This window comes from Gymnoscopelus braueri (genome assembly GCF_963280865.1).
Source record: "Gymnoscopelus braueri genome assembly, chromosome: 1".
Taxonomy (NCBI): domain Eukaryota; kingdom Metazoa; phylum Chordata; class Actinopteri; order Myctophiformes; family Myctophidae; genus Gymnoscopelus; species Gymnoscopelus braueri.
Window position 1 is genome coordinate 20839007 of NC_137603.1, and position 144179 is coordinate 20983185.

At 40.6% G+C, this 144179-nt stretch overlaps 9 protein-coding genes across 15 annotated transcripts; 3 read left to right on the forward strand and 6 right to left on the reverse strand.

The window, feature by feature from the left end:
- Nucleotides 1–1397: 1397 nt before the first annotated feature.
- LOC308091180 (uncharacterized protein) lies at nucleotides 1398–7191 on the forward strand. Its single transcript, XM_080436605.1, has 10 exons — nucleotides 1398–1646; nucleotides 2077–2127; nucleotides 3093–3134; nucleotides 3249–3314; nucleotides 3856–4008; nucleotides 4586–4645; nucleotides 4766–4795; nucleotides 5275–5448; nucleotides 6044–6975; nucleotides 7123–7191. Exons 1-9 carry the CDS (start codon nucleotides 1593–1595, stop codon nucleotides 6239–6241), a joined length of 828 nt encoding a protein of 275 aa, XP_080292731.1. The 5' UTR covers nucleotides 1398–1592; the 3' UTR covers nucleotides 6242–6975; nucleotides 7123–7191.
- A 1173-nt stretch (nucleotides 7192–8364) lies between these two features.
- cdc42se2 (CDC42 small effector 2) lies at nucleotides 8365–16240 on the reverse strand. Its single transcript, XM_080443524.1, has 5 exons — nucleotides 16093–16240; nucleotides 15349–15617; nucleotides 13836–13937; nucleotides 13101–13183; nucleotides 8365–10266 (listed from the first exon to the last, which is right to left on the reverse strand). Exons 2-4 carry the CDS (start codon nucleotides 15400–15402, stop codon nucleotides 13109–13111), a joined length of 231 nt encoding a protein of 76 aa, XP_080299650.1. The 5' UTR covers nucleotides 15403–15617; nucleotides 16093–16240; the 3' UTR covers nucleotides 8365–10266; nucleotides 13101–13108.
- Nucleotides 16241–19736: 3496 nt separating this feature from the next.
- On the forward strand, nucleotides 19737–24377 carry nip7 (NIP7 nucleolar pre-rRNA processing protein). 2 transcript variants are annotated; one of them, XR_013933427.1, is made up of 6 exons: nucleotides 19737–19901; nucleotides 20009–20095; nucleotides 21151–21289; nucleotides 22426–22566; nucleotides 23349–24024; nucleotides 24069–24377. XR_013933427.1 is itself a non-coding variant. In XM_080432582.1 (5 exons), the coding sequence occupies exons 1-5, from the start codon at nucleotides 19846–19848 to the stop codon at nucleotides 23466–23468; spliced, it is 543 nt and encodes a 180-aa protein (XP_080288708.1). In that variant the 5' UTR covers nucleotides 19737–19845; the 3' UTR covers nucleotides 23469–24377. The 2 variants fall into 2 exon arrangements, 1 of the variants encoding a protein (XP_080288708.1); XM_080432582.1 differs by having other exon boundaries at nucleotides 23349–24377.
- Nucleotides 24378–24382: 5 nt separating this feature from the next.
- Nucleotides 24383–42321, reverse strand: terfa (telomeric repeat binding factor a; the record flags this gene model as incomplete). The annotated part of the gene is made up of 16 exons (XM_080432060.1): nucleotides 24383–25081; nucleotides 26153–26208; nucleotides 26684–26766; nucleotides 27660–27935; nucleotides 28766–28876; nucleotides 29578–29673; nucleotides 32272–32468; nucleotides 33318–33498; nucleotides 33854–34006; nucleotides 35009–35218; nucleotides 37001–37113; nucleotides 37922–38062; nucleotides 38954–39040; nucleotides 39569–39699; nucleotides 40531–40629; nucleotides 42165–42321. The coding sequence occupies 16 exons, from the start codon at nucleotides 42319–42321 to the stop codon at nucleotides 24905–24907; spliced, it is 2268 nt and encodes a 755-aa protein (XP_080288186.1). The 3' UTR covers nucleotides 24383–24904.
- Nucleotides 42322–57338: 15017 nt separating this feature from the next.
- LOC308093201 (palmitoyltransferase ZDHHC7-like) lies at nucleotides 57339–100363 on the reverse strand. 4 transcript variants are annotated; one of them, XM_080439456.1, is made up of 9 exons: nucleotides 100161–100363; nucleotides 96646–96745; nucleotides 78594–78758; nucleotides 77991–78171; nucleotides 70750–70874; nucleotides 68944–69040; nucleotides 64127–64208; nucleotides 61138–61268; nucleotides 57339–59851 (listed from the first exon to the last, which is right to left on the reverse strand). In XM_080439456.1, exons 3-9 carry the CDS (start codon nucleotides 78635–78637, stop codon nucleotides 59669–59671), a joined length of 843 nt encoding a protein of 280 aa, XP_080295582.1. In that variant the 5' UTR covers nucleotides 78638–78758; nucleotides 96646–96745; nucleotides 100161–100363; the 3' UTR covers nucleotides 57339–59668. The 4 variants fall into 4 exon arrangements, with proteins under 4 accessions (XP_080295582.1, XP_080295580.1, XP_080295579.1 ...); XM_080439454.1 differs by having other exon boundaries at nucleotides 77991–78176; nucleotides 96646–96725; nucleotides 100161–100362; XM_080439453.1 differs by having other exon boundaries at nucleotides 77991–78176; nucleotides 100161–100362.
- On the reverse strand, nucleotides 86684–88213 carry LOC308087865 (solute carrier family 2, facilitated glucose transporter member 1-like; the record flags this gene model as incomplete). Its single annotated transcript, XM_080432070.1, has 2 exons — nucleotides 86684–87982; nucleotides 88031–88213. The coding sequence occupies 2 exons, from the start codon at nucleotides 88211–88213 to the stop codon at nucleotides 86684–86686; spliced, it is 1482 nt and encodes a 493-aa protein (XP_080288196.1).
- Nucleotides 91419–104532, reverse strand: LOC308087872 (UDP-glucuronosyltransferase 2A1-like; the record flags this gene model as incomplete). The annotated part of the gene is made up of 3 exons (XM_080432085.1): nucleotides 103078–104532; nucleotides 91828–92014; nucleotides 91419–91657 (listed from the first exon to the last, which is right to left on the reverse strand). The coding sequence occupies exons 1-3, from the start codon at nucleotides 104515–104517 to the stop codon at nucleotides 91419–91421; spliced, it is 1866 nt and encodes a 621-aa protein (XP_080288211.1). The 5' UTR covers nucleotides 104518–104532.
- A 5890-nt stretch (nucleotides 104533–110422) lies between these two features.
- Nucleotides 110423–120144, forward strand: gnpnat1 (glucosamine-phosphate N-acetyltransferase 1). Of its 3 annotated transcripts, XR_013933271.1 has the most exons (7): nucleotides 110423–110542; nucleotides 113126–113309; nucleotides 113812–113874; nucleotides 114250–114377; nucleotides 116610–116671; nucleotides 117970–119185; nucleotides 119256–120144. XR_013933271.1 is itself a non-coding variant. In XM_080430544.1 (6 exons), exons 2-6 carry the CDS (start codon nucleotides 113156–113158, stop codon nucleotides 118115–118117), a joined length of 555 nt encoding a protein of 184 aa, XP_080286670.1. In that variant the 5' UTR covers nucleotides 110423–110542; nucleotides 113126–113155; the 3' UTR covers nucleotides 118118–120144. The 3 variants fall into 3 exon arrangements, 2 of the variants coding, with proteins under 2 accessions (XP_080286670.1, XP_080286671.1); XM_080430544.1 differs by having other exon boundaries at nucleotides 117970–120144; XM_080430545.1 differs by having other exon boundaries at nucleotides 110440–110542; nucleotides 113130–113309; nucleotides 117970–120144.
- Nucleotides 120145–120730: 586 nt separating this feature from the next.
- On the reverse strand, nucleotides 120731–129952 carry styx (serine/threonine/tyrosine interacting protein). Its single transcript, XM_080439143.1, has 11 exons — nucleotides 129754–129952; nucleotides 128932–128964; nucleotides 126968–127021; nucleotides 126736–126833; nucleotides 126536–126596; nucleotides 126395–126431; nucleotides 126048–126087; nucleotides 124545–124595; nucleotides 123618–123690; nucleotides 122262–122355; nucleotides 120731–121293 (listed from the first exon to the last, which is right to left on the reverse strand). Exons 1-11 carry the CDS (start codon nucleotides 129811–129813, stop codon nucleotides 121220–121222), a joined length of 675 nt encoding a protein of 224 aa, XP_080295269.1. The 5' UTR covers nucleotides 129814–129952; the 3' UTR covers nucleotides 120731–121219.
- Nucleotides 129953–144179: the final 14227 nt, after the last annotated feature.

The following is a 144179-nucleotide window of genomic DNA, read 5'->3' on the forward strand; positions in this document are numbered from 1 at the left end:
GAAGATGAAGATGAAGATGAAGAAGAAGAAGATGAAGAAGAAGAAGAAGATGAAGATGAAGATGAAGAAGAAGAAGAAGAAGAAGAAGAAGAAGAAGAAGAAGAAGAAGAAGAAGATGAAGAAGAAGAAGAAGAAGAAGAAGAAGAAGAAGAAGAAGAAGAAGAAGATGAAGGAGAAGAAGAAGAAGAAGAAGAAGAAGAAGAAGAAGAAGAAGAAGAAGAAGAAGAAGAGGAGAGTAGTGGAAGGGAGGAAATGGAGTCAGATGATCCATCTTCCAGGTGAAGAGGAGACCAAGGGGAGGTTTGGACATTTTGTCTTTCATGTTTGAGGAGAACAAGAGGAGCGTGTGGGGCCGTGTCCAGTGTCCACCAGGCCTTTTGTTCCCTGAGCTGTGGTGTTTGAGCTGTAGGCCTACTGTATGTTTTGGATTGCTTCCAATGGGAGCGCTGCGTTTTTGGAAACCCCAGCAGCGTGATGAGGCACTGGGCATTTATTTTGCGCTCGCGCGTTCACAATGTGGCGCTTTGATCTGCTTACTGAGAGCTGAAATATTTTCAACTTGGGTGTTCGGAAGCGTTTTTAGGCGAGACCCTTTCCCCCCGGGAAGAAAGACAAAAGGCCTTGGTGTGCAAGGCCTCTTAGGAAGAGGAGAGGCATGGTGTTCAATCAGTTAACATTCTTTTTTTACATTATTTTCAATAAAAATAAAGTGATTTACTGTCAGATGTAAGAACAGAGAGTGGGGAGATGAGAGGAGGAATATGCTAGGGGTGTGTATGTGTGTGTGGGGGGCAGTAAATCATTTCTTGTGCTGACGAAACGTATTGTTGGTTCTGTTCTGTACTTGTTTTGTTATTGTTGTTGCCACAGGAAGTGGTTTACCACAGTGAGTTCAAAGTTGTAAAATGTGAATCAAGTTTTTTTTAATGTGATTCTGGGTGGATGTTTGTGGTTTTCTTTTGTTCTTACTAACGGCACCAACAGATATATGTGCACACGTGTGTGTGCGCGCGCGCACACACACGTGCACACACACACACACACACACACACACACACACACACACACACACACACACACACACACACACACACACACACACACACACACACACACACACACACACACACACACACACACACACACACACACACACACACACACACACACAGACAGACAGTGGGGTTGTAAATCAAGGTGTCATACCCCCTGTCCTACCCTGGCTGTTCAGACAGGATGGAGAGAGAGAGGTGAGTGGGAGGGGGGAGGAGGCACAGCGCAGGAGGACAATGTTGATAGTTCATAACTTCCTGTGTGATGACATTATATAAAGACTTAAACCACGTCTGGGGGACAGTAGCACTGTGAGAACCACCAGAACCTTACTGAAAGTAGAACACTGCTGAAAACCCGACCTCTTGAGGGCTCAGAGCCACCGTACACCGAGAGGAGACAACCTCTACAAGCTGAGAAAGACGTCACTTCACCTGACTCAGAGAAGAAACAACCTCTATACAAGCTGAGGACCACTGGACTGTCTGTGGATTAGAGCTCTTCTGGTATAGACTCCTGTTCCTATAGTGTGTTAGAGGATGAAGACTTTAGCGATGATGACTCTGCTGCTGGGACTGACCCTCAGTAGACCAGTAAGACCTGTAATATTCTATTTGGTTCTCTATAACCACTTATGTCGCCTAAAATAGTCAATCTACAAGTTCAAATATTTTTATTTTTATTTTTTAAAATGTTTTAAACGTTCTTTGGAGTTTTTCTCCTGAAATGATATGCTCAAAATAGGGGAGCCGGGTTGAAACCGGCTAATGTTCTTTAATGCACTATATAATTCTGTTGTAATTTCTGTGTGTGTGTGTGTGTGTGTGTGTGTGTGTGTGCGTGTGCGTGTGCGTGTGCGTGTGCGTGTGCGTGTGCGTGTGCGTGTGCGTGTGCGTGTGCGTGGGTGTGGGTGTGGGTGTGTGAGTGGGTGGGTGGGGGTGTGTGTGTGTGTGTGTGTGTGTGTGTGTGTGTGTGTGTGTGTGTGTGCGTGTGTGTGTGTGTGTGTGTGTGTGTGTGTGTTAGTTGACTGAAGGAGAAGATGCCATCTTTCAGGAGCAAGTTGAACAGACACAGGTATGTACTGAACACACAAAACACACACCTACAAAAATGTGAGCTGAATTGACTTGCATTTCTTTCCTGTGTCTGGTCACCTGTTTGAGGCCATGTGTACTTTGTAAATAAAAATGCTGTTCTTGCAGATAATGCTTACTATGCGATTCATATTGGTATTTCTTTTTAGGCTATATTAGTATTTGAGCTAATACTTTGCAATTTGTGATGCAGTATTTGTATTACTATATAATATTTGTTTTATTTTGTTTCTGCTATGGACCTCTAACAGATGAGTAAAATAAACATTTGATTGGTTGTTTACTTCTGACACTAGTACTACTAGGATGTGCTGTTCATCTAAAATAATATTTAGAAATACAAATGTTTCATCCTATACCATTAAAAAACAGAGCTGCTGGTTAGATGTGCAGTAACCATGGTGAAGATCTTACATCCAAGAAACTAATTACATATAATTGTAACTAATATTTGTAATCTGTAGACCAGCTAGGCTTGACTTTAGCCTATCTGCAAGCTCATGTGTTGCGATGCTTGTAAATCTATTTTCACTACTTTTGTGTGACACTATGTATGGCATTAATTTCCCCCCCAAAAACATAGTATTGAAATATATAGAATTGAAACATGGAGATAGGTTTCTGCGCGACAGCAAACGAATATATATTTTCGGTGACACTGTCATGAAGGAGTATTAAGCTCTGAATAATTGGCTCTGATCTTTGTGGGTAGTCTGCTCTGCCATGGTCATTACGGGGTAGCACAATGTATGGTGGTTCACACTTGTATACAACTGAAACTATACGACTGAACGTCTGCAGTACTAGCTGTTGATTAATATCGTTTTCTGATTTTAGGAGGAGTACATTTTCACACACATTTACAAACTTCACGACAAATGAGACATACACATTCACACTAATGTCTGTAAACCCGTTGTAAACCTAATGTGCTTGTTCACACAGGTTGAACACGACTTCTCCTATCAGCCGTCCCCAACGCCCTGGGTGAGAAACACACACACGCAGACCAAAGAAGACTGGCATCTACAGAAGCTTGATGAACAAATTTTTCAGATTTGACACTTTAATTTGTTTTTATTATTTTATTTCTTCTTCCAGATTGAAAATGAAGTTCCAATCAGCAATACAATGGCAGATAGAAGACCCTCCATAATGGAGGATCAGGTAAGTTCACATGGAGGGGAAATATAATCATACAAGTTACACATTTATATTAAAAGAAATGTTTTACCTAAGTTATGTAGAATTACAGGAAATGTTTTGAGGTTAGGCACTGTTTGAGTGGTAGATTTTATGGGTTGGTTTTCAAGTTTCAAAGTTTATTTAACAGGAAGAAAAGCATAACAAACACCATAAAAGGTCATTAAAATACCTTTGCGCCCTCTCAGAATGCAGATTTTCAGACGGTTCCTGTTCTGCAGCAAGAGAAAAAAAGAAAAAGAAAAAAGAAGTGACAGTATTTGCAGCATTATGCAAGAAAATATAGGAGAATTTAGGGAAAAGAGATAAGAGGATTTAAGATTGTCTAGCTAAGGCCTGGTTAAGTATACTGTAGGTAAGGTTTAAGTTTAAGCACAGGTATGGGTTGTTTATGGGTTGGTTAAGGTTATATATGGGTTGGTTAAGGTCGGTGTAAGCTCTGGGCAGGCTGTGAGTGTATTTAGTATGTGTCATAAAAGCAGGACTAATGTGATGTGTCCTGCAGGTTCCAGTGAGGCCTAACACCGTTCAGTCTCAGTCAGCTGCCACAGGCAACACCTCTTCTTCATCCTCCGCCTCTTCCTCCTCCTCGTCCTCGTCCTCGTCCTCCTCATCATCAGTATCATCATCATCTTCATCACAGTCACAGTCCTCAGAGGTAAGAGGTCACATGACTAATAGGGCTGCAAATGTCGATTATTTACTTACCGATTATTATATTGACTACTTTTTCAATTAATGGTTTATTTTCTTTTTCTTTTAAGGTTTTATATATCAAAAAATGTGTTAACCACTTAAGCACTATTTTATATATAATAACAGATCCAAAAGCTCATAACACGTCACAAGTCTGTATTGGCTATATTCACTTTTTTTAAAGTGTCATTTTTGGAAACTTTTCACCTATAATGACACAAAATAAGGATTGATTATTTTCATGAAATTATTGATTATTTTTTAATAATCTATCTATCCAGCCGATTAGTTTGATTAATCTATCATGTCTAATACAATTAACGTACAATTTACTAATTTAGCTAAACAGATCTAGTCTAGTACGTCTTCTGCCAAATGTGCCCACAACTAGCTTACCCTTGCTGTGTTTTGTGAGTATTCATGATGTGTGTGTGTGTGTGTGTGTGTGTGTGTGTGTGTGTGTGTGTGTGTGTGTGTGTGTGTGTGTGTGTGTGTGTGTGTGTGTGTGTGTGTGTGTGTGTGTGTGTGTGTTGTTTCAGAGTGTAGACCAGCGGACAGCTCAAGCTCGACTCAATCTAGAAGACAACCCAGAGAACGCAGTAAGACACGCACGCACGCACGCACGCACGCACACACAGAGTTTAATAGCTGTTACTATTTTAACCTGAAGTGTGTTTTGATTATGTCATATTCTGTTTGTGTGATGTCAATTCTTCTAGGCCTTTGAACAGACAGACTTGCCTCTGGAGGTGAGCTGTCAACAAATCAAATCACATATTTATAAATACAGTAATTCATCTAATCATAATATGATATCCTATTATGTTAAATCATCTAAAATATCATTGCTGTCAGGCAGAAACCTTTTATCAACATATATATATATATATATATATATATATTAAATTAATGCCCTACTCCTACTTCATCATACAAGGGTGTCTGGCAAAAGTAGCAAAGATAGCCGATCTAACGATTTGAAACATTTTGAACGTGACTCTATCTGTGGGTTCTATAAATATTGAACCAATGAAAAGTATTAACAAGAGCTTATGACTTAATAATAACTACATTGGATCCATTGGAACACAGGTTCTTTTTTTTTTCCATTCCCTGAAAAGTAACAGTTTTGGACATACAAGGTTTCCACCTGACAGCAACGATATGTTTCATAAATGTGAAAGAACTTCATTATAATAATAGATATGTTTATATTTTACTACATCAGAGTGTGGAGCAAGTCCAGTCCAATCCAGATGTGGTCCAGGCCAGTGTGTCTAACTCCTCCACCACCAGTCAGGTGCAGGGAAACCCGGAGTGGAGCCTCTTGACAGCAGCTGGACCGGAGTCTGACACAGAGACAACAGACAACAGTCTGGAGAGCAAAGAGAACAGCCGCAGGGTGAGAAACACACGTGTGCGCGCGCGCACACGCACACGCGCACACACACACACGCACACACACACACACACACACACACACACACACACACACACACACACACACACACACACACACACACACACACACACACACACACACACACACACACACACACACACACACACACACACACACACACACAGACAGACAGACAGACAGACAGACAGACAGACAGACAGACAGACAGACAGACAGACCACACAAACACACACACAGACAGACAGACAGACAGACAGACAGACAGACTAGTGTCTAGTGTTTTATGTTTTAATTAGTCCAAAATAGTACAATATTCATTTAGCCCGTAAACGTATATTAGTAAGACTTAAAAGTCTTAAAAGTACAATTCAAGTAACATTTTGAACACAGGCCTTGTAAGAGAGTGTTTTTATATTGTGGTATTGCTACTTTTACTTAAGTAAAGTATCCGAGTACCTTTTCCACCACTGGCTACGAGTGATGGTCCCTATTTCTACCCTTAAATTTGATCATCACATGTATATCCATCCAAGTATACAGTGGTATAACTGTTACTCCTCTCTCTCGCTCCCAGGGCCTGATGTTGACCTATCAGCTTCTGAGAAGTCCACTCATGAACACAGCATTGGAGACTGAGGATACTGCTGTCAACCAATTGGCGGACAGCATTGAGAAAGGGGCGGATCTGACCAGTGATCTACCGGAAGACAACCACCACCACCACCACCACAGTAACGATGGTTACGAGGAGGGGCTGGAGCTGGGGCTGTGATTGACAGCTGTCACTCCACTGGGAGATCCTGTGGGTTTTAAAGCCATTACACGTATAATCCTATATGGTTTAAACCAGTGGTGTAAAGTAGTTTTAAGTATATTTACTCAAGTGCTGTTTAAAGGTATTTCTTTTTTTACTTTACTTTCCAATTCTTGATACTTTATACTTTTTACTCCACTACAATTATTTGACAGCTTTAGCCTATTATTACATGCTCAGAATAGGGACACTCTTAAACACCTGTACTTGTCGACAGCAGAACAGTGTTACGTGAATCATAGGGGTACCAATAGCCCAGATAGCCCAGTGGTTGAGGTGCGTACACATAGGCTCTGATGCCCGACAGTGAATCCCCAGTTCAATTCCCAGGGTAGGTGGTCGTTTGCTGCATGTCACTGTCTGACTCTGTTTCCTGTCTCTCTACGCTGTAAATATTAATAAAGGCAAGAAAAGCGTGAAAACAATGACATCAGGAAACTTCAGTCTGTTTAGTAAAACTGCCAACACTGTTACGTAGTGGATTGTCTCTTTATTAACCATCTTTGATACTTTTACATACAGTATCTAATCATGTTATTTTATACTGTAAGTCTTAAGACATTTAAAAATCAAGTTTTATCACAGCTGTGTTCAAATGTGTGTTAGCATGTTAAGTGCTTATATTTAATTAATAAAGGGTGTTTGTTGTGAGTCTGCCTTGCTTTAATATGGAAATCGATTATCAATGAACTGTTAGTTAAAATCAACAAATGTTGACGACGTTCAAATATACTCACATATCACTCTTGCCCATTACCTTGAGGGGGTTCCAGAGGGTCCCCAGCTAAATTATTGATAGGTAGGAACCAAATGGACCCTTATAGTCCTGTAACTCAGAGAGCGTACACATTTGTACAATCTCAGAGTTATGGGGTTCTATGTGTAATGAATAGTAAACTGGGTGTCCTTGAAATTGAAAACCACTGCCTTATTCCATTTGTTTGTTTGTCTTTAGCAAATAGCTGGAGAATGGATGGCTGGATGGATGTTCACAAAACTTTAAGGGAATGATCAGCAACACTGACTGCCCCCAAGGGATGATTAACATTAGAGTCGAAAAGGTCAAAGGACAAGGTCACAATCAAGGGCAAGGATTAAATTACTCTCATATCTAAGGTGGAGAAGGCATATCTTGAGTTGCGGTATTGGAGGAGGTATGCAGTGTAAGCTTTTGTTCCTACAACATATTGACCCGATTGTTGGTAGCCTACCTGTTTCAGTTCCTGTTTTGTTTAATCAGTAAACTGAAAGCCTCAAGGTTCTATTTTCCACTTCTGCGTGTCTATCAGTGAGCAAGAAACTAAAAACGTATACCTGGTCTCAAATCTCTCGAGTTCCATGTGAGAAAAATCAATGGAACAAAAATGTAAAGGCTATACTCATAAACAAGACATAGATATTAAATAACTATGAGACTTGTATTTATTTGTAGTAATTTATAAATACATTTCATTAACTTAAATAAATTTTACTTAATTTTAAATAACTTGAATTCAATGAGTTTTAAGGAATGTGCTTTCAGTGTTTTTTTTTTTTTTTATCCCACGATTTTGTAACCCATTTTTTCACCCAGTGCCAATTGCCTGAGTATGTAATCCTGGGCACTACTCTCCTTCTGCTGGCCTGGGGAGAGCCCCGAACTGAGCTCATGTTTCCTTCAATGCATGAGGAGTGAGCAGGCCACTTCTTGCTTCTTTACCTGACAGGGGGGAGTTTCCCCGGTTGGACGTAGCGCGTAGAAAGAACACGTTATTCCAACCAGTTCCTTTCCCCTCCATCAGGCGCTCCGGCTGACCAGGGGGAGGCAGACAGGCAGTATAGAGACCAGGATTACTGCATGTTTTTTGTGAGGGTACCTACCCTAGGGAACACGGGGAGAACATGCAAACTCCACACAGAAAGGTCCTTTCGCCAACCCCACCTAGGGTATGGGCACTGATGACGCGGAGAGAACACTCCCCGGCGGGAATCGAACCCAGGACCTTCTAGCTGTGAGGCTTTCAGTGTTGACTGGAAATTACAATGTTGAAGTTACAATGTGTTAAGCTTTAAACGACATGAACAAAATTTGACATGAAACATTCCATTTTCATATGAAACAATCTTTATTGAACACAATTATTCATGTTTCATAATGATGAACTCTGGGTTTGCTGGTTATGGTTTATTAAGATATGACTTCTGGTAAAGTCCATGCACTTATTTGCTCATGGGAAATTATTTTATTTGTCAACAGGAGAAGGAATGGAAAGTTTTCTCCTCAATGAATTCGACCAGTAGGGACAAATGTAATATTAGTTAAGGATTTGTAGGGCTATATGCTAATGCCTAATTAACGCTCCGTGACACGATGCCATCGCTCGCCGAAAACATCTGACCTACAAGCGCACAACGTCACACATGTGATAGGTCAGCTATTTTCGGCAAGCGACGCACCTGCGAGACGAACTACGAATCGGGCTTAAGACCACATTCTCCAAGCAAGGTGAGACGAAGATTTCTTTACAACAGCAAAGTCAACACTGGTAAAAGACAGACGATACAATCAGGGACAACAACCATAAAGGGCAAAACTAGGTTGCTCAGTGCAACACCTTTTAACATCTACTGACATTTCCATGGTAGGCAGTTTTTTGAGGTAATGCAATGAGGGGGTGGATTGGCAAATAGTACCGAAACAAAAATTATAAACAGAAGCGCATCAATATTGAAAGCAAAATGAGCTACGTTGAACAAGGTACAATTATAATTGTAAGCAAAATAAATGACATGCTCAGCCTATTGTGTCCTAAAGTGACTCTCAACCAGTGATGTTGGGATTCAAAAAATGGACCGCAAGATGCTCTCACAGAGATGGGACAAAAACACAGTTTAATACAGGAATAGTGTATATTTGAATATATACAATATTTGACAAATCGGGCCCGACTCTCTACTCGTAAAAGTTGGGACCAGAGTGAAACCAGTTGAGGATCTCAGCTTTAACTACATGAACCCTAGCGTCCCCATTCTGGGGGCCAACATCCGACAAAAACAGCAGATCGATAAGCTCAAAACGCGTCGCGCTGCAACACGTTTTGAGCTTATACATCTGCTGTTTTCGGTGAAGGAATTTGGTGTAGAGGGAAAATTGAGCAGATCAAGTATAGAGCCCTGCTGGACACCGATCAACTAAGTATATAGGGTTCAAGTAGTTAAAAACATAAAGGTTGGCTACTTGGAAAGGAAAAGTAAAAAATTAACTTTATAAAGGCAGATTAGAAGTTTCTACGTTATTAAAACTCTATGTGGTTAATTCTAAATGTTTTATAAAAACACAAAACAAAAACAAAACGAACCTGTTGAAATCAATGCAAAAACTCATAAACAAAGTTGTAAGTGTACAATGTCTGGTCCAGTGTGCTCTACTCATTTCAAGTTTATTACAAAACAGCATTCTTGGCCCTGAAAGCAACTCAGTGAATTATGAGTGCTTTTCAGAATAAAAGAGTGAACAGACGTTTTTTTTTGGTATTTTTTTTTTGTAGTTTTCTTTTTTTTGCCTTGCTATCGCTACCTGTCGTTTGAAAAGCCTCCGATATTTCAGAACGGAACAAGAGAACGTTCAAAATTCTCCAGAGTGGCCCAGCCACCATGACCTCCCGTTTAAAAAAAAATCAAACAATAAATACAGGCATCTGAATGAGCTAAAACAGCAAAAATACTTTTGAAAGTATACACACAAGCATACAACTGACCAAAGATCATGAGCCGTTCTAAACCCCGCTTTAGCTAACAGTGCAAGAGTATGGCAGAGAATGGATAGCAGTGCTTTCGTAAAAAAAAAAAAAAAGAAACAGAGAAAAACAAAAATATCTTTATGTACAACATGATGAAAAAGCAGTGGTTTCATATTTTGGTCCTGTGTCCGTTACAGACATGAACTGCTCTTGAAAATGCTTCCTCAAATGAACAAACAGTAGTTTCCACAAACATCTGATGGCCTGTGAGAGAGAAATAAAGGAGCATTTAATGTGTGTTAAGTTACAGGTTATTACTGTAGTCATGTGTGTCTAAACGGAAGTACCGGAATTGGGCGGAAGTACCGCCCAAAAAAATGATGTCGCTTTACAAATCTGTTTACATTCTCTGTGAATGAAACGAGTGTTGTGATTGGTCGAAAAATATAGTTTCCGGGGGAAATACATGCGACAGAAGTCCTGCCCCTATAGACACTCTCTGCCATAGAGGGAAAATTGAGCAGATCAAGTATAGAGCCCTGCTGAACACCGATCAACTAAGTATATAGGGCTCAAGTAGTTAAAAACATACTGGTTGGCTACTTGGAAAGGAAAAGTAAAAAATTAACTTTATAAAGGCAGATTAGAAGTTTCTACTTTATTAAAACTCTATGTGGTTAATTCTAAATGTTTTATAAAAACACAAAACAAAACAAACCTGTTGAAATCAATGCAAAAACTCATAAACAAAGTTGTAAGTGTACAATGTCTGGTCCAGTGTGCTCTACTCATTTCAAGTTTATTACAAAACAGCATTCTTGGCCCTGAAAGCTTTACAAATCTGTTTACATTCTCTGTGAATGAAACGAGTGTTGTGATTGGTCGAAAAATATAGTTTCCGGCGGAAATACATGCGACAGAAGTCCTGCCCCTATAGACACTCTCTGCCATAGACATATAAAGGTAGACGCCTCCTCCGGCTCTGGGGCGTCTGTATCTCGGGTGCCATTTTGGAGAAGGCAAGCGTCCTGACTTACTGGCCAATCACAGCGCGTCTTTTCCGGGATTTCGCAGAATGGCAGCCGCGATACAGGTCGCTCCAATGAACTGCAGTATGAGGTATCTAGGATTCTATAGACGAATCCCCCGACGCGCTGCCTGTAGGCAGTCATTGCTGCGGTGTTGCGGTGCGGAGCGTTGACACCGCAGCTATGGCTGCCTACAGACAACTACTGTATGAGTCAATCTCTAGTTTCACACCGAGCAGCAAGATCTAACTGCACCAGTGTGTTGTAGAGCAGTGGTTCTCAACATGTGCCTGGGTCGGGTCCCCAAATGATTTTAGTGCGGTCCCCAGATGAGTTGCTTAATGTGCAAGATTGTGTTCTCACTGTGCATACAGGGTATCTGCATATTTCTTAAGTGACAAAATAAGTGTAAAAAAATATCAAACATTGGCCAAATTGTCAAATATTACCTAAGAAAGAGGGACGCATTTAAAAATAGCCAGTTGTGAGCTTGTAGATTGACTATTTTCATTTATTAGTGGAACCGATTATTTGGGGGGGGGGTCGCAGCCTGAAAAAGTTGAGAACCACTGTTGTAGAGCACTGGTCATCAACGTCCAGGCTGGGGACCACCAGGGGTCCAAATGGACCCTTGCAAATCTGTAACTCTGAGAGTGTACAAATGGGACCAAATGGACCCGTTCCATTTGTACACTCAGAGTTAAACTAATACTGAGGATATTACAGGGTAGACTGGGGTCCCAGCGATAGAAGTATCAAATGGGAGTTTGTAGCCTAATGCATATCAAACTGGGGGTCCTTGAAATTAAAAGGGTGGAGAATCACTGAACTAAACTATACTGGAATGCCAAAGCTTAAAAGGTTATTACTGTAGTCATCAGCATGAGTCCCTCTCTAGTTTCACAGGGAGCAGCAAGATTTAAGTGCACCGGTGTGTTGTAGTGGCTCAGCAGACTGGACATGCATAGTGTGCACTGTGACCACTCTGCACAAACCCTCTGGATAAACTAAAGGGACGCTCACACCACGCCATTGTATTTGTTATAGTTGTTGCGTGAACTCTGCCATCCACTTGACTTATAGAACCATTTTATAACTATACCTTTATCCTGTCTGTCTGCGACACAGCTTTGCAGTGTTATTTGGGGGATATCAGGTAGCTAGATTGGTAGTTTTGGGACATCTCATACAATTTGTGTGTGTTCTGGTCAATGATTTTACACAACGCTTTAGAGTCATGGTACTAAGGGGCCGTGTTCACCAAGACCCCGAGTGCAGCGTATGTTTTTAATTGTCTAAAATGGGAGGGCCGCATTTTTGGAAACACCAGCAGGATGACACGGCGCTGAGTGTGTGTGACGTTTTTAACTGCTTGTTGAGAGCTGAAATATTTTCAACTGGGGGCGTGGTGACTGGTGGACAGACAGCAGTTGTTTGACCTGTATGTCCAGTAAGGGAAGCAGAACTCTAGCTTCTTTTAACCAATTAAGCCATATTTTATACTTTGTCTGCGTTGAAAATAAGTCAACCTACAAGCTCATGTGATGCATTGTGAAGCTTGTAGATATGTTATTCTAATGATGGCATGGTCAAAATAGGGATGCAAGGCTGAAAATGAATGTGCTCTTATCAGAATATTTCCAGAGCAGTGACATTTCCTGTTGTAATATACTGTATATGCTGTAATATTGTTGAGCATTCCCAGAGTTCAAGATGTCTCCTACGATCAGTGCATGAGACATTTTGTTAAGTCTCGTTTGATCCTTTAAATGAATACAATTAATCAGTAGCATTCTGCGGTACAAGGAAGCAATATTTTCTTAGAAAAATGAGCACCAATACATTCACGAAACAATGCGCTCGAGCTGCTTCTGTCAACTAAAGTCTCTTTAAACCAGCATTACCGGGAGGAATCAATTGATCTGCCTGGGAAGGTAAAACATGCAAGGACTGCATTAAACAGAGTGTAAGCCGAGCTTCCATGACTGTGTGGTAATGGGATGAAAAAGTCACAGCCTGCAATAACGTGCTGCTTGCTGAATCTCGATAGGACTCGGCAGCCCGTCTCACCTGGTCGGTTATAACTGAGAACCTTCCGATCCGCTGTGGCAGTAGCCGCCTTTAGATTTCATTTGGGCCTGAACGAGATCCACCTGCAAACACACACACACACACACACACACACACACACAGGGTTACACATTATTACCTGGAACTGATCATGATTCATTGTACCATCATTCTTCACCCATTCAATCCGAGAACGCATCTCTGTCATTTTAGATTTCTTTGGCTATTCAAAAATAGCAGATCTACAAGCTCATAGCGTGGCACCGAGTGCCGCGCTATGAGCTTGTAGATCTGCTATTTTTGAAAAATCATGAAAATTTGTGCAAATCTTTGAATATATATATATATATTTTAAAGCAAATATTTTACAAGTGTTCGCTTTAGAAAATATATATTTAAAGATTTGCACGCATTTTCACGATTTAAAAAAAAACAACATATCTACAAGCACATAGCGCAGCACTTGGTGCCACGCTATGAGATGGTAGATCTGCTATTTCTGAAAAGCCAAAGAAATCTAAAATGACAGCTGCGTTCCCAGACTGAATGGGTTAAGACAAGTCTGCGTTGTACTAAGGCTGGGCAATTAGCCAAAATATTTTCAATTTCTTTTTAATAATCGTTCATTAATCGTGATCGAGGCATAAGTTTGAAATAATCGTGATATGGGTATGAAGTCGTATCGCCCAGCCCTAATCTGTATCATTGTGAATAGAGGTGTGGGGTTGTACGTACGGATGCCACGCCCAGGCCCATGTCCCCCGAGCCCACGTGTGTGGTGTGAACAAAGTTTGTTGGCTCTCCGATCATAGTACGATCTATTCGCCGCCGCCTCTTCTAACAAACAAGACAAAAGGAGGAAAGTCGTTTAGTACTGAGAATAGTGCATCAAAAACAACAGAAAACAGTTTAACCACTTAAAAAGGGGAATACCACTCATTTTCAACATTGAACTATGTCATTAATACACCTTAGAGCTGTTGTGTGGAAATAAGAACAAAGTCCCCCCCTTCTGTGTTGCCTAGAACTGGAGAATTGATTGTTGGGGTCATGTGATCCCATGTGAAACAGTGCAAAGTTAAGACTTGTTAAAGCATTTTCAGCCAATTGATTTCTATTATCTACACGTACCATGTCTTGTGAAACGTGATATATAACCATATGCCATTATAAACAACTACAAGTTGTGCCGTTTCAGCTGGAAGTGAGATTCCCCATTCTACTGAATGAGGCAGTCTAGAGGGCGGAGCCAAAGAGTACACCTTCCGTATGTCACACGTATGTCACTGATCACATGACCCCGTCCCCAACAATCAATTCTCCAGACTTTGTTCTCATTTCCACACAACAGCTTTAAGGTGTATTAATGACATAGTTCAATGTTGACTTGAAAATGAGTGGTATTCCCCTTTAAGCCCTATATGTGTCTTTCTACAACTAATAGTGAAAATAGCCGATCTATAGCACACAACGCACCGTGTTGTGACCTTATAGGTCGGATACTTCTATTAGAGAAAATGTTTATGCCCAAAATAGGGATGTCGGGTTTAAAGTGGTTAAGTGAAATTAACATTTCACCCGTTTTCTGCACAATATTTACATGACGTTGATCACACCTCCTTGAGAAGAGGGATGCATCCTTTAACTGAGAAACACGTCATTCATTGGTGACCCTGAAGCCATTTTATGTAAAGCAACGCATAGAATGAGACACACGTGGGTTCACCCTCATGATGGTCTTGTGCCTGTAATGTCACCATGCAGACATGCAGACGTCCATCCTACCTCCCTGACAATAACAACTGGTTGTCCAATGTCACAATGTTCAGCAATTACACAATGATGGAATTTGTTTTGTTTTAATCATGTTGGAGGATGTGGCTAGCTCCCACACCAATGTCATAGGACACTGCGGTTGAAAAAATAAATACATAAAACAAACCTTTGTTTTTCAGGCCTGCAATTTCACTGGTAGGCTAGGAATTCTGCACATTATTATGTGTTGCTAAAGGGCTCACCTGAAACCATTTACCATTAAATATTATAGCACAGCACAGGTAACCACTTAAACCCTATATGCTATCCTTATCCAGCCGAAAATTGACAATGAGCTTGTAGATTGGCTATTTTCGCTAAAATGTTCACCACCGAATAGGGACGCTAGGGTTCAAGTGGTTAAACTCAAGAGGTTTGACCCCCCCCCCCCCCCCCCCGCCCCTCCATATAGAAAGACCAAGGTGGTACTCACCGGTTGAGGCTGTTCTGCAATACAGCAGCTGAAACACACCCAGAACTCAGTCATTCTGAGGCTGACAAAGAGGCGACAGCAACTTCCTCTCTCGCTTCACTCCGTTTCACTTTACTCCTTCGGTCTTCCTGTTCACAGTTAGCAGTGACACAAACACACTCTGCAGGAAGTGACAGACAGACAGACAGACAGACGGACCGCTGGGTGGAGGGGTGGGGGTGGGGGGGGGGCACTCGACACTCCTTCACAACCTCAGGGAACACACACTCCTGTGGAGAAGGGCAGAAAAACAACAACTTCAAAATCAGTGATGGAAAGTACATTTACTCAAGTACTGTACCTTTACCTCAAAATGTATCACACCTCATACTTGAGTATATCCGTACTTTATACTTCTACTCCACTACATCTCAGAGGCATCTCAAGTTACTTTGTAGATTTAGAATATTAGTACAAAACATGCATTAAGCAATTAAGCCCCGGCCATTTTATACTTTATACTATAAAAAAATGATCTAGCATCTACAAGCTCGATCAGCTACACATTTGAGTACTTACTACTTTTACATTAGCACTGTAAGTATATTTTGATGCCTATACTTTTGTAGTTTTACTAAGTACATTTTTGAAAACAGGACTTTAAAAAATCGGAGCACCGGTACTTCTTCCACCACTGTATAATATTCAAATGTATACGTGTCAACGTCCAAACCACAATGTGAGTGAATAGTAAGCGTTTCTTACATTGAGGAAATGGTTCTCGAATTTCCCCTTGGAGATCAATAAAGTATCTATGTGTCTTGTTTATGTGTGTCTGCATGGTACGGTAGTTTCCTCGTTTCTGCCAGTGTGCCGGTGCAGACGCCTACTGTGGTGAAAGCCACATGAGATGTCTCAACACAAAAGGAAGAACATCTTTACTCAGAAGCACTGATGACACACTTGGTTCTCACACATTTTCATGTCAAGGAGGACCCCCAAAATGATCACAGATGCTTTCCCGGTTTTAATGGGTTTACACATTGTCTGGCCATCTACTGTACCTAAACATGAGTGCACTTACAAGGACATTTTTCCAAACAATCCCCCCACTTAAGAGAGCTTTTCCACTCTAGACTTGAGCTGTTGGATCATAATATTCATTCACCATCACATGTTGTTTTTAGACCATAGAATGCAAATTCATGGACTGTGAGAATAGATTTGGGAGCAATAGATGTATTGTGTTGATCTTTAAATAAGACCTGTGTGGGGAGACATTCTAAAGACTCTGCAAGGTTTTTAAGTGACATGTTACTATGATTAGAACATGTACAGTTGGCAGTATTTATATCCTTGTGAGTCAGTTAACAGTCAGCTACCTGCAGCAATGTCACTTAATCTGCCAGTAATCTTTGCAAGAATATAAATACAGCATGAGCTACGTCGTTATGACGAACCACTGAACAGTACTAAATGCTTGTAGTATTCATAAGTGAATGAGTTGAGGGGTGCAACAGTTAATCAAACTAATTGATTTAATGTTGATTATTAAAAAATAAAAATCAATACTTTAATCATTATAATTGATGAAAGATCGATCCCCTTTTTGGACATGTCATAGGTAAAAAAGTAAAAAACATAAATAAAAATACAATGGAAATAGCAGATCTAACGCACCGTGAGCTTGTAATCTGCTATTTTCACTTTGTTTTGCACGTCACTGTTGTGCGACAAAAGTATACCAAAAAAAACACACACTTACAGTAAGTGATTTTATGATTCATTGACGTATAAAATTCCTGAAAATATGTTTGGAGATAACTGATGACTAATACATCAGATTGAATTTCATGTTGCATTATTATGTGCTCCAATGGTTATTTTCATTAAATGCTACTCAGGCCAGTATAACAAACCCATCCGCTTGTCCTAGTATGAATCATTAATAAATGAGAGTAAACATTCTGCATCAGAATGTTTTTTGGAGAAAACTCATGTTTTGCAGTAAATTAGATTTAAAGGTTAATGTTTGCCCTGTGACTGTACTGCTGCATCACACACACACACACACACACACACACACACACACACACACAGAGAGACAAGGGAAGCTGTCACAATAATGAGGACACACCTCACTTCATTCTCTCTCAATTCTCCACTCGCATGTCATTATTCAAACACATTAAGCAGTGGTGTAAAGTAACTAAGTACATTTACTCAAGTACTGTACTACTAAGTACAATTCTGAGGAATTTTTACTTTACTGGAGTGTTTTCATCTTTCAATACTTTTACTTCTACTCCACTACATGTCACAGGCAAATATTGTACTTTCACTCCACTGTAATATTGAAAACTTTAGTTACTTTGTAGATTTTGATTATAATTACAAAACATGCATTCAGCCCATTGAAAATAGCCGATCTGCAAGCTTGTAGATCTGCTATTTTCAATTTAATACATTTGTAAACTTGTGAAAATTGGATATTCTGCATAAGGAGCACTTTCTACTTTAAGTACAATTTGATACCCATACTTTTGTACTTTTACTCAAGTACATTTTGAATTCCGTACTTTTACATTTAACAGAGTATTTCTACATTGAAGTATTGATACTTTTACTAAAGTAAAAAATGTGAGCACTATTTCCACCACTGACATTAAGTGATAATAATCGTGTTAAAGAAGAGACTGTAACCTAAACCCTGTCTGTGTGATCAAACCTCATCGGTATTTACAAACAAAAAAAATAAACGTTACGTAACTTACCTACGGCCCTGGTTCCATTAATTAACGCGTCTATAACGAGGGTTCCATTCAGATCTTTACAGTATTATAGCCCTGAACATAGTTCGTTTAAACACTGTTGTTCTGCTGTGGTTCAGAGACACACAGCAGATCCGGCCCGATGTTATCAATCAAACAGCAGCTTTAGCCGTTAGCATGTTAGCATCAAACTGTCAGCTGGAGACTACGAACCTGACACCAAGGATGAGGCGGTGACGTCACGCACAATGAGGAAGTGTACAGCCTGCCTGCGCTCGTCGTGGATGTGATTATTACAGTGGTGGGGAAAGTACCCACATTCTTAAGTAAAAGTATCAATACCACAAAAAGTCGGATATTAAAAATGTACTTGAGTATATGTACAAAAGTATTGGTATCAAAATGTACTTAAAGTACCAAAAGTATAAAGTAGTCATTAAGCAGAATACCCCGTTACACAAGTTTTCAAATGTATAACGTATTAAATGTTTTGAAAATAGCAGATCTACAAGCTATCTGCTATTTTCAAATGGCTGAAGTGGGTAATGTATGTTTTGTATGCAAAAATAACTAGTAACTAACGTTTTCAAATCATTGTAATGGAGTTAAAGTACAATATTTGCCTCTGAGATGTAGTGGAGTAGAAATAAAAGTACTGAAAATTGGAAAAACTAGAGTAAAGTAAAGAATACCTCAAAAGTACCATACTTGAGTAAATATACTTTAGTTACTTTGCACCACTGCACAAAACTATTTTTTTTTAATAGATATTTTCATCGACACTCACTTGAAAAGGTAAATGTGTCATTATTTTCTCATTTTGTACAAAGGTTCAACCACTTCCGCAATTGTTCGCGAGACGTCAATCCCTCATCCTTTAGCATCTTCCAAGTCTGGCAGCTGCTGTAGCATTATGCTAACGAGCTAGCTCCTCTTTTTTCTAAAACTACAATTTGTACGTGTAAAAGAACATGTTGTTGGAATAATAGTGATACTAATACTGTGTGTGTAGAACGGTGCAGTGTGTGTGTGTATAATGTAATGTAATAGTGATGAAAAGACACTCACCTCTGGGGGGACGTGATGAAGGGAGAGGCTCTTCTGACCGTAATGAGCAGAACATCAGGAACTGACGCGCGCACCCTGATGACGTATGACACTCATGGTTGCCATGTCTGCGTATTATAAGGGACTTTGGGCTTGTTTTTAAAGTTGCTTGTTTGATTGATTGATTGAATACTTTAACAGTTTGCCCCCCAAAAAAGTAATTTTCATGGCAAGGACCCCCAAACTAATGCGTATGTGTCCACAGACCACCCATCTGAAAATATTTTGTGACAGCACAGGGACCCCCGGCCGGTACCGGCCCATACAAGATTTGTTAAAATGTTTCAAAAATATTCCACAGTGACATTTTTCAAATTTTTATTGCAGATCTGCAAGCTCGCGATGCAACGCGTTGTGAGCTTGTAGATCCGCTATTTTCGAATAGTCGATGTAAATAGGTTTAAAGTGCTCATGTGGCCTTGCTCATGTTGCTTCTTTTGGACTTGTTTTCATAGAACTGGTTGCTTATTTCTCTCGCAGAATCTGGCAACACTGGTGTACACTCTGACGTCAATTTAGAGGGCCGCCACAAGTTCCGTCTTTAGCACCAGAGACCACGTTGTTTCTCATCACGTTTTACTTTTAAAACATTTCATTAATTTCCTTGGATTTGACGAGCAGCTCAGATCAGATCTCCACGATGAGGCCGCTGACGGACGAAGAGACTAAGGTCATGTTTGAGAAACTCTCTAAATAGTAAGTGGACGTCTTGTTTTCACATTATTAGGCAGTTCTTATTATTAGCCGAAATTTATGAGACGCTGATCTAAGGTTCCGTTTTGTTTGTATTTATCCCACAACAGCATTGGTGAAAACCTCAAACTGCTGGTGGATCGACCTGATGGAACCTACTGCTTCAGACTGCACAACGACCGTGTTTACTACATGAGGTAATGTGTGTGGTATATGTGTAGTGTGTACAGTGTATTACTATATGTATGTATGTATGTTTGATTGATGTACTTTCTTTAGTAAGACATGAGAATAGTACATGACAGTACATAACAGTACACAGAGGTACAAATTCACAATACAATGTATGTATGTATGTGTGTGTGTGTGTGGTATATGTGTACAGTGTATTACTATATGTATGTAAGTGTGTGGTTTATGTGTACAGTGTATTACTATAGGTATGTATGTGTGTGGTATATGTGTACAGTGTATTACTATATGTATGCATGTATGTATGTATGTATGTGTGTGGTATATGTGTACAGTGTATTACTATAGGTATGTATGTGTGTGGTATATGTGTACAGTGTATTACTATATGTATGCATGTATGTATGTGTGTGGTATATGTGTACAGTATTACTATACTGTATGTGTGTGGTACATGTGTACTGTAGTGCACTATTATTGTGTGTGGGTGTGTGTGTGTGTGTGTGTGTGTGTGTGTGTGTGTATGTAGTAGTGCACTATATTACTATAGGTATGTATGTGTGTGGCATATGCAAGGTTCATCGCCATGCTGGACTCTACGGGTCCTTTTGGTTCAATTTGTACACTCAAGTTACGGGGGTCCTTGAAAATAAAAAGTTAGAGAACCGCTGTCCTAGTGGACTCCGAATGTGTCATAGTAAATCAATGTCATACATATTCTGAAGAAAACCTGGAGACTGACATTCAGTAATTGGGTCTTATGATCAAAATAAGAAAATTTATAATGTATAATAATCAAAAATTTGCCAAGGACAAGTCTTGCCCCTTACACATGTCTGTTTATGGACATATTGATGACCCCTGGGTATATGTGTACTATTACTAGGTATGTCATGTACCTGTATATGTGTACTATGAGGTGTGTAGTATATGTCAGTGGTTCTAATACTTTTGTATTTCAAGGACGCCCGGTAAATTATTGTGATGCTATATTAACACCACCCTCAGCAGTCATTATGTGGTGTCAACACTGTGTCCTCTGAACGTTGCATATGGACAGTGAGAAGATCTTGAAGCTGGCGACCAACGTGGCGCGGGACAAGCTGGTGTCTGTGGGCACCTGCTTTGGAAAGTTCACCAAGACCGTGAAGTTCCGTCTGCACATCACCGCTCTGGACTTCCTCGCCCCCTATGCAAAGGTATTCGAGCATTTTAACCACTTAAACCCCAGCATCCGTATCGTGGGGAAAGCTTTCGCAGGAAGATGGTACATCGACACAAGCTCACAAATCGTCACTTGCGACGCGTTGTGAGCTTGTCGATTGGCTATTTTCAGCGGAAGCTTTCCCCACAATAACAGAGAAGACACTAGTATGGAGCCCTGAGGGACTCCGGTCAACCATATAGGGTTTGAGTGGTTAAAGTTGGCCCAGTAGCAAATTTAGAAACCAGAAAAGAAACAATCTAGCTTTGGGTTCCTGGGAGGCTGTGTGTCTCCCCATAGAATGCCACTTTAATAGAGGTCTATTAGAGTGGGATCCTATGGGGAGCCACAGAGCTAAGGAGGTCCTGGGCTTTTCCCCCCTCTGGGCAATACCTCCATAAAAACAGAGGGACTCGGGCCAGCAGGTGTATGGGAAAATGAAGGCCTGTCCCTCGGATAAGATTACTATATACAAGTTATTGCATTGTTGCAATCAAGAAATAATCTACCAAACACACATTTTGGAAGTTTTTGTGCTATGTTTATTTTGTAATAATAATCTAAATCTGCCAAGTAAGTCGCAACTTAAGTTTTTCAAATAATTGTAGTGGTGTAAAAAGTAGAATATTTGCCTCTGTGATGTAGTGGAGTACAGTATAGTATAGAAAGAGTATTAAATGTAGAGCGTAAAACAATTGACATAATCAAAGTAAAAGTCCCTCAACGGTATGTCAGTACTTGTGTAAATGTACTTGCATTACGAAAGTGAAAATAACCGATCAAAAGTTTGAAATAGTCGCAATATTGATTTTAGTCATATAGCCCAGCCCTAGTAGAGAAAGCCACTGTAGTTTGTCAAGAGATATGATAGAATTATGTAGGTAGGCTTAAAAAAGACAATTCCTATGAAGACAATGGACTAGTGATTAGCTGCTATGTGTCGTACACAGCATCACAATTATGTCTGAACAGGCCAGCACCGATTAGTAAGCGTGAAAAAAATAGCAGATCAACAAGCCCACAACACGACGTGTTGTGAGCTTGTAGATACGGTAGGCCATTTTCAGCGCTCAACACGGTCGTATGATGTGTAAATTGGTTTTAACCGTAATCCTGTTTGTTGCTTATTAGTACAAGGTGTGGGTGAAGCCTGGAGCTGAGCAGTCCTACCTGTATGGGAACCACATCCTGAAGTCTGGACTGGGTCGCATCACAGAGAACACAGACAAGTACCAAGGGGTGGTGGTCTACTCCATGTCAGATGTGCCCTTGGTAAGTAAGCTACTGATAGATGATCCACTGCCGCTCTTATCACACTGAGTGCAGTAGGCCGGTGTAGGGCTGGGCGATACGACTTCAAATCAATATCAACATTATTTATATAAAAGTGAAAATGGCAAGATCGGCTGTTTGCTATTTTTGATGACACCATTGTATAATACAGGGCATAAGAGGTTAATCGGACTAATCGATTATAGAAAATCTATTAGAATTTGTGTCGATTCATTGATATGTTATACACTTAATACTGTGTTTTTTTAAAACTGCTTTTTGATTAACCTACATGATAAAGACTAAGTTGGTTATTGGTTCTAAATGTCGCTTAATTGCCCAGCCCTAGTGTGTTGGGTCTGATACGATGTGCTGTAAGTAGGCAAACATGAAATAGTTTTTTGTACGGCGTGAGTCTGAAGGCGCAAACTATTTTCAGATTGTATACGTTTGTATGAGAAATCTTTTGAACGTTTACAATCTGCACTTTCATAAGCGGTAAAAGGCAGAATGATTGTGCCCTACTTGCAGTGGGAGGTTGATTAATTTGTCTATTGGCAACAGGAAATCATGTTATGAGATTATAAGTTATATAAAATTGTATATGCCCATGCTAGTGACTTACCATCCCTGTCAGTAGATGATACTGGCTAGAGAATATTTCATTATATTGGCTGTGTGAAAACATTTACAGTAGGAGTCTGTGCAGTTGTTCCCAAATCTAATGTCCCAATTTTTACACATGCTAAAGTTTTCTTCCTTTTCTCTCTTGTGCTCCCCAGGGTTTTGGCGTGGCAGCCAGGTCCACCCAGGAGTGTCGCAGAGTGGACCCCTTGGCCATCGTTGTGTTCCATCAGGCCGACGTAGGAGAGTTTATCAGAAATGAAGACACGCTGACATAGACACATCATATGAACATCTTTCTGTTCTCATCAATGTAAAAAGTTACATATTCATAAACTGGGAGTTGTCCAGTACAGCTGCAGTGAAATGGTGGCTATTAAGCCACTCAAACGCTGGAACTGGAAATTATGACTGTCCTAAGAGTGGTCCTTGTCACTAGAGTACATTGTTGGCAAAAGTGAGTTACTCATGTACACAGTAAAATCTTCAGTGTTAAGCTTTCTATTTGTAACTCTGAAAGTGTAGATACTTTGTACAGTCTGTTTAATTTAAGGACCACATCACCCAATTTCAACCCATCTTGATAATAATAATTGGTCCTCAATAAAGCTCATTATAGGATGGCACCATTTCTGTCTACTCACTCCGTCTCAGAGGGCGGCTGTGGGCAGTTCCTGCCTCGACATCAATAGGCAAGTTTGGAAGTTTCAGAAGAGAGGCTGTTGTTTCTATTAGCTTCTAATCCCCATTGGTAGGTACTAGATTTCTGAACTCTCCACAGCCCTCTGACTCTTATGAGCATTAGTGAGGACCTGATTATATTATATATAAAAGGTTGAAATGGGTTTAGTGAGGACCTGATTATATTATATATAAAGGTTGAAATGGGTTAAGTGCTCCTTAACAGCAAGTATTTTTTACCATGTATGCCCACTATGGACATTCAAACGATCTATAAATTGTGTCTGCTTCACTCACCACTGTGCTACCATCTTACCAGTTAGTTAATTGTCATCATTCTGACTTTTCCTCTATTAAAAGTGAAGTCAAATCTTTGAAATTCGTATTTTTTAGTAAATGCAATGATGTTGGCCAAACATTTTACTATGTGATTTTGAATAACATCTTGATGGCTGCCATTTGTATAAAATTCCTTGTGTTCAATAAATACAATATTTTAACAACTGGATTGCATCATCATGGGCTGAAACAGGTTGTTTGCTTGCATGGTTATTCATAATTTGATGAGGGGATTGTTAAACAGAAGTTCTGAAAGCACAGATTAAATCGTCTTTTATTCTATAGATGAATATTAATGAAGGATAAGCAACCAGCAAAAACAGTGTTGTAATATAATTAACACTTAAATGCAAAGTTTTATTATTCAACACTCTTGGGGTTTTGATATGATTTTACATCAATGAAAATTGTCGAATGAAGGATCTATGAAAAAGTCCAAACCTTCACTGTCTGGAGTAATACTAGACTTGACAGGTGCTTGTTTTTTGCTTTCTGGATTTAGGACCACAGGAATTTCTTTTTTTTAGCTGCTAAAAATATACAATGTGAGATGGATAAAACCCTGCTAAAAGGATGTAGTGGACATACCGTCACTTTGTACTGTAACCGCTTTTTTCCATCTACACCAAATCTCTTCGCCAAAAATAGCTGATCTACAAGCTCAATGTGTCCGTATTGTGAGCTTGTGAATCTGCTATTTTTTGGCGATTGAGCACACCAGTTTGAGCTTCTTCATGGTCCTCCATCTGTCCTTGAGGTGGACATTTGTTCTATCCTCAAATTTGTAGTATGACAAGATCTTGGCCCAGTTCCCCTCTCCAAATTTGGCGACCGCTTCTTTCAACATGTCCGACTCCTCATCGGTCCACTTCTGCAATGGGAGAAGCAGAAACAGGTAGGGTTGTTACTATCATAAACTTTTCTTGACGATTAATTGTGATAAACGATTTCATTGTGTTTTTGGAATTGATCATTGGAACTTGTAAATAAAAATAACATTTAGTTTCCCTTTCAGGCTTAGTAAACTAAAATGCAGATATGACAAATAACTTAAATATACACGAGTAATAATTGTGACAGGACTAGAAACAGTATGCTTGACTAGCAATAATGACAAAATCAAATATCCATAATGTTTGACCAAATATCTTGATATTGAGTTGATAATATCACAATATTGAAATTAATGTGGGATGTCTATTGGTGCTTAACTCATTGAGTGCCATTTACCGCCACGTAAATTCAGATAATCAATTTACTGTAATCCAGCCTTTAACCCTGGGGTTCCCAATTGTAGGCATGTTATAGGTGTAAATAAAAAACACATCTACAAGCTCACAGCGCATCTCTGTGTGTTGTGAGCTTGGGTTTAAGTAGCCTGAGGCTACGAGCTCAATCCATGGTCTTGAAGGGCGGACCCAAACACAGCCGCCCGGATTTGTGCGTGGCTTCCTATTGCTTCACCAATCTATGTCCCCGCCTCCCCTCCCCTCCCCCCCTCGGCCTGTGCACGGAGCACACTGACGTCACCAAATTTAGAGCGACGCCCCTCTGCACTCTGATTGGTTAGGAGATAACAAGGTCCAAGACCATCGTTCCTGGATGGCTTTTTGTAACAAAAAAAAAGCCTGGGTTTCCGAGGCTAGGGTTTAAGTGATTAAAACCAGGAAAAAATAACAGATGAAATCTAGTCCATCACAGTATAATATCAATATAATGGCCAGCCCTACTTTACACTGCTGTGACAAAAATAACTACGCTTCAAGTATGATCATCACAGGTGTAGCAAATACAAGACAATGCAAGGCTCAGCATTGAAAAGGTCATGTGACACACCCACAAAAAGCTTCCTGTTTAGTAAAACTCATAACTCACTCTTATTTAAGTTACATTATAAATAGGATCATCATCAACCAAATGAAAACAGGGCCAGTCCACTCACCTTCTTGCCCTGACCACTTGTACTGCAAATGCTGACGGCATCACTTGGCTTTTTGTCTGGATTACAGAAAACAAGAGTTATACTTTGTCATGCAAATGAAAAACATGGCACATCTACAAGCTCAGAACACGCAACGCGTTGTGAGCTTGTAGATCAGCTTTGAATAACAAATTATTGTAGAGGGAAAAAAAGTGTGTGCCCCGCACCAACATACGTGGTGATGTGTGCAACTGTGCAATAGAACTGGCTACAACAGGTACTTTAACTATTGCATAAACTTGCATCGTTCCTGACTAGACCAGTGCCTGTTTATAAATCACCCACGCATTGATTATAATATCTAACGTTATTAGCACTCTGGTAATGCATACTGCATTGGGTACTCCAACAACCGGTACAGCGAGTACTCTGAGGGTGGGGCATGCCTACCCAACTTATATCGTCCCCAAATTGCATGGTCCCCAAGTAGGCCAGTGCCCTTCGGTCATCGTCTAATTTAAGTAAAAGTCGAGTTAAGTAAAGGATCATTACTTTTCTTTTCATCAAAGGCAAATAAGTCCTCTTCATCACTCCACACTTCCTTGGTCTCCTGTGCGTTATTGTACATCTGTTTCCTGTGGAGAAAATAAATAATAATAAGATTCATAAGTGAGAACAAATTAGCTGCGGTATGTTACCGTTTAAGCAACAAAAGAACAACTCTGGCAAATTAAAAGGTAGGGTAAGTGATATTTTTGGGTTAAAACAAAAAGTATTTTGTTAAAAGGTTAAAAGGTTAACTATATTCTGATAGTAATCATTGCTATAGAGTGTTTGTTCAGTAACAGGAGTCTCCCTGTATCTCCAGCTCTTTAATAAACAGAAAATACATTTTCCGGTAGGTGTCAAAATCTCAGCCAATCAGGAGAAAGTACCCATTTTAAGCTTCATTTTTATAGTGTTCCAGGTCCAATTTTGCCTGCTAATTTCATAGTGTCATCCCTTCCAATTTCACTTGTTTAATCTATATCCTGATTGAGTTCTCTATCCTGATTGGATAAAATTGGAAATGAAACTGAAACGAAAATGCATTTTCTGTTTTATAAAGAGCTGGAGAGACAGGGAGACCTTTTACTGAACAAACACACTATAGCAATGAGTACTATCAGAATATAGAGCTATTTAACACTTATTTTAACCAAAGAAAATCACTTACCCTACCTTTAAGTTTGCATTTACTCTTTCAAAGGCCACAATATTAATACTGTCTGAGCTGTCACTACTTGCAGTGTACATCAAAGCAGAGTGCACCCCACATTAGAATGAAACACTTGTAGTGCTAAATTCAAATTGATGATTGATGATCTGATATGAAAACTAGTTCACACTAGTCATTACAGTGGGATTAGGAACAGTTACGGGGAGATAAGAGGAAAAAGGCTTTGATTTGAACATACTATGACAGCAGGTGTATGTATATGCATGGGTGATTCAAGATGTAGGGGCCTTGACCATTACTGCACCCTACCATTTTGAATACTTGGAGTTCGTCGCAGGGGTGGAGTTCTTCTGAGGGGTGGAGTTCTTCTGAGGGGTGGAGTTCTTCTGAGGGGTGGAGTTCGTCGGAGGGGTGGAGTTCGTCGGAGGGGTGGAGCTCTTGTGAGGGGTGGAGCTCTTGTGAGGGGTGGCGCTCTTGTGAGGGGCGGCGCTCTTGTGAGGGGTGTCGCTCTTGTGAGGGGTGTAGTAAACGGGATCGGAGGAGCTGCCCACTATTGAGTCGATGTCATCACTGTCTAGCTGGAGCCTACAGAAGAACTAGTTGAGTTGTCTGCTCAGTCACAGCACTGGTGCAATCATGATAATTATGGCTGGGCGAGGATTAACCACTTATATACTTAGTTGACCGGAGTCCCTCAGAGCTCCATTCCAGTGTATTTTCTGTTTTCACACTACCGTACATTAAATATCTACGAGCTTGTAGATAGGCTATGTTAACTATTTTTGTATGCCATCATATAATAATGTATAATTACATAAGTATAATACTTAACTCACTGAGTGCCAGAATTATTTCTGGCTATGTTGTCCCAGTGCCAGAGATTTTTTCAAAGTAAAAAAAAAGTGCTTAGGAAGCGAGATACAGCCTTTTTCAGTTATAAGTTAAACAAGGAGTGGGTGGAGCTGCAAAACTTCAGATAATGATGGGTTGGATTTTTTTCCCAATTTTTTTTTTAGTTTTTTACTATTTTTTCAAAAACACGTGAAGCACGTGATTGGCACGTTGCACCATAGCGGTGAAACACGTGAATAGCACTCAATGAGTTAAGTGGTTAATCAGACTAATCGATTTAGTCATTCATTAAACAGAATCTATAAAAACAAAAATTGCGTCGATATCATTGAAAGAAATGTACAACAATGATTAAAAAAAAAGAAGAAAAATCTGCTTCTCAATTACTCGATTAACCGACATGAGCAAGATTTCAGTCGGTTATTCTAAATATAGTCTTCGATATATTTTTCGGTTAATTGCCCAGCCCTAGTAAAGGTTAATTTCTTCATTCTTATAAATGATGTAAACATGAATCACAGACATTCAATCTCCTACATATGAATGCAGATGTTCGGTCTTACTCATTGTCTGGACTACAAGCCGCTCGTTTTCGGTGTCTCCGTTTAGGCAGTTCATTGGCAGGAGCAGAGCTGAGGGGGTTCTCAATGTCCTCTGCTGATGAATCGGATGTCCTAGGAGAGTTCACATTCATACAAAACTTCAGTAGGAATAATAATTACTGGGCAAAGGGCAGCATAGAGGTGTGCAGAATTGAAATGCCAAACTTTGACAACAAAATACATATTATCTTGTGTCGTCTAGGACAGGGGTTCCCAAACCTTTCCCTGGACCCAAACGTACAAAAATACATTATGAATTGACCATTTAAGACAATAGTGAAAATCTTTTGAAATAACAACGAAATGGGATATTTACTCGTGACCCATGAAAATGACCCAAAAATGTGTCCGTGGGTCCCAGTCCCGACCCATTGTTTGGGAAACACTGTTCTAGGGAACTCAATGCAATACAGTTTATTCAGTCATTGCTGACAGAATAGCATACATTATACACTGACCTTGACCACAAAATTGCACAATTATAAGTCAAATATTGAGGTAGACATCCAAAATGTCAGCCATGATAACATACAGTACAGAACCAGACGTGATGTTCAGTCATGAAATGTAATTGCTCCTTGTTACATCAACTTAGCAAAGAATTTCATAGGAGAATTTTTTTTTGTTCAAACCAGTAAATCAGTTTTTAACGGCACTCTATGCTTGCTGTACAATGGTGGACTGGTTATTTTGTTGTTTCTTTACAAGGGGGTTAAAAATCCATATTTAGCTCATTAACAAATAGATAACGATTGATATATGTTTAAACTTACTCATTAACAGTACTGCTGGCTGGTCGTTTTCGAAGGGGTGATTCCCTGGCTGGGACAGATCTACCTGCTGACGACTGGGCTAACTCTGCCAAGTTCCTATGAGAGTTCAGCATTAGACAAGAGATTAATATTTCCATAACAGACCAAACAGTTATGAGTTATGACACCGCCACAATCATACAAAATTAGTGTGGCAAATGTTTTTTTTAATATATCTTTTTATCCCACGATTTTTGTAACCCTTTTTCACCCGGTGCCAATTATCTAAGTGATCCTGGGCGCTACACTCCCCTCACCAGCCTAGGGAGGCCAGGGCCGAGATCATGCCTCCTTCAATGCATGAGAGCCAACTGACCTTCTTTTCACCTGACAGGGGGGGAGTTTCCCCGGTTGGACGTAGCGAGTGGAGGAACACGTTATTCCAACCAGTTCCTTTCCCTTCCATCAAGCGCCCCGGCTGTCATGGGGGAGGCGGTATAGCGACCAGGATTACTACATGTTTTGTGAGGGTATTAACTACCCTGGGAGACACAGGGAGAACATGCAAACTCCACACAGAGTAGGCTCTTTCGCCAACCCCACCTAGGGTATGGGCGCTGATGGCGCGGAGGAGAAGACACACCCCCAGCGCCCCCTGGCAGGAATCGAACCCAGGACCTTCTAGCTGTGAGGCGACAGCGCTACCGACTGCGCCACCGTGCCCCTAGCTTGGCAAATGTGACAGTATTATGACCATTGACTACAAAACCCTACAGGAAAATGTAGGACACATCAAGACCTTCTGATTTTATGGAGCTGCCATAGCCAGTGGTGGACAAACTAAAAAGTACTCAACTCCGGTACTTGAGTCAAAGTACAGATATTACTGGTCAAATATTACTTCACTACAAGTGGAAGTTGCTCTGTTAAATTTGTACTTGAGTTGAAGTACTGGAGGACTTGCTTTCAACAAACAATTTATGTACTGAATGTAATCCAAAATCTTCAAAAATGAAATGTTTCTTTTCAGAAATGTATCAAAAGCAGTGGAAAAAGCAGATCTACAAGATCAGCTATTTTCACTATATTTGAAATAGGGTGTAAAGGTCCTTGCACACTGGTGCGTCTTTTCGTTGCGTTTTTTTTACAACAATGAAAAAAATTGAAAAAACAATGAAAAAAAAAAAACGCAACGAAAAGACGCACCAGTGTGCAAGGACCTTAAGTGGTTAATTCATAATGTATATTTTATAATTTTGTATTTGAGTCAAAATTACAATATTGGTATTTTTAAATGTACTGGAGTGAAAGTCATACTGCAAGTATTCAGAAATACAAATGTAAACAAAGTAAAGTTTACTTAAGTACAGTACTCAAGTAAATGTACTTTCGTTTCTGTCCACCACTGGCCATGGCTGAATGGGTAGAGGCCCCGGTTCACCCAGAGAGTACTTCTGCCACCACTGGTTCCAAGGAAGAAAGACTCCAAGTTAGTGCTCACCTTGACTCCCTGTCTCGGAAGGCTAAAGGCTGAGCCACACATCTGTAATTATGGATTCAGATATAAACTGTAATAATAATGATTCAGTCATGATTTAGATATAAATTGTAATAGTCATGGATTCAGATATGTAATAGCCAGTCATATTAAGTAAATAACAAAGTCAGACTAAAATGATAGAGGATACAGTACATGTCCAAACAAAACTCATGGATGCTTTCATCTCCAGCAGGTTAGACTACTTCACTAGTGGTTCTCAAACTTTTTCATGTCAAGGACCCCCAAATTAATACGGCCTTGGACCCCCCATCTGAAAATACTTTGTGCCAGGGACCTCCATATACGATGCGTTTTAGAATGTCTAAATATTTCACATTTGTTTGTGAAAATAGATCTATAAGCTCACAACACGTCGTGAGCTTGTAGACCAGGTCTCTCTAATTCATCACAGTCTCAGATCTCTGTACTGGCTCCCACTGCATCCCAAAATTAAAATATTGGTGGATTGCTTTAACATGATAAAACCCTCAAGGCGTCTCAGGTGAGAGACGCAACAAAATCTGGTGAGACAGCGGTTAGTTAATATGTCACACATGATAGCTGGGAAAAAGGAAGACTTGCGTCAACATTGACTCACATTTATGTTATTGTTCTCCACCGTCTTTTACTAAGAAAAGGTTCAGCTTACTATCAAGCTGAAATCAAACATTGTCAGCTATAGCCTAGCTGATCTCAGCATGTCAGCTACTAGCCTGCAAGCCACAAGATCAGTCTGGACTTTGGTCCCTGGGAGAGGAGAATGAGAACTCACAATATGATTGGGCTGAGTGCAGAGCTTGCTAAACAAGAATGGCGGTCCTCGAAGCAACATGTAGTCATGTTAACGCTGAAAGAATAAATACAGCTATAAGTGTAGTTAATGCAGAAAAATAGACGCAATCACAATATTTAAACAAGCGTATCTCTGCGGAAAATATGTTTTCACTGTTCTTTCAACTGGATTTGGAAATGGCACCCTGATAGCGTCAGATGTTTTCTCAGCCCATTGTTTGAAGGAGTTTGTCTGTCAAGGCTAAGTACTCCCGCCCACTATACTGGTGTCCTGTGGGCTGAAATCCAGACTGATCTTGTGAGGAACGTTTATGATCCCACGTGATCAGGATGACCAATGCCAGGCTAGTCAGCTACCCAAACCAGGTGAACTTTTAACTTACTGGCTTGCATTGCTGGCCTGTGCGGATGTGGTCCTTCCACTGTGTGTAACCGGGCTCTTTAGATTATTTTGTGCCATTGACTGAGCTGGCTCCTCCGTTGTGACCTGGGTTTCCTCCTCCTGAGAGTCCATCATCTCCTGGCTGTCAGCTTCCACTTCCACCCTCGTCTCCTCCTGGTTGTCAGGATGGTTCTCCTCCTGGTTGTCAGGAGGTTATTTTAGTTAACTACAAGTCATGAAATGGCTAAAACTGGAATTGAAAAAAGCTATTTGGAGAATTGAAAATAACGAGGCTTTATAAGACTAACTAACAAACTGAAACTGTGTGTGTTTACAAAACTAACTAAAACAAACAAATTAATTCAATTCAGTATTGTCTAGTTTTGTCTTTAAAATAATTTGCAGAAATACCCAAACTGCAAGCTTACAGTGTGGCGTATCGCAACAAATTGTGAGCTTGTAGATCAGCTATATATATATTTTTTTAAAACAATATTTTTGGGGCTTTTCTGCCTTTATTTCGATAGTATAGTGGAGTGACAGGAAACCAGGAGAGAGAGACAGGGAATGACACGCAGCAAAAGCCGTCGGGCTTGGGAATCAAACAGTGACTCGCTGTCAGGCTACATTAGAGCCAATATGTGATACACGCCTTAACCACTGGGCAATCGGCACCCCCAAGTAGATCTGCTATTTAAAAATGTTTCTGAGCTTTTTAAATATCACAACTGACTACCGCATATTACAATACACATTCAAAAAACAAAATAAAAAAACTAAAGTACTGTAGCAAACCTGCTTTAAAACCCATTTAGACCTGTTACACCTATACGTTGTTTTAATCAGGGGACGGGATTTTTGTCACATTAGTTGTTGCTATGCAACATAAATCCTTTTTAAGTTTTTCAGAAAACTTACGTTTTTAGGCGTTTTTAGAATTGGCCTGTTCTAAATGGGTTAAAGACGTATTAAAACTAAGCTGAAATTGATTAAACATTAAGTAAAAAAATAAAAAAAATGTATACAATATTCAACACTATTAATAACCTTGTTTTCAGGTTCCACTTCCGCCCTCGTCTCTGGCCCCTCCGTCTCCACTTCCTCTGTCGACTCAATGCTGTCTGGCAGCGTTACCAGGCGAGACACTGTGAACAGCGCATCGACTGGGGCGTCTGCCTCCCCAGGGGGCTCCGCTGCTACGACTGTGGTCGTGGGCTCTGGTGTAGGGCTGTCATCATCATGAAATTGTACTTGACGATTAATTGTCACAAATAATTACGATTAACGATTTAATTGTCATTGAACATTGGAACGTAATGTGTATTGATATAATGAATAAAAATAAAATTTGTTTGCCTTTTAGGCTTTGTAAACAAAACTTGCACAGGTCAGATGTGACAAATAACTTAAATATACGAAGAAATGACAAAAGAATTAGCAGAAATAGCCGATCTACAAGCTCACAACAGTTGTGAGCTGGAAAGTGTTTGAAAATGTTCCTTTTTCCAACGTGGAAACGATTATGACGATTCTGCAAAAATAACTGATTATCTCAGTAATTGCCATTAGGCGTTTATGCCTACTCATGTGTCGCTGAAGTCTTGTCGATGACGGGAGCCTTGACTCCGGCAGAGGAGGACTCCACCTCATCCAGCTGGTCAAAGGAGACCTCGGAGCCCTCGGCCAAAGTGACGTAGGCTGCCTCCAGTCTGCTCCTCGGGATCTGCACGTCATCACTGGTGGGTGAAACAGAGACAGGGAAATCCTATGAGTTTTTTTTGTTGTTGAAGGTGTTAACCATACAAAAGGACAAGAGTACGGGTTAAAACAATTGAGGATAAAACAATACATTCCAAGACTTATTTCCATTGTGGTCCGTACATAAAAACATGACAAATACAACCAAGTATGTTAAATGAACTATTTTGATAACACATCACATATCAGAAAACTAAAACATAAAAAAAAAAAAAAAAACTTACTAATATTTAAAAACTCTCTACATAAGACTGGAACCTTTTCCATCAGCCATGATTTTGTTAACCGTTTGAAAGTTTAAAGTCAGTTTGGCTGCAGTGGCCAGGCTGTTCCACTGGGTGGCACCAATGTTAGTAAAAGTTCCCTCACCTACCAGAGTCCTGAATTTATACAGGCACATTTGCAATGCTAATGTTGAAACAGAGTTGTTCAGAAGGGGGTTTGTTATCCTTAAATTAATCCTTAACTTATTCATTCAAATGTTAAAAACTAAATAGTTACTGCTAGCTACTAGAGCTGGGTGATCAATATCACGATTATTTCAAACTTTTGTCTCAATTGCAATTAATGAGCGATTATAATATTACTTTTTAGTTTTTTTTATAGCAGATCTACAAGCTCACAAAAATGCAACAAGTTGTGAACTTGTAGATGAGCTATTTTCACTATTTTTGTGCTCCACCATTATACAACAAAGTATAATATAGGGTTAAGTGCTTGATCAGACTAATCGATTGTCAATTAAGTCGATTCTCTGATATAAGAAGTTTAAAAGAATATATATATATATAAAAAACTGCTTCTTGATTATTTGATTAACCCTCCATGAGCATGGTTTTGCCCGGCAGCGACAATATGTTATCCAATCTCCACTACCTTTTACTAAGCAAAACGTTCAGCTTACGATCAAGCTGGAATAAAGCTGTTGCGATTATGTGAACGATATTGTTGGTGCACGCCCAAATGTACTTTTAACTTACTGGCTTGCATTGCTGGCCTGTGGTCTTTGGTGCCTACGTGTGGATATGTGTGCATTCTGTGCAACCGGGCTCCATTTCATGGACGCTGGCAATGACTGAGCTGGCTCCTCTGTAGCTGGCTCCTCTGTAGTGATGTGGGTTTCATCCTCCTGCGAGTCCATCATCTCCTGGCTGTCAGCTTCCACTTCCACCCGCGTCTCATGCCTAGGGCTGTCACCATCGGGAAATATTAGTTGACGATTAAACGTCAAGTAAATAATTGTGATTAAAGGGATATTTCACTTTCAAAAAAACTTTGGGTAATTTTATCGTCTACCCAGGCTTTTGTGAGCCCCCCAGACCGTTTTTAAGTTGCTTGATTCAGTATTTAGATATTTAATATTCATTTTATCAGACACGCCCCCTTCCTATACAAACCCATTATAACTTCAAACTCCATTTTTAACATGTTAGATTCATCAAAAACACCCGTCCTTGGTTCTGGTGACTCACCCTGCCCTCCTAATACACGAGGGGGCCGTGTTTTTTCTATAACTTTTTACATGTTAAAATTTTAATTTTAAGTTATAATGGGTTTGTATAGGAAGGGGGCGTGTCTGATAAAATGAATATCAAATATATAAATAATGAATCAAGCAACTTAAAAACGGTCTGGAGGGCTCACAAAAGCCTGAGTAGAAGATAGAAAGTGAAATTTGAAAGTGAAATATCCCTTTAACAATTAATGGTGTAGTTGGCTTTGAACATATGAATAAAAAAATACATTTGCTTACTACAAGCTCACAACGCGGCATTGTGAGCTAGCAGATTGGCTATTTTCCAAAAATCTTAAAATTTTGAAAAATTTGGAATATTAAAAAAAGAAATCTTGTTAAGGTGTCCCTGGCATAAATCTTTTCAGATGGGGGTCCGCAATCAAATATATATTTGGGGGTCCTTGACAAAAATGTACCAGTGGTTTACACCTGTCAACCAGGCTGTTGAATAAACGCTGTGAGCTTGTAGATCTGTTATTTTCACTATTATTGTGTGACACTCTTGTATGATGAAGTAGGGCATTCATTTACAAAAAAACAAACCATAAAATAGCAACACTATGCCTATGAGTACACACTACTGCTGCAGCACTACCACTATCACTTATGTATGCGCATGACTTACATGTTTGATATCTGCTGCTGTCTCTTACCTGCACAAGAGATTTATTCTCTGCCATTTATATATGCTGCAAATTAGGGGTGTGCCGATACACTAATTTCACGAAACGATACGATACGATATTGGGCACACAACTTCGATACGATTTCGATACGATACGATACGCACTTTTTTATTATGAAAATATATGGGGGAGAAAAAAAGCAAATGCAAACAAATATTTCTGTTTTTGCATTATTCAGACATGCAAACTTGTAGCTTTTCAGCTTCCACTAGCCGTTTTGAATCCAAATAGGGCAATAGTGTGACACCTGACCCGAAAAAAAAAAACATGTTGTCACCCTTTTCACCTCGGGGCTGTTTGCGTGCCTGATTATTATTATTGAACGATTCCCCCCCCCCAAAACGATACATATCGTCACGAAAACGTATCGCGATATATCGCGGGACGATATATCGGCACACCCCTACTGCAAATGTTTCTCTACTTGCACAAGAAGCATTTTTTCAAGCCTCTTTTTTTTCCCCAATTGGAATTTGTTTACCTTGTTTGTTTCTCTATGGCAGACTCGCAAGCAACTTGTTTGTGTTCATAAATGCATTGCAACTTGTTGCTTGAGATTCGACAAGTTGAATCTCTTGCGACTCAGTCAGCCGGCATCAGCCGACCTGCAACAGGTCATTCAGACTGCTGCAACTTTTCTCTGCAATGTTCTAAATTGGTTTCCCCTCAAAGCGAATCTTTGGTCTGAACTAGGCTTTGGAGAGTAACATTTTATTTGGTTACATTTGTAGTGCCAAGGTAAGATTTGTGCTGTGCCATGAAGAGCGTACCATGGAACAGACTGCAGTGGAGACTGTGCAGGCGAGTCTTGCTCAGCTGCTTGAACCTCGACAGGGTTGATGTCTTCCTCAAGATGTCGCCGATTGATAAACTTTTTTGCAGCCTGGGAATCAGAAGCAAGGACAGAAATAGTACAGTCAGGAAGTGTTCAATGTTGCAGGCTTAAGTAAAGTACATACTTATAGACAGAGTCCAAGGAAAACAAGTCTTCATGCACTGTGCAAGACAAAATATAGACCAGGAGTGTCAAACTCATTTCAGGACAAAGGGGTCAAATGAGACTTCAAGCAGCCGCGATTACTTTTTGTTAAACCAGTGGTTGTCAAAGTGGGGTCCAAGGACCCTCAGGGTTCCAAACGTACCTATACAGGTCTGTAACTCTCAGAGTTTTGGGCCGTCCTTGAAATGAAAGCGTTTAAGAAACACTGTGTTTAAACCATGGTTGGAGGTCTGTGCGTGCAATGCTCCCTAAAACCTTTACAGTTTAGAGTCCTTTCACCTTTAGAGTCCGCTTGAGTCCAGACAGTCTCTATGATCGCTATTTTCTTGCAATTGCAGACGTTACGAAGAGTTGTGATGAGATAAAAGAAACATGGCTATTTTGGCTCAAATCGTTTTGGGAACCCCACCTTTTCCATTAATTAACCTTCTAGGAACACACATGGAACAAATTGTAAATGTAGGCTACACAGCTTCATGTCATCTTTTATTGGCCAGGCCTGCTTCCAAAGGATGAATTGTGTTCTGAGCTTCATGCAACAGCACTTGTCAACCAGGATATGCATTTCTCAATAGAAGAGAAGGGAGAACAACTACAACAACCACAGTTGTGTTGGTTACATTGTATTGACATACTCTCATACAGATATCAAAACAACACCTTATAAAACCTTGTGATACACAACACATACCCTTTGTAGAAAGGGGACAGAGGGGGGGTAGAGGCTCTCACAGAACTGTAGCATCTCATCTCTGAACTGCTGGTAAGTCATCTGCTCCAGGACTTTATGGGTTGTCTTCTTATCTTTGGTCAGAGCGGTCAAGATGGCTTTCTGCACACAATACACATACAACACATCCTTCTGGCTTCAAAATAAATAAAATATGCGCATCTCAATCCATGCCAGTCCATCTACATGTGACATACGTTATAAATATGCATTTTAGACACTTTCAACCTGGCATCCCTATTCATTATAGATTATAGATTTTCACCCCATTTAACAGGTAAGATTGATAGAAAAGCAGTTGGCAGGACACAGGGGGGCAGGAAAGCACCATGCTCTGCACTGTCCTTCTCAGTCTTTACCTATTTGAGTGCATTCTCCAGACACTGGCTATCAGCATGTCTTTTCCCTGCCTATGAGCACTCATCCCGGGCATGGGAAGTACCATGGCCCGCCTGGAGCTCGCCTCGCTACGACCAAAAAGTAAAAATCCATGCATCCATTGTGCATTTCTCACGTCGGTTGTTTTCAGAAACCTATTTTACTGTACCGTTTACACCTACTGACCTCTAGTGACCAGCATAATAAATGTTAGTACTGTGTAGAAGATTGATTGACAGGTTGATGTCATAATATTATTAGTTGAAATTGGTTGGTACCTGCTTATGTAAGCAAGTAGGTGGCTTGGCAGGAATAAAGATTGGACTTTCGACATAAAAATAGCTTTAAATGTTAATTTATTTATTTTCTGCATATTGTTAACTATGTCCCTAAGATGACAGCAGACTGACAACAGTCTAAAAGGGTGGGGAAAAAAATACATATTTTCCTTTCAGCTCATGTTTAAAAGGATGGCATTACAAGGACAAATGAGGGACATAATGTTAAATATCTCAGTACATTGTGTTGTACATTGCATGTTGTTTAAAACAGCAACAAGAAACAAACAGTGGTTAGTGTAAAATGAATGGATTATTTAAACCCATGGTTTCTTACCTTGCCAACCATTTGTCTGGGAAAGTGTTTTTGCAGCGCAGTCTTTGCCTCGTCAAACCTCCTGTTCTTAATGAAAACCACCACCATCTGAGAAACACACAGCAACACAACTCTCAATAGCAAAATAAAGAATGTCCCCCCGGGCCCTCGGTTGGTGCATAGGGCTGTGAATCGTCTGCTATCTCACGATTCGATTCGATTCCGATTCTTGGGGTCACGATTCCGATTTTTATCGATTTTTTCAAAACAAACGATTCTCGATTCAAAATCTATTTATTTCGATTCAAAAGCGATTTTTTCCGATTCAAACGATTCTCGATTCAAAACGATTCTCGATTCAAAACGATTCTTGATTCAAAACATAGGATTTCAGGATCTACTCCAATCCGCTGGCATGAGAACAGAGTACATTTATGTAGCTTTTATAATTGAAAGGTTTTATCAACTGATAATAATGTAAACACACAAAGGTAAATCCAAGATCCTCCCCCGCAAAGGCTGTGGGTTCAAAACCACCGTGGTGCATCTGGCTTTGTCGAGCGTCTATACGAACACAGTTGGCCCACAGGTTGGGAATCGCTGGACTACAAGGTTAAGTATGGAATTCTAACGTACCATTTCTCGGACCGATGTGTGCACTGGCTCCAAGTCGTGCTGCTCGATGTTGCATTCTGTGCCCATGATTTTCAGCAACTCCATCGCCGACTCCAGAGGAACGATGGTTTCGTCTGGATCAAACGACACGTCTGCGGGCGGGAAGACCAATGATGGTAACAATGCTATGGTTTACACGGTTTTCACGGCGTGGCGCTGAAAGGGGCCCTTGTTGTACTATAAAACAGGGGTTTGTCTGCCTCTGCATCTCTTGGCTCTTTTCCAATACAATAACAAAGCGAAACGTGCTGCTGTGCAGTGTAAAGTATGTCACAGGTTCTGGTTGTTTCCATAGTACGCTACGGCTTCGTTTCACATTAGGTTCTCTGAGCCTGATCTGGGCCCCGCTGAGGAGGTACTACTACTAACCGAGGTCAATGTTCAACATTTTTCTAAAAATAGTGAGAATAGCTATTTTAACTTTTTTTTTTATGACATACCTCTCCCACTTCAGGGGCAGTGGTGGAAAAAGTACCCAATTCTTTACTTAAGTAAAAGTACCAATACTGCAATATAGAAATACATTACTCTGTTACAAGTAAAAGTCCAGAATTTAAAATGTACTTGAGTAAAAGTACAAAAGTGTTGGCATCAAAATGTACTTAAAGTACAAAAGTAAAAGTACTAAAATGTTTGAAAATAGCAGATCTACAAGCTCACAACGCGTCGCGATGTGAGCTTGTAGATCTGTTTTTATTTTCAAATAGCCTAGGTATAAAATGGGGCTGAAGTGGTTAATGTAGGTTTCATGATATCATAATTTATATCTGAAAAGTAACTAGTAACTAAAGTTTTCAAGTAATTGCAGTGGAGTAAAAGTACACCCCTACGGTGAACCACACAACGATCCCCCAACCCCAAAGGTACACACATTGTTTGCAACTCGACAAGGTCATGGTCAACACAAAGGAATGATTCAACACCTCCAGGTTTGTCTCCGTCATTTATCCGGGACAGAAACTGCAGCACTCGTATTTTTGTGCTCATCACGTCGGAAACTTCCACAGGCATAGACAGTACACCTGTAAAAGGAATGGACAATAATGTTCAAAATGTGCTTCAACACAACGAGAAGGCCTTGAATGTTGCCCTCACCCAACATCAAAACCCTGAAGAAGACCTAAGTGCAATGGTTTCCAAACTGGGGGTCGGGACCCCCAGGGGGGCCTCCAATTGATTTTGGGGGGCCCCCTGATGATTTGCTTAATGTGCAACATTGTTTTCTCACTCAACAGTAAACAAACCAACATACAGTATAAGTGTATACAGGGTGTCTGCACATTTCTTAAGTTACAATTTAAGGACTTATAAGATCTTTTTAATACCTAAAAAAAATAAACTAAGTAAGTAATCAACAAACAAACTACTAAGAAAGAGGCAAAAGAATATATATGTAATAGCCGATCTACAGGCTCACAATGCCTCGCATTACGAGTCGTTGTGAGCTTGTATTTCGGCTATTGGAACCGAGTCAAACCAAATATAATGCCTCAACTCCTACAATTCTAAGTGCTTGTTAGGGTGGGGGGTTCTCCAGTTCAAATATGGTTCTTTTGGAGGGTCACAGCCTGAAAAGTTTGGGAACCCTTGCTTTAGTGGTCGAAATGTTGGGGAATAAATGTATACCGCATGGTGGCTATGAGTTGTGCTGGCTCTTCTTTTACCTCGTGCATGATGTTGTATCAATCAGTATCATCTTATTCAGTAACATCTTCCCTGGTTTACCTGACAAACATGACACAGACTCCCAGAGAGACAAACAACCATCCAAAAGCATTGATGATGACCCAGACCCATTTACACTAAGGTATGTACACAGTATCACTACTTGTGATGTTTATAATGGTTTAGTAGAAGTAGAAGTAAATTGGAAATACTCCAGTGAAGTAAGAATACCCTAAGTACAGTACTTGAGTAAATGTACTTAGTTACTTTACACCACTGACTAGGGCTGTCAAGGGTTGGTATTGCAACTCTAGATTCCAGATATTAAAAATAGGATCTAAGTTGCTTGCAGCTAAGTGATGAATGGATGAGCCTGGTGTGGCGACTATAAGACCACTATGGAATCAAGTCCCCATGACTGAATCCGATTGATTGAATACTTTATTAGCTGTTTACAAAAAAGAGCTTTTAGAGCGGTTTTGAAGGAGAGTAGGGATTTACACTCCTTTACGACTGTTGGTAGGGCGTTCCACATTTGTGTGGCAAAGCAGGAGAACGACTTTAACCCCTTGTTAGTTAGAGACAAATCTGGGTTGGACGTGATTAGTGGAGCTCCCTTTGGTGTTATGACTTTTTGGTATTATAATTTTTTAGCCTAAATGTCTTCTATACTGTGCCTTGTGCTGTTCTTTCCTGACTAATAAAGCAAGCATTCAATCAATCAATCAAACTGACGAGGTATCCACAAGTTTCCTAGGGCGTTGTGGGCATCACTTCCATATCGACAGGAAGTGATGCCCACAACCCCTAGGAAACTTGTGGATAGGCTGCAGCTAGCAGCTGCTAAGGACAGAATCAAACCAACAACAAGCACAACATTCGCTAAACTCACCGTCCAGTATATCTCTGATGGTGCAGAATGTCTCATATTCGTTGTCCTTGAATGCCTGTATGGCCAGACTAATGTAATGGTTTACCAGCCAGCGGTTGACGACCTGACATTCTTCATTGAGTTCATTTACTACAGTTTGGTTTGCCGCGGCCGCCATGTTTACTAACAGAGGGGGAAGTAACGTCACTGTATGATAGCGTGCAGTGTTGCCAGGTTTTGTGAGAGAAATAAGCAGGTTTAGGGGGGGGGGGGGGAAGGAAGGAAAAACTATCGTCTTCCGGTGGTGGGTCCCGGCGTCGCATTGTTTTGTTCCCCACATAATACGAATCTATTAGTTTAGTCTCGCTAGAATAAAAGATGAACATAGCAAACGATTATTGTACCAAGAGAAAAGAAACGATTAGACCAAACGTAACCTATTTAAATTAGGGGAATCATTTTGGAGGAGCATGGCACTGGAGGTTCCAGTCGTGGGTTCACGCCACGGGCAACTACTGTACCAATATTTACACGCAACTTTACAGAAAAGCAAGCCCAAAATCGCTTATAATAAGCAGACATGGCAACACCAAGGAGGAAGTAACGTCACTATCTATAGGTCGTGAAGTCTGACATAATCCGGTTGCAGACTCCAAAATAAATGTTTACGCTAACTAATGTAGTTCTTTCTTTAAAAACACTTAACCCCATATGGGTAACCGGAGTTCCTCAGGGCTCAATTCTATAGTATTTTCAGTTTTCTGTTATTGTGGGGAAAGCTTTTGCTAAAAATAACCAATCGACAAGCTCACAACGTGACGCATTGTCTCGCTTAAAACGCATCCGTATTGTAAGCTTGTAGATCTGTTATTTTCAAAAGATTTTGGAACATCTTGAAACATTTGTGTACATTATACTTGTAGTTTTACTCGAGTAACATTTTTAATACAGAACTTTTACTTGCAGGGTATTTTTATATTTACTTTTACTTGAGTAAAAAAATCTGTCCCTTTTCCACCACTGCAGCTGACCCTGCGCCTTGAACACTGCAGCGCTATGATTTTGAGGTACGCCATCGAGCAGGCCATCTCCATGGCAACACAATTACAGTGACAGATGGGAACTGCCGCTCGACCCAGGACAGGACGGACACTCCAACGAGAGCAGGACAGAGATGTGTATGTGGTCCTCAACCAGCTGGTTCGGGGTTCGAACAAAGCCGGACAGTGCCCCGAGTGGTCTACAGCAGTGGTTCTCAAACTTTTTCATGTCAAGGACCCCCAAATGAATATGTATTTGGCCTGGGACCCCCCATCTGAAAACATTTTGTGCCAGTGACCCCCATACATGATTTGTGTTGTTATAAAATAGCCGATCTACAAGCTCACAATGCTTCGCTATGGCATGCGTTGTGAGCTTGTTGATCAGCTATTATAATGCGTTTTTCTTGTTTGCTGGGGAACCCCCTCAAGGACCTCTTGGTGTCCCCTGAGGGCCCTGACACTTTGAGAACCAATGGCCTACAGTGGCACCTTTGGATAAAGACAGCAAGGCTGGTGTACTACTTGCAATTGGGTCAGCCAATCTCAAGTTTAGGTCTTCTTCCTAACAAACATTAGCCTGGTTCCAGACCATAGACCCTGCCCACTCTCTGAGTGGACTGCCTCTCTTGCTCCATGCAGCTTCAGCTTGATAATCAGGCTAGACATATAGCTCACAAGAACATTTGAAGAGAACACCGACTGGCAGCAGCAATTAATGAGACCACACAGGTTTCAGTGCAAAAAGGTGCAAGGTGTTTTTACTGGGTTTCTTTATACAATATTTACAAAGTCACCAAGAGGTCCAAAACCAAAATAATCCACAGCCAGGGGACACGGATGTTGCAAAAAAAAACAAAACGAAGCAGCTAGAGGGAACACATACAGTCTAACTAACTAAGAAAGAAAACAAAAGCCTGCCTGCCTGCCACTACTCTATCCAGCGTTAATAAGTACAAATGGGGAAGGAACCCGATATATTATAACTCTATGAAGGAACCAGGTAATGGCTTGATCAGCAGCAGATGGGGGTGATGATTGGTGGCTGAGCAGATGAGGTGATTGATGACCTCAAGCCTGCAGATGATAGGAGGGAGAGACAGACAGGGAGGACACAAAACTCAGACACAACAAAAAGAAAACAACTTGGAACGTAACATTATTCCATATAAACATGTCAAACACAGTAGTAACACTAAAGTCTTTGATTTGTTTGTTAGGGTGTGTATCTATTTTCTTATTTCTTAGTTTTACGTAAAGTACAGCATTAGTTCTGTTCTGATCCCCCTTCCTTGCCAAGCATTCCCTTTCTCCTCTTCAATGCACACCCAGTCCCAGGTAATCTATAATATTTATTAGTAAACACATCTGCGTTGCTATGGTGTTCTTATAAAGAACTCATGTACTAACAATAAACTTAAATAATATCTAATTTGCATAGCTAATCGGCAATATTTAATCTAAAAACCTCATTTTATCCTCATGAACAACACTGCCCTATAGAGGATGTGGAAGAATTTACTTAGCTAGGCAGTGTTGTAGACACCACCACACCACCGGATTCCGACATCAGCAGAAGCAGAATCAACAAGGCTAAGGTGGTGTTCAACATGCTCAATCAACACCAAAATACGCATCTTCAACTCCAATGTGAAACAGGTGATGCTGTATGTATATGAGACTTGGAGAACAATAAAACACAAGCAGCTGCAAACATTCATCAACAACACATACAGTAGCTGCCTCAGGAGAACTTTTAAAACATTTGATGTAGAGACAAAGTAAGCTATGTAGATCTGTGGAAATAGAGAACAAGCCAGGATCCCATTGACTTACAAATTGGAAAGAGAAAGTGGAGTTTGATTGGTCATATCCTCAGAAAACCTGCCACAAACATCAACCGACAAGTCTTGAAATGGAAGGTAGCCAAGTGAAAAGGAAACAAAACGTTGCCCCAGAAAAGGCTGGAGACAGGCAGAAATGTCAGAGTGAATTCACCAGACGAGATTATTTACAATTTACTACAATTCAGGCATTTAGTAGTGAGTGAGTAGAGAGTAGCTTACAAGTGTTTATTGAACTATATTCAACAGGTAAAATCACACAGATAGAGTGCAGAGAGAACTGTGTTGGACGGGCCTCAAAGAGATTAGGAGAGGGCGAGGCCACCAGGTAAACAATGAATCTAGCATGTCTACATCATGCTATCTAAATAATATTCTGTACATTTGAAACTATAGGATACAGGTAAACCATGAACCTAGAATCTGTCTAAACAACATTCCATTTAAATTACATTCTTAGCCTTTGTGGTCAAAAAAACTAAACTAAGAATAAAAAAAACATGAGAACAAGCGACCAGAGATCTAGAAAGAACTGCTTGGAGCAAGTCAAGTAAAGATATTACCCACTCGGTTATTTATTATATCATTATTTCCACTAATGTGTTAAAATGTGCAAATTATCTTAATAAGTATGCACAATACAGAAATTACCCAAACGGAGAGACTACAGGAAAAAACATACCTTAGGATTAACTGAGAAAAGCTTGGCAGTGACCACTGGTTTAAAAAAATATTGTCTATTGTCGATGAATTATATACAGAAATCATTTGTATGACCATATTAGCTTATTGTATGGACGAACAGCAGTTTATTGTGATAATATCTACTCCCTCTGTATTGATCAGTTGTACAGTATATTATATAATTCATAAAAAGTACTTGGAATTGAACAGAAAATTCAAGCAAATTCAAGCGATTTAAGCAAATTAACCACTATAAAAATACCCAATTATTGAACTGCAAATATCTTTATTCCTGGATGAGATCAAATAGTCATTCAATTACCACAAAACCACAAGTTGGATGATCTCTACAAGTTATTTCTGCTAATTTATTCAAATATGCACATTACCTCATTATATGCATGATACAGAAATATATCCTCAGAAATTGATTCTATGTCATAAATTACCTTAGGATGAACTGAGAAAAGTTTGGTACATGCAATTATCAAATTGTTTTAGGTTTTGCCCTGTCTAATAGATTACATAAGTAATACAATCACACACCATATAACACAACACCATCCTTTTTGGGTGGAAGCCAGTTTCCTCCATTGAATACAAGTTTAAACAAGACAGGGTCTAACGACTTCATGTGGATCTTGGACTTCATGTGGCCAGTCTATGACATCAATCTATGACATAAATCCATATCTATACGTATAAATCCACACACCTATACTCAGCAGTAGCCCCTTTTGGAACCCTGTATACCTTTTTGGTATTGGGATACCGTCATCCCAAATACAAAAAGGTATACAGGGTTCCAGAAGGGACTCTACTCAGCAGATGCGCTGAGAGGCTGGAGAGATCTTTCTACCTGCCTAACAAGACCCATAGCAAATTTCATACCGTCAAAACAGATCCACTGACGATGCAATTGCCATGGCTCTTCACCTCGATCACAGAAAGCTGAATGACAAATACGTACGTATATGTTTTGACTACAGCTCAGCATTCAACACTATAGTACCAACCAGGCTCAACACAAAGCTCAGAGTCCTAGACCTGCATCCGAGCATGTGCGACTGGATACTGGACCTGACGAACCACCATAAAGTGTCGAGAATGGGCAACATCACGTCTCAACGCCTGACCCTCAAAGCAGGAGCCCCTCAGGGAGGTGTACAAAGCCCTCTCCTCTACTCTCTGCACACAATGTCATCATCAAGTAAGCTGATGACACGACAGTGATAGGCCGGATTGTCAATACTGACGAGTGTGCCTACAGGGATGAGGTCAGATAACTGTCAGAGAGAACACGGCGCTGCAGTGGAAAGGGTGAGTGAGTTTCAAGTTTTGTACAAATCGATGAGGACTTTCTTTCTATTCTCCCCTTTCCTGGAAAACTACAAACGATGGAGCTTGTACGAAAAATTATTTCACCCAATTGTCTCCTGTAAACCTGTGATGTGACAATAAAGCTCATTCTGACTGAGATTTAGGCAGGGTTGTAATGAGTTTTCTTGAGTTTGCTTGTGCAGCCAGATTCAGGTGGAACCGATATCAAATTTCAGAAGTCAGAATATTGCTGACACTAAAACGAGCTAAGATACATACCCTGTTCTAGCCAGAGTACGGCCACTCTGTTAAAAAAAATCTATTCTGAGATCCACAGTGTATAAGATCCCTTGTGGGTCCGGAGATCCACATGGGATCTCATAGACTGTGGAACAATCCAATAATCTCAGACTGTTTGTGGCCAGTCGTCTATAAACTATGTATGACGTCGTATGACTCCAAATGTTTGGCACGACTTCAGCCCGATCTGAGCCCCACCAACTTACTTCCATTACAAAATTTAAGTGAAGTATTTAAAAAAGCACAAAACATTATGCGAAAAGCGGTCCAGCGTTTTGCGGGATTATCTCCAGACTAACAGACACGCAAACCAACCCTTGTATAGACAGCTACTGTAGCCTCCTGCAGACGGCATTAAATTATAATAATAAAAAAGTTTAAAAAATGTATAAAACAAATAAAAAATAAAAAATGCTGTTCTACAGAATTCATTCAACATGTCATTCTTATTGTTACTATTACTATAAATGCATGGAATCTCTGCGTTTGTGTCTGTCTTTGGTGTAACTCGAGAACCGTCGACCGATCGACCCTGCTGGCTGGTTGACACACTCCTCACCCTGCTGGGACATTCTCAGGCTTGGTTTCATCACTCTGCTTGTTGACACTTTCCACCTTGTCTCCATCACCCTGCTCTTTGGCCGTCTCAGGCTTTTCATCACCCTGCTCGTTGGGCGTCTCTGCCTGCTCGTCACTCTGCGGGTTGGCTTCATGCTTCTGGGCTTCATGCTGCTGGTTGGCCATCTCTAGCTGGGCTTTACGCTGTTTGTTGGCCGTCTCCAGCTGCGCTTCACGCAGTTGCCTGACCCTCTCCAGCTGGTTTCTACGCTGGCTGTTGACTTTCTTCAGGAAGTCTTTCTCCACCATGTACGCCTTGTAATCCATATCATGCTGCATCTGCTCACTGAGTGTAACAGCATCAAATTTTGTTTCCCTCTCTTCCATCTGCCTTTTCAGTTCTGAATTCTGTTTCTCCATTTCAGCGATCCTTTCCTCAATGCTAGACTTGTCATCATCCTCAGCCTGAAGGGCTTTCCTCACGCCAAAGTCCTCACCAGCCTTGGACAGTATCTGATAGTATTCTATGGACAGACGGATCTCTTCTCTCACTCGTGCCAGCAGCTGGCCCCTCTTAGGAGAATCGAGGGCCACCTGTCTGATCAGCTCATCAAAGCACTCGGAGTAGAAATCCCAGCGGGCAGGGAGCTCTGCTAGGCGGAAGCACTCACTGACCTCCTCACTTTCATCCAGCTTCGAGTCCAGCGCTTCCTGCAGGTTCACCAGATCCAGTCGTGTAGGAGGAGAGCTGGACACCTGCTGCTCCCACAGCTGGTCAGCATCGATTTCAAATCTTCTAGGTGGAAGGATGGCGTTTAGCATGGCTTGGGTATTATGTCTGGTTATCTCTGCAGAGGCTGCCCTTGACTCGGGAGTTTCTGGTTCGGGAAGTAAGGGTTCAGGAGGTTCCGTTGTCGATACTGTCGATACTGTTGATACTGTATCAGAGCTTGTCGGGGTCATCATAAAGGGATTGTAGTTCTTCAGCAAAGCCTTTTTAAACCGAGGACATGCTGTGGACTGCTTTTTGATCCCACGGCCGCTCAATTTGTTGTCTCGTCTCCTTGTAGATGAGGAAGTAGGTAGTAGGGTGAAAGCACTCCATATTGCGTCCACTGAAACAGTATTGTCGTCTTTCAGCATCGCTGAAAGACGTTGTAGTGGTTTTTTATCTGATCTTTGGCTCACCAAAACAGGGTTGTCATATTTCAGGAACAACTGAGGAGGAGATAGTTCCCTCTCCAGTTTTCTGCTCATCTTATCTCAGCTTATCTTCTCGTTTCATTTAAATGTGCAGGGACTACAGGTCTACGTAATATGGGACTGTGTGTCGGCGTTTGAGGTGTCGCCACTTATATACCTTCAGTGCCACGTCATATTGAGCTTCAAATTACGCAAATAAACTTTGTGTCGAGCACCACTGGACATGTAAACCTATGGCTTTGTCACTTCAACTTGAAATTATTAAAGTTTAATCAATGAGGGTTGGATCAAGCTAAAACCTTGCCCAAATTTAGAGTCATACGTCATAGATATGTCATAGGACACATGAAGTGCAAGATCCACTTGGGAGCCACGCCATTATTAGAAAGATATTTCAATGCACAAACAAGGCAGGCCGCTAACCAGATATTTTGTCATCCATAATCAATAAATGAAACTGAGTTAACAAAAAAAACATTACATTTCTCATACATAGACATAGGCAGACATATTACATGTCTGCTATTTTAGCCGAAAGATTTCCCCACAATAGGGATGCTAAGATTCAAGTGGTTAAGCACACTTACAATACATTTTCAGTCTCCAGTGGTTTTCTAGTTCCTGTTTCCTGTTACTTCCAAGTTCCTGTAACTCTGTCTTGGGATTCTTCAGTAAAGAGTTTCTGCTACCTGTGTCAGTGACCTTAAAATGGCACAGAAAGGAGTTCAACTGGACCAGGAACAGGTCTGCTATTCAATCTGTCTGCATCTACTGAAGGATCCAGTGACTGTTCACTGTGGAGATAGCATCTGCACTATAGGCTATGGGCTATATTTAAGGGTGCTGGGATCAAGAGGATCTGAAGGGACTTTACAGCTGTCCACAGTGCAGGGACACTGGGAGAAAACTATTGAAAGTTGTGAAGACTTATCTTCAGTGTCTGGTCTCTTACTGTGACACTCACCTCACTATCTCCTCCTGCCTTTAAGAAACACAAGCTGGTCAAAGCCTCCACCAAGCATCAGGATGTCAAGGTTGAGATTCACTGAACTAGAGGACCTCCTTAAAGGACGACTTCACCCATTTTCAAACTATCTTCAAATAATTGGTCCTCATTAATGCTAATTATAATATGGTGCCATTTTTTACTCGGTCTGTGTCTCAGAGGGGGGCTGTGGACAGTTTGGAAACCAGCCTACCAGTGACATCGATGGGGAATCCAAGCCAATAGAAACTGCAGGCTTTCTATTCCTGGAAAGTTAGCATGCTATAATGAATGCTATTGTTCTCGCATTAATAACAATGTGAAATGTTGTTGGAAAAACTAAACCTGCCCAACTATGATGTCACTGGTAGGCGGGTTTCTGAGGTGTCTGAGGTGAGACACAGACTGAGTCGAAAAAAAAATCGTTATCATGAACATTAGTGAGGACCGATTATATGAAGATAGGTTGAAAATGGGTGAAGTCGTCCTTTAAAGAGGAAGGGATAAAAATGGCAGAGACAGTTAATAGAGTGGATGAATATATATATATATATATATATATATATATATATATATATATATACATACACACACACACACACACACACACACACACACACACACACACACACACACACACAGTATATTTCAAAACCAAGAGAAGTGGCCAGGTACTTAATGTATTCATGTATCTGACCACGTTTCCAACTTTTCAACCAATCAAGTTTATTATGTAAAAGGACATGGCATCATAAAGACCGTTTAGGAGACACATTATTAAAAAAAGAAAAAATCAACTATGCAATTACACATTCCATTTATATACCGTTAGTTAACAATAAGTAACCTGTATACAGTATGTTCTGTTTATAAAGCTGGATTATGTTTGTCCATTGTAAGAACGTTCTCAAATCATTGCAATAGGTTTCTTGATTCTAACACAGAGTATTTGTTGTAATAAATACATCATACCCTGTAGCAGGATACCAAATTTGAGTTTAAAATATAAAATATCTGTACTTGTCCTTTGAAACAAGTCTACTCTATGTTGTGGAATACTGCTTTTTATTCTTACTACAGACCAATCAATTCACCAGTAGCCTATTTTGTCAATCAATGATCAACGTTAAAATGTACTGTCTTCTAGAAGAGCAGAACAAAACGTGTTAACCACTTAAACCCTACACTTGGTTGACCAGAGTCCCTCAGGGCTCTATACTAGTGACTTCTCTTCTCTGTTTTCCCTCTACATTCAATATTTTTCCTGCGAAGGTTTTCCACAGAATACTGATGCTGGGGTTTAAGTAGTTAGGTATACTGTAGCACAGGGCGAGCTAACATGGTTCTACAAAGCCTACATCAGCAGTGAAACAAAAGGCAAATGTGTTTTTGCCGATTTAGCTTCTGCTCTGCAAAAAATATTGTTGTTATGGTGTACAAGTGCAAGATGTTGTAAGCCTATGGTTCAGTGATTCTCAACCATTTCAATTTCAAGGACCCCCAGTTTGATATGCACTAGGCCACGGATGGCCATTTCATACCATTCTTTATATCTGGGATACTGTAAAACCCTCAATGTTAATTTAACTCTGAGAGTGTAGAAATGAAACCAAAAGGACCCATAAGGGTCCATTTGGGTCCATTTGGTTCCCCGTTGTCAAAAATGACTGCTGCTCTCATGGAGTTAACATCACCTTCCATTTGATTGCTGCCGCTGCTTTACGTATAAGAAAACATAGGGTTGCCAGGATTAAAGCATTTAAAATAACTGTCCAAATATAAATAAATAAAAACGTGCACGGACTGCACGCTGAGCACATCTATGACGGAGCTGGTGGACTTGTTGCATCATGAAGCATGCCAGAGTAGGAGTTTTATGAATGATTATCAGTGCATAGACACTAAAAGAGAAGATACAGTGCATTCCAGCACAAATAGGTGAGCAGTCAATAATGTTGTACTCAGTGGTGGACAGTAAGTACATTAGTTGAGTACTGTACTTAATCTTTACTTCTGAAACTTAAGTATTTTTAAAAGCAAGTGCAAATTTGACAGAGCAGCTCTCAGCTTTAAGTAATATTTGACCAGGAGTATCTATAGTATGTTTTTGTATTAGGCTACACTCAGGTGTTTATGTTGTGTTGTTGCATGTTGTTGAGCACACATTGTGCTATGTGGTCCTGCGCTTTATAGCTGAGCTTTTAACATTTTGTTGTACCTCGGTATAATGACAATACATTCTGATTCTGATTCTATACTTTACTATCTATACTTTAAGTAGGCTACTGTGTCCACCACTGGCAGCATGTGAATGAAATGTGTCCAGACAGTCAGCATTGTCTCTGCTTCCCTTAAATAATCCTGAAGTTGTACAAAATGGTTTACATTCCAATCCCTTTCAAACGTTTTGTAGTGAATAAAATGCTCTTTAGAGCTCTAGTAAGAGCGGTGGTTCACACAACGTTTTAATGTTAATTTGTCCAGGGACCGAATCTCAGTGTTTTTGTGCCGGGGACCCCCAAACAAGATTTGATCAAAAAAAAAAAAAAAAAAATCACATTTTGTCAAGATTATTTGACGCGATGTATAAAGGGTTAAACTGAGTCTGATGCTATACTAACTTATTTTACTGGGGACCCCTCGAAGCCCCCTCAAGGACCACTGGGGGTCCCCGGACCCCACTTTGAGAACCAATGTTTCGGCCTTAGCAAAGATCCTAGAAGCCCAGGTATCAGCCCAAGTAAACAAATTTCTTGATCAACATCAAATCTTAAATACCATGCAATCTGGGTTCAGATCAAAACACAGTACTGTCACAGCTTGCCTTACTGTCTTGGATGACATTAAGGCTGCCTGGGATAAGTCACATGTATGCGCTGCCCTGTTTATTGACTTATCCAAGGCTTTTGACACTGTTGATCTCCCGATACTGTTAAAGATTCTTTCCAATATAGGCATGGGCCCAAATGTGACTAGCTGGTTCACCAGCTATTTGATCGGCCGCACACAATGTGTGAAACTGGGTGACATAGTGTCCGATCAAGTAACCATGGAGAAGGGAGTCCCCCAGGGTTCTATATTAGGTCCTTTACTTTTCCTTTTATATGTGAATAACATCTGCAGTCAGTCAAAGTATTCTAGGTACCATATGTACGCGGATGACACGGTTCTGTACTCCTGTGCGCCCACGCTAGACTTGGCTGTAACAAATTTGTCTTTGGATTTCATTTCTCTGCAGGAGGAATTAAAAAAAAGCAAATTGATGTTAAATGGTAACAAAACTAAGGCAATGATGTTCACTCCACGAGTTTGTCAAATCCCCTTATGCATCCCCACCTTAGATGGCACCCTAATTGAGTGGGTCGATCGCTATAAATACCTTGGGTTCTGGTTGGATAAACATCTAAATTTTAAATTCCATATTGATGCCTTGAGTAAGAAGCTGAAATTTACTCTAAGTTTTTTCTATAGACTGAAGGCTTGTTTTGCCTGCACTGCTCGCAAAAAATTGGTCACTGGTCTGTTTTTGTCCCAGCTGGATTATGGGGACAATATTTACAGGTTTGCTTGTGCCTCCACATTGACAAAGCTGGATCCCCTGTATCATGCTGCACTGAGATTCATAACGAATTCTCCTTTTAGAACTCACCATTGCACGTTGTATGCTGCAGTTGATTGGTCCTCTTTGACTACGCGCAGGTTGCAACATTGGTATAATTTCATTTATAAAGCTATTCTTGGTGAGCTCCCCTACTACATTACCTCCAAATTCAAATTGGTTAGAAATGGCTTAAATCTCAGATCAAATGCTTGGTTACGCTGTGAAGTACCTTCATTTTCATCTGAGGGAGGTAAAAAATGTCTTTCTTTCTTAGGCCCTTGGTTGTGGAATGATCTCCAGACCAAACTCAAATTGGCTGCTCTAATTCCCTTGAGAAGCTTCAAAAGAATCACCTTAGTTTTTTTCACAAACACCTGTTCCTGTCCGGAGGTTTTTTAGCCTAGCGGAAGGTTATTGGTTATGTGTATTGGTTGTACACTGTGTGTATTATTATTTTCTGTTTGATTACTGGCTTCTTTCTATTGTATAAAGTGTAGCATTGGGAGTTATTTTATGTATTTGTGATGTATCTTGGATGACTATTTTGTTGTTTGTTTTAGTATTGGTATGTTAAGCTTAGACTGTGTAATTTTAACGCTGTATCTTGGCCAGTTCACACTTGAAAAAGAGACTGTGTCTCAACGTGTTTTTACTGGTTAAATAAAGGTTAAAAAAAAAAAAAAAAAAAAAAAAAAAAAATGTGGTAGAGTAACTAGGGACTGGGGTGGTTGCATTTTGTCTCCCTACTCATTTAGACCCTGTGGTCGGGTAGGACACCTACTGGTTGACAAGTGACATTGCATGAAGCTCAAAGCGCTACATAATCCTTCACCCAAATGGGCTTTTTACTTATTAGCTCAGCAGTAGAAATGTCATCGCTCACATATGGGGGGGATTATGAAAGTTAGGCACTGCAGCTTTAAAATAACAACAGCTTGCTATTTCATGATGCAATGTCTCACAGCATCAAAATGTCATTATAAACAGAAGATAATCTGAGTTCCTTTTCCTGACAACCACAGATATGAACAAACAGCAATATATTTTGAGGTCTATTTAGCCCCAATCTGACCACTTAACACAGCAGCCGAGGCTGTTGTGTTAAGTGGTCAGATGGGTGGGCCGCAACACTTTCAATATTTTCAAGTGGTCCCTGATCCAGAAAAGGTTGGGAACCGCTGCTATAGTGTGGTGAGTGTAGCAGGTATAGGATCAAGCTGTGATCACCCACTACCATAGAGCATTTGGTAACTGCATTTTTAAAGTTAAGTTTGAATTAATATAAAATAGTTTCGGAAAAGCATAAAAGAAAGAAAAAAAATATGGCAATTACGAGGTGCTTTTGAGATGACAAAATTCCGTGATATCAAAGGCATGACAATAATCATACAATCTTGTCTATTGGCAATATTATACTGTATATCATTTATATAAAGAAATTCAGAACACAGTTGAAAATGGTCAGCAACACAGCATGTTGATTTGAAAGTGGTCAGCATGTTGATATGATATAATTATGCAATAAAATGATTTTCTTCTCCAAGCCATCAAGACTATTCATTGAGCTCAACAATTACCATCACAGCATCTCACGAAATAATCACAGTTATGAGTTTTAGTCATGATTGTGGAGCCCTACTGTAGGGAGGAAGATAAAATAAATTAAAAGAAAACACCACTGTGCCAAATTTCAGTTGTGAAGACAGAGCAAAGGAAGCGGGTGTCTGCTTTGCATTTCGTCACTGTCTGGCAGAAACCTTGTATCTCCACATTTCAACTTTCGTGACTCAATGCCCTTCTTCGTCATACACGTGTCAAGCTAAAGCAGTGAAAACAGCAGATCAGTTTGTAGATCTGCTATTTTCACTATTTCTGAAAACAATTGTTTCATTTTCTGAAAAGTAACAGTTTGTGACATACAAGGTCAAACAGCGACAATGTCAAACGGGTCTTCAGTTACTAAAGCTTGTATGTTAAAGGAAGGCTTTTCAAAGTACAAATAGCGAGGAGGTCTAAGGAGTTGGTCTTTGCAGATGAAACGGCACTCAGAACGAGCCTAAAGGCGGTTATACTCTCATGCTTTCAAGCTCTCCCCTTTAATCCATTGCATCACCAGGTGGCTAAATAACAAAGTCAACCGTGTCTAATGCTTAATTCATACAGTGGCGCCTTGTTAGCTTGAAGAGCTGGTCCTTTTAAGAAAGTGAGAAAGTATACATAAGACTGGGTTCTCCCTAAATGGACATTTTGTTTTGACAAAAGGAGCACTTCACCCATTTTTAACATTATCTTCATATAACTGGTATACATACATATACACGTAACTAATGCTCATTATAAGATGCTACCATTTTTGCCAGACCCAGGGGGTCGGGCCTACATGAGGCTTTGTCGGTCCCCCTCTCCAAACGTTTTCGTCCATACATGGGCATAAAAGAGGTCTGTCTTCTGTTCGGTCCCCCTCTCCAAACGTTTTCGTCCATACATGGGCATAAAAGAGGTCTGTCTTCTGTCCTCTTTTTGATTGGCTAAGCTTAGCGTGACGTAGTGCTCTGATCTTTCAACCACTAGGGGTCTGGCAGTACCAGGTCTCCTGGTTCCCTTGTTGTCTACTTGCTCTGCGTCTCAGAAACCTTCTCTAATGACATCATCGATTTCGTCCAATGGCGTCTTTGGTGGTATAATTTCAAACAAGACTGAATTGTACAGCCTGAGGCACAGAAATTGTCTTATAGTGAGCATTAGTGAGGACAGATTATATGAAGATAAGGTTGAACATGGGTGAAGTGGTTACTTAAGATTTCAATTCCGATATCTCCGATTCCTAGGAAATCAAATCATACAAGAATTGATGTCAATGGAGTATCTATAAATCCCATATATTAACAGAGGCATTCCCCACAGAGGAACAGATTAACATCTGCACTGCACTTATCAATATTTATCAATTGTATTCAGTGACCAGAGGAACATGCTCAATTCAAAAAGGCACAAAAAGAAAAACAAGTTTAAGGTTCAAACTCAATAACATTCCGCCTTTTTAGCAGTTGAATTCCTAAACCAAATTCCTTTTAAATCAACAATGGAGGGGTCAAAGCCATATCGCTGTGGAAACACAGGAGGTGGTCTGAACTGGACAAACCAATAAGATCAGAAAAGACCAAAGAGTCAGGGCCCTGTATGTTGAATCAAGTATTAGTATACAGTATGAAGGGTTGGCCGAATATATCAATATTATATTGATATTGTGATATTAGCCCAGCTATTGTCTGGGATTTTGGATATCATAATCGTGACACGGCATCAGAATTGTCTGGTTTTAATCACTTAAAAAATAACTCAAGCCGATGCTATCTAGGGCCCCAGGCCAAATGTGTTATGAGTGTATATTGCACTTTGATTTAAATGTTTTACAGTGTAATTTCGTTTTCTTGACATTCACGCTGTTCCATTCTCAAACGTTTGTACATATGCACGTGTGTATGCATGTGTATGTGTGTGTGTGTATAATATACTGTATGTATATATATATTAGGGGGAACTAACAAGTCATTATCAAAATTAACAGTAAAATGTGCAGTAAATTCAGCTCCAGTTGTTAACAGCACCAACAGCATCAACAGTGGTCACCGACATGACAAATAAAACAATACAACACATTACCCAGCAGCATCCTTGTGCTAAAAATGCTCATTTGTAATGGCTGTTAACAGACAAAATGTGGAAAACAATGTTAAAAACAGGAGAGAAACTAACAACAGGAGTTGTGTTGATGGAGGATGAGGGTTGTGCTGGTCCTTTACTACAACTGACAGCCTGAGTTATACTTAGGGCAGCGATTCCCAACCTGTGAGGATATTGCAAGTGGGCCGCCAAATAACAGGCAAAAGCACGGAGGTTTATTTAGAACTTAAAGTATACAACAGTATGTTAGTTCCATTGAGCCAAGCCAGCCCGGAACACAATCGATTGATTCATCGTCAAAATAAACGTGCTCATTTCGGGCTGCGAATGCTTTCAAGATTTTCAAAGTGGGCCCTGATCCAGAAAAGGTTGGGAACCACTGTCTTAGAAGCTGTGTCCACCAAGGTGTTGTTTTTTCCTGAGTGCAGCATACTGTATGTTTTGAATTGTTGAATTGCCGTGTATTTACGCTATGCTAGAAACCCCAGGATAGTGAGATTTTCATGTCAAGGACCGCCATAAGAGAAGATTTGTGTTAAAGATTTTCCATATTTTTAAAAACGTGCAGATCTACAAGCTCTTGCATCGCAACACGTTGTGAGCTGGTAGATCAGCGATTTTCGAAATAGCTGATGTATATAGGGTTAAAGTGGTTAAACTGATTTTTATGCAATATCAACAAATTTAGCTGGGGACCGCCTGGAACTTCCTTGGGGGGCCCCCAGACACCACTTTGAGAACCACTGTTTTAGAAAAGCACCTTGCATTTTCAGCTGGGAAAAACAAAAACATTTTGGTGGACAGACAGCCTTAGTTGGTGTCGCACAACTAAGTCTAAATCAGGCGTAAGAGGTCTCATTAGCAGGCTGAGAAGTTGCATGATTGAGCTGCTCCACATGCAAACCCAGACGGCATAGCTCCAGTTCTGACGTGCGCAGGGCCGGCCCTAGGATTTTCGTGGCCCTAAGCAAGATTTATTTTGGTGGCCCCCCCCAAACACCCCCATTATAAAATCATTATGTCAATATTCTTTTTTTATTGAATATTAAAATAATAACGCTAGTTGTTGGATAGGAGATACATGACATAATTACAATATGAATATTTTTTTTTTTAAATAAATAAAACGCTTTTTAAAATATTGCTTATAGCAGCGGCCGGCCCCGGACGTGCGCCGTGCTCCACTTCAGCATGGTTTCTCTCCTCGTCTTTTCCAAGTCACATGTCGCACATGTCCTTGACCAGGAGAGGCTCGGCTTCTCTAGAAATTATGTCAAGGTCTTTCCATTTAGGTCCAGTTGTCTTGTAGCCAATGATGAGGGCTGGGCATGTATGTGTGTGTGTGTGTGTGTGTGTGTGTGTGTGTGTGTGTGTGTGTGTGTGTGTGTGTGTGTGTGTGTGTGTGTGTGTGTGTGTGTGTGTGTGTGTGTGTGTTTCATTTTTAAGCTGAATGTCCAGTTTCCATAAAGAAATATGACTCTCTTCTCACTCACTTCTGTGCCTATAAGAGCTGAAGTCTCTTCTTATTTATTTTATCTAAGTCTTTTAATTATTGTCATTGTATGTTGTTGTGGCACAGTACTTTAGAGGACCTCACATACTTGCATTTGGCTTCTTGTACCTGTCTGAATATACTGACAAATAAACCTTCTTGATAATTGATTCCATGTAGAGAAAGGCATTGAGCTTTAGACATCCTGTGCTTAGGTAAGAGTACGAGGTCAAATCAACACCTTGGACTCGGTTTGCGTTAAATAGCAGTGCAGAGTCAATTCAGTTCTATGCTGCAGTTCTTTACTGTCCAGTTTAAATGCTGCTTGTTTAAAAAACAATATGACAAGACTTGTTTCACAAATTCATTCAGAGCCATGCTGATGGTTCTATCAACATGTGGGAGCAATAGTAGCACATGGTTCCAGTAGTGTAGGTCTCACTCAAGGGTTCCGTCTGTCTCCTCGACACCCACCCAGCCACGCAGGGCCGTCCTAGGGTTCAAGCGACTCCCTTCGACTCCCATCGAGAGGGAGGGAAGGTAGGGCAGTGGTTCTCAAACATTTTCATATCAAGAACCCCCTGTTTGATATGAGTCTTATCTCCGGGACCCCCAATTTACTATGTAAACTCCTCAGTGTTTGTCTTAACAGAGTTACAGACCCGTCGTAACTCCTCAAGGACCCCTGGGGGGTCACTCCCAAGACCCCACTTTGAGTACCACTGAGGTAGGGCATCCAATGAGAGGTGCACTTGTGTCTGATGGCCAAGAGTTGGCGAGTTCGTACCGCACCGCTCTGCTCCCCTCCGGTCCGTCAGACGGAGAACTCGGATCCGGCGCGCCGCCCGCGGTACATCAGTAGGAGGCGCCGCAGACGCAGGCCGGTGAAGGGGTTACACCACAGCAGAGAGGTAGGGCTGCCGAACACAGACTTCATCCCCTCCCAGCGCATTCGACGCTCCCATGTCGGCTTTTCGTTCTTAAGACGCTCGATCTCCTGAAGGGACAAAACAACAACAAAAAAATCACACAAGGTTTAGCGTTCTATAGTTAATGATAGACGGATGCTGCCATGTAGGCAATATTGATCTACGTTGTGGATGAAAATAGATGATATGATGGGAAATGAAAGGAAGAATACAAAAATCTTATTGTGGATCTCAGGATTCATATGGGGACAGTGTGCATCCAAAGTGGATCTCAGACTTAATGTGTCATGGACATAGTATATCTATGACATACTGTACTGTATCTATGTCATTTGACAGCCATTTGACAACAACATGCATGAAGCAGCACTTATGGTCAGCGCCAGACTGAGACAATAATTCAGTCTGAGAGTCATACAGCTGCCCAGGCCACCCTGCCACCACACTGCTCACAGACACGCACATGCTCTCACACACACACGCACGCACGCACGCACGCACGCACGCACGCACGCACGCACGCACGCACGCACGCACGCACGCACGCACGCACGCACGCACGCACGCACGCACGCACGCACGCACGCACGCACGCACGCACGCACGCACGCACGCACGCACGCACGCACGCGCACACGCACACGCACACGCACGCGTGCACACGCACGCGTGCACACGCACACGCACACGCACACGCACACACACACACACACACACACACACACACACACACACACACACACACTGTCATGGATATTGCTTCAACCATAAGCTTAGTAAATTTTGGCTGATGTGCTTAATTTCCTGTAAACAAATAAAAATAAAAAGGCCCCACATATTTTTGGTCTAATAGTCACTAGCTTATAGGATCTTATTTCAGTAACATTAGACATTGACAAAGACAATTCAATTTAGACAGATAAGAGCCTGAGGCGGAGAACGACACTAACCAATCACATCTTGATTCTTCAAAAACAAAATAGATTTCAGACATTCTGACCAATCACTATTTGTGTCAACTGACAAGTGCCTATTCTTCCTCTGACAGTACGGCCCTGCCAGACCAGCGAAACATAAAAAAGATAAAAGAACTCTCATGGCTATAGATAGATAGAAACGTTTATAGCGTTTCTGGGCTGTATCAAAATGCGATTTCTTTTTTGTCCTGTGTTTTGACAGGCCATGACATCAGAGCACATCAGTGATTACACAGGCAGGCTTTGTGTAGTACAAAAATAGCCTTTTTTTGTACTACCATACAAAAAACATTGTTAAAGTATGAAACAGGGTTAAATGTGCTTAAAACGGGTTTCCAGGCTTGGATGACAGAGGGAGGTGATGAATGGAAACTCACCGTCTCATCGTTGCAGATGGAGTGGAGCTGCGTGCCGAACATGACAGACGTGAAGGTGAGGAAGAGGGCAGCTTCCAGACAGAGGAAGATGAGCAGGAGAACAGACACCCCCGGGGAAAAGCCACTGCACTCTGGTGGTCCAATGAGGATGGGGAGAATTATTAGAGGAGGATTAGATTATGTGAGGAAGCAGCACAAATCAACAGTTCATCAGACATTCATTATGTTTTGGTCCACAGTGTTATGGAAACATCTCGTGATCCACAATACAATATGATGAGAATGAATTGCTTGGAAGGTGTGATGCATTGTGAGCTTGTATGTCTTCTATCTTTAAATATGTTTTTTTAAACATAAAAAAATATTTGCCCAAAATAAAGACGCCAGGGTTAAACTCGTAAGGTCCTTACACACCGGGGCGATTTTTTTCATGCGAATAATACGTTTTTTTTTAAAACCTTCAAGTCAATGCAAGCTCACATGGAGCGAAAAAGCGAAAAAGCGAAGCGAAAAAGCGTCTTTTAATTATTCGGAACGAGTCCGAATTTTGCGTATATTCGCATATTCGCCGGTGTGTAACCGCCTGTAGCCTGGAATCCAGACTGATTTGCTCCGTTCGGCTGACTTTTTTTTCTCACTTCTCAGTCTGGCCATGGTATGGCACTCGTATTTCCAAACGTCACCAATTACGTATAGGCAAGTCAGGAAGTGACTCGAGTTGTAAATTGGAAGCCACTGGTCCCCCCCCCCACCCCCCCATTATACATTTGTGCCCGTCCCGCCTTGGAAATAGGATCTTTACCAGACTGAAAAGCGAAGTGAGAAAACATAGATCTGCCGAACGGAGCGAATCAGTCTGGATCCCAGGCTATTAAACTGTACCTTCATTAAATATTCTTAACTACTATTTTACAGTGTTTTTTTGGGGGGGTATTCTGTTCTTTGTTTCTACTATTCGTTTGCTAAATTTTTAACTATTTTCATCAGATTCTATTGCTTATTTTTTCATGTTGCTCATGCTTTGTATATTTGTCAAGTCAAGTGCTATACAAAACCTTTAATGTCAAAAACTGTTACTTTTCAGAAAACGTTCCAATGGATCCAATGTAGTTATTATTTAATGACAAGCTCTTAAACAAGTTAATACTCTTCATTGGTTGTTCAATCGGCAATTTTTCGTACATTTGTGTGACACAGTAGTGTGACGCAGTAAGGCATTCATTTACAAGAAAAATTAAATATGAAGATACAAGCTTTCTGCCCAACAGCGACGATAGCTTACTGAGTTTATGTTCTATAAGATGGAATAAGGCCCTCATTTACAGTTATGCCCCCTAGGGGGCAGTGTGGGGGAGTTGAAATACTACAGTATCTGCATGTGCTGGTTCATCTGTACTGACACACCCAGGAGGAAGATCAATGTGTGTGTGTGTGTGTGTGTGTGTGTGTGTGTGTGTGTGTGTGTGTGTGTGTGTGTGTGTGTGTGTGTGTGTGTGTGTGTGTGTGTGTGTGTGTGTGTGTGTGTGTGTGTGTGTGTGTGTGTGTGTGTATTGTGTGTGTGTGTGTGTGTGTGTGTGTGTGTGTGTGTGTGTGTGTGTGTGTGTGTGTGTGTGTGCGCGTGCGTGCGTGTGTGTGTATTCTGCAGTAAGGCTCTAATGAACTGCACAGAGCAGATGCTCTATTGTACAAGTTCTTTCTCTCTAAAGGCCATCTTTCTCATTGCCAATGTCTTTCTCTGTACTCAGTTCTCTCTCTCTCTCTCTCTCTCTCTCTCTCTCTCTCTCTCTCTCTCTCTCTCTCTCTCTCTCTCTCTCTCTCTCTTATCTCCTCTGGTAGTAGGGCTGCTGGGCAAATAACAAAAATATATATCGAAACCGATATTTAGAACCAATAACCGACTTATTGATTTTTTTACAATTGACAAAATCAATTAATTTGATTAACCACTTATCCCTGTATTATAGCATAGGCTAGTATATAGTATATGTCATATCTGGCAGGCACTTGCCGTGCCTTTGTTCCACTCTTCCATAACAGACATCCTTCCCTCTCTCTCTCACTTGAGAGAGAGCTCTGGCTTTTAAACCGCCTCTGTTTGTCTCATTCTCATAAAAGGCTGTATTGAAGTACTGCTGAACGGTGCCAATTTTCTAAATGATCCTGGGCGCTACACTCCTCCCACCAGCCTAGGGAGCCAAGGGCCGAGCTCATGCCTCCTTCAATGCATGAGAGCCAACTGACCTTCTTGTCACCTGACAGGGGGGAGTTTCCCCGGTAGGACGTAGCACGTGGAAGGAACACGTTATTCCAACCAGTTCCCTTCCCTTCCATCAGGCGCCCCGGCTGTCACGGGGGAGGCGGTATATAGCGACCAGGATTACTACATGTTTTTGTGAGGGTATTAACTACCCTAGGAGACACGGGGAGAACATGCAAACTCCACACAGGGTAGGCCCTTTCGCCAACCCCACCTAGGGTATAATTTTTGATTTTAACCACTTTAACCATTATCTTGTACTTTGGCTATTCAAAAGTAGCAGATGTACAAGCTCACCGAGTGCCGCGCTATGAACCTGTAGATCTGCTATTATTTTGAAAAATCAAGAAAATGTGTGCAAATCTTTGAATATATATTTTTTAAAGCGAACATTTTTAACTCAAATCTTTGCTTCTGGGGGGATTCTACTATACTAAATCATATATATATATTTTTTTTAAATGTATTTGATGTGATATTTGGCCGTGGACCCCCATCTCAAAATATGTTGTTCCAGAAGCAAAGATTTTAAAAATGTTCGCTTAAAAATATATATATATTCAAAGATTTGCAAAAATGTTCACGTTTTTTTTCAAAAATAGCAGATATACAAGCTCTTGAATAGCCCAAAGTATAAAATAATGGTTAAAGTGGTTACACAGATGCGTTCCCGGTCTTAACGGGTTAAGCGTAAATTAGGGGCGGAGGGTTAAAAATAAAGACAGTGCTTACGGTTCCATTGGGCTTGGATGCAGGTGAAGAAGTGCATCCCACTGAGGCCCAGGGCATGGGCAGAGATCAAGGCAATGTACATCTGTAGGGGAGAAGACATGAGCCAGGGGGGAGGGAGAGATAATGAGGGAGGGAAGGGAGAGGGAATAAGAACATAAGTACATTTACTCAAATACAGTACTTAAAGGTAGGGTAAGTGATATTTTTTGGTTAAAACAAAAAGTATTTTGTTAGAAGGTTAAAATACTATATTCTGAAAGTAATCATTGCTATAGAGTGTTTTTTCAGTAACAGATGTCTCCCTGTCTCTCCAGCTCTTTAATAAACAGAAAATTAAATTTTCGGTAGGTGTCACAATCTCAGCCAATCAGGAGAAAGTACCCATTTTTAAGCTTAATTTGTATAGTGTTCCAGTTCCAATTTTGTCTGCTCATTTCTTAGTGTCATCACTTCCAATTTCACTTGTTTAATCTGTATCCTGATTGAGTTCTCTGTCCTGGTTGGATAAAATTGGAAATGAAACTGAAACTGAAACGAAAATGCATTTTCTGTTTAATAAAGAGGTGGAGAGACAAGGAGACTCCTAATACTGAACAAACACTCTATAGCAATGAGTACTATCAGAATATAGAGCTATTTCACACTTATTTTAACCAAAGCAAATCACTTACCCTACCTTTAAGTAAAATTTTGAGGTACTTTTACTTTACTTGAGTATTCCATTTTTCAACATTTCATACTTCTACTCCACTACATCTCGGAGGCAAATATTGTACTTTTTAGTCCACTTCAATTATTTGACAGCTTTAGTAACTAGTAAGTTACTTTGCAGGTATAGGTTATTATTACAAAACATATTAACCTCATAAGCCCTATTTTATACTTTGGCTATTTGAAAATAGCCGATCTACAAGCTCACAATACACTGCGACGCGTTGTGACCTTGTAGATCGTCTATTTTCAAACATGTTTGAATTTCTTATTATACATTTGAATACTTTGACTTTGGTACTTTGAGCATGTTTACCAATACTTTCGTACCTTTACAAAAAGTCTGAATACGGGACTTTCAGTTGTAACTGCGTATTTTTACATTGTGGCATTGCTACTTTTACTTAGGTAAAAAATTACTTCTTCCACCACCAAATCTACCTGGTGCTGCTTGCTCGCTGAACCAGGTAGATTTGACTTACATTATTAATGACTTGAATACATTTTCCTCCCTTGCACAAAAGATAATATCTGTGGCTGTGCATAGTGAGTTGCCAGAGAGTCCCATACATCACTGACACAAAACGCTAGATGACAGAGGCACAGTGCAAGGAGCTTAAAAAAAAGTCCATGACAGAACAATTTCAAACAAAAAGCTACTTCAAATTCCAGACAACTTGTATATCAATATGATACCTTCTCAAAGTGAACAACTGCTTGTTGGCTAAATTAAAACTGACTTTGGATTACTTTTGAAGTTAATGATCATTTTAAAACCTTTGTAAACAATTAGAGCTGTAAGTGCAACTAATGATAATTTTCATAGTCGATCATTATTATTTCTTTCAATTTGATTAATATATGCAGATTATTTAGACCATAGAATTATGGTAAAATATGGCAATAAATTGGTAATAAAATAATGTCTGACAAATTATCTGAACACGAACAGACATCTGGAAAGTGCTTAATATGTTTAAACATAAATATTATATATAACCTTTCATTATGGAACAAAGGCAAACTATTTTGAAGTATTTTTTACATGACAAATCACAAAAACGATAATTTGATACATTTTATGTTGACCGATTAATCGATAAATAATTTCACCCCACACAAGATTTTAGAGGATACAGTATAACCCCAATACAACTTAAATATAACTCAAATATAGAACCAAGAAAAACCTATTTCCCCCAAATCATGCCCTTTTCACGTCAAGGACCCCCAAATGTATTTAGCTGCGGACCCCCATCTGAAAAGATTTTGTGCCAGCGACCCCCATAAGAGAGTATTTGTCAAGATTTTTCAACATTCTTCAAAAATAGCAGATCCACAAGTAGATCATCTATTTCCGAATAACCAATAAAATAAAACCGGGTTTACATTTTTTTTAAATAGTTCCTCATTTTTCTGGGGACCCCCTGGAACCCCCTCAAGGACCCCCTGGGGGTTCCCGGACCCCACTTTTAGAACCACTGATCTAACCAACCGTCCGTCAGCGTATGAGATCACACAAACAGAATGGCTGGTGGTCGTGTCAGGAGAATGATGGATAGCTATGGAGGGCAGCATTACTCACAGGGCTGTTGTGTAGTGTACAACATCAGTGCTGAGCAGTGTCGTTGGGACTGGTTTTCACCACCCCAGAGAGCTGTACTCACTAGTGATGAGCGGGTCGACCCGTAACCCGCGGGACCCGCGGGTCAACCCGCGGCGCGGGTAGGTCGAGTCAGGATTTCAGAGAAAATTATGCGGGCTGAGGGTGAGCGGGTCAGCCGCTCTCCACGAAAAAAAAAAGAAAAAACCCTATTTTGACCAACATGCTTGTTTATTCAGCCCATGACAATGTTGTGCTACTGTAGACATTTAAAGGGACTTTGGGTACTTAAAAGAGCGCTATATAATATATATATATATTCCCACCGCGGGTCGCGGGGCGGGTTGAGCCATAGATTTATATATGGGTTCGCGGGGCGGGTTGAGGCGGGTCGCGTTCCGTCGCGGGTTGGGGCGGGGCGGGTCATGAAAAAACCCGACCCGCACATCACTAGTACTCACTGTCTACACACACAGCCTGCACTGTCTACAGATGTGGGTCTCAAACCTTTTCATGTCAAGGACCCCCAATTTGGCCGCGGACCCCCATCTCAAAATATTTTGTTCCAGGGACAACCAGAAGCAAAGATTTGAGTTACTAATGTTCGCTTTAAAAAAAGAATGTTTTGGTCTACAGCACAGCTTCTCAAACATGTTCACGTAAAAGACAGCCAAACCTATTTAAATTATATTTGGCCCCCATATGAAAATATGTTTGTGCCAGGGAAAAGTAATGTTAAAAATTAGCAGATATAAAAGCTCATGGCGAGTCGCATTGGCAATGTATTGTGAGCTTCTATATCTGAGCTTGAGCTTGTATATCTGAGCTTGTAGATTGGCTACTTGGAATCGCCATAGCATAAAATAGGGTTAAAGTGGTTGAAATTATTTTGATGCTATAATAACTATAATTATGCTGGGGACCCCCTGGAACTCCCACAAGGACCCCTGGGTGTCCCCACTTTGAGACCACTGATCTACAGAGCCTGCACTGGAAATCCTTGGCTGATAAACCCCAGTCCCATTAGCTTGAAATGCCTGCAATTTACGGGTATATTTCATGTTGACGTCCTGTGGGAACAGGTGCCGATTTCAAATGTAGTTATATTTCATACGGCCAGTATCACATCACCCTACCGTGTCAGAATACCTGGACCCTGTCACGTGAGTGTGAACTAAAAACATAATTTTAATGCTAGCATCATGACGGTGCGTCATGACTAGAGTTGGGTCGAAAATGAGGTTCCAAGTAGGAACCGAATCCTAATTGCTGGGTACCAGGTACCCATAGAGATGAAGGAATCGATTCCCCATCTTCTTCTTACAATAAATGCAAGGAATCTCTGTACATACGTACAGAGAACCGTCCTACCCACGACTTCAAACTCGGCACGCGTGTCGCCGCTGACCCGAGGGAGTGCCGTGCCCGGTGTTGAGTCGGTCGCAGAGGCGGTTGTCCTGAACGCCAGAAAAGGCTTTGGCCATTGCCCAAATGAGCCAATTGATTGCCATGGCAACCCCAGCCTACGCTTGATTTGGCAAATTCCCCACACATGTCGAATTCCCCACATCTGCCATTTGATTACTTGGTCAGTCCACTTTCCACATTCTGCACAGACGTTTACCACTGTGGACTTTCCAGAATCCACAATCTCCCCGATAAGCCCATATATGGGCGTATGTGTGTGTGTGTACTAGGTTGAGAGACCAGAGAGTGTGTGTGTGCTGAGGCACAGCGAGGCTGCCTGCAAATCTGAGTTGAAGCTGTTCAATTAATGCTTGGTACATGCATGGAGATGGTGTGTACAATGCAAGTTATACAAACAAGCAGCGTGTGTGTGTGTGTGTGTGTGTGTGTGTGTGTGTGTGTGTGTGTGTGTGTGTGTGTGTGTGTGTGTGTGTGTGTGTGTGTGTGTGTGTGTGTGTGTGTGTGTGTGTGTGTGTGTGTGTGTCTGAGAGAGAGAAAAAAAGGGCAAGGGAGCCAAACGTTAAATTTAATTAAAGTTAAATGAGCTGCCAGGCTGCAGATGGAGATTTATTGTTTTTGTTTGTCCCATACACTTTTATCATCCTCAAAAGCCTAGTCCCACATGCTGACAAGACACCTGTCACTCAAGCATTAAGTACTGTACCCAGGTGGGAACAGTCACACAAAGTTTCAATATGCCTCCTTAACCTAGCTTAGTGATTCTCAAACTATTTCATCGCATCCGTGACACGTTGTGAGATTGTAGGTCTGATATTTTCGTCGTGACAACTTTGTGCAACGGATCATAAAGAAGGCTTAAAAGTCCTGTGTCATACTGGTGGCTGTGTGTCTACTTACAGTACAGTGACAAGTACTGTGTCAGAATGTGCTTGTACTGTGTGTGTGTGTGTGTGTGTGTGTGTGTGTGTGTGTGTGTGTGTGTGTGTGTGTGTGTGTGTGTGTGTGTGTGTGTGTGTGTGTGTGTGTGTGTGTGTGTGTGTGTGTGTGTGTGTGTGTGTGTGTACTGTGTACTTACAGTGAAAAGTACAAAGTATCTCTGGTTCTTCTCCCCCACACAGTTATTCACCCAGGGACAGTGGTGATCCATCTTGCGGATGCATCTTTTACAAATACTGCAGGAGAAACACAGAGAGAGAGAGAGAGAGAGAGAGAGAGAGAGAGAGAGAGAGAGAGAGAGACAAGACATAACATCAGTGAATTGGTCTCACTCTGCCACCATTATGTTGCTGATTCTGCAGATACTGTATACTGTACGCTTGTTCCCGTTTACTTCAGCCAGTGTCCGTCAGTCTTAAAAATAGCAATAGCGGCTATTTTCACCAGACGACACCACCATACGATGCTGTGTAACTTCAAGTATTGCTTTGCTGTACTCTTCAGCCACAGACTTCTTCAAGACATAAATCATTTTTGAACAAAACCAAAGAAGGAGCACAGAGAGCAGAGAGCCTTTATTAGCATTAGCCTTAACATCAACTCCCCTGACTGTCAGCTACCATGCACCCAGCCTTTAAAGAAGACATGCAGTTACATAGGGCAGTGACTGTTCTATCAATTATTTATTTAATTAATCTAATAATCGTGAAGCGTTTTATATATCAACAAATCAATTAACCACCTAAGTGTCATTTTATATTTTGTCACACAATGGTGTGATGCAAAATAGTGAAAATATCGATCTACAAGCCAGCTCTGCTATTTTCACTATGTATTTCTTTTTTTTACATTATGTTTTTACTTTTGCCTATAATGACAAACCCAAAGTATGGATAGATTATTAATAGATTATTTTATTAAATGATCGATCATTGATTTTTTAAATTTTATTTCATAATCAATTACATTGATTAGTTTGATTAACTATTGCACCCCTAGTTACACATGACATGAACACTGTATTCTCCCTTCAGAAATGAACGGAAGTTCTGCATCCATGTTAGAGATTTTCTTTCTTTAAAAAAAAAACACCAGAGAAAAAAAAAATGTCACTGTCATAATCTTGATCATATCTGTTCGCCAGTGAAAAATGCTCTTTGAATCTTACAACAGCAAAGGCTGTAAAGCTGACAGCTTATGGAGATTTACTGTGATTCCAAAGTACATCACTACATGTAAGTGCAGGGAGATGGGATACGGTGATGAAATGTGGACGACATAGTAAACAAAATGCAGGCATTATGGAGCGGCAGGGAGCCAGCGAGTTTTACAAGGAGCAGAAGGCATGATTTGCAGGGTGTCTGGCTGCACTCTGCAGGCATCGGGAAGTAAAATTTAAGACTGACTGAAAGATTTCTAATGCCACTTAGAATTACATTTAAGACCAAACTTGTGATGAAAATAAACATGAAATTAGAAAAGTACACTCTTCTCAAAAACTACGCAAGTAGAAGTGGTTCTGGTGGTATTCCACAAACCACCGAATGTTCTTGCATAATGGGATTCTACCACTCTGAACACCATTGTAGCAAACTTGAAACATTTGCGCCATATAGAGACATTACCGGACACAGGTTTTAACCACGCTGATAAGTATTTGCTTTTCTGAAGCCATGTATTGTTAACTTGCATTTACCCAGACTACGTAGCTTGTTACCTCGCTTGGCTGAATCCCAGAAAATACACCTTCATCTGCACCATCTTCCTAAGAAGATGGTGCAGCTTGGCCAGCTATAGCCAAGGTTCTGATTACAAACTGAAAATAGATACCTTGACACAGATACATCAGTGCACTTCTGAAGTACTGACAGAACTGCAAATCTCCCCTAGAGTTTATAATCCCTGTGTTGACGTGTTGTTGTATGATGTATTCTCTGAGTCTGACCTGCAGTGATGTGCCCGCTCCGGTTTGATACTGCAGCACTTGGGGCACTTGTAGATGACCTCACCCGGCTTCAACTGCAGGCTCTCCATGTACTCCTTAGTGGCGTTGCCTTTAGGAACTGCACCCTATGGAGGAAGGTCAGACACACACACACACACACGCGCGTGTGCGCGCACACACACACACACACACACACACACACACACACACACACACACACACACACACACACACACACACACACACACACACACACACACACACACACACACACACACACACACACACACACACACACACACACACACACACACAGAATAAATGACGTTAGTATTACAGGAGTGTCATTGAAACAAGATACTGTACCGTTGATGTCGGGCAAAAACCTTGCATTTCCATGCATTTATGTTTTTTCGTAAATGAATGCCCTACTAAATTAGCTCTACAAGCTCACAACACGTCGCATCGCGCCTTACACTGTAAAAATAAAAGTAAGTGAAAGTGGTTAGGTGTGTCTGTGGGTTTTATAAATATTTAACCAATGATAAGCATTAACAAGAGCTTGTGACTAAATAATAACTACACTGGATCCATTGGAACAAAGGTTCTTTTTTTTCCATTTCCTGAAAAGTAAGTTTTGGACGTGCAAGGTTTTCACCCAACAGCGACGACATACAGTGACACACAGTGAATTAATGCAATGTGTCATAGTAGGCCAATCTGTCAGTCTGAAGTAATTAAATATGAGCAGATGGATGCTGAGTTGGTTGCAGGCATTTGAGTCTGAGTTTCTATTTTTGTGAACCAGAAGCCCAACTAGAAAGGGGCATTCTGCAGAGTGCATATCTCCACCAGGCCAGGGTGGCCTGGGATGCAGCCGGCAGGACCCGAGAAAGCTGCGGGGGGAAATGGTGTTTCTACTACATAAGCGTGGCGGCGCTGATCGGTCCAGCAGTTTGTCCGCACACGCACGCACACACACACACACACACACACACACACACACACACACACACACACACACACACACACACACACACACACACACACACACACACACACACACACACACACACACACACACACACACACACACACCCCACACACACACACACACACACACACACACACACACACACACACACACACACACACACACACACACACACACACACACACACACACACAGGGGCAAAACATAATGTCCATCACTGGCCTTGGCTTGGCGGAGATAATAGTTTATCAACATGGTAACCAAGCTGACCATGCTTCAGCCTGGGCAGGCAGACAGAAGCAGAGTGCCATCTGATGGCCGACAAAGTGTTTAACCATTTCCACTCAACTTTGCCATACAATTCCTGCTAGTAATGGGGGGGAATATTATTTATGTCCGCTAGAACGTATTCTCGGTTCAGAAACGTGTCTGTGGTTTGTGTAAAAGTGCAATGCCAATGTGATTCTCCGCTCTCTTTTCGGTCGATGAAGTGAAAAGTCTGCTGCCTCTCTGCTCAAAGTCTTTAAAGGGCAATTTGGACAATTTTTAACCCAAATCCTATCGCTCTATGGTTAGAACATGTACAACTCTATGTACCTAGCTAGGTAAAACACATCGTTAAATGTAGATTGGCTGAGATCTTATAGCAACTAAAGTGAGTTCTAACACAACGCAACGGGAAGTTTTATGCCATAATTTCACATCCTCTGACCTCCCAGTAGATCTATAGGATTTTGATTAAACATTGGCAAAGTCGCCCTTTAAAGCCTTTCAGCAGTGGGAGCCTTTAGCTGCTGACTCAATGTAGGAAAAAGCCTGACTGTGCTCAATATGTGACATGCATCAGCTCTGCTCCTGCTCTAGCCTAGGGCTGTGTACCATGGAGTTGTCTTTTCTCCACAAGACACGCTGAACCACAATGAAGACAATCTGTTTAGTCAATGCATGCTGTAGCCTTAGGCTGGCTGGATTGTTTTCAACTATACTAATGAATTACAAGTTTTTCCCCCATGTTTTGTATCACAGCAAATTTAAATCACATTTCATATCCTCTGCTCCACAAATGCGTGGTCTCCCTCTTTGTCTATCTCCTTTTCTCTCTCTTTCACCCACATTACAGACACACTTTCATATGAGAGGGCGACACACAGCATTACAAGGTGGAGATTGGCAAGCACTATGAAACGTAAAAAAAACATTGTAACACGGTTAAATGCAACGCTAAGTTGTCCTACCACAAATCAACAACAATGCACATGCTGTACATTGAATTACTAGTAGCAGCACTGCGTGTGCAGGTGAAACCACAGCGCTAATCACAGAGATGGATACATGGACTACACAGTCCTGTCCCATAAAACGTTACCATTCAAAAGCTTTATGAGGAGACTTTACAAGATCTCCACTCAAGCTAAATCAACTGTCCCAAGCTGGCTCTAACCACATGCATGGACGGCACTCACCACTAAATATTATGTCACCATGACCATGAACCTGCGTGACGTTCATGCATTGAAAATAGTTACGAACGTTTTTTATAGGCTACCAGATGGTAAACTGTAATCGTCACTCAATCAGTTTAAAATCCTAGTGCGACGTCTGATCCCATTACATTTTAATGAAGCTTACTTTGACATTGATTTTGGATCTTGAGGTCAATCTCAAAGCACTCACTCACTTGAGCTCACTTTGCCTTGGAACAGAGACTGACTCATCCACTGCCTTGACTCCTCCTGAGTCCTGACCCCAAAGGCCCTGACACACTGAAAGCGTCATAGACACGAGTGTCACTGACGTACGTCACATTAGGCCACTTGTTCACATTGCAGGTGGATGAATTTGAAGCTTCAAATCGTCTCTACATTCAGCACCGCAATCCTACTACAAATGCACAAAATCTCTGCGTGTCTACGTAACTGTAGTTCACGTCTCGAGAACTGTCCGGCTGACCGCCTTCAAACTCAGCCTGAGGACTAGAGGCAGTGCCGTGCCCGGCATCGAGTCGGTCGGATAGGTGGTTGTTCAGAATCACACATCCAACCAATATGCACATATGGGCATATACTGATGACATCAGGGATCTCCATATATGGGCATAAACGGAACATGGACAGACAGATACAAAGCTCTCCATATATGGGCATAAGAGGGGAACAGACAGACAGACAGACAGACAGACAGACAGACAGACAGACAGAACGGGTACTCTGACATTGCATAACTAACTGGGTGGGACATGCATTCCCAACTTGCATCGTCCCTGAGTAGGCCGGTGCCAGTCTAGTTATTAATAATTTGAACCGCACCAACCCGAATGATCTTGTAAATTGTCAGCCTTGTAGAGAGGCAGACTTTCTGCAGAGAGAGAGAGAGAGAGAGAGAGAGAGAGAGAGAGAGAGAGAGAGAGAGAGAGAGAGAGAGAGAGAGAGAGAGAGAGAGAGAGAATGCTGCTGAGCATTCACGTTGGCTTATTATTAAAATCACTGTAAATGTACAGTATTCAGGAATCTCCCGCATTATAAGTGCTAAATTTGCGGGAATCAATTAAGCATGCGCAATTCCTGCAATTCAGCACCTGCTGACTGACAACAGGTTGGATGGTGAAAGTCGCATTCAACTGGTTGGATGGTCAAAGATACGTCCAACAGGTTGGATGGTCAAAGATACATCCAACAGGTTGATGGTCAAAGATACGTCCAACGGGTTGGATGCTCAAAGACACGATCAACTGTGCTGTTAGTGCACCTTAAAGCACAACTAGCTGTGCATCTCTGGTAGCCATGCCAACCAGGAGGATGGAACAATCTTTCCAGTTTCTGGCGGATTTCTTTGCTCTTTCTTGATCATGAACGTGTTAGTACGTATGTGACTTTGAAGTTTGAATCACATTTTCCTAACCATAAACATACAGCCACTGCATAATAAACCTGGCACCCTTGAGCATGTTATTTACTTTGATTCTGGGTACTTCACTGATGTTGACAGCATTCCCTGTTTGCCACGTACCTCCTGAATCAGCATTGTACCATAATAACAAATAAAGAGTGAATGCCCTCAAGGATATTATTACTGTAGTAAAGCCTTCTCAGCAGCAAAAATCATTGACACAGAACTACTGAAGCACAACTTCATAACATTTACACCACTCACTGCAGAAAGAAAGCCCAAAACATTATTAAATACACTCGCCACCCCACTCAGGTTCTGATCTCACTCCTTCCATCTAAACAATGTTACTGGAGCAGTAAGTCACACACCTCTAGGGTTGCAATAGTTAATTGAAGTAATTGATTTAATCGATTATTGATAAATCGATTATGTGAGCTTGTAAATCGGCTATTTTCACTATTTTGTATGACACTGTTATGCGACGAAGTATAAAATAACGCGTTAATCAATTTATTGATATCTAAAATAAATTAAAAAAAGAAATCGATTCTCAATTATTAGAAAATTCTAAAAAGTAATCAATAGAATAATCGCAAAAGAAGTAATCTATAGCTGTAGCTCTACACACACACCACCCATTTCAGTTACAGTTTCTTTACACAGGTTGCTGAACAGTCAGCTGAGGCATATTGTTATTGTCTAATATGTAAAGTTATTCTGTACTGTATATTGTGTGTAGATAATGTATTCATCTGAGTGCATTGTGCACATAAATTACATGTAGGTCTGTAGTGTTTTTGTTTTGTTGTTTTGGGATGGTGTGTTCTTTATGGTAGAGAGGGCACAAATATTTCATTGCATTATAATACAAATGACAATAAAGTTGAACTTGAACTTCACACCACCCCGTCTTCCCTCCTCAGACATCAGTTTAGGTTCTGTATCTGGTCTGCCAGGGCTCTGAATTACTTTTCCAAAGGGAAGATGTGCCATCATAGGGGGTATGGCATCACAACCACAGACAGTAAAAAGTATGGACAACGTTACGCCCATGCACTCTACAGACCGTAAATGAAGCCTATTTGTCAACGTTTTCAAATCAGCCATCTTTCTATATCCTATGCACTCGGAAATGAATGCTATTGGTTGGTGGGGAATGAATGCTATTGGTTGTGTAGCTTGTCAATCAAATCATCACAAGGTAGCCACGCCCCTCCTACAGCATACCCTACTTTAACATCAATTTTGAAATAAATGGGACCATAATTTACCAAAACGCATATCATGGTGATTGAAAGAAGACTTTAAACTAGGGAGTGGAAGCATATAGCATTTATGACAATGTTTATTAAGGTAAGAAAATCAAGTGTAAAGTTAGGCAAAAAACTATCCGCTTGAATGGAGCTTAATTACTTCTGACACCAGCAGGGGTAAAACAGCGAGACTACAGGCCATTCATATGAACTGTCTCTGCCTATATATCCTCAATTTACAACTCGGAAGCTGGCCCCTTGGTCACAACATGCACACAGTGTAAACAGCAGTGCACTAGTGCAGTGGTTTTCAAACTTTTTTGTGTCCAAGGCACATCACCAATAGGAATTGCGATGCATTGTGAGCTTGCAGATCAGCTATTTGCACTACTTTTGTTTTTTTCACATAAACGTGTGAATTTAAAAATAAATACATAAATGAAGTTAATTACCTAATTACACATTTTTCACCGATAATGACATGCCCAAAACAGAGAATGAATGTGGTTAAAATATACTTTGTAGGGTATAGATTTAGCGTGTTGGGAAATGCGCACAAAGTACTTTTATAATAAAAAAAGAAGATATTTCATAACTTTTTGTATAGTTGTATATATTATTAATAATTTGTGGGTACACCAGTGTGCACCAGTGAGAAACACTGCACAAGTGAATTCTCACACTGTGCTCAACACTGTCTTACTGTGCTGGCAGTAAGACTTGTGAGCCGAAGCACACTACTTTATTTATTTAACATAATAGTCAGAGATCTGATCTGAACATTCCACAAATTCTATCATTCTCTCCAAGCCACAGACCGCTGGGACCCTGCTTACCAATATCAGAGACACAAAATTGTACAGTAAAGGAATGAAACAGCACAGATTGTAACCTTATCACCTCTATGACGAAACAAAGATAACAGGTCTGTGCACTGGAGGTGGGCTATTGAAAGTGTGCTATCAAAAGCCAGGGTAAGAGGTGATGCTGTTGCAATCTTTCATTCTGTCACTTGCAACACCCATGTGTTATGCTCGCTCTCTCTCTCTCTCACACACGCACGCACGCACGCACGCACGCACGCACGCACGCACGCACGCACGCACGCACGCACGCACGCACGCACGCACGCACGCACGCACGCACGCACGCACGCACGCACGCACGCACGCACGCACGCACACACACACACACACACACACACACACACACACACACACACACACACACACACACACACAGGCTGTCACAAACGCTGTGATAACTCTACCTCTAGCCTTTTTCTTGACTCTTTCTCCCTAGCTTCACCTCAGGATACAGACAGAGACAAGGAAGAAACAATAGGAAGCACCTCCGCTGTGGGACACACTCCAATTCCAGTGCCTAATCTCAGAAAGATGCCTGCTTTACCTGCTGTGACACTTAGGGCTGGGCAATTAACTGAAAATATATCTAAACCAATCTTTGCAACCAAAAATCAAACGACTTAATCTTGCTCATGGAGGTTAATAGAATAATCAGGAAGCAGGTTCACTGTTTGAAATAAGCGTTACATTGATTTGAAGTCATATCATCCAGCCCTACTGTATTAACTGTTGTACTGTAACATAACAGCAATATCTCTATCTAAAATTACACAGGCGTGGCCTGTATAAAAGCAGACACGTAACATTTTTTACAGTGTGGGGCAGGAGGATACATTTAGTTCTGCATGACTGTATTCTAACAAGGTCCACACCAAGACATCAACTAACATAGCCTTTATCATAAGCCTTTATAAATAACCTTTATCCACATGTTTCTATGTTAAATACATAACCTTTAAGCACAATCATCATCAAATCATCATTGTGACAGCCATAGTCCCACTCGATTATAAAAAATAATCGATAATCAATCATTTAGTAAAATAATCGATAAATCCCTATTTTGGGAAAATAGTAAAAGTAACAGACAACCTACAAGCTGACAACATATCACATCATGACGCATTGTGAGCTTGTAGAAATTTCTATTTGAATATACATAAAAAAAAAAAAACATTTTCCTCGAAAGCAATGGTTAGAATAATGACAGGAATAATGTATATAATTGCTGTTGCTCACCGGGTCGGTCATCATGGTGCGGAGGTGCGAGGCCAGCGCCAGCACGGCCAGCGAGTTGAAGGCGGCGCCGTTGAGCAGTGAGTACCAGAAGTCGTTGGAGGGCAGCAGCATGACGAAGTTCACCACGAACTCTGCATACAGGACCAGGAACCACGTGATGCCGGCGCACACCATGCCACAGCTGTCCTGTATGGAGGGGTGCACCGGTTCATCCAACTCATACATTATTAGAGAATTACATTTTAATGAAAAGTAATTGATTTTCTAATTTATTATTTTTTTACTGTGGAAAATAGCAGATCTACAAGCTTGCGATGTGACACATGTGCGCTTGTAGATCGGTTATTGTCACTATTTTTATGCAACACTGTTGTACGACAAAGTATAAAGTAGGGCTAATAATGAGGGTAAATCATAATCGATTAAGTCGTTTATTTATAAAATTTATTTTGAATATTTGAAAAAATTCATTGATATACCGTATGTGTACGTAAAATAAAACAAATTATATATTTTTAAAACATGCTTTCTCGATCATTTGATTAATCATAAAAGGAATCGAGAGATCGAAATCTCGAAGAAAATGGAAAGTTTCCGCCCTACCTGTATGAACCAAACGGTGCGGTTCCCAGCCACGTGTCCCACATGCGGGCCCCCCACCATGACCCCAGGGGTCAGGGGCCCCGCCTCCAGGTCCCCGTCCCCTGACAGTAGCGGGTGGTGTTGGTCCATGTCTCGTAGCCGGTGGCCTGAAGACTGCATCCTGCCCTGTGGAGAACAGAGGGGGGACACCAGATTATTCACAATCAGAATCACTTTGTTTGACAATTTCCTATGTACTGACATACATAAAGAATAAATACCGTTCCCCCTTAGCCACACAACCCCCCCCCCCCCCCCGCCACCAAAAAAAAGAAAAATCACAAAAACATAAAATCTAAAACTCAGTATAAAAAGTAATGGATAGAATAATCTCAAAGGTTCCAAAACAGTACAACAGAATAACAAAGAGCGTAACAAAATTCAACCAAAAACAATCAAATCCAACTAAAAACATCTGCCAATACCACATTAATACTCAGGACATAGACACTGTGTCCGTCATCTGACTCTTAAAATCCTGTAGAGAGATAAGGTGATCCAATTTGGTAAAACAAGCCCAAAGTGCCTGCCTCAGTTCAAACAGCAAGTATCGTACAGTGCAACTATTTCTGTAAGCGTGAATTATAACTGTTCTGTCACAATGAAAACGTGGTATTTATGTACACCGGCAGCTTACCTAATTTTGCCCAATATTAGAATTGTCATTAGCAAAATAGTATATATAACCAATTTCAAACTGGCACACGATGCTTGTACTGTAGATCGGCTATTCTTGCACGCCACCGTTCCACAATGAAGTATAATACGGGGCTTAAGTTGTTAATCAGACTAAACGAATTAGCCGATTATTTAAAAAAATCTGAAATTATTTGTATCAATTCATTGTTGTATTATAATTTTAAAAATTAAAAAATAACCTGCTTCTTGAATATTCGATTAACCGACATGAGCAAGGTTATGTCGGTTCTAAATGCGGATCATTTCGATACATTTTGGGTTAATAGCCCAGTCAACATGGCCTCAGTCTGATGCATTTCTATTGATCATTTGTCAGTGTTCACAGCCCAGTCATCTCTTGGAAGAGTTGAAAGGCCTCTGAAATAGCATCATCGGAAACCAATATACTGTACAAACACAATGTGTTGTTTAGGTGCTGCAAATCACTCTTGATTTTCTAATGGTCAAAGAAACATTTAAAACATCCTTGTCTGTCTGAGGTGGATGAGAATCAGGCCTCAGTGTTGAGTGGGGAGGCATCCTTATTGTGGCCATGTCCTTAGCGAAATAGCGAAAATAACAGATCATCTACAAGCTTGTAGAATTGTTACTTTTCGCTACGTTTGAAACAGAGCTTAAGTGGTTAATAACTATGGTTGGGATCCGGAACAGGAGGAATCGGAGGAACCGTATCCAACATTAAGGAACCGGAATCGGTTCCATCACATTTGGAACCGTTGGGTATAGCAGACGCCGTGAGGTCCACATGCCAGCAGAGCTGGTATGTGGACTTCACGGCGTCTGCTATACAATTTAATAGCGGTGGTTCTCAAACTTTAATTTCACGGATCACCCTAACTCTGAGAGTGTACAGATGGAACCAAATGGACCCGTCCATTTGGTTCCATTTGTACACTCTCAGACAGAGTTACAGATCTGTAAGCATCCATTTGGAAGCGCCTATAGGATCGTTAATAGGGAACCGTTAAGGAATCAGACGGTTAAGAGGGAAACATTAAGAAACCGGAATAGTGAAATCCGAAAGGATGAGGATCACAACCCTATTAATAACCCTGCGCATTGATGTGGTCAGTTTTGGTACCTTGGGGAGCTAAACGTCGGGGGTCCTTGGGGGGGTACCAGGGGGGGTCCCCAGCAAAAGTAGTTAATATAGCATCACAATCATTTTAACCACTTTATCCATGTATATGTTGGCTATTCAAAAATAGCAGATCTACAAGCTCATACATCTGCTATCTTTGAAAGAAATCGGAATTTTAGTATTTTGCTAAAATCGCTGAAATCGATTAGTATGATTAACTGTAGCACCGCTACTATATGATTTAAAGGCATCATGACATTCATTTTCACTTTTTTTATTTTCAATGTTTTATTTGGGGTTTTATGACCTCAATTACACCCAAAAAACCTGAACTTAGAACATTCAGTGGATTTTCTGTGGTCTGGGGTTTTCTGAATAATTAGGCTGAAAAGTAATCTGAGCTTGGCCCTTCGACAGTGAGGTCACAGTCGATTAATCCCGCCCACTCTCCTCCTCGCCCCTCCCCTCCCCTATCCTTTCCTTTGGGGGGGGGCGGAGCAGAGGCGATGATTGACAGGCAAAATCCCTCACCAGCGACACCCGCAGGCAAAGATTTCTTTTTTCATTGCAGTTGAAAAGGCTTTAGAAATGTGAGAGAAAAACACCTGCCATGGATCACTGGAATGGAATTTTCACTTAAAACTTTTTGTACACTTTTGAAGGACCAGGACAAAGACTTTGAATGTGGTGTAAAAGTGAATGTCATTAAACCTTTAATATTACAAAGACGGTTACATCGACTTCCATGATCAGTTTCCTGAAGGGACTAGTGCGGTCATCGATTTATCCTCAACCCCGGTCCTTTCTTTGTCCTTGACATGACGATCACGGAGGCACAAGCTTATTTCAGTGACTCACGGTACAGCAACAGCAAAGCTAAAAGGGCCTTGAGCTACCATGCAGAGTTGAGCCTGAGGTTGACTCACCCTTGTCAGTTTGATTTGTATTTTGTTTGGTTTTCCTCCTGTGGATTATCTGGATTCTCAGTTCACATGAATTTTCCATCGCCCAAAGTGCTGTTTAATGAACTTCATCCCTCAGTGGGAGAAGAAAAAGCCTGCAACACTGCAGTTTCTTGTTATTTTGAACTTCATCTTGCTTGCTCTGCCGCCACTCTCTCGCCTCTTCTTTTCTGTCATCTTTTGCCTCCCTCTCCCCTTCTTCCAGTCCCGATCTGGAATCTATCTATCCACTACTCCTCACCTATTGTCCTTACATTTTGTACTTCTGTTGGTCCTTGCTATTGCTCCAGATTTATTACCTTACTTTTCTAATGAACCACACGAGTCCTATATACTTTGTCGTACGACGAATAGCAAAGAATAGCGGATCTACAAAAGCTGCAGATTCCATTCTTGACTCGAGGGATACGCCTGGAGGAATACCGTCGGAGGCCGCGCGACGTGCGATTCGAATTCGGTGCCGATCGGATCCTGCGTTTGTGACACGTGCCGTTTCGATTTGAGGAAATAGCCCCCTCCCACGAAAGAAACATCGGTTAGTGGTTCTAAATGGTACCATGGTACCCACATTTTGTAGAGACGTGGTAAATAGTGCTGTGACATGGCACATGGCACATGGATGGTAAAAGGGGGGTGGGTGACATGCCAGGATTAAATGTGGCTTGTCTTTTCACGTCACTGTAAATAGACCCTGAATTATACTGTCGCACCGTCGCACAGCGAAAACAGCCGACCTACACAAAGCATTGCAGCGTGGTGGAGGTACAGTGATGATGTGTTCTTAATCTGGCAGGTGACACATTTTCATCTGGAGTCAGGACCCCACTGAGATAATAATAATATTCAGCATCATAATAATAACACACTCACCCAGACCAGAGGCCACCCTGCCCACGCAGGCACACACACACACACACACACACACACACACACACACACACACACACACACACACACACACACACACACACACACACACACACACACACACACACACACACACACACACACACACACACAAATGAAAGCCTAAGACATGCACAGTGCTTCTAACCATAACCATAGTACATTTTGGCTGAGGTGCTTAATTTCCTGTGGCTGGTTTGGTGTCATCCCTATGCACACATTAACAAGAATAAATATGACTTGACAGTCATATTATTAGCAGCTGCATGCTGTATTGTGTGTGTGTGCGTGCCGTGTATGTGCGCACACACACAGGGAAAAACGCCGAAATTGAGAAGCAGGGCTTCGCGCATCACCCCCCCCCCCCCCCCCGTTGACAAAACGCTCCCGGGGGGGCACATCCGGGTCCGCGCTGCATGAGTACTTTTACTTTTGGTACTTTAAGTACATCGTGATGCCAATACTTTTGTACTTTTACTCAAGTAAATTTGGATTACCAGACATTTACTTGAGTGTTTCTATATTGCAGTATTGATACTTTTACTTAAGTAAAAAAAATAAAGTACTTTTCCCACCACTGACACACACACACACACACACACACACACACACACACACACACACACACACACACATACTGCGGCGGGTAGAGCTCCTCTTGCTCGCCGAGAGCAGAGCAGAGCAGGTCAGAGTGATCTGTTGTGATTTGTCGGTGTCTCGGTGATAAAGGTTATTATTAATTCATGACAGTATGTAGTAACTTTAATATTCGTTTTGTGTGGGTGTAGTCCAATTCGGCCTCCGGTTTTCATCTACCCCGCTCCGCCCGGTGAAAACCGAGCGGAAAACCGGGCTGTGATCCACTGTGGAGACCACAGCGGACCGTGTGACCTGTCCGCCCCCAGCGGGCTCTCTTCTCCCCGGGGGGAGCTGGTGGAGAAGAGGGGCCTTCCTCACGGAACATAACCAGTTTTAACTGCTTTCACGACTTGTTGGTCACATATCCTTTTATTTCCGACCATTTATATGCCATGCTCTTGCCAAATCACCATTAATATTACATATACAGCCTTTATTTAAAACCGCATTCGGAAACCTTATCTCCGTCTCTGCTGCGAGCTTGTAGAACAGCGGTTTTTTTTTGTGTGAAAATGTGTCTTTATATTGAACCAATGAAAAGTATTAACAAGAAATAATTACTACATTGGATCCATTGGAACACAGGTTATTTTTTTCCATTTCCTGAACTGTTTTAGACATACAGTACAAGGTGTCCACCCGACAGCGACGATATACAGTAGTGCACTCTCTTATCTGTATTTAATTTACTCCCTGTTCCCTTTAAATCCCTCCCTCCCCATATGACGGATGAAATGAGACATTCAGAGACCAGGGACCTCCCTGAGTTTCAGACCCTCTGGCATCTGTCTGGGCTGGTTCTGACTCTGCAGCTCTCTCCAGTCTGTCTTCATTCAGTCCACGCTTCCAATTCTTTCCTTCTCTCCCTGCACTAACAAGCATTTCCACTACCCTGCCATTGATATGCAAACATGCTGAATTTCCCCCTTTTCTTTGGATGTAAGCAGAAACCAACAGTAGTGTGTGTGGGGAGGTTTGGATGGCAGCCTGGCTGGCTACTGAAAGAAAGACATGACAGATTTATTTTGCTCTTCTAGGAAGTCACTGAAAGCCTCTTAACTGTTTGTTTCCACTTCTGGGGTCTCGTGCATAAAACTGATACAACAACAAAAATGTCAGCAGACAAACTTTGAGACTAATGGGACATATTAAAAGGGATAGTTCACCCCCAAAATGACTTTTTTTTCCTATCAATTAGTCACCCCATGGAGACTTGAATTCATGGATATTTTTTGTTTTTGTCGCATTCCTAAGCCAATGACCAGCAGCGGTTCCGTTTGGTTCTCCTTTGTAAACTTTGAAACATTATACTGAATAACGAGCCAGTATGAATGTGGCTATGCAGGCGTATGGCAATGAATAAGCTAGTAATCTTTATATATTCGCCAATTAATTCAAAATTGTGCACTTGTGTGTGTGACTCAAATCCCATCCCAGTAACTAACTCCCACAATTAGCCATAAATGGCAGTTGAATTGCTCATACGCATGCGTAGGCTAATGCACATCAATAGTGCAAAAGGTTTTCTCTGGGTCCTATCATTAGAAATCCCACGCATCAAATCGCTGCTGTCGGGCAGAAACCTTGTATCTCCCTACTTCAACTTTTTATGTATTTTTTTGGTAAATTAATGCCCTACTTCATCATACAAGAGTGATGTACAAAAGTAGTGAAAAAAGCAGATCTACAAGTTGCGACGCGACGCCTTGTGATCTTGTAGATCTGCTATTTTCACTATTTTTAAATGTTTTGAAAGTATTAATCAAAAAGGAACGGTTTTGGACATACAAGGTTTCCACCCGACAGAAAGGATATCATTATTTGTGTGGAGTGAACCACAGAATGCTGCTCTGCCAGCATATTGGTTACAGATAGAGCTGTCACGATTATGACATTTTACTTGATGATTAATTGTCTTACAAATAATTGTGATTAACGACTTATTTGTGTTTTTTGCTGCCTACATTAGTTAAACCTGCATTTTCCCACACTTTCACTCCTACTTGATGTATGGTTTCTTGGAGCGTTGCTAATTAAATGTTAGATGTTCTGAGGGTACCTTAGGCGCCGCAGTGATGGAAAGTAACTAACTGGGTTATGTTTACTTTACTGGAGTATTTCCATTCCTTCTACTCCAATACAACTCAGTCAAATACTGTACTCTTTACTCTTTACTACATTAACCACATAAGCACTATTTTGTACTATGTGAAAAGACTATTAGGAAATAGATCTACGAGCTCACAGTGCAACGCGTTGTGACCTTGTAAATCGTCAAATTTTTAAGCATTTTTAAAAATCCTGAACATTTTTCACAACACAAATCCTTGTGCCAAGGCTCCTTGGCACAAGATCTTTTCAGATGGAGGTCTGCGGCCAAATAAATATGGAGGTCCATGCCATGAATGCTTGAGAACCACTGACCTAGCCTACAACATACAGTACATATAACAAAAAAGTCCAAGAAGTACTGCTTAACTCCCAAGTGGTGTGGACTGCATGCGACGCGTTGTGAGCTTGTAGATCTGCTATTTTCTAAAATTTTACTCACATTTTGAAAAATGTGAGTACTTTTACTTTGGATCTATCAGTAAGTATGATTTTGATGCCGATACCCTTTGTACTTTTACTCTAGTCAAAATTTGAACACAGGCCTTTTACTTGTAACAGAGTGTTTTCATATGGCATTTCTACTTTTACTTTTTTTTTTATATCTTGAGTACTTCTTCCACCACTGGACCTTGGGATGTTCTAAAAACATGTGGGTAGAACAGGGTGTGTGGATATTTGTGCCAGTGTTTGTGAATGATGTCTTCCAAGGGGGGGAATATTGTAGGAGGCAGTGTGACATGTCCTTGGCTGATTTTATTTCTCTCGGGAGTTGTCACTTCTGCAATTTGTTTTTAAAGGCATCAGCAAGCCGGACTTATCGAGTTTAGTGGATAGCTGCACTCGCTGAACCCGCTGTTAGAAATCTCGCCACTGTCTCCAGTCAGAGTTGGCTGTTGGATTATTTTGGGCAGCAGCCGTAACGGGGTCATCCCTATGTACCCCGGGTTCTATGTTCCCCCACTAAGGTTAGGGTTAGAGTTAGGTTTAGGTTAGGTCCTATGTTCCCTGTTGGACTTGGGAGTCGTGTTGGTTTTCAGCGTGTTCAGGAGAGCTCTCCCACCACTACTACCTGGTAATGCGACAGATCGCAAAACCAACATCTTGCGGACGAACGGACTGTGAGTCCAGTGAGTGCTGGAGATGCTTGCAGGTTCTGGGTCTGTCACTGAGACGTGTGGTCTGTTTTTGGCCGGTGATGACGCTCCTGTTGTCAAACTGTCACAATGAGTCGGCCATGCCCAAATATGGCATTCTGCGTCAGTTTTGCCCAAATATGGAGGCCTATATGTCAGACTGGCCTCTAAGTAGTGTTGATTAGCGACGGCGGCAACCATAGCAACCTGATATGAAATGTAAAGGCCAGTTGGATAATGTACCTCCATATTTGGGCAAGACTGACCTGGAAGTTTTTTTTATTATTTTTATTATTAGTACTTCATTATTTTCTTTTTTTCAAACGTTTTTATGGGCCACGAGTATCCCTTTTTTGTCTCCATAATTATTTTTACTACCAGTATTTCAAAAGATTTCAATCTTTTTTTCTTTTTGTTGTTTCACAAGAATTTGATGAATTGAAAAACAAATAGCAGATCTACAAGTTCGCAACGTATTGCATCATATTGTGAGCTTGTAGATAAGCTATTTCGTCCCATTCAACATTCCTCCTCAGGCTTCCCAACCATTCCCTGTCCTTGGCCTTCTGCAGACTGGCGGAACATGATGGAGATTTGATCAAATGTTTTTCCCTTGGTCTCTGGTACCTTGAAGAAGGTGAAGATGAAGAAAGCGATCAGAAAAGCGGCGAAAATGAGAAACACATATGGGCCACACAGTGCCTCTATATACGGGAAGCTTAAGCCCACGATGAAGTTGCTGGTCCAGTTGAATAAACAAGCAACAGCCATGGCTGAGGGCCTCGGTCCCTGGGAGAACATCTCTGCTGTGATGAACCAGGGGATGGGCCCTGGTCCAATCTCAAAGAATGCCACAAATAGAAATATGGCCACAACGCTGACATATGACATCCACTTCAGCTCGTCCAGCAGATTTAGACCGACGGTAATCATAATGGCAGAAACAGCCATTCCCAGCAGCCCCACCATATGTAAGGGCCTACGACCGGCACGCTCCACCAAAAACAACGAGACCACAGTGACAGCTGCGTTGACCAAACCGACTCCAATAGTGGCATAAACAGGCTTCTCCACTCCGGCCTTCTCAAAGATACCGGTGGAGTAGTAGAACACTGCATTGATGCCTGACAGCTGCTGGGAGAGCTGCAGGACAATGGCAATGATGATGGGCTGGCGGTAGAGGGGTGAGCGGAACAGCTCGAGGATGGTCACCGTCTTCTCCCTCATCATCTGCCTGTGCTCCTCCTTCATCTCCTCCAAGTCGGCGCTCACGTCTTGGGTCGCGCGCAGCTTCTTCAGCACAGTCTGTGCCTCGCTCTCCAGGTTCCTGTTGATGAGCAGGAAGCGGGGACTCTCAAGGAAGAAGGGCATTAGGACAAACTGCAGCAGTGCAGGGATGGCAGTGAAGCCGAGTAGCAACGGCCACAGGGAGGCGTTGCCCATGAGCGACTCCAAGCCCAACACCTGTGCGATCACGATGCCTATGACGATGGCCAGCTGATGGACACTTCCAAGGGCCCCTCTGATGGCAGTCGGAGCAACCTCACCGATGTACATGGGAACAAAGCCAGAGTTCAGACCACAGTAGAGCCCAACCAGAAACCGGCCAGTGATCAGCATCTCCCAGGAGCCAGCCAGCTTGGAACAGCCCATGAGAGCTCCAGAGGCGAAGACCAGAATGTTGGCTATCAACATCGAGTTCCTCCTTCCAAAACGGTTCACAAAGAGTCCCACGGCAAAGGAGCCAATCATGCCACCGACCGAGAATATGGCAACAGTCACAGCCCAGAGGGCCTTGAAGGTAGCCTGATTATCAGACTCATGCTCAGTGGAGTGGGTGGGGACTATGGTCTGGAGCCAGGTTACCTTGAGGGAGGACTGAGGGATGGCCTCCTGATAGCGCTCGTGCCAGGACTCACTGATGAACGTCTTAATGGCCTCCTCAGGGGCATTGAGAACCCCAATGTTATAGCCAAGCAGAAAAGAACCAATTACAGCAATTACCACATTCAGCATTAGCTGGAATGTCAGTTGCTTTCCGGAATCCATAGCTGGGTCTTTCTTGAACGATGACAACAACTAAAGGCTTCTCAACGCTTTATATAGGGGTGACGACAGCTCTGGGGTGACATCATCAGGGTATGTCACCCCCATGATGTGTCAGAGTGACGTCAGAGTGACAACAGCCACCCTGAGCAGAAATTGGCTTAAGGGCCAGCCAGCCGGCGGACTTCTGACGTCACGTTCATGTCACTATGACTCAGCCGTAACCATAAAAGGAGTTCCCAATGCAGCTACGCCCAAATATGAAGTTGTCTAACCTCAATGTGTCTTCATGGCATCAGGCGCAAACAAATCAGTCAGCTCGATAAGCGGGTGCAAAAGGGGGCATGCCCATATATGAGCATATACCGATGACATCAGAAATCTCCATATATGGGCATAAAATGGATATGGACTGCTCAGTCCATGATGCTTCAAACGCATTTTTATTTTTTTAAAGATATTTTTGGGGGCTTTTATGCCTTTATTTGACAGGACAGTAGGCTGAAAGGAAATGGGGAGAGAGATGGGGGGGGGGGGTGACACACAGCAAAGGCCATCGGGATCGGGAGATCGACACGCTGTGAAGCTGGATTACCAGCATATGTGGTATGCACCTGCCTGGGCCGCTAGGCCAGCGGGCGCCCGCTTTAAACGCATTTGAATAAAGTTTTCAGCCAACAGATTTTGGTACTGACCTCAAGTCACCTTTGGGGAGGGGCACAGTGCCCTTATTTTTAACCCAGTGAGCCATGTAAATGGTAAATGGTGCATTTGTATAGCGCTTCTATCCAAAGCGCTTTACATAGATTGTGCATTACATTCACCCATTCACACACACATTCATACACCGATGGCGGAGGAAACCATGCAAGGCACCAACCTGCTCATCGGGAGCAATTAGGGGTTCAGCGTCTTGCTCAAGGACACTTCGACACTAACTGTGGGGGAGCCCCCCAGCCCGGGATCGAACTGGGAACCTTGCGGTTTCCAGTTCACTCTACCCGGCCACTCTACCCCTGAGCCACTGCCGCCCCATGTGTGAGTGAGTCATGTGTTTTGCCTGCTCGAGTATACAATTTTAAATGTATGTGAAACATGTGTCTCAGTATACAGGGCTGAGCTGTTCCCTACACTCCTTAGGCACATAACCCCTTATCCCATCGGGACCCGGTGCTTTGCGTGGGTTCATTCCTTTGAGGGTTCTACACGCCACCTCCTCTGTTATTAAAAGTGATTGACTACTGCCGAATTGGTCCTTTAACAAATTATGTTCAATAGAAACATCTGAAGTATCAAATCTGCCATAAAAGGTATTTAATTCATTGGCAAAAGACAGATTGTCACTAGTGTTGATGACCTCTTTCTTTTCTTTTATTCCTACCATTGTATACAACCCCTTTCATGCTTGTCTTACATTTGTATCCCTCATTTGCCTTTCGATCTTAAGTTTGTGGTTGTATTTACATTCACTAGTTATTTGTTTTACATCTTTACATCAGGTTTGCTTGATTTGAGTCTCTAGCTGTTTGTAATGTGGGATCAGATGGACTGCATTATGATCAGAACTCCCAAGCTTAATTCTTCGGTGGCTCCTATTTGGGCCCTTTATGTTTCCAAAGCCTAAATCAAGAGTCTTTTCCCGTCTTGTGGGGCAAGTGACGTATTGATAGAAATTGGGCAGTGTCTGTTTAAGCGAACGTCCGTTGAAATCGCCCAGTATAACCTTGGGCGAGTCAGGAGAAATATTTTCCTGCTTGGCTATTGTCTCATATATTACCCCGCGGCTGCCTTCATATTCTCACAGGGATGAATATAGACAAGAGTGATACATATCTGACCAAATTCTCTTGGCAGGTAAAACGGTCTAAGTGAGACAGAACGGAGTGTGATGTCTTTTTTGGTGCTCACAACGTGTCGTTGTAAGAGTTTGTGCTATTTTCACTATATTTGATTATGATTTCTTTGGATTTCTGGATTTTTTAAATATTTATTTCAAAATGTCGAAATGTTAATACATCAATGCATTGTTGTAATTTGTACTTTTGTTGAGTTACAACTGTACTTGGTCTGCTATTGCTTCCTTCAACACCAAATCTCTTTGGAGGAAATAGTCGATCTACAAACTCAACGCGTTGTGAGCTTTTAGATCGGCTATTTCTGCGGAATGTTCCCCCAAGAATAGGGGGCATTGGGTTTAAATGGTTAAGATTTTTAAAAGCTTGTACTTTTGAAGACTTAAGTATATTTAAAAGCACATACTCCAGGACTTTAACTCGGGTACAAATCTAACAGAGCAACTTTCCCTTGTAGTTGAGTATCATTTGAGCGATAGTGAATGATTTTGGTTTAGACACATTTTATTAGGTTTTAACTTTGAAAACCATGTTGCTTGCATATGAGAAGGCCACCACGAGACTTGTCAGTGTGCAGCCATGAACTTGGACCTTATAACATATTTTCTCCTCTCTGTGGGTTTTTGGTTGAAATGTCATATCCATGTTACTCTGACACCGAACACATACCTATGCAGCGGTCCCCAGTATGTGGCTATGATAGCTGACAGGAAAACACAGATGAACACAGTATCTATCGTTTTCCTTTTAAGACGTGCTGAGAGCCAGCACAGACTTTGACATGTGCATTGAATTACATACTGTTTTTGGCATTATTTAACCTATATATCGTCACTGTCGAGGCAGAGACCTTGTATCTCCAATCATTTTTCAACTTTTTATGTTTTGTTTTGTAAATGAATGCCTTACTTCATTGTACAAGAATGTCTCACTCTCTTCTTTGGAGACATCCAGGGTTGTCTTCTCCTCAAGGAGCCCTCGTGCATGCATGAATGGATTCCTGAAGAAGCTTGTTCTTTCCTTTCCCTTCCTTTTCCTCCGTCTTCTCGTGCACTCTGCCCTCCAGGTTGGCAAGACTTCTTTTGATCTCATCACAGAGAACATTCCGACCCTCTTTTTCAGACTCCTCTGCTTTCCTCCAACGCTTGCGGAGCTGCCTTCTGCTTGCCACCAGGTCATCGATTTGTTTCTACCTCCTCCACCTTTTTCCTTGCTGCTGCTTCTCGCCATACCTGTTGCTGCATTCTTCAAACAAGATCTCCCCGAACAGGTTTTACAGTAGCTTGTCTTCCACTGAACCCCGTAGTTTACTTTGCAGCAGTCCGCTCATGTGTTCATCGAGCTTTCTCCACTCCTCAGTTTAATTGGCCTTTGGCCACTTGATCTTGTTCCTTCAGAGTGGGTTCTTTAGGCTCCAGGCCCTTTTGATTTGACTCTGTTCTTGAGTCACATGGGGGTGCTACTGGATTCACTTCTTGGGGTTCATCAACATCCCTTTCTTCCTCTTCCCTCCTTTCCTCCTGCCCTGCCTCTGCAACATTGGGCCCGGTGGCACTGTGGTTGTCGACCCGGCCTTGGATCCCAGTTGTCGGACCTGCCCATGCAGTGCAAGGTTGCATATGGTTACCACCTCAGCACTTCTTTCCCATGTAGATGTAAAGTCCCCTCAAAGTTGTTATATTTTCCCAGCCGCACTCACACTTCCTGAGGATCTTCTCTTTTGCCTTTGTTACCGTTTGGTCCGTCCTTGTAGGCCCTTCTTACATCCCGCCTCTCGAAGGGCCTTCGGGCTGTATGCTTTGTTTCGTTTTCGTAGTGTGATTTGGGGGTCTCCTCTTGGGAAACTGGAGGGTAGGGTTACTAGCGCGCCTATCCTGGTGCAGTCTATCCTGCTGCCACCAGTCTCTCCTAGCTGTCCTCCAGTCTTCCCTGGACTCCCTGGGGAGTCAGACTGTGCAAAGCCACCAGAGAACTCTCAGAAGAAGCAGAGAAAGCAAGCACTTGGCTCTGGCTGAGACGATGACGTCAGGCTTAGTTGGAGGTGCGACTGGCATATGGCCTAGCAGGAAGACCATCCCTCTGTATTGAATAACACATGAGTGTCTCGCAGAAGTAGCCAAATTAGCTGATCTACAAGCCCACATAGCGCAGCTATTTTAGCCATTTCTGAAGTTGCTTTTAAGTGAACGTGAAAGCTGCAGGTTTTATAAATATCAAACCAATGGAACTTATTAACAATATCTTGTGACTAAATAATAACTACAAGGTTTCTGCCGCCAACAATATATGTAGGCTTTAAATGGTATGTTATTTAGCTGTTCAAGCAAAAAAAAAAAAAAATAAACAAGCTATGTATTCTTTTTTTTATCTTTATCCCACGATTTTGTAACTATTTTTTACACCCAGTGCCAATTGTCTATGTAATCCTGGGCACTACCTTCCCTCTGCCAACCTAGGGAGGCCAGGGCCGAGCTCATGCCTCCTTCAATGCATGAGAGCCAACTGACCTTCTTGTCACCTGACAGGGGAGAGTTTCCCTGGTTGGACGTAGCGCGTGGAAGGAACACGTTATTCCAACCAGTTCCCTTCCCCTCCATCAGGCGCCCCGGCTGACCAGGGGGAGGCAGTATAGTGACCAGGATTACTGCATGTTTTTGTGAGGGTACCTACCCTAGGAGGCTATGTATTCTTAATGAAGGAAAATAGTAGAAACTAGAAAATGTGCTCATCGGAGCACAGGTCTCCGCCGGGCGAGTACTGTTCCTGATTAATCCTGTCTTACCTATTTATATTACATATTGTAATGTCACGTGAAGCTTGACCAATGTTAGCTTGGCTGAGACGGACACACACACACACACACACACACACACACACACACACACGGACGGACAGAGGGTAATACATACTCTCCACCATGCCTTTGGCCTCGCGGAGACAATAATTACTCTTGGCATGTTTAAAGCAAATTGACCCCCCCACCCTCTGGTCAGTGTAAGGAAGCCCCATTAAGAGCAGACCACGTGATTAGACAGCTTTCTCCCCTTTGTCTTTGCGGGTAGAACATTAGGGTTCACCATTCCCAACATAATGCTCTCTATCACACACACACACACGCACGCACGCACGCACGCACGCACGCACGCACGCACGCACGCACGCAGTGTTTGGAACTCTGAACTCCTACCATCCTTAAGCCCCTAGATGCCATCTACCTCTGCTCTCAGGTTCATCACAGGTGATCCATACATTACCCACCATTGCACTTCATACACTAAAGTTGGTGTTGGCTCTCTCTCTCCATGAGACGAGACCACTATATCTCATCACTGTTAAAACCGAATACTTCAATTCATCAAACACGTTCTCGGGACTACATCCCATTACTTGTCCCCAGGGCCTACACCGAGCTAGGTAAAACAGCCTTCGGTTTTAGTGCTCCCTTTACCTGGAATGAATTACAATGCACTTAAAATATTCACTCCGTGATCTCATTTGGGGCAATTTAGAAACTTGCTCGCTAATCTTGTTGTTTTAAATTGTCATTGTTTTAATTAAGGTGTCTTTATTATTGTTTTCATACTCTTGTTTTATCCTGCTGTTCTTATTTCAATATTATTGCACATTACATTGTTGTATCATGCCTTCTGTAATCCCGGCATCATTGAAAATGAGGGCTCTGCCCTCAATGTATTTCCTCGAAAATAAATAAAGGTTGAACGAAAGAAATTACAAAGTACTGTAGGGCATTAATTTACCAAAAAACTTAAAACATGGAGAGAAAAAAATGGAGATACAAGGTTCCTGCCCAACAGCCCAATGGTCTCCAGTGGAAACCATGTTCAAAACTGTTACCTTTCAGGATTCAAATTCAAAAATAACAAAAGTTGCAGATCGACAAGCTCAAAACGTGTCGCTTCGCACCACGTTTTGAGCTTGTAGATCTGCTACTTTTGATGATTTTGTGTTATGCTGTAAAGTAGGGCATTCATTTACGAAAAAAAGTTTAAAAAAAAAGGAGATAAGAGGTTTCTGCCTGACAGCAACGATATATTTAGCCTGGCAGAAGTGGTGTCTACCGTCCACAGTGATTAGAGGGAAAGATAGCTCAGCCTGGAAATACTGGCCAGTGAAATGGGTTTCGATTGGCTAAGTGACTTTGTTTGTTTTTCAGTGTCATGGTGGAGCCAAAAGGTGTACTGTACTGTACGCCTAATGGGCTGTGACTTCATCCTCCCCCCAGAAAACAACAACAGGCACATACAGTAAATACATCTACCCTTGACTGGATACGCTGACATGAGTGAATATAATATTATAATTATATATTCTCTAATGCAACACAATACAACAAAATATAGATTGTCTAATATCATTAATATTGCATGCAAAACCATTATGTAAAGGGATCCGCGACCGCAACCAAATAAAGACATTTATTTAGCCTTTAAGGACTGTTAGCATTAGCATGCCCGAAACTCAATAAAATAAAATAAAAAACACTTAAAGGTAGGGTAAGTGATTTTCTTTGGTTAAAGGGATTCTAGGTAACTTTAAGCCTAAATTTAAAAATATTTATATATACATATTTTGCATTTTTTCCCCTCTATCAGCCACTATATAATGATGCTGGGGTGTTTTCCTGCATTGAAACACAGTCCTCTTTCTGAAATCCGTATTTTCCCTACTATTTATATTTTGACATCCGGGTATCCAGCTCTGTCCGGGACGTAAATGAAACGCACGCATGTGCGCGTCCGTGCGCGTCCGGCGAGTTCGAGTGAAACCGAATGGAACCGAGTGCAGTCGACAAAAATGGAACGGCAGCCATTGTTTTCTCTGCTGTGTTTTTACTTTCGGTTTTAAAACTTTAAAACGCTCTCAAACTTCTATTTTGAGGCACGGAATTTACTTTTAAGATAGCGTTTGGATAGAATTTAGTTGTTTAACTTCATATATGTGGTCAATTAATCATGACAGAGCCTATTTAAAAATAAAAATTCTGAGAACCGGCACGGGCAGTGTCACGCATTGTATCCGGATAAAGCAACCTGTTTTCGGCATGGCCCGTTCAGAAGTCCCCCCTGCGTCACCCCCTGGTGGTGACGCAGGGGGGAGGGGGGGGGGGGGGGGGGGAGTGGAGGGGCGGTGTTTGACAACAGTTTTTTTTCTTTTTTTGATCTCTGAAGTTGCCTAGAATCCCTTTAAAATAAGTGTTAAATAGCTCTATATTCTGATAGTACTCATTGCTATAGAGTGTTTGTTCAGTAACAGGAGTCTCCATGTCTCTCCAGCTCTTTATAAAAGGTCGGGATACCAATTGTATCCAATCATGATAGAGAACTCAGTCAGGATACAGATTAAACAAGTGAAATTGAAAGTGATGACGCAAAGAAATGAGTAGACGAAATTGCAACCGGGACACTATAAAAAATAAGCAAAAGAAATGGGTACTCTCTCCTGATTGGCTGAAATTCGGTCACCTAAGTGAACATTTATTTTCTGTTTATTAACAAGCTGGAGAGACAGGGAGACCCCTGTTATTGAACAAACACTCCATAGCAATGATTACTATCAGAATATAGTGCTTTAACGTTTTCACAAAAACCTTTTTGTTTTAATCAAAAAATATCACTTACCCTACCTTTAAGCCCTTTATACTTTGTTGTACGGCGAATAGCACAAACAGCCAATCTACAAGCTCAGGATGCCTCGCAATGCAACGTGTTGTGAGCTTGGAGATAGGCTATTTTTTGCTTTGATTATGTTTTTGCTTTGACAGCATGCCCAAAATAGAGGATGCCAGGTTGAAAGTGGCTAACAACCCCTGCTGGTGTCTTTTGGTCTGCATCTATTCATTTATTTCAGATTATTGGGTTAGTCTTCATTCACTCTTTTGTTTACTTCCAGCACACATTTGCTGCATAGCAATCAACGTTCCCTTTAGAAAAGCACCAAAACACAATCTGCAGTTGAAGTTCTGTTCTTATCATTTTATTTCAACCAAATCAGGGGTGCAACAGTTGATGGAGATAATCTATTTAATAAATGATAAATTATAATTCATCCCTATTTGGTATGTCGTATAGGTGAAAAGTCTAAAAGAATGTAAAAAAAAAAAAAAAAGGCTACATTTAAAATGAAAAATAAAATAACTGGCTTCTCAATTATTTGATTTGAAAAAGTTATTGATAAAATACGAAGAAATCCACAATAGTTGCAGCCCTAAACCAAACTAAGTTTCATTTTCTTTGTAAACCACACTACACCTTGTGTCTGTTAATATAAATTGACCTTCACTTTACATAACTCTTTACTCTAAAGCAAGTCATTATTCGACACCTCTCCTGAACACCCAAACCAATGCTACAGCAGTTGTTTTTTTTAATTTGGGAGCGCCAACATGGGAACAAGGAATGTTGCATGACTGGCTCTTCTGTTGTGTTATGGTGTGGAAACAGAATACAGCCTGGCCCAGTCTGCTCCGACAAGGCTGGCTTGGACTTGAAATAAAGGGAAAAACTAAACAAACAAAAAAAAAACAACAGTCTCGTCGTCAGTCTGTATTTGACTTTGACTTACCTAAATAGTTCCCTTCTCACAGTTGCATGCCTTGATATGTACTGCCTGGGCCAGCATTCACCATGTAGGCCATGAGTAGGCTACCATATGAGCTGGATAACTGGAAACACACACACACACACACACACACACACACACACACACACACACACACACACACACACACACACACACACACACACAGACAGAGAGAAACAGGTACAAGGGACAGTCAATGTGACACAAAAAATAATAATAATATAAATATGTGTATTAGGGCTGGGCTTTGGGCAATGATTTATAACCAATAACCGACTAAATCTTGCTCATGTAGGTTCTTATATCAATTAATTGATACAAACATATTTTAATAGATGTGTGTAATCAACTTAATCGATTAGTCTGATTAAACACTTAACCCTGTACTTAGGGATGGGACAATATGGAAATTACATGTCCTGATTATTGTGGCAAAAATAATTGCGATTAACGATATTATCGCGATAATCAAATGCTTAAAATGGCACTTTTGTTAACCACTTGAACCCCTAGCATCCCTATTCTGGGTGGAACGTTTGCCAAAAATAGCCGATCTACCAAGCTTGAGCTATTTTTGGCGATACGATGTTTGTAGAGTGAAATAAGAGTGTACTAATACGCTCTTTACAGGTCCGTTTTATCAAGTATACTGAGGCTTTAAGCTGTACTGAATTTGCAGCTCAACTAAATTCATCTTAGTGTATGACGGAGGACAATTTCACGATAAATTATAATCTCTACAATACGATTATTGTGAGCGTTTTTATCACGATAAACGATAATAACGATTATCGTCCCATCTCTACCTGTACTATACTTTGTTGTACAATGGTTGCATACAAAAACAGTAAATACCCGATCTACAAGCTCACAATCCACTGTGACATTTTGTGAGCTAGTAGATTGGGTATTTTCACTCAAAGATTTTTTTAATAATCGCTCATTAATCTTACTTGAGGCAAAAGTGTGAAATAATCGTGATATTGATTTCAAGTCATATCGCCTAGCCCTAGTTAGTAGTACACATTTCCAGCAGTACAGCTTGTATAGCCTTGTACTAAACTGTGTATCCATCCATCATGTTGCAAGTGCTCTCTTTCACTTCCAAAATCTTGACCAAACACACCCAACGTTCAGGCGAGTCATAATAATCCTGCCATGTTGCAAGCAGTTACTGTCAATAAGTGGCCTTAGTCATCAACGGTTTCCCTTGGCACTAAAACATATTGGTGGCAGGATGAACATTATATCTGGCCACTGGCTAAAACAGAGTCTGTCTAATGATATCAAAGCCTTTCAAATGGACAAAAGAGTAGGAGGACTTGATTGAATCCACTTCTTTGTAGCCAGTTAAATGTACCAATCACCAAGACAAAAAAATAATAATTGATTAGTCTCATTAACCACTTAAGCCTCATCATACTTGGTCGATGGTATAGCTCACAAGTTATAAGCTGGTAGACCTTCTATTTTCTCGTTTTTTTTGATAATCATAATCGAGGCCTATGCTCAACATTATTCTCACATTCCAGCTCAATGGCCTTGTGTTTAGTGTCTACCATGAGAATGGGCAAGGTATATATATAACCAATGCCTCCCTGCTTGTGCTTGGCACTGGCACTCAGCATGAAAGGTTGGAGTGGAGGCAAGCCCCTGAGACATACTAGCATGTCCAGGGGGTGTACTTGTACTTGTGCCTCATGCTAAGCACCTGACATATGGGCCTAATGGCTCAGGAACCTCTGGAACTATTTTCACATAATCCCCAAAATGTGAGTTCCACAAAGGTTGCATTTTCTGAAATATAGCACTTGTCAACATTGTTGTTGTTGTTATTTGAAGTCATATCGCCCAGCCCTACCATGGATGTGACAGGTAGCTACATTATTAGTTAATTCATTCCAATACTTAGTTTAGAATGTGCTTGCCACAAGCTGAAACAACCACAGACGGATTACAACTGGATGTCAAGTGACCATGATAAGAGGATTTTCTGACAATCTCTACCGGCTAGCCCATACCACACCTGACCCCATCCCGCTCATTAACACCTCATTATGCTACTTAGCTTACTAATACCATTGTGCCTAACCTTATGCACCTTATGTCTAACCTCATGCACAATTATACATACTGTACCAGTTGAATTATGCTATGTGTGTATTAAAAAAAAGTTAGAATATGAAGATAGGAGGTGTCAACGATATGTAGATATCTTTGCCTATGCTTATGCCTATGTTTCTCTTTACGGTTTGATTTATTTTTCTCCTGGCTCTCCCTGTCACCCACCTCTTATTTTTTTTCCCTTCCTTAAAACAACAAATATTATGGGATCTGCACAAAAAACACATTTCACCCTCTTCTTTACACCTGTAAACATGTGATGTGACAATAAAGTTCTGATTGTGATAATGACAATATAGTGGTTGGTAACCCCAAAAAAGCCAGCTAAAAAAGACCGATCTATTGGAATTAATGACTGCCATGGTTGTATTTACAGAAACAGCACAGCATGTGAGCAGAATATTGCAGCGATGGTAGCACTGAATAATGCAGAATAATGTTGCACTACTACATATGACCCCTCTTTCACAAAATTGATTGCACTGTACTGAACTTAATTCAGAGTAAAGTTACATGCAAAGTACTCAAGTGAATTCACCATAACGTAGACAAGCACAGTACAAGAACTGAATGTATACACCAATGTTACATTCACTGAATTCATAGTAATGTTACTGAAGTGAATTCACAGTTGATGCAAACATGCAGGTCGTGACTAAAACTGTGCGACAACATCTCTCTCTCTCTCTCTCTCTCTCTCTCTCTCTCTCTCTCTCACACACACACACACACACACACACACACACACACACACACACACACACACACACACACACACACACACACACACACACACACACACATTCTCCCTCCCCCTCTCTGTCTGTCTGTCTGTCTGTCTGTCTGTCTGTCTGTCTGTCTGTCTGTCTGTCTGTCTGTCTGTCTGTCTGTGTGTGTGTGTGTGTGTGTGTGTGTGTGTGTGTGTGTGTGTGTGTGTGTGTGTGTGTGTGTGTGTGTGTGTGTGTGTGTGTGTGTGTGTGTGTGTGTGTGTGTGTGTGTGTGTGTGTGTGTGTGTGTGTGTGTGTGCGTGCGTGTCTCTCTCTCTCACACACACACACACACACACACACACACACACACACACACACACACACACACACACACACACACACACACACACGATTGGTGTCATATTTCCCATCATTACAAAGCTCATAGAGCATTATCATGTCATTTAGTGTCAGTGTTAAATAATCACAGTGTCCATCTTAACGGCCCATATGATGCATGCAGCTGATCAGCAGCCTAACTGAGCCGGTCAATCCCGTCCAGCAACGACATGACGGTAATAGCTTGCTAACGACAGTGTTGTTACAGCACACACACACATACACACACACCTCAGTAAGGAAGGAATACGTTCATTCACTTACCTTCAGCTTTCTTTATTCATTGTGACGAGAGACCACTATAAACGTATATTGTTATTGATATATGAATATAATGTGTTCATTTTCTGGTCTGTACTGTAGCCTCCATGTCCACCAGTGTTCTTCAATCCAATCTGAGCACCAAACACGCCCGTCCGTCAATCACTCCCAAATTAGGATGTGACTTCCGGTCGGCGGACTTCACAGTAAAAGTATGATGTATTCTTGTCGCACGACGGTAGCCCGCGCCAAAAAAAAATCAAATCTACAAACCTACAACGCATCGCTCGCAGCTCCCGATGTTAGCCGAGCCCTGATATCATTCTGACATTCTTGCTGTGAGCAACACGATGGTTCAACCTCCTCTTGTGTGTTGGCTAGTAGGCTAAGGCGCGTCATAGCAAGACATGACAGAGTGGGTTTCATTTGGTGCCGGCCTGCGCGCGCATACTGGTTCTTATCAGTGTGACGTCGTATGTTAAGGTGTCTATACATTTTTTCAAGATGTTTTATTTTGTATAAATGATCTACCAGCTCTCAACGCATGGCATCACGAGCATTGGGTTCCCACTTCCCACCTTAAAGAAGTGGTGCCATGGTTTTGCACTTTTTCGGTTTTTCATGTGTCTATGAGGTTGATAGAACTTCATTAAGCCCCCATGTGGTGTTTTTATGGTGTTTTATGTCTTCTCTGACTATTTTGAGTTTCTACCTGGAGGCTGAAACCTTGAGGGTCAAACGTGCCAATAGAAAAACAGCCCTTTAGTGACATAGTAAAAATGCACCCTCCCCCTCATTATCATAACACAACAGGTGTGGGCATGAGGAGGAGGAGGGACTAGGACAGGTGGGTGGTGCTTAGGTGGTGGAGGAGGTGCTAAGGTGAGAACCAGGTATACTTAATGAACTGGAGGCGTGTCCATGCACATAAAAACATAATTTTAACAATTTCTGTACACTTTTTTGAAAAAAATCTTCCTCCTAGTATAACCATAATACCTGATGATTATGATTTAGGGGGGGAAGAAATCACTGAAAATCACGGCATCCCGTCTTTAAGGGAACCCCATGGGTCACCGGACCACGGACCCCACTTTGAGAACCAGATGCGTATAGGATCTCTCCACTGCTGCAGATGGCATGGTATTGGCAGGCAGCACCTAACAGTATTTTTTTTTAAATAAAGGGCTGTCACATTGAAAATTGATTTTGCTCTGGACTCTTTCTCTGTCTGAAACAGCACCTGCCCTTTTAATGATGATGGATGATTTTATAATGTTCCGATGCTGATGCCATCATGATTTGTGTGCGTGGGGATCTCATTTTAAACAAGCTTAGTGCTTTATGAGCCTTCCAGTTTAGTAGACCTTGTATTGTGAATTTGTACTTCCATGTAGGCTACTGTCAGTGTTGTTCTCATGTCTTACTAAATAAAGTACATCCATCAATCAATCAATCATGAGAGTGCGACTCCAGTCAACTTCCCGTCTGACTGGGCCAACCACCAACACGGTCTGTGCCCATGCTTATAGCTCCCTCTAGTGGTGCTGACATTTGATTTAGATATAGGCTACAGCAATGTCCATGATTTCAAGGGGCTGACATGAATTGTAGTCCCTTTTTTTTTTACTTTAGGTAGCCTGGCTATTACATCACCCATTATAATATATATATATATATATATTATCTATCTATCTATCTATCTATCTATCTATCTATCTATCTATCTATCTATCTATCTATATATATATATATATATATATATATATATATATATATAGAGATAGATGATGTGTACTGATTTGCATGATGTTTGAACAACATTTAGAGTAATATAAAAAGAATCAGCCTCCTGTTTTTTGGGCGGTGAAACCGCCCCTATAAGTGAGGTTTGGACATCGACATTCGCTGCACTGTGATTGGCCACCATTGTACCCCCCCCACGCATTGTACCCCCCTAACCCTGCGCTGTGATTGGCCACCATTGTACCCCCCTAACCCTGCACCGTGATTGGCCACCGCTGACTCTATTCAGGACTGTGATTGGCTAGTGAAACACATGACACATGTGCATAGCCTATAAATGTGTACAATGGTTGGTCCACAATGGTTGGTCCACAATATTACTTTTCTTTAAGTGAACTTCCATCACTGTGATGACCACTGTGACCACACCGCCCACTTCACACTGGGTGTGTTTTTTCTTCTTTTTTTTAACCCACGATTTCGTAACCTATTTTTCACCCAGTGCCAATTGCCTATGTAATCCTGGGCGCTACTCTCCCTCTGCCAGCCTAGGGAGCAACTTACTGAATACAACAAATGTCTACAGTAAATGGTGAGGATGACAAATGAATTAAAGGGCAACATCAACATTATTTTATGTTGTCAGGGAAAATACATTTAATCATGTTTAATTTTGTTTACAACACTGCATACCCAACAAGTCATGATGATGAAAATAATTAATTACAAATAACTGTAGCTGTTAATAAAAACACTTGAGTAGGCTAGTAAAGGTAAAACAGAGTTAGAGATCAAATAGCCTCCATTATAATTAATTACTTTTTTTTTTTTTTTTTTTTTATCACAACATTAAACATAATTTGACTAAAGCATAGTCAAAAACAAAATGGTGCCAGGGCATTATGTTGAGATGAGCAGCACTTTCTGGCAAAGCAGTGGTAAGCAGTGGCCTCAATAATAATTCTAATTGATTAAAGGGAATGTCACTCTGGGTGTCTCTTGAATTAGTAGAAAAGCCAGGGCCACGTCTTCTGAGTGGTAAAAATACAACAACCCATGACCACTTGCAGTCTTGATTATACTAATCATGTTCAGGATTGTCATCTTTAATTCATATATTTAAACAAAGCCTGTTCCACATTTAGCCACATTTTGTTTTTCTTCTAGAACGCACCCTGGAACATAAACATTTGACAAAGGCAGCAAAAGTCAGCAGTATAATCATGAATAATACTATTAAGAACAACATGACATCTACAGAGTGGTAAGAGTACCAGGGCATTTTGTAGGACTCTGTGCGGAGGTGAGCAGCACCTTTGTGTCTCATGACAAACTCTATCCAGAAGATGGCGCTGTCCAGCGGCTTCATTGGCGTGTCTCTGTGCAACCTGGAGAGTCTCTGCATGTTGTTCCTGTAGGAAGGCTCATGGAGAACCTCCTCAATGCCTTGCAGAAATATGTCTTTGTTCATAGTAAAAATGTCAATGACCTTTGCTGCACCTCTATACTCCATTTTAAAGAGGTTATCAGGTTGATCAAAAATCAACGGGAGTCCTACTATAGGAACTCCATGGTACATGGCTTCCTGAACTCCATTTGTTCCTCCATGCGCTACAAACGCTTTGGTCTTTGCATGACCTAACAGGTCATTCTGTGGCATCCAGTCCACCAGTAAAGTGTTGTTGCCCAGAGTAGCAGGCCTATCACCTTTATGCCTCCAGATTACTTTCTGAGGTAGCTGGGCAAAAGCTGCAGCTATCTCATCTGCTAAGTCATGGGGAAGCTCTCCAACTAGAGTCCCCAAAGACATGATGATGACTCCATGTTCCCCAGAACTCTGGACAAACTCCTCCAGGTGTTGAGGAAGAGGTTTAGCAGGTTTGCACTGGAACCCTGCCATATAGATAACATTAGGCATGGTGGGGCGAGGGAACTCAAACACAAAGTCAACTCTCATCAACCACAGGTCTGCTGCTTGAAACAGGGACATGTAGTCTACATCGGAACCAAGGTATTTTTCTAACAGCCCTACATAATGTGGTTTCATATAATTTGCTACTTGGAATTCCACAAAGGCAGATGCCAATATGTTTTTTATTCTTTCCAGAAAGTTCATTTTATCTGATAGCTCCATCATTGGATTCGGAACATAAGAAAGTGGAGAAGGTGCAATCGCGAAATGGCCTTCACCGGTGGTGGTCCATCTCACATTGAAGACTAGTGGTAAACTAAGGTAGTGGGCAAGAATAGTGCCACCTGGCAAACCAGGGTCAGTCAGAACCAGGTCATATTTGGCATCCTGTAGAGACTGCATCAGATCTTTGTTTTCAAAAATGTGTTCAAGCATTTTACTAATGGTCTGGTGCAATGCTGAAGACTTTACTGCTACTTCCATTTCTAGCTTGAAACGAGTCCAGGCAGACTTTCCTTGCCTTTGGATTTCCAGAAGTCTAGACACGAATGTCTTGGCAAAGTCCTCATCAAATCCACATGCAGCATCAATCATGATTGCAGTGTAGAACGGTGAGGTTTCCTTAATGTACCAGCTGTCATTTGCTCGCATGACTGAAACCTGGTGGCCCCTTGCATGCAGCTCCTCAACTATGACCTTCATATTCACCCAGTGGCTGCCGTCCACAGGAAAAACAAGAACTTTACCCCCATGAGCAATGGCTAAACAGAGGAAGAGGACAGCGATCCAGGCCAGGTGGAAATGCATTTCTTCACTCTAAAAGCCAATGAAGTGGATACAGAATCATTTAAAATAAACGTGGTGTAAGTGATAATTTCTTGTTAAAATAAGTGTTAAATATCTCTATATTTTGATAGTACTCATGAATTGCTATAGCGCTTTTGTACAGTAATGGGTCTCCCTGTCTTTCCAGCTCCTTAGTATACAGAAAATCCCAAAATCCAATCAGGACAAAAAACTCATACAGGATAAACAACAATTGGAAGTGATAAAAAAGCAGACAAGATTGGAATTGGAACACAGTAAAATGTAACCAGATAAATTGGTTCTCCCTCTTCTGATCAGATTAAATGTATTCTCTGTTTACCAAAGAACTGAAAGACCAGCTCAGTGGTCTTGTGGTTAGAGTGTACGCCCTCAGGCTGGGAGGTCAGGTCGGGGTTCAATCCTCCGGCCAGGTCATAAAGACTACAAAAATGGGACTCAATGCCTCCCTGCTTGGCACACAGCATCAGAGATCAAAGGCGGGATTGGGGGGCAAGTCCCTGCGACATACTAACCTCATGACCAGGGGGTATACTTGTACATCAAGCTACCTTAAGGCTGCTTACTTACTTATTAAGAACTGAAGAGACGTGGAGACCCCTGTTACTGAACAAACAATGATTACTATCTGAATATAGAGCTTTAACTTCTTAACATAAAGTTGTTTTAACCAAAACATATCACTTTCTGCACCATTAAGTAGACAGGTATAATAAGTTAAGATATGTCATCATAGCTATATATTTTTGTCTGTGTGAAACTGCTAAGTTTAATAAATCAAATAATCAACAATCAATAAACACTTAGCACACATAACACTTGCACTGTTCAAGTTGCACTTAAACATAAACAAGGAATCTTGGTTATAAAAACCCCAAGTGGTAGATTAAGATTAAGTTCTATACAACAATGGTGGCATGCACCTTGCATACAATGAAAGTAGAGAAAATTACATTTGTGCTTTTTTTGATTGTGCAGCACATTTCACAGGGCATGACCATTTTTTACATATTACCCCTCCCCATACATATAGGGCCCAATATATTACCTTTGATGGATAATCCTTAGCTAGTTCTCTCTTCTCCAGTCGTCATGGGAAAGAAAGACATCAGAAACAGTTTTTGGACTTCAAGTTTATAACCTGGTTGGACTTTCATACTGCAATGCCATGTTGTCAAACTCTCGGCTGATAACAAAGCTGACCAAAGGGGAGTGGATTTAGCATGACAAATACTCTTTGTAGTTTAGCTGGAATGTATATACTGTAATAGTATAGTCTTTATTATTATCACTGTCACAATTACAGTTCATGCTCTAAAGTTTAAAGGAAACAAGCTAGCTCACATAAGGATAGCCTAGTAAGCCTCTCTCTGCCACAGATCTTTGTCAAGATTCCTTCATCTGTGGCTTAAAGTCACCTTTTTAATACTTGTATCTAGTATATTTTAACCACCTCTTAAGAAAATGCTTTGCTCTGGAGGATGTGACAATTTCACCTTAAGGTGTGCTCTTATGTTTTATGTATGTGTGTGTGTGTGTGTGTGTGTGTGTGTGTGTGTGTGTGTGTGTGTGTGTGTGTGTGTGTGTGTGTGTGTGTGTGTGTGTGTGTGTGTGTTTTAAAGCATATACTTAAGTGTTTGTAAAAGCAAAAACTCCATTACCTTATTATTTTTTTCAATGCCATTTTTTGGGGCAGAGGAACTTTAACTTATATTTAAGTGAAACTGAACTTATACGTTTCAGATATACAGACAGATATACACACTACTATACAGAATGTCATACAATCAGCTTACAGGTTACTGGTATGAAGAGTGAAAAAGAGAAGAAAAAGAAATAGGGGGGGGGGGGGGTGGTATAGGGTAGGTTAAGACTTAGACAGGGGCCATTTTCGAATTGCAGCCCCCTGAAGGTGTATCTTTAGGGTAGTTTTGAAAGTGAGTAGGGTTTTACACTCCTTTACTCCTTTTGGTAGGGCATTCCACATTTTTGATGAATAGCATGAGAACGAGTTCATTCCCTTTGTTGAGCCAAATCTGGGTTGAACATGATTTGTGGAGCTGCCTCTGGTGTTATGATCGTGGACTTCATTAACATTTAGGAAGTATTTAGACAAATACAGGGGGATCCCAATGTTGTGGTGTATCTTGAAGACCAGGCCCATAGCAAGTTGGGCCTGGTCTTTAATTAATAAATAGAAGACCCAATAAACAGAGCTTCTCTAACAGCTTTGTAAGGAAACATTTCCATTATTTTATTCTTTTTTTTTTTTTTTTACATGGGAAACACATTTAACTGAGGCCAATTCAATTCAATTCTACTGGGAAATGTTTTAATCATTTAATCATACTCCTTATTCAAACATGGCTATTCGAGATTCCCACATGGGCAAAAAAAGAGTCAACTGGAGTCTCTGAGTCTGACTGTCTCAACTGACGTCAGTGGGTCGCACCCCCTCTAAATGTATTTCTGACACGTCATACAAATGTGCTTGTGCCACATAGAGTAGTTTTTGCCTTTTTAGGTAACAAAACTGAAGTGTGTAAAATATGCCAGAACAACATTATTATTATTATAATACTTCAAATAATATAAATTTGCTTAATCATTAAGACCTTGTATTGTGAATTTGTACTTCCATGTACTGTTATGTACTGTCATGTACTATTCTCATGTCTTTCTAAATAAACTACATCAATCAATCAATCACTGAGCTAGAGCTCATGACGTCTGATTTAAGAACGAATTTTTTTTAAAGACAATGTTTCACCGTGTTAAGGTGACTACATTCATAGGACTACGTGGAAACAAGTCCCCAGGACTTTCTGTCTTTTAGCTTTAATGTCTTACTGTACCACCTGCTGTTTACATTTCTGGAGGAGTGCCTGTCTTACAAAAAAACAAGGGAAAATAAATACCATAAGTAAGTAACCCTCATGCCCGGCTTTCTGTTTACTGCTCAGTGCTACAGATCCGGTATAGAGCCCGCCTACTGGATCTGGCCTTGTACCATTGTACACACATCAGCACATCTACACAACATAGTGCGTTTCCGTATCCGCTCTAGACCGGATATGTAAACTGCAAAGAGAATGCCCCCCAGTCTAAATCCCAGCGGAAGCCAGCGTTGCCATGTCCGCTTATTATAAGCGACTTTGGGCTTCTTTTTCTGTAAAGTTGCGTGTAAATATTGGTGGTTGCGGGTTGCGTTTTTTTGGGCGCGTTTATAAAGTACAGTTGCTTATTTGGGCTTGCGTTCTAATGTTATTCAAGCCAGTGGTTCTCAATCATTTTCATGTTAAGGAACCCCAAATTAATTTGTATTTGTCCACGGACCCCCATCTGAAAATAATGTTGAGCTAGGAACCGCAGTACCAGATTTGTGTTGTTAAAATGTTTTTTTTTTTTTTTTTTTTTTTTAATGTCATGATAAAAATCTACAAGCTCACATCGGCTGTTTTCAAAAATCCAATGTAAGGTTTAAAGTGCTCATGTGGCCTATTAAGTCGCTTCTTTTGGGCTTGTTTTCATAGACCTGGTTGCTTATTTCCCACTCAAACTCTGGCAACACTGCTCACAGACAATACTAGTATTCATTGAGCTCCGTTCCGGTAGCAAATATAACACATCCGGTTTCTGAGCTAGCAAATATAAGGTTTCCGGTTGCCTTCAAAGTAAGAGCATCGCATTTAATGTTTTATGAAAGACATACATGCATTTCGAAAAAGACATTTATACAGTGGTGGAAAGTAACTAAGTACATGTAATCAATTACTGTACTATGCATTTTGAAAAATACACGTATACAGTGGTGGAAAGTAACTAAGTACTACTCCACTACATTTCAGAGGCAGATATTATACTAGTTACTTGTTACTTTGTATATTTTTGATTATAATTACAAGACCACTTCAGCCCTATTTAAACTTTGGAAATTTGAAAATAGCCGATCTACAAGCAAAAGATTTTTATATTTATACAAGACCACTTCAGCCCTATTTAAACTTTGGCAATTTGAAAATAGCCGATCTACAAGCAAATATTTGTATATTTAATTACATTTTGATACCAGTACTTTTACTTAATTACATTTAGAATTCAGGACTTTTACTTTTGCAGAGTATTTCTACATTGCAGTAGTGATACTTTTACTTAAGTAAAACATTTTAGTACTTTTTCCACAACTGCATTGATGGATGTAAATATAAGAATTAGCCTATACGCCCTAACAGGTCGTTATTGAAATTGGCCTTTGATCCACATTCAATGGGCACTTAGCACATTTTCCATACACCCATGTTTAACCACTGTGATTAGACTGTAAGGTTTCAGATTTAAATTGGAATGCCAAAGATGGCAATCCCCTTTCTATAAATAATAATAGTAGCTTGTACAGGTGTAACATGTGGGGGGTTTATAACATATTTAACAATACAATACAGTGTGTGTGTGTGTGTGTGTGTGTGTGTGTGTGTGTGTGTGTGTGTGTGTGTGTGTGTGTGTGTGTGTGTGTGTGTGTGTGTGTGTGTGTGTGTGTGTGTGTGTTTCTCATGGCATGGTGTTTTTTTCCCTCAATTTCTTTAGAGCACAAAGCCCAAATACCATTGAATATAATATATATGTATATATATATATATATATATACGTATACGTATATGTATATGTATATGTATATGTGTGTGTGTGTGTGTGTGTGTGTGTGTGTGTGTGTGTGTGTGTGTGTGTGTGTGTGTGTGTGTGTGTGTGTGTGTGTCAATGCAACAACTACAGTAGTTAAAAAACAGTTTTGTCTGAATCCAGCCACTGTAGTCCACACACTAAACCTATATTTTCTACAGAGGTTGTGAATATTTGATTGTTAGGTTAGTGCATCAATGATCTTGTTGTACAGTATGTTAAAATGTTTTGTTGAAATGTATATACAAAAAATCTGTTATTTCTAATTATGCTGCCGGTATCGTGTCTGTGATTATAATGAGCAGGGGATTTGAGCAGGTCACAGCTGATTAGAAGGTTGTAAAGCCACAGCTGAGACGCTCTTATCAAAATAAGCCACAAGCAAATTCAAAGATTTTCTTACAAAATGACAGCTCAGCAAGTGTGCCAGACAAAACAAAGGCACAAAACAGAGGCACAAATGAGGAAATATGCAATAGTATATGCAGGTTTGCAAATAATGAGAGTAATTGTTGGCTAAATGCAACCCTACAATCGATACTGCATCTGCAAGTAGAGTGTGGCGGTGTAGAGGGGCTCTCCCCGAACGCGTGCGTACCTCCGAAGTTCCGGCGCCAAGCACCGTCTCCTGTCCAGTGTCCAATTTGTAGACACTATTGTCTGAAAACTGACCTTTTCTGACCCCTGACCTCACTGGACGGCCCGCCACTTTTCCAAATACAGCTCTCCCGCTTAGCGGAGAGTGTGGCGGTGTAGAGGGGCTCTCCCCGAACGCGTGCGTACCTCCGAAGTTCCGGCGCCAAGCACCGTCTCCTGTCCAGTGTCCAATTTGTAGACACTATTGTCTGAAAACGGCCCTTTTCTGACCATTTATCCATTTAGATAAATTATTAATGTTTAAAAAACCGTTTTTGTTACACAGAAACATAATATGTGTTGTGTAGAAACATAATATGTCGTTTAAATGCTTAATTTATAGTTTTAATGTGCAAATTAACCGTTTTTCAATGGCTCCTTTTTGCTCTAGAGTGTACTCTTATTCTGAAGAGATCGTCCACCGGAAGTCTTATATTTGCTCCGTTATATTTGCTGATGGAACACTGCTTATTCATTGACCATTCATGACGATGTAGTCTCAAATTAACAACACATCCAACAGCCTCAAGTTGTTACAACAACGCCATTCAACCCGCAACCTCCTTACCTTTGACGTCACTTTTCACTGGTAAGTAGCACCATTCTCTTTAACTTGACAACGTTTGACGTTATATTTAGACGCGAGTAAAGTGTTTTTAAGGTAGCCTTAGCCTTTTTTAGCTAGCAAGCAGGGTGAAATGCTTAGAGCTGTCTGGAAATAGCATATCTAGATATGATATTTTCAGACAGCTAAACTAAAGTTTTCAAATACATGTAGTGGAGTAAAAGTATAATATTTGGATCCGAGATGTAGTGGAGTAGAAGTACAAGTATTGGAAGTTAGAATTACTCAAGTAAAGTACAAATACCTCAAAATTGTACTTAAGTACAGTATTAAAGTAAATGTATTTAGTAGCTGTTACTTTCCACCACTGGTCAACGACACGGCACGTTTCCCAAAAGTTGTCATCTATACTGCACTGTTAACACCATAGCCACTAAATGTATAGGTAATTAAATGAGCATTTTATTTCACACACAGGCATGGTGTACAAATTAATTGAAATGTGTGAATAATTTCTGATGATTTACACTAGCTTGTTAACTACTACATTACATTATTGATTACACTATTCAGCGAATGTAACTCATATTATTGTATGCGTGGCTCACCAGGAAATAATGATAACAGTAATAACTCTCTTGTCTTGATAATCTCATCTCACTTAATAATACATATATCACATATGCATATTGATCTGTCACTTTCATAAACGTTGCTATTGCTACGAAGCATTATTTGACTTTACAATATAACAATTAAGTGTCATAAATTGGACTACTTGTATTAAATGTTGGCCTTGGTATGAATGATATGTGGCATGATAGGCCTGGATCATATTACATGTCCTGAATAGGAGGTGTGGTTGTCACCAAAATCCTGTTCAAGGTTGCTCAATACTCGTGTGTGTGTGTGTGTGTGTGTGTGTGTGTGTGTGTGTGTGTGTGTGTGTGTGTGTGTGTGTGTGTGTGTGTGTGTGTGTGTGTGTGTGTGTGTGTGTGTGTGTGTGTGTGTGTGTGTGTGTGTGTGTGTGTGTGTGTGTATTGCATAGCATGCTTTTGTATACAGTATACTAAATAACCACAGGGTAATCGAATACCCAAGAAGCAGGTTTATTTCTTATATATCGATGAATCGACACAAAAGAACACTTTTTTTTAAACGACTACAATGACTAGTCTGATTAAACACGTATTATTCTTCATTGTACAACGGTGGCGTGCAGAAATGGTCAAAATAGCTGATCGACAAGCTCATTACGTGACACATTGTAAGCTTGTAGATCAGCTATTTTTTTTTACAATTAAAAAATATATATCGTTCATTAATCGTAATCAAGGTAAAAGTTTGAAATAATGGTGATATTTATTTGAAGTCACATCGCCCAGCCCGAGTGTGTATCCACCCAGCCTTACATATACTGTCTGACAAGTAACAGGTCTATAAAACAGTCAATGTCCGTTGTGCTTGGTGACAACTTTTTATGTATGTGTATACATGCATAGAAGTGTATTTACCAGGACAAAGTTCTGTGTGACCAATCAAACACAATCCTTAGGCTACTTGTAGTGGGTATGATGATCCAGTTCAAGGGTACAGGGCTTTGGTTGAGTTTAAGGCTTTGCAGGTGGTTATTCAGTGGGCTGATGGATGTATTGTACACTGGGAAAGTGACAGTTAGTTACTTTACTTTGTTAGTTTATTTGGGAGGTACAGAGCAATGAACACAGCAATACAACTACTGTATATACAGTAGTTACACTGTAACCATGTCGAAGTTAGCAAGGATGCCAAACTAGTTCCTAACGTATAACAAATAAACATGTATGTAACCTCAGACAAAACTATTAACCACAACAATGAATACAACAATAAACCACAACAATACAGCAATATAATGTGCACATGTAAATAAAACCAAACCCTGCGTCTGTGTTAAAATAGACAGTTACAAGAGATTAGTGAAACCACTAACAAAACAACATAGTTAAATTCATTCATGTGTGTCTTTTGTTACTTTCTGCTCTTTGGACATTTAAATCAAACAAGTTTGTCAGGTTTACCAATTACCAGGGGTCCAAACAATTTTGGTCTCAGTCCCAGAGGCACCAATCTTTATCTTTGAATGTAATTCGTTATTTTTGTATTTTTTATTGTTGTCAAAAGAATGTGTTTATATTTGTCCAGGCACGGTGGAAACCGACCCGTTGATAATACAGGTGAACGAGAGCAATAATGGAACGTTTTAAATAATACAATGACAATAGTACTTATAGTTACCCACTTTAACCACATAAACTGTCATTATTCTGGGGTGAACAATTGGCGAAAATAGCCGATCTACAAGCTCATCACAGTTGAGCTTGTAGAATGTAGATCGATAATTTTTTCGCCAAAGACATTAGTAAATAGTAAATACTAGTGGACCTACAGTAAGTGTAGAGCCCTGGGGGACCCCGGTCAACTAAGTATAGTATATAGGATTAAAACTTTGTTAAAAGTGGTGAAGATGTGTGGGTATATGCTTACATGTCTGCTTCTACGTGTGTGTGTGTGTGTGTGTGTGTGTGTGTGTGTGTGTGTGTGTGTGTGTTTGCCTGCCTGCATCAGTCAGTGTGTTTCTTAAGCTGAGCTGGTGGAATGCTGCTGGACGACACTCCGCTCTTTGAGCCCTCTCTGCTGCAGGATGTGGACTGGAGCAGCAACTCCGTCCCGTTCTCTCCGGCCATCTCCCCCTCGGACCCGGGCCCCGGCCTGGTGCTCAGGCCCCTCTGCACCGCAGACTTCAACAGGGGTGAGACACCACGCACACTTTACTGCCTACGTCAACTAGTATTGTATTGAACAAATAATTTTAATCGATTACATAAAAATAGTCGATCTTAATAAAGATTATACATTTTGAGAGGAAAACATGTAGTTTTTTGACTTTTTTCGTTCCAATTTTCCTTTAGAATTGCTAAACTAGACTATCTACAAGCTCATAGCACGTCACAAGCCACGACACATTGGGAGCTTGTAGATCTGCTATTTTTAGCTATTTTTGAGTGACTGCGTATATTGTTGTAAGTATTAAATAGAGCCAGTTAAACAGACTAATCAACGAATCAATTCATTGATTTCAAAATTTCAAATGAAACAAATTATAAAACAAACGTGCTTAATCTTGATTATTTGATTAATCGGAAAAGTAATCAATAGAATAATATCAATATGGTAAAATAAGTTTAACCACTTTAACCCTATACACTGGCTATTTAAATTAGCTAATCTACAGTACCTGTTTTTTCTTCCAGGATTCTTTAAGGTCTTATCCCAGCTCACCCGGGCAGGTGATGTCACACCAGAGCAGTTCATTAGTAAGTCCATTGTTATCAGTATTTTCATTCAACATCTTGATCACATTTGAAATAAACAAATACGTGTTAGATAAGTGTGTCTGTCTGTCTATATTTCTATACGCATAACAGGGTGTGTGTGTGTGTGTGTGTTTGTGTGTTAAGTTAACAATTTGCAGAAAACTAAATCAAGTGAATGAATTCAAGAGATGTCATTGAACCATATTCCCATGGCAGCCATTTTTCTCTTATGTCATACACACACAGGATGTGACATCCTACCCCGAGTATGACTTAAGAGCAAAATAGTGGGAATAATACTATACTCTGTCAATTAGAGATAATAAAGCTGGAGACAGTAGAGAACTGACAAGGCTCCCTTGTGCTGTTTCACAGAGAAGTTTGAGCACATGAAGAAGAGTGGTGACTACTACGTCATCGTAGTAGAAGACTCCAACATGGGACAGATCGTCGCCACGGCCACCCTGATCACAGAACACAAATTCATCCATTCTTGTGCTAAGGTACATTCTAACCTGACATCACATCCTGACCAAGGCTGTAGACCAATACACGTAGTCCACCATTATATAACCAAGAATAAACTGTGCAACTCAAGAAAAAAACTCATATTAACCCGGCACAACAGTAGTCCCCAGGTTATGTCTTAGTCAAGATGGTCGTCCCTGGCTCACAATCACTTGAAGACCCCCTGATATAGATGATGCTATTATTATATTAGTCCAATGAATATTGGAAGAGAGTACATGCACGTGTGTCTTAATTTCTGTCCCCAATCCAGCCAGGGAGCTTTTCAACTGCAATCTAAAAATAAATCGTTGCCTGTGGGTGTCGCTGTTGAGGGATTTTGACTGTCAATCATCGCCTCTGCTCCGCCTCCCCCAAAGGAATGGATAGGGGCGGGGAGGGGCGGAGAGGAGAGGGGGTGGGATTAATGGACTGTGACATCAAAGTCCAGGGGCCAATCACAGATTACTTTTCAACCTACGGTAATTATTCAGAGAACCCAAGACCACAGAAAATCCTGCTACCATAATTGGCGGCCACACTCATGGAGTGTACACGAGTGTATGAAGCTTATGGCCGAGCAGACACATGGCCCAACTAACTCCACATTTTCCCCCAAAATTCCTCAATATTCTGCCTGTGTTTACAGTTGCTTCCCATACCGTTACTGTACTTGCAGGATGTACAATCAATAACAAACGCATTATGCCCCAATACTTATGCAAATCACTTCGCCAGCTGCAATTTACTTCCTGATGGTTCTTTTAACAGCCAATCATCATCATCTGCCACAAAACCTCAGCACCTTCGTTCCCCTGCAGAGCACACAGAAACAAGCGCTGCCCAGTACAGTACGTACAGTACAGTACAGGTAGAGGTACAGTACCGTACAGTACAGGTACAGTACAGGTACAGTACAGTTACAGTACAGTACAGGTACAGTACAGGTACAGGTACAGTACAGTACGTACAGTACAAGTACAGGTACAGGTACAGTACAGGTACAGTACGTGCAGGTACAGTACAGGTACAGTACAGGTACAGTACAGTGCAGTACGTGCAGGTACAGTACAGTACAGTACAGTACGTACAGTACAGGTACAGTACAGTACGTACAGTACAGTACAGTGCAGATACAGTACAGTACGTACAGTACAGGTACAGTACAGTACGTACAGTACAGTACAGGTACAGTACAGGTACAGTACGTACAGTACAGTACAGTACAGTACAGGTACAGTACAGTACAGTGCAGGTACAGTACAGTACAGAACAGTACGTACAGTACAGGTACAGTACAGTACGTACAGTAAAGGTACATTACAGTACGTACAGTACAGTACGTACAGTGCAGTACGTACAGTACAGTACAGTGCAGGTACAGTACAGTACAGTGCAGGTACAGTACAGTACAGTACAGCACAAGTACAAGTACCAGCACAGTACAGTACGTACAGGTACAGTACAGTACAGTACAAGTACAAGTACAGTACGTACAGTACAGTACAGTACAGTACAGTACGTACTGTACTGTACTGTACATACAGTATTTACACAATACTACCTACATAGGAAAATAAAGTCTCTTCTTCACCAGATGCAATTTAAACACTGTGATGCCTGCTCAGAGTCATATTGTGTCTAACATACACATCTCCTCTCTCATCTCAGCTGTACCTGGGCCCTAGGTGTATTCCAATCAACCAGAGTGCAGTGGCCATCACTCCAAATGTTGTGACGTCAGGGCTCTCAATACTGCACATTGGGGGAGGAGGAGGGGTGCAGGGCGGGCGCACAGATCGCTGTGTGGGCGCAGGTGCTATGTGGGCGCGGGCGACTGAATGTTCAAAGTTCAGTTTTTTTTGGTCTATTTAAGGTCATAAAACAAACAAAAAAACATTAAAAAAAAAAAGGTGAACATTAATGTCATATAACCTTTAACAGAAAACATTGGGAATCAGATGAAATAGTAGGCAGGTCAGAGTGGCTTGTTGTCAGTATCGAGGCTATCAGCTCACCCCAACAAAGAATTATTTCTAATGCTTGCATGTGTCACACAACTAAGTATAACTCTGTACTTACAATGTGATATGGTTTTAATGATTTACCGCTGTACGGTGTGAAATGATTGATTGTATGCATTTACTACTACTACTTATTACTGGCTGTAACTGTAAAATGAATTGGCCTTTGTAGATAAAGTGTCCTGTCCTGTGTTTGGTTTGCAGAGAGGCCGGGTGGAGGAGGTGGTGGTCAGTGACGTCTGCAGAGGGAAGCAGCTTGGGAAACTGTGAGTTGAGGAGCCCAAACATTCATTCAGAAAAGGAAACGCTGCTTTTGGTTGACTGCTTGAAAGTTTGTTCAAACATTTTCAAAATAGTGAAAATAGCCAATGTACAGGCTTGTCGATCCACTATTCATTATTTTTGCATGACTGTGTATAAAATAATGCTTATGTGGTTCATCGATTGGTTGATATACATTGTTGATATCGTTGCTGTCGGGCAGAAACCAGCTAACTCTATTTTCACGCTTTCGCATTTTTTTCCATAAATCAGTGCTATTGAACACCCTTTACGTCTGTGTGTTGGTAAAAAAAATGTAACCAATGAAAAGTATTTTTTATCTAAACCAGCTAACTCCACCAAAGGGGGGTGGAGTTAGCTGGTTTAGCTGACTCCAGGCTCCACCCCCTTTTGACCTCCAACTTCATTGTGAGCTTGGAGGTCCATTCAGCTGTTCTTATCAATGATGAACAAAACAAAATAATTGCTAAGAAAATAATTGATAGTTGCAGCTCTTGTTCGTTTTAGCTGTACGATACATCTAACACAGTGGGTGGGATAGACGTAGACCCCATCATAGTTTCCTGCATGTGAACACACATTATAATATATTGTTACTGGCTCCATTCCTACGTATTTAAATCTCTTCCTACCATTGTTACATCACAGGTTTACAGGTGTAAAACAGTGGGTGAAATTCTTTTTCATACCTGCTCTATCATTTGTAGTTTTCAGGAAAGGGAAGAAGAATAGAGATAAAAAAGAGATAAGAAAACATGAAGACAAGGAAAACTTGCCAGATCCTGATATGAGTAGAGTCAGTGAGATATGCATACTGTATAATGTACAAGCAGGTCAGATAACCAGATATTCCTGAGTAGAGTAAAGTGCCATTCACACTGAGCACTTTAACTATAACGATAACTAACTATCGTTCACTACTGTATCTTTTTTTATAGTTGGTGTGCACTCTGTCATCCATTTGACTTGGAATGATTTTTAAAACTATTTGTTTTATAGTTATAGGTCAAAATAGATGCAGCTATAGTAGCAGATTTATACAAGTATATTAGTATTTGCTTTAGTTTTTACTTTAAACCTGGTATATTCTTCTGTTGTACAGTTGTACAGCAGGTAACTATGATTCCCATATCATCCCAACAGAGACCCAAGTCTGAAAAATGTCCTTACCCTAAAACCCACCGTGTCTAATGTAGGCATATTCCGCCAAACTTTTCCTGACAATAGGTTTTTGGCTTCTGTATGACTCCTACTTATATTTTCTGTATGTTCTCTCCTGTAGGTTGGTGTCAACCCTCACTCTCCTCAGCCAGAAGTTGGATTGTTACAAAATCACACTGGAGTGTGCCCCCAACAACGTGGCTTTCTACCAGAAATTCAGCTACAGTGCCTCAGACGAGACGTACATGCAGTGTCGCTTCTTCGACTGAGGTCAAACACGGACTCGGAAAGCCCTGTTTTGGGGCTGTGATGCCAATATCTTTGACCCCTTTGAGATGAGGACTGGCATTTAATGAGTGTCTTTGGGTGTAGGAATGCCGCTCTAGGACACTTTTTGGCCATAGATTTCGAGCGAATGAAACTGCAGATGGGTTCCCGACTGCTCATCGCATGCTTCAGCCCTACTTGCTCTGAGAGACTCAATAAATCTGTTGCTTGAGTCGTCTTCTCAACTGAATACCGCTCTCCACCCCTTTGGTAACCACGGCTACCTCACCAGGCTGGAGTTCCGATCCACCCTATGAACAAATGAATGTCAGTAACAGTTCTTAACCACATGAACGCTAGCGTCCCTGTTCTTGGCATGTCAACTGGGCAGGCCAACATTTGGCAATAATAGCCGATCTACAAGCTCACAACGGACGACCCGTTGTGAGCTTGTAGATAGGCTATTTTTGACCAAAAAAAGTAGGGGGCCTAGTATAGACCCCTGGTACCCAGGGGGGCGGGGCTATAAATATGTGGACTTGTATAATTATGTATGACTTATAGGAAAAACTTTGGGCAGGGTCTTATACATGTAATCATTGCAGTGGACACAATGATGGTATTTATTTTAAGTTCTAGTTTCAAGGAAGTATCAATCTAAAGAAACCTCATGTTCCCAATGAAAAGAATATCTTCCATTCAAAGTTTTATTTTGTCGTTTTCGGGTGGAAACCTTGTTTCCAAAAAAACCTTGTATGTCCAAAAACTGTTACTTTTCGGGAAGTGGGAAGAAATAACGTGTGCTGACTGTGCTCTGATGGATCGAATGTAGTTAGTCAGATGCTCTCGTTAAATACTGTATTTTGTTATTGTATAGAGACTAGAGTTACGGGCTGCTACGCGACTCTCACATGAGTTCGGGCACAAAAGCGCAAATCGACAGCAACAGCTTCTGTTGTGTCTGACATCACTGCATGTTACGTTTGTGACATCAACCGTCCACCAGTCTCCATATATGGGCATGTTACGTTTGTGACATACACCGTCCGCCAGCCTCCATATATGGGCATGTCACAGTATGTTTGTGACACATAGATTTTCAGGCCGATTTGCTGCATGAAAATCTCCATATATGGGCAGGCTATGTATGTTTGTGACGTCCACTGTCTGCCGACCCACAAGGCAATTTGAATATAGGATAAACACAGGCTTTTCTCATCTCAAGAGGAGAAAAGCCTGGTAACGACCTAACGTGCCTGTAGGGCGGGACTTCATTTGTATGTATATCCTCCAGCAGCTGTCTTTTCCGGTTAGATGCTCTCAGTAGCAGGTCTCGCCCAGCGTGGTATAGTTATATATTATAACTTTTCATTGCTTAAATATAAAACCTACTGACAGACTTAACTGCCGTCCAACCTGGGGACAGGCGTCCCTATTTCGGATGGCATTACAGGCGGACAAAACATTTAGAAATGGTTAAATGTTTTTCAAGAACAGCAAAAATGGCAGAAGTAAAGCTCAGAATGCCACATGTGAGCTTGCTATTTTTGCCACTTTTGAGCAACACAATAATAAATACGTTTTCTGGCCAACAGTGATATGGAAAAAATTCAGGGTGTATTGTAGTTTGTCAAATTATTGATTCCACAAATAGTTTTCAGAATAATCAAATCATGTTGGCCATAGCCACTGGGGTCAGGTAGTCAGCCACCTAAAAGGTCCTCATGAAGGCAACAGCAGACTGGAAAAAATGCTATCAAGTCCATACCGTTTAAAGAATCTGCATTTATTCTGAACAAAGAATATTTTATAAAACTGTCAATTATGAACATTTTATATTTGGTAAATATCAGGAATTGCAATAGTCATCAGGAGCAAAGGTGCTTTTTAGTATTATTGCTTAGCCTATTTAAGTTTTTGTAGTGGTTTATTTTGCTGTTTTTTTCTGGGAACTGGGGGACATATTTAAGTAATTTATTTTCGAAAAGAAAACTATGTAATAGTCAAATAAAATATGTCTGTGGAATTGGCTTGTTTGGTTCAGTAGTTGTCATATATACAACAACACAGTGTAATTAGTTTCTAACAATCAGACAAAGGGTAAGGTAAGACAAATGTCACTCTGAGTTAAACCACTAAGTAATGTCTTACGGTACATTTTCTGGCTGCAGATTAGGTCCGCTTGTTTTGATGAAGTGCTCTATAAATTAACAGCTTCCTTGTGGGGCGACAGTAAATGATCAGACAGCATTTCTGATGTCTGCCTGTTTGTGACAGTGGTTTGAATTAAATGACAGTTCATGTCAAAGATACCGACATTAGGCAACCGATACAAACCCCTTTAGTAGAGTTAAGGAGATTTGTCTAACAAAATATATAAAGCCCCCATTACCAGGGAGCAAGAACGTTTATTTTTTCCTTCTCTGAAGAACATGTTCTCATGTCTTCTTTTCCTTTGAAATGTTTACATTTCTTGTTGCCACACCTTATGAATATAATGCTGATTAAAAAAAACACCTTATTTGTTTTGTCTTTACAAAACATGTGCATGGCCCAAGTTGTTGTATACTGTACATATCAAACAACACTCACACAGATTTAAGTCAGACCTCTTTTATTAAGCAGTGAGTCGTTATTTTTCATTCCTTACTATTCCACAGTAAGCCTCATTAGTTCAAATTAATAATTTCCAAGCCAAGGCTTAAGCTTTCCTCTGTCATAGTCACTGGGTTCACTTTCCCTTTTCCATACTGCCCCCATCTGGTTGACCACAGTAATAATTCAAGTATTGAAAGTGCATAATTGCAATACTGTCCCGCTGCAAATGCAAAATGCTTTAAATACTATAAAACTGCAAAAAATCTCCCATCAGTGCATACAGCGCCCGAAAAAAAAAGAAGAAAAACAAAATTACACAAAAATGTCAGTTATCAAATCGTCCCGTTCCCATCACCTCCGCATGTCTCAGACAGCAGGAGCGCTCTCCCCCTCCCTCCCACCCACCCCTGTCCCCTTAGAAAAAGTTCAAATATTTACATTTTTAATCCCAATAAAAATGTAAAAAATAGAGTGCACTGCGCCGCGTGTCTAAGTAACAGCGAAGCTCATCCATTCTGAGCTGCTGTGACCTGCATCCCCCCGAAGTCCTCGTCTTCCTCCAGGCTGCGCTTACGGCTTCCTGCCGGACACACATGGACAAAGAGTTTCAGTCTTTATTGCTCAGTTTTCCATGTTCTCCCCGTGTCTCCTAGGGTAGTTAATACCCTCACAGAAACATGTAGTAATCCTGGTCACTGTACTGCCTCCCCCCGATCAGCCGGGGCGCCTGATGGAGGGGAAGGGAACTGGTTGGAATAACGTGTTCCTTCCACACGTTACGTCCAACCAGGGAAACTCCCCCCTGTCAGGTGACAAGAAGGTCAGTTGGCTCTCATGCATTGAAGGAGGCATGAGCTCGGCCCTGGCCTCCCTAGGCTGGTGGGGGGAGTGTAGTGCCCAGGATCACTTAGCAAATTGGCACCGGGTGTAAAAAAGGGTTACAAAATCGAGGGATAAAAATTATAAGAAATGTATTGCTCAGTTAAGTCACGTAAGCCCTCTATATACTTGCAGGCAGCTAAAGAAAAACGATTTCTGTGGACATTTCTGTGGAAGAGAGAGATAGACATGAGTTCTCTCTTAGGAATTAGAACAGTGGTTCTCAAAAATAGCAGATCTACAAGCTCACAGTAATTAAAAAAAAGTAGGGCTACGCTGTGAGCTTTCTTTTCTCTGCAATGTTTTAACATTTTTGGAAAATCTTGAAAGTGTTTTAAAAATGTTTCATGTTTTAATATAATAATAATAATAATAAACTTTATTTGTAGAGCAAGAATACAATTACAGTTAGAACCAATTTAACAATAAAGCAAACAAAAATTAAATAAAATAAAAGCAAAGGCATAAAACAACATTAAAATAGGCAATACAGTGAGGAATTAACACAAATCTTCTCTACTGGGGGTCCCTGGCACAAATATTTTCAGATGGGGGTCCTCGGCACGAAAAGGTTTGAGAACTACTGATTTAGAAGGCATTTGTAGAATCAGCCACAGGTCTTAATGGGTTAAGCTGAGGTGAGGAGTGTGAGACTGGTCACGCACTAACCTGGCAATCCAGCCTGCACGGAGAAGGACCTGCCCAGCTGCATTGGCGACATCATTTTGATGGTCAGCTTGGCAAGGTAGATCGCTTCATACTCCTGGGAAATTAATTAACCACATCAGTATCACAACTAACAGAAAACCAGCCACTGACATTAGGTAGGTTGAGTTCTGAAAATATGTTCTATGGGTAGGCATGAATTTTTTTTTGCTTCAAAATGTAGTTTTAAGATGGTTTGACACAAAACTGAAGGTTGCTTGTCTTGTGGGTTAGACTTACTACGCTACAAAAATAAATAACCCTGGCAATTAAAACTTAATGAATAGAAGTCTCATCCATCTCATTAAATCATCATCCATCTCAATAAGTCATCGCTGGAATAAACTTAATGAGTGCTCGAGTGTCTTGTTTGGGAAATCTATTTTTAAGTGCCCAGGTAATAACTTCTTATTCTTATTATTGTCATGGGTTAGCCCTGGAGCTCAAAACATGGCTCAAGTGCCTTAGACTCCACCTTGGGACTTTAAAATACTGTACAGTATGTGATCGTTATCTATCTATTCATGTATATCCAAACTGAGATTGGACAAAAAAAGTTTTAGGGTAACGCTGAGGTTTGTAAGAAAAACAAACAAAAAGGAAACCCATCTTGATTATTCGATTCATCAAAAAAGTAATACATTAATCAAAAAATAAAATAATCGATAGTTGCAGCCCCACTTTACCACTTTACAGTAGACCAGGGCTTTTCAAAGTGTGAGGCACTCCCCCCAGTGAGGAGCCAGAGCATTGCACTCACAGAGAGACGGTGAAATGAATAGAATCAACATGAAGATATTAGTTATGCTGTGCTGCATTCCGTTTGCCTAAATCCAGAATATAAATAGTGAAACGAGAAGCACTTATACTTTCGCTTTTTATTTATAACTAGATTCATCTGTAACAGGCCGTAACGCATTGCATGTGACGTGCTTGTATAAACTTAAACTCGCAGTCGTACAACTCTTCACATGTAGCAAACGTTTACTTGAATTATAAGTTGAAAGTGGTGCATTGTCTGTTTATGAGGAAAATACCTTGCTGGACCCGACTCTGCGCTCTCATTTTCAAAGATTTCAATTGCAAGAAAAGACAGCATGTGGTAACTGTTTACATTTATAAATTTCTGACAGCATCTATCCGAACGACACAGCTGTGGTTTGCTCATTTCTAGCTACGAAAGAGAGTTGTTTGGGCCTTCATAAGGCACAGAGGGTTGGAAATAAGAAATGCAGTTTGGCCTGTTTCAAGATTAGCACCAGGAGATAATGGATCATGCATCTCAGACCCAAATCTACACATGATTGCCAGGAATCTGACCTGTAGCTGATGCACGAAGCCCACATTGGGGTTGATGCAGAATCTCCTCTCTTGGACGTGGCTGAAAGCTTCCCTGTTGAATAAAGATACAGGGTTACCTCCAGGTACACTGTGCATGGACAACTTAAAGTAGTAATTTCAAGGGCAACAATATTTTATTGACAATTGAACTTACATAAAACCGTAAACCGTTGGTCACATTTTATGATGAGTTTATGAGGCTTCTTTGAGATCTGTATGCTCTGTGTCTCTTGTTCTCATTTTACTATGAATGTATCCCTCCACTGTATATTGCAATCCCTTTGCCTCCATAGATATCACATTGGTATTACTCCAAAAACAATCACTCTACACTGCTGGCAGCATACTCCTATTGATTGGTTAGACACTCAAAGCGGTCGTGATTTATATATTCATTTCAGCCAACTGCCAGCAACGTCTGATTAGGTTAGGAGTTTGAACATCTATAATCCCTCTCTGAGTGACAAGCAACACCAACCAGACGGCAATGAATTAATGGAGAGACATAGTACAGACTTTGTTCACCGTGTCTCTCGGCAGAAATTATGTCAGAGCATGTCAGGGGTTGATGTAAACAAACAGCGGCGATCCATGGTATTCCGGCAGTGTATACAGTGGGCAGGTCTAAAGTTCAGAACGCAGAGCAGAGCCACAGTGAAAATCTGTCCTCAACTTTATTTGGTGAACGTAACTATGCTGCGATAATGTGATAATGTCCCCCTTCTGTGTGTTCCTAGGTCAGTCATCCTCAAAACCCTGCCTCCAATCGCTCTGATTTGCAATTTGTGCATAGATGCCAAATGGCACAGGATAATCAAACCAACAATCAAACACCTTCAACAGAAATCCTAGATTAAGTTTATCTTGATAGAATAAAAATAAATTAAGTGTAGATTTGTAACTCACCTGTACTTCATCCCAAATGTCTCCATAAGGTATGCAATCACTAAGGCAGCACTGAAAGAAGGAATGAAGTATGAAGTTTATATGAACCTGTAAACTGTATTACCGTGTAAATAGAATGTCTCCATAATGGAATCTCTAAAGCAGCACTGAAAGAGGGAATGAAGTATTACGGTTATATCTATCAGCCTGTAAACTGTATAAGTGCATACAGATTGTCTCTATGTTATGCAATCTCTAAGGCAGCACTGAAATAAGGAATTCAGTTTATACAGTATATTATATTAACCTGGAAACTGTTACTGTAATATAACTGTATAAATAAGATCCTCAGAGGTGCCCCTAATACAGTATCATGGCTATTTAGCCTGGGTCCATTACGAGACATTTGTGTACACTGTATATTTAGCCCACATAATCTGTGTAAACAGCATGTGAAAATGAAATTGATTGTTTTCTACAGTTTGACTGATGGAAATGTGTAATATATAATACTTTTTTTTAATGATGTGGGAGTTTTTATGTGTGGGGACTATAGGCATTTCTGTTCATGCCAAGCCTGAGAAACGTCACTATTTTTACAGATTATAAATCATTTGAACAGGAGCCGTTTAGATTTTTCGGTCTAATTAATTAGGTATTTTTGGGATCCAGCACCCATCTGATTTGGTTTTGAGATGTGCACATATGTTTTTAATCATTTTATTTGCCTTTAAAATGTATCATGTACTATATTATTTGATCAGTAAAATCACTTACTGTAGTTTTATTTTATGTTACACTGGAATTCCTGTAAACTAACAATGTCATATTAACTCTTTGACTGCCAGAGTATTTTCATGAAGTACTCCCCCAGTGCCAGCGATTTTCGTGTTTTTTTGTTGTTGTTATTTTGTAATTTAATTTTCAAATAGTTTCTCTGGCAGCAGATAGACAACTCGCTGACTCGCTCGACCCCCTCCAAACAGGCTCAAACAGTCCATACGTCATAACCGGATGTGACGTTTTCGACAATCGCCGATCGGCCTTTAGTACGATGTGATACACGACGGCGATGACTGTTCGTCACCCAGACTATAGAAAATAGAAGTGGAGCTCTCCGTTCGTTTTTTATACCGTGTGAAAAAAATGTGTTTTTCCCTATTCTGGCCGAAAATGACCGGGGCAAAAAAAATTTGAACCGGAAACGGAATCTGCGTCATGAATCCGGATCCCGGTGAGTGTGAAGTATATGGAAAACGAAACTGATGATGAAAAATAAACAGAACAGCGCGATCACAGTAAAAAGTAAAAACTCGGGATTTCTCGTTCTGGCACTGAGGGCATTCAGAAAAAACTCGGGATAACTCGGGGCTTGGCACTTTGACAAAAGTATTATAAATGTAACTGTGTTGTTTTACATTCTTTTGCCTAATAAAAATGTCAATCAATCAATCAATCAGTGATCCGCCCAGTACAATAAGATACACAGCAGGGGAGAGATTAGCCTAAAACTAGACCCCTTACCTTCTTGATATCCCTGCATTACCATGAATAAGTACCTTTCCTTAGGGAACAAGACAAATATGTTCAGAGCAATGCTAAAAACAAATTGTGATTGATAATCTACATCAGGGGTTCTCAAACATATTTACATAAACCAGGAAATATTTCAGCGACCCCACACTTGATTTATAGTGCAATCTAAAAGTTGAAATAAAACATATGGAAGTATAAAGCATACACTGGTAGCCTCAAATAGGAATATTTATTAGAAAATGCATTTATAACGCTGCAATCCCTGTTAATTTTGTGTCTTATCGACATAGTTTAAAAGCTACAGAACAAGCAAATGAAAACTGATGCATATTTACCTTCTGTTGCTAAGCAGTTATCAATAAATTCTTTAGTCTGTTGAGGAGGGAGAAATGAAAGGATCAGAAGTACTAATGACAATTCAACTGAACCTTATTAACATGCAAGCCAAGTAGCCAACAGCCTACGTTCTTACTCACCATAGGGAAAAATCGTATTATATTTTCCACTGGATTGTCAGCAATATCTAACACAAGGTATCTGCAAGCATACAACAACATTTAGTGTTTGCATTTCTATCAAACTAACCAACCTTTGTGTGCAGCGTCACTTCATCAACTTTGACAATAAATGTTCAAGTGTAGTCTAGTCAGGTGTCAGATCTCAGTTGATTGCTTACCTAAATGTATGCGGGAAATTAGGCTTGATAAAATTGGCTTCAATATCTTGGCGGACACAAACAACATGAGTTATGCCCTGTCTTTCAAGGATTGGCAGCTAGACAAAGAGAAAAGTGTGGACGTGATATGAGTTATGCAAAGAGAGACAACAGACAAAATGAAGTCTCACAAGAGAGGTGCTCTCTCTACCCATCACTGGGTGTCTCAGTTTTTAAATAGTCTTCACATTACCTTGCTCTTCATTGCAGCAGAGTAGGGGCCTAAAAATAGTCCAGGTAAAATCTCCTGAAAAGAAACACACACCACCACCATATTACTAAAAGTAAAATGAACATCTCTTGCTGTTGAATGTAGTTTAGATTGTGTTGAACGTATGACATTCCGAATGCATTAGAACTGAGGTAACCTAAAATACAGTCTGTGGCAATATGTGGGTTTATCTGTACCACTGCTTTTGCCACTGATTACTAATGTTTTCAGTGACCCCTATTTAGATTTTTTTCCACACAAATTGAAACTTAATTTGATCCACTTATGCCGTTTAAAAAAACAAATCAATAGCTGATCTACAAGCTCACAAGGCATTGCACCGTGATGCGTTATGAGCTTGTAGATCAGCTATCTTTGAACGGCTTTAAAACATTTAAAAACACTTTGGAATATTTGCTTATAGGACATCCAAAATAGGGACACCACGTTGAAAGTGGTTACAAATCAGGACACATTGATGCATAATTGCCGATACAGATGTCGTCCAAAAAGTCAAATCATGACATACTGTTGTATCATCAGCCAAGATCAACTTCTCAGTTTTATTTCTATAGGGTCCTGGTATGAGCGAAGAAACACTTTAGTATCTCCGTCTAACGTTATCTTGTCATATCTTAAAACTATTTTCAAATGTTTTAAGCCCAGGACACCCACGTTGATAGTTGGCCAGGGACCTACTATTGAGAGAATTTGAATACTATAAATTTGCTATACTAGGATGAATTAAATGGTATGATTTTCATTACGGATTCAAAGACATAAAAGTACTGACAGATAGCAGTAGCTGATCGTTCCGGATAAAATTTATGCTTATTTGAACCAGTGTCAGTTTCACTTTGTGTGACAACTAACTACACGTTCTAAAGAAGACACATTCAATGATAGTTGGCCAATATAGAGTATCATTATAATGTAAACATAATTTTCAAAATATGTATTCAAACAGAGCTCAAATAAGAGTTCCTCTGACATCAAGGGTTCTGCAGACAGAACCTCTCTCCGACATGGATGGACATGGATGGACAGCAACCTAGACATAGGTCTTCAACAGGGGGTCTTCAACAGGGGGTCCTCAGTCTTACTACAGGGGGGGGCTTCTTTTTTTACATTAACCATCCAAGCATCCCTATTCTGGGGGCAACATTCGCCGAAAATAGCCAAACTTCAAGTTTTCAATGCGTTGCACTGCAAATGTACTAATTATTGAGTGTTTAAATATCTGAAAATATACATTAAAATGAAAACCAACATATTAGAAAAGATCACGCTTAATAAAAAAAAACATTAATTTGCGCAACACTGATGATAGTGCTGTCAAACAAGTCTATGAAGCCATCTATGAAATCTACAAAAAGGTTTATACATAATGTAGTATGCTTCATCCTGCTTCATCTCTCTGTCAGCAATGTGGTCCTTGGCCTGAAAAACGTTAAAGACCCATGACTATCTATCCATCTATCCATCTATCTATCTAGTAAAATACTAACACTGAGGGCTTTATTTTTCTTAGTTAGGGCAGTGGTTCTCAACCTTTTCAGGCCGTGACTCCCCAACATAATCATATTTGAACTGGGGACCTTAAATATTGTGAAAATAGCCAAACTACAAGCTCACAACTAGATAGGCTATTTCCATTCCCCCCCTCTTTCTTATATTATTTGACAATTTGGCCAATGTTTGACCAGTTTTTATTGTATAGTTAGTTGATTACTTTGATGCAGTAATTGTCTTTTTCCCATTTCATTTATTAAGTCCTTAAATTGTCACTTTACTGTCATCTGAGGACCCCCCAAGATTATGTGGGGACCCCCCTGGGGATCACGAACCACAGGTTGAGAACCAGTGAGTTAGGGTATCGTTGGGAAGGAAATAGACAAACATAAATAATCATCATCATCATCATCATCATCACCACCATCATCTACCTGCATGTCTCGTCTCATTGGGTAAGCCCAGTCCTGAGGAAGAGACAGCAAAGGAAACAGTTAGCCGAGCAGACAACATTATTTGAGGCCATCTTTGAGCCTCATGCATGTGTCACTTGCTTAAAAGAATAGATCTACAAGCTAACAACGCGTTGTATAAGCTTATTAGATCTGATCTTTTTAAGGCAAGCGACAGACGACCTGACACCGAGGCTGCTGCAGCTGCAGACTTGCTGCAGCAGACTTGAATACGTGGCTAACGTTAGCAACAAGGCTAGGCTCAGTGGTGGGAAAAAGTACTCAAATGTTTTACTCAAGTAAAAGTATCAATATTACAACGTAGAAATACTATGTTACGAGTTAAAGTCCAGAATTGTACTTGAGTAAAAGTAGTAGCATCAAAATGTGCTTAAAGTACTCATTATGCAGAATGTCCCATTCCACATGTATGAATTGTATAAACATCTTATAATGCGTCGCATCGCAAGGCATTGTGAGCTTGTAGATCTGCTATTTTCAAATAGCCCTACATTTATATAGGGCTAAAGTGGTTCACGTAGGCTATGTCTTGTAATACTAATCAAAATCTACTAGTCAAAGTAACTAGTAACTTAGTAAGTTTTCAAATAATTGCAGTGGAGTAAAAGTACAATATTTGCCTCCGAGATGTAGTGGAGTAGAAGTAAAATTACTGAGAATTGGAAAACTCCAGTGAAGTAGAAAAAAAATACCCTCAGAATTTTACTTAAGTACCGTACTTGAGTACAAGTACTTGGTTACTTTACACCCCTGATCCAAAGCAAAGTGTTAGCTGAAACGCACCAGGAGCTCCTCCTTGGACGCAGGGAGAGACGGGAACTGAAGCTTGTTCTCCTCTTCCATGTTGCGGTGTATTTTTTTAATTAAAATACACGGTTGTTATGATTGTGATCGGCGTCTCCGACGGCTGGTTAACTGAAGAAACGTTGTTGCGGTTTGTTGTCAGGATGCACATGCATGTCCGCCATGCTGTTTTGCAGCCTGACAGATGTGTCATGTGACCGGCGCGAGGCAAGACATTAAAAAAGGAAAGGACAGAGTGGAAGAACAGCGCCAACCCCCTGTGCCACGGCCCGCCTGGGAACTGCACTGTACTTTAAGTAGGCTACAACTGTATTATTGTTGTTGTGCGCCATCTAGTGGCTATCATATGTAAATGTTTATGGACCCATCATTGACAGACAAGAATTGAAAGAGGACTTCAGAGCCTTGACATTACATTTCAGGTAAAAAAAAAACCTTATGTAGAGGATTATTTTTCTGCTTTCTGAGACAATATAGGCTCAGACCTGATGCCACATGTCCAGGGGTGTATAGTCACTGGTACTTGTACTCAAGTACTGTACTATCTACAGTACTGCAGATCTACAAGCTCACGATGCGTTGCAATGCGAATTGCACCTCTAAGTGCTCTTTTAGAGTGGTTTTGAAGGAGAGTAAGGATTAAAACTTTATAATGACTGTTGGTGCATTCTACATTTTGGTCAATTTGGTGGCATAGCAGTAGAACAAATTTAACCCCTTGTTTGAGCCAAATCTGTGTTGAACGTGATTTGTGGAGCTTCCTCTGGTGTTGTGTTTGTGGACGTCTTTAACGTTTTTGAAGTAGTTTGACAGGTAGCCTACATGGGTGGGTGTCATTGTGGTGTAGTCATGTTTCTTGTAGACCAGGCCCATAGCAAGTTGCTGTAGTGTCCTCTACCCTGAGCCATCCCACCCTACTAGCACGAGGTGCATGCATAGTCATAGTGATTCATCTGCAGATCTGATCTCTCAAGAACAGATTCAAAACAGCAGAGGGCGCTGTTTTTCCTTTTCTTTTGACGATGGGTACCCAAATTGTAGTGACATTGGATGAGGGCTCCTGCTAGAATCCTCCTCAGTGTATTCCTCATACGTATGGTATGCATAATATATGCAAATTAACTACCATAAACATAGTACCCAATGTGGTTAAACTGCAAATATCCTTATCAACTGAATGAGATATAATTCATTCTCTTACCAGTAAACCACCAGACCTCTACTCGTTATTTCAGCAAATTGATTCATATAAGCAAATTATGCAATGTTTTTTAAACATTGCCAAGGCATGTGGGGTGCAGGAGAGTGGGTGGGTACGGTTGGATCTATCTAACCAACCTCATAATATAATATAATAAACGCACACACGCACGCACGCACACACACACGCACACACGCACACACGCACACACGCACACACACACGGCAAGTGTCATAAACTAATAAAGAACCTATGTGATATCATATTTTTTATTATGATCTCATTTAAAGAGTACGATGCTGTTTGCAGTGAAGCTAAATGGGAGATTTCAGTTTTCAGTAACAACAGTGGTGAAAGAAGTACTTTTTGGAATACAACAATGTAAAAATACATACGTTACAGATTTTGCATTTTGCATGAAGGACTTTTAGTCCTTCATGCAAAATCTTACTTAAGTTAAAGTACAAAATTATTAGCATCAAAATATACATAAAGTAGCAAAAGCAAAAGTACTCTTATGCAAAATGTCCATTTCAGAATCATATATATTATATTATTGGACTAGTTATTGATCAATAACCATGCAAGCCCCTACTTCATACTGCGATGTGACGTGTTGTGAGCTTGTAGATCTGCTATTTTAAATAAAAAAAAATGCTTATCATAGCAAATTCATTTTCTAATTATGTTATACAAATTTGAGTAACTAAAGCTGTCAAAAACATGTAGCTGAGTAAAGACATATGCCTCTGAGATGTAGTGGAGTAGAAGTATAAAGTATCAAGTACTGGAAATGCTCAAGTAAAGTAAAACTACCTCAGAATTGTACTTAAAGGGCAAGACCACTTTGGTAGAGGTTTGGGTTGTGTAGTTACCTTGCCATGATGTAACTCCAAAGGTGGGCAAGAAATAAAAAATAATTGCTCCATTGATTAGAAATTGATAATTCAAAATATGCTCCTCATTGACTTATATTGTACGGTAAAACAGCTCTCAAAGTCACTCTTTTAGCACATAAACGAACGCAAACGTATTGACATATTGATTCAGACAATATAGAACATCACCAAACCCAGTACAGTTTTTTTTTAAATAAAAATGTCTACTTCCTGTTGATTTTGCCATTTTTAATAAGTAGAAAACCTGGACTGGATCCGCGGATCCAGATCTTCAAATAGTAAAATCAACAGGAAGTTGACATTTTTATTAAAAAAACAAACAGTACTGGGTTTGGTGATGCTCTATATTGCCTGAATCAGCTTTGTTTGGGTTCATTTATGTGCTAAAAGAGTGACTTTGAGAGCTGTTTTACCGTACAATGTAAGTCAAGTCAATGAGGAGCATATTTTGAATTAGCAATTTCTAATCAATGGAGCAATTATTTTTGATTTCTTGCCCACCTTTGGGGTTACATCATGGCAAGGTAACTACACAACCCAAACCTCTACCAAAGTGGTCTTACCCTTTAAGTACAGAAACAGACTACAAAAATCAGCAGGCTCCTGCTTGTGGTGTGTCTGTTCATCTGATGAAAATACATACAAATATACACATTCATGCATGTTGGTTAACTATCAATTATTCATGAGAACAGTCATAAACAAGTCTGCAGGAGAACAATGTTAGAGACTAACTGTTCATAAACATAAGGAAGTATGCTTAGCTAAAAAGTGAGAATGTACCTAAGATAAACAAAGTTTGAATTGGACTAGGGGTGCAACAGTTAATCAAATTAATTAATTAGTTGATTATATAAAATAATCCGTTAATAATCAATCCCTATTTATGGCATTATAGGCAAACATGTTTTTAATAAATAAATAGTGAAAATAGCAGATCTACAACTCACACTGTGAGCTTGTAGATCTGCTATTTTACACTATTTCTGCACAACACCGTGGCAAAGTATGGAAATGAAATTTCGACTAATCGAAAAAGTAATCGATGGAATGATCGCTAAAATGGATAGTTGCAGCCCTACATTGGACATACACTAACCGGATGGAGATCAATCTTGTAAGTTCAGTGTAGTAGGCGTTGGTCACTGGAATATATTCAGACATAGTGAATGTGGTTTGGTACTTGGCTGCAGAATGAGAAAAATGCAATCATTCAAATGTCAAAAATCTTATCAAATCGAATCAGTTAAGTCTGTGATAAGTCTGACTTAAACATGCTGTCTATTATTTTTAATGGGTGAAGGGAATTTTTCATGCAAAATCTTACTTAAGTTAAAGTACAAAATTATTAGCATCAAAATATACATAAAGTAGCAAAAGCAAAAGTACTCTTATGCAAAATGTCCATTTCAGAATCATATATATTATATTATTGGACTAGTTATTGATCAATAACCATGCAAGCCCCTACTTCATACTGCGATGTGACGTGTTGTGAGCTTGTAGATCTGCTATTTTAAATAACAAAAAAATGCTTATCATAGCAAATTCATTTTCAAATTATTTTATACAAATTTGAGTAACTAAAGCTGTCAAAAACATGTAGCTGAGTAAAGACATATGCCTCTGAGATGTAGTGGAGTAGAAGTATAAAGTATCAAGTACTGGAAATGCTCAAGTAAAGTAAAACTACCTCAGAATTGTACTTAAAGGGCAAGACCACTTTGGTAGAGGTTTGGGTTGTGTAGTTACCTTGCCATGATGTAACTCCAAAGGTGGGCAAGAAATAAAAAATAATTGCTCCATTGATTAGAAATTGATAATTCAAAATATGCTCCTCATTGACTTACATTGTACGGTAAAACAGCTCTCAAAGTCACTCTTTTAGCACATAAACGAACGCAAACGTATTGACATATTGATTCAGACAATATAGAACATCACCAAACCCAGTACTGTTTTTTTTAAATAAAAATGTCTACTTCCTGTTGATTTTGCCATTTTTAATAAGTAGAAAACCTGGACTGGATCCGCGGATCCGGATCCAGATCTTCAAATAGTAAAATCAACAGGAAGTTGACATTTTTATTAAAAAAACAAACAGTGCTGGGTTTGGTGATGCTCTATATTGCCTGAATCAGCTTTGTTTGGGTTCATTTATGTGCTAAAAGAGTGACTTTGAGAGCTGTTTTACCGTACAATGTAAGTCAATGAGGAGCATATTTTGAATTAGCAATTTCTAATCAATGGAGCAATTATTTTTGATTTCTTGCCCACCTTTGGGGTTACATCATGGCAAGGTAACTACACAACCCAAACCTCTGCCAAAGTGGTCTTACCCTTTAAGTACAGAAACAGACTACAAAAATCAGCAGGCTCCTGCTTGTGGTGTGTCTGTTCATCTGATGAAAATACATACAAATATACACATTCATGCATGTTGGTTAACTATCAATTATTCATGAGAACAGTCATAAACAAGTCTGCAGGAGAACAATGTTAGAGACTAACTGTTCATAAACATAAGGAAGTATGCTTAGCTAAAAAGTGAGAATGTACCTAAGATAAACAAAGTTTGAATTGGACTAGGGGTGCAACAGTTAATCAAATTAATTAATTAGTTGATTATATAAAATAATCCGTTAATAATCAATCCCTATTTATGGCATTATAGGCAAACATGTTTTTAATAAATAAATAGTGAAAATAGCAGATCTACAACTCACACTGTGAGCTTGTAGATCTGCTATTTTACACTATTTCTGCACAACACCGTGGCAAAGTATGGAAATGAAATTTCGACTAATCGAAAAAGTAATCGATGGAATGATCGCTAAAATGGATAGTTGCAGCCCTACATTGGACATACACTAACCGGATGGAGATCAATCTTGTAAGTTCAGTGTAGTAGGCGTTGGTCACTGGAATATATTCAGACATAGTGAATGTGGTTTGGTACTTGGCTGCAGAATGAGAAAAATGCAATCATTCAAATGTCAAAAATCTTTTCAAATCAAATCGAATCAGTTAAGTCTGTGATAAGTCTGACTTAAACATGCTGTCTATTATTTTTAATGGGTGAAGGGAATTTTTTTAGATACCGGAAGTGTACATCATTTCGTGCACAGGGCTGAATTAACCCTTCGTGGTGCCCGGTGCTACGACCCGTGGGCCGTTTCCGGAAAATGTACGCTTCGCCGGCGTGTTTCACCGTTTTAGTGCTCCTTCAGCAGCTGCTGCTTCTAAGTTTCTGCGCTTTTCGGCGATAGTTCAGTCTTCTTTCACTTTCTCCCCGCCATTTGGTGCCACCCCAAAGTTGGTACCCTGTGCTTCAGCACCTAAAGCCCTTCCGTTAATCCTGCACTGTTGGTGCAGTTTGTAATGAATTATCTGTATGAGTAGGGTACGGTGAACAGACATCCCGGTTTGGCCAGGATTGTCCCAGTTTCAAGCTGTGTGCCCAGAGTCCCGACACATATCTCTAAAACACTAAAATGTCCTGGTTTTCAACATACGTACCAAATTATCCTGGTTTTCCCCAGTTAAAATAATAACAGTTTTGTGTGCTGTGGACAGAGTGCTTGTGCTTACATAGATGTTTATCATGTTCTGTTATGTTGAAAGGTGCAGTCACTGGGCAGTCACTATATATATAGTGTGCTCATATTTTTCACATTTTGTGAATTCATAATCAGATCCACCATCCTATTGATCCACCAGGTCAGTCTTGGACAAAAATGGAGCCATGTGGAACTCCATATTTGGACGTCAATATGAGAAGATTCTCTGGCGGAGATTCTAGATCTAATGATGAAACTTAACCTTGTGTGATATTTTATTTTTGATTATTATCTCATTTAAAGAGTGCAAGGTTGTTTGCGGTGAAGCTTAGGTAAAGATACTCTGTTACAAGCAACACTTGTACTTACTTAAGTTAATGTACAAAAGTATTGGCATCAAAATATACATAAAGTAGCAAAAGTAAAAATACTCATTATGCAGTATTGCCCATTTCAGAATCATGTTATCATGTTGATCCTCCACCAAACATCATACCACTCATATTTACAAAGTACTAGTAGCAAGTATGTCAATGGACTATTCATTATTAATCATTAACTACTTCAGCCACTATTTTGTACTTTGGCTCTTTTAGAGAAATGTAGATGATTTATGAATACATTGATTAATTATGAATAATCTAAATCTGCAAAGTAACAAGTAACCAAAGCTGTCAAATATATGTAGTGGTAAAAATTACAACGTTTGCCTCTGAGATGTAGTGTAGTAGAAGTATAAAGTACCAAGGAAAGGAAATACTAAAGTCAAGTAAAAGTACCTCTAAAGTACTTGAGTAAATGTACTTAGTTACTTTCCACCAGTGGTTTCAGTAACAGACTATAAAAATCAGCAGGCTCGTGGTGTGTCTGTTGATCGGGGTCTTGACAGTAGGACGGGGGGTCAAGAAAATGTGGGTTGTCAATACCAAGCACGTTGTCAGTGAAACTGGAAGGACAAAAATAATGCATCATTGTTTGCTACTTACTGATAAAAATGTATACAAATACACACACATGCATATTGATTAAAGGCAGGGCTGCCAACATTGGACTGTCAGAATCCAGGAGATTGGTTGGGGGGCGTGGCTAGCGGGGGGTCTGGGGGTCCTCCCCCCGATTCTTTTTAACAGAGTAGATGTAATTTCCTGTGTTTTGGTGAATTTTGGGAGTTTGATACTTTTATCAGACTTGCTTTACTAGCATTGGAAAATAATGGGTACAATTTCATCCAATAAAAAAGTAGGCCTACAGAAATTGATTTGATGACTGAAGCAATGTAAGACCCATAATAATAACCATTCATTACTTAAAAGTTAATATCTCTGTATGCACTGGCATGCACTGACCACACCCCCGAACCGGGGGGTCTGGGGGTCCTCCCCCAGAAACCTTTGAACATAGTAGATGTAATTTCCTGTGTTCTGGTGAATTTTGGGAGTTTGATACCAAATACAGGAGAAAACCAGAAGAAATGACGATCCAGGAGAGTGTCAGGAGACGTGGCCAAAAACCAGGAGACTCAGATCCAGGAGTGTTGGCAGCCCTGATTAAAGGACTACTTCACCCATTTTCAACCTATCTTCATATAATTGGTCCTCACTAATGCTCATAACAAGATGCCACAATTTCAGTCTAATCTCTCTGCGTCTCAGAGGAGGGCTGTGGACAGTTAAAAAACCTGCCTACCAGTGACATCATCTGTAGGCACGTTAACTTTGGTCATTTCAAACAAGATTTCATTTATTTTATTTTATAAATGAACAATGGCTTCTAATGCAACATTTCTAGGAAGAGAAAGGCTGCAGTTTTTTTTAGATTAGATTAGATCGTAATCCCGACTGATGGTGTTATTAGTAGGCAGGTTTCTGAAAAGGTTTTCGTGAAAAAACATAAACAAAAAACACATGTGTAGCGAACACTGCCTCTAGGATGAATATACCAAGGATTGCTCCGTGACGTCACTGCTAAAATACCAAGGATAAGTCAGTGACGTCACTATCATATTGATAATAATAACAGAGACGACGTTACATTTTGAGGTTTCAAAAACCAACGCACACACTGCTTCGGTTGTGTATTGTTGTTCTGTTGTTATTATAACTGAAGACAACGTCAGGAACAGAGTCAAACTTTATTATTCACTCTAAACTCTGACAAGTGATTCTTCTGTGAATGACATTCTCTATCTCCCAAAGCCCCATAGTCCACAGCGCCCCCATGAGGCACATAAGTACCATTACTGTTGAATGAAGTGTATTCTGTGGAAGAATCGGCCAATGTGAATGCTGGCCAACTGGGAGAGGGCAATCGTACTCGGAAACGGTTCGAATCAATCGGACCCAGTCTGAATCCAGTAGGCAGAAATTGTACCATCTTATAATGAGCATTAGTAAGGACCAACTATATGAAGATAAGGTTGAAAATGGGTGAAGTGGTCCTTTAACTAAAAAGTGAGAATCTACCTAAGTGAAACAATGTTTGAATTGGACTAAGGGTGCAACAGTTAATCAAACTAATCTTATATAAAATAACTTTTTTCAAAACATTTGTGAAAATAGCAGATCAACAAGCTCACAATTGTGAGATCTGCTAATTGCACTATTTCTGCACGAGTGCGGCAAAGTATACAATAATGATAATAATGATAATAGTGCTTAATCAATTAATTTGACTAATTGGAAAAAGTTGTCGATAGAATAAAAGCTAAGTAAATATTTGCAGCCCTAAATTGGACATAGACTAACCTCATGGAGATCAATCCTATAAGTTCAGTGTAGTAGGCGTTGGACACGGGAATACATCCAGACATAGTGAATGTGGATTCGTACATGGCTGCAGAATGAGAAAAATACATTACAGGGACAAAAATCGAATAAACTCATTTTTTTTTACAGAAGTCCAAAGATCACTATCAATCATCAAAGATTCATCAATGAATTACATATAAAAACATCATTAATGCCTTTCAGTCTTGAACAATGTTATAGTAAAGGAAATGCTAAATGTTTGTTGAAATATATACATTTTCGTTTGCTCCAAAGTATTTTTTACTGAAACAGACACTCGGCCCCATTCTGTGGCCAAAAATTCCCCGTTAAATCGGGATAATGGACCTGCGCCGCCCCAATAGGTTATTCTAGCACCTGCTCTACCCGTCACCATTATGCCGACGCCGTTATTTGCGCGTGGAGGTGTGCCCGTGGGCGTGTTGTTGCTATATCCCCCACATTGAAATTCTCAACCCACACATGGGTACGGCTTGGGGAGGGAGGATAGTGGATTCTAAAAGCACCCGCTGGTTTATAAAATCACCCGTCAAGTGCACACAGACACTACAATGGCTTTGTGCGTTGGACCATGAGCCATGTTGCCAGCCTTGGAGAGAAATAAGCAACCGCAGTCCGCAGGTCTATGAAAACAAAAAGAAACAACTAGCCACATGAGCACTTCAAACTACTAACTAGAGCTTTCATATCCCCTAAATATTTCAGCCTGGCTCGACTAATAATTGACAAATTAGACCCAGCCCAGCCCGTCAGTCATTTTTCTAAAGAAGCCTTATTTCTCATTAAATCTTGGTAATTCGTTAAGAACAGGAGTCATTCTACCCTAACAGTCTATATTTTATTTAAAAAACAGCTTGGAGCAAATAGGGCTATATAAATATATACACTTCCCCATAACCATTTTAAAAATGATTATGGTTATTCTATGAAATATATGTTTCATAGAATAACCGTAATCATTTTTGCAATGGAGAAATCACGTCCAATGTTACCTTCTGGCCGCTGCCTGTGCTTTCATTTGAAGAAGTAATCCAACATTTACTTTGAGGTGAAAAAGACATGAAGAAAGTTCTGAAGATCCATTATTTATGTCATGTTATGGTTTAAACTTTAAAGGGAGCTCTCTACTGCTGCGTCATGACAAGACAGTGATTGATTTGACCTAGGCTACTTTAGCGTTGCGCTGCCCTGTTGATTAATTATTTGGCATCAGCTGTGTAGGAATATATAACTATTTTAAATGGCTTTCATATACTCTTGGGGATCTGACTAATATGACAAGTTGCTTATTGTGAACACAATAGCCTACGCTACAAATTAATTAATATGTGAATTTATTTGGATGTAAAAAAAACGTAGACCCAGCTCAGCCGGTGCCGACGGGCCGGGTCGGGTCCCGTTGGGTTTGGGCTAAAATCTTAAGCACTTACATTTTTTATAAGATGATCGGATCATAGTGTGATTTTCATTTTGGCTGCTGTCTCATTAAACCCATTCTGCGGGACGTGCGGGTGAATATTATATTATAGCCTATATTATATATCGTCAGTGTCCAGCCGGGACCAGCTAACTCCATTTTCAGTTTTTTTTTTTTTTTCATAAATCAACGTTATTGAACCCCCTCTACATCTGTGTACATTTTTTTAAAATAATAACATATGAAAAGTATTAAAAAGCGCCTCTGACGAAAACTCCTAACTCCATTGGACCCTCAAACTGTCCGTCAAAAACAAACAACTCCCCCCTCCTCTCAGGCTCTCAGAGAAGCTCTGCTCTGTATGAGGCAGACAGGGAGAAGATTTTTCAATGCTTTTGGGAGAACATAAACTGGGAAGAGAAGAGAATGTATGTGCAAGGTTTGATAGATTTCACAGAAGGAGGAGAAGGGTGTCTTCACAAAGGTCATCTGCTCGTGTTTTCTTTTTAAATGTTAATGGACAGAGAATGAGTGTGTGCAGGAGTTTGTTTCAAACATCTCCAAGAGCTCAAGGAGATCATGCCAAAAGACTTTCACAGCTTTTATGACAATCTAAAGCACTAAGAAACATCCACCACACACACGCAACACAACACAACACACAACAGTGTGATAATAAAATGTTGATAGGTATATGATAGGTAAATTCAACTGTGGTTGTTATTGTTAGTGCAGTAGGCTACAGATTTGATAGGCTACAGATTCTATTTTTCATGAATGTATTTTGTATTTATATGCCATTTATTTATTGTTGGTGTGCCATGATTACTTTTGTTAAATACATGATTGAGTATTGAGGCAGAATTGTTGGTTGCACTCAACTGTAGAAGAACAACAGTGGTAACAGTTAGATCCATGGTTGTTTACAATGCATGTTAAAATAAAAGTTGTTTAAGTACAGAATTCAGTTTGATCTATACTTAGTATATGAGGATGGCGCTCACCATAAATAGCTGATCTCCAAGCTCACAATGCGTTGTGATGTGTTGTGAGCTTTGAGATCCATTGCCAGCTGTTCTTATCAATGATGGACAAAACCTCCTAACTCCACTTGCGCTGGATTTGTGTTTGGACAAAACTCCTAACTCCACTTGAGCTTGATTTGGGTAAAGTGGTGATAATATAATGACACATGCAAGTATCTGATAATATATAAAGTCACAATACCAAGTTTGATGAGGCAGTATTGCTTTGTTTTAAAAATATAAGGTTTTCTTCATTTTCTGAAAAATTGATATTTTGTTTTTCATTTCCTGAACAATTACCATTTTGGATTTAGCTGGTTCCGGCCGAACAGCAGAGATATATTAGCCTGCTATATTATTATTATATTCCCCGCGTAAACGCTACGTTCATGACCCCCCAAAATAACCATATTTGAACTGGGGACCCCCCCATTTTGTTTGACTCGGTTCCACAGATAAATATTGTGAAAATAGCAGATCTACAAGCTCGCCAGGCGTTGGGTGCTCCATTGTGGTCTCGACCCACAGGTTGAGAACCACTGCATTAAAAGCTCCAAGCAAGGCATGTCTAGTAGGCTATGTTGTTGACCACGTAATGTAATATTTTTGGTTTAGTGATAGGCTACTCCGTGGCGCGCGCGCGCCTCATTGTATGCTGTCCAAAATAACAGATATGTAAGCTGTCGACACGACATGATGCAGCGCCGTTGATAGCTTGTATGTCTGTTATTTTGGGTAGGTATAGGCGACGCACATACGCATCGCAGCAATGTGTCTGGGTTTGAGAGGCTTTGATTGATGTAAACTTAAAGTTTAGCTCTGTTCGGGATTACTGAACAAAGGTGGATGATGAAAGATAACGGGGACAATATGGATGTAAGTTAACTTTAACTGCGTCACTTCAGAGGAAACTATGGAGCTACTACAGAGATGTTTACACACCCCTGGAATCCATTAGAACGGTGGAAATAGAACGATAACAGCCAACGTGAGTACATAGGCTATAGACCTTTCCTAAAACTGTCCAATTTATTATACCCAGTGCTACTGTTTGTCTGTGTACCACGTAGGAGCGTTGTCGCAACATGATGTAATTAATTATTTGGGAGCAGCCAGTGTGTACCAATAGTATACATATTTTAAATGGCTTTCATATACTATTCCGGATCTGACTAATATGACAAGCTTATTGTGAACACAATAGGCTACAAATTAATATAAAAATGTATTTGGATAAAATAAAAAAAAAGAAGGAAAACAAGCCCAATGTGGCTTATAATAATCAGACCAGGCAACAGTGCAGACAGGTAGATAGGCTAGAGCATATATTGGATCGGGATGACGGCTAGCGCAGTCTTCTCTTAAAGGCAATGGCTTCTGGCACGGTGATTGGTTTTATCATTGTAACGCCCAAACCACACCTATGCATAATGTAACGGGTAGCTCAGGTGTTTGGCGGGTGAGGGGGGTGCCATAGAATACCGAATTTTGCGGGGAAACGCCTCTTGCCTAGTCCGAAATCCCTAATTAGTGGTTTGTTCAAATGTCCCTGGGAATAGGGCCCTAAGGCTGATCTCGGAAATGCTTTAAATTGTAAATGGTAAGCCTGTTTAGGAGACTGGCTGTCCTGAGTCCTATTACTTCCAATGGGAAAAGTGATTGTTTCACCTCATACTCACAGAAGTAAATATTGTTGGGCCCATTTTTCACAAGCCACATATCTTCAGCACATTCTGACACTAAAATGGCATTTTTTTAGACAGACACATCTGGAGAAAATTGACTTTGTTAGAGACCTGTTCCAGTCTCAGCAACACACTCTCGCCAAATCTGGCAACACAGATTACAGGACGTTTGCGAGATCTGACAACAAACGAGAGCACATGGAGGTGTGTGATCACTATTCAGAAGACTGGCAGTGTATGACCTTTCGTACCATTGGTGCAGCTTGTAATGAATCATCTGTATAGAGTACGTTGAACAAACATCCCGGTTGTCCTGGTTTCAGCCATGGGTGCCCCAAGTCATGATAAATATCTCTAAAACACTAAAATTACCTGGTTTTCACCACATTTAAAATATTAACACTTATTTTGAGTGCATACATAGATGTTTATCATGTTCTGTTCTGTTGAAATATGCAGTCACTAGGTATGTTAACTGATAAAGTAATTGTCCCCCATCCTTGTGAAAACAACAGAGGAAACAAATAAAATGAAAGGTCAAAGAAATTGTAAAAGTAGCAAAAATCTGGGCATTTCAGGAAAACTCCCTCGAACTTAACATCATCAAGACAAAGGAGCTGTGCTGTGTGGGAGCAGAGAGAAACCACACTCACAACAACCATTCAGTATGGAAGGTCCGCTGGTAGAACAAACCCCATAATTTAAATACCTTGGGATGGGGACAGACAGCACAGCACACTGGCCCTGTGTTCAAGAAAGACCAGCAACACATCTACCTTATACCCACCTTCAATATTTCATCCTGGTACAATCCTGGCCCTCACTACACGCACGCACGCACGCACGGGCGCGCGTGCACACACACACACACACACACACACACACACACACACACACACACACACACACACACACACACACACACACACACACACACACACACACACACACACACACACACACGCACACACCTTCCTGCATAACTGATCAGGGCAGCTAAGTAATGGTTTCACCTCAAACCCTCCTATCTGAACTGTACACCTGGCCAGTGATTAGGAAAGCCACTCTGATCAAGCAGGACGCACTCTGTGTCTGTTTTTAAATGTGTTTTTAAATGAGCCTGGTCAAAGACCAATTTCTATATATTCCACAATATTCCACAATCATTCTAGTCCTAATTCTGTGATGATAGAGATTACCCTTCTCCTCTGGAAGCTTTCCTGTCCAACAGGCAAGACGCAGTCCTTCCAGTGGGTCGGAGGAACTGCCAATGATGTGTGTTACACCGATGTTTTTTACACCCAGAGTAGCATTCTGGGGGATCTTCAAAGGGTGGAATTTCCCCTTCAGTGGATGTTTGACACATGTGTGGTTTTGTTCGTTGATCGCATAAGCAATATGCTGCAAAGAGACACAAGTGAATAGCAGAAGTATAACATATACCCTGGGGGTCCACTGGTATAGGAGATCATGTGAGCTGAGCTGACTATAGCATACAGTAACCCCTCAGGGGTGATACATTTTAGCGTCAACATTCAAAGTCAATAAACCCTACCGCTTGACACAATACACCTGGTGTGACACAATAAAACATGCAGTTTGAGGCCCTTCTGATTCGTAGAAAGACTGTATATGGACTAAGCTCTGTTGTGCAATATTCTAAGAATAAGACAGCTTTATAATAACCTCATCCTTAAGTTTGATCACATGCACCTGTCTATCCACGTGAGCCTACTGGACACTGAAACAGACAGCCATGGTTACAGTAAACACATGGTTATATGTGGAACAAAACAATCTTAATTTGAAATTATGGCTGCACACAGCAGCTA

Bases quoted from the DNA above. Each gene is read 5' to 3' on its own strand.
- cdc42se2 (XM_080443524.1), bottom strand. From the start codon at position 15,402: ATGACTGAGTTCTGGGTGTGTTTCAGCTGCTGTATTGCAGAACAGCCT. The intron at 13,938-15,348 runs GTGAGTACCACC...CTTGTTTGTTAG, and splicing joins TTGCAGAACAGCCTCAACCG to AAGAGGCGGCGGCGAATAGA. The intron at 13,184-13,835 runs GTACGTACAACC...GTGTGTTTGCAG, and splicing joins TGGGCCTGGGCGTGGCATCC to GTGGATCTCGTTCAGGCCCA.
- nip7 (XM_080432582.1), top strand. From the start codon at position 19,846: ATGAGGCCGCTGACGGACGAAGAGACTAAGGTCATGTTTGAGAAACTC. The intron at 21,290-22,425 runs GTATTCGAGCAT...GTTGCTTATTAG, and splicing joins TCCTCGCCCCCTATGCAAAG to TACAAGGTGTGGGTGAAGCC. The intron at 22,567-23,348 runs GTAAGTAAGCTA...TGTGCTCCCCAG, and splicing joins CCATGTCAGATGTGCCCTTG to GGTTTTGGCGTGGCAGCCAG.
- LOC308093201 (XM_080439455.1), bottom strand. From the start codon at position 78,752: ATGCAGTCTTCAGGCCACCGGCTACGAGACATGGACCAACACCACCCG. The intron at 78,177-78,593 runs GTAGGGCGGAAA...CCCTCCATACAG, and splicing joins GCACCGTTTGGTTCATACAG to GACAGCTGTGGCATGGTGTG. The intron at 59,852-61,137 runs GTGAGTTTCCAT...TTGTCCCTTCAG, and splicing joins CCATCTGCAACGATGAGACG to GAGATCGAGCGTCTTAAGAA.
- LOC308091180 (XM_080436605.1), top strand. From the start codon at position 1,593: ATGAAGACTTTAGCGATGATGACTCTGCTGCTGGGACTGACCCTCAGT. The intron at 4,796-5,274 runs GTGAGCTGTCAA...TTACTACATCAG, and splicing joins AGACAGACTTGCCTCTGGAG to AGTGTGGAGCAAGTCCAGTC. The intron at 5,449-6,043 runs GTGAGAAACACA...TCTCGCTCCCAG, and splicing joins GCAAAGAGAACAGCCGCAGG to GGCCTGATGTTGACCTATCA.
- styx (XM_080439143.1), bottom strand. From the start codon at position 129,813: ATGGAAGAGGAGAACAAGCTTCAGTTCCCGTCTCTCCCTGCGTCCAAG. The intron at 126,088-126,394 runs GTAAATATGCAT...TTGTTCCCTAAG, and splicing joins TAACTGCTTAGCAACAGAAG to GAAAGGTACTTATTCATGGT. The intron at 122,356-123,617 runs GTCAGATTCCTG...TTAATTTCCCAG, and splicing joins GCTTCGTGCATCAGCTACAG to GAGTATGAAGCGATCTACCT.
- gnpnat1 (XM_080430544.1), top strand. From the start codon at position 113,156: ATGCTGCTGGACGACACTCCGCTCTTTGAGCCCTCTCTGCTGCAGGAT. The intron at 113,310-113,811 runs GTGAGACACCAC...TTTTTCTTCCAG, and splicing joins CACCGCAGACTTCAACAGGG to GATTCTTTAAGGTCTTATCC. The intron at 116,672-117,969 runs GTGAGTTGAGGA...TCTCTCCTGTAG, and splicing joins GGGAAGCAGCTTGGGAAACT to GTTGGTGTCAACCCTCACTC.